Consider the following 144,179-nt stretch of genomic DNA (forward strand, 5'->3'; position numbering starts at 1 on the left):
TCAAGAAGCCCCCCACCCTGTGGTATTGTTCACACTTGTGTTGTTCATGGTCAGAAGTCACTGAACACCTGAAATCTAACTTTTTTTTTTTCAATAAAATCAATGTAATACGTTTTTATTTAATAATATATACATATATTTAAATGTTTATTTAGTATTTTGAGATACATGGACAATCTCATGGTACTAATTAATATTTCTGCAATAATTATATTTTCCCATTGCAAATAATACTATATATATATATATATATATATATATATATATATATATATACATACGAGTGTGTAAATTCATAAATACATAAAAAAACAACAGAGTGGTTTATCATCCAAATGATGTGTCATAAGTAACCCTTTCAAACAATAATATTTTTTTTTAATTGTTTTGTAAAAGTGTGTGAAAAATTGTGTTTTATGTTCGGTCACAATTGTGACCGGTGGGATAATGTGTGTACTGAAATAACATATTTCTGCAGTTATAAAAAATGTTATATATCTTAGCCCAGCTATTTTAAACTGTTTGATCACATTCTAGGGTTACTATTATGCATAAAACAATTATGCAACATTGATAGGAACACTGAGATAAAAAAAACAAAAAATTCAACCATCACCGCATTTCAAAATTGTAAATTTTTGTAAAATATAACATCAAATTTTTATATTAATGCTACGAGTATTACAACATCATTATTGTACATATTTTGTAACATTTGAATTTTTAATTTAGAGCAATATTTTGTCATTGCAACATTTTATTGTCATTTTCACTAGCAACTGCAATTGGATTTATATCTATACCTAAATTTACTGTTATCCCACCGGTCACTATTGTGACCGTCAACACGTTTACTCATTCTATGACCGCACTCAACAAAACTAAATATATGCAAATGCACATATTTATACTAGACACCCTGAAGATCATGTGTACCAAAAATCTTTGTCATATCTTTGTTAACATTCTTTACTACCCTCTCTCTTTTTTTTTTTTTTTCTTTTATCTCACACCCCTGTTCTCTGTTCTCTGTCCGGGGCCGGGGGCTGTGAGGATGAGCTGGCCGCCCGGTCGGGGTCTGGGCTGGTGGTCTTCTCTGCTGCTGCGGGGACCGGGGTGGTCTTCCTGTCCCCACGCCAGAGCGAAGGGGGTTCAGCTCCGGGATCGGGCGCTGATTACCCCTCTGGGGGTGGTGGTGCCTGGATCTAGGAGTATAGAGTGCATATAGGGAGTGTGAGTGTGGGTACCGTGTCCATTTTTGTGTGTCTACATGTGGGGCGAGGGTGAGAATATTCGTTGCGTGCATGAGGGTGGGAACGTATGCTTGTGTATATGTGTGCTTGTTCGTCTACGTCTATGTGTCAGGTCGGGCCTTAGACTCCACCTCACTCATCATCTCAGTCGACCCCCACCCCACCACCATGCCCTGCCGGTGGAGGATGCCGCCGGTGCGTTGGTGGTTTCTCGCGCCGGGGCAGGATGCTCGGGTGAGCGCTGGCCCACTCTCGGCGGTCGCTTGGCGGGGCCTGGCCCTACTGGCCTTGCTGGGCCCCGGTTGGGGGGTGGGGGGCCCTTGGATCTCCGGGCCCAGGGCTCGGTCTGCCCTGGTGTGGTCGGCTGCCGGCGGAGCCTGCGGGCTTGCCGCCACGGCACCCTGGGGTGTCTACACTGTGGCTGTCGGATGTCCCACCTTCGGGCTCTCCTCTGCCCTTTTCTGGGTGGGGGCCGCAGTTGTCCCTGCGGTGGTTCCCCTGGGGGTCCCGTGCCCTGGGGGGCCTCCGGATGTTTGGGGCCTGGGTCTCTTCCATGCCTGCTTCATGCCTTGCGGGATGGGGCTGTTGTTCCCCACACACACACTATTAAACATTTACATGGAGGAACCTTATGAACACAAGCGCGCTCACACACACAGGTGTACACTCAAGCATTCACATTGGTGTAAAAACGGGTGCTCACAGACACACATTGTTCTGATCTGCTGTTGCTTCAAAACTTATTTTGTAATATTAGTTATGCGTGTTGCTCAATAACATTTAACATTTAGAATTTATTGTGATTCATACAGATGTTGGTTGTTGCTGCAGTTTCTCTGATGTTGTGTCTTCTGTTGTGTCTTCTGTTGTTTTCTCTTTTTGTCAGCAGGTATCGAAGCAAATTGTCTGTTTTTTTTTTTTTTTTCCTCTCTCTCTCTATCCCCCATTCTCCTTTTTTTTTTCTCTTTCTCTCCCCCTTCTCTGTTGACTTTATCCACAACTTTTTTTTGTTTGTTTGTTTTGTTTTCTAATTCCTTTTTTTTTATTATTATTATTATTATTTTTATTTTTATTATTATCATTATAATTATTATTATTATTTTTTTTTATTATTATTATTTTTTTTATTTTATTTTTTTTTTTTCTCTCTCTTGTTTTCTCTGTGCCCTGGTCTTGTCGGTCATAGTATGGTTAAATAAAAGGGTATATAAAAGTTAATTAATTAATTAATTAAAAAAAAAAATAAATAAATAAATAAATAAATATATAAAAAAAAAAAAAAAAGGTTGTGAATGATGATAGCATAGCTACACATACGTACTGTCATGTGTTATCTGTGTTACTGACAGGCCGGGTAAAAAAAAAAAAAAAAAAAAAAAAAAAAACATTCTTTACTAGCCTTTTGTTTGGGAGCTTTGATGCAGTCATTAGGTGCGTTCGACTTGAAGCATGGCTACAGATGGTGGTCAACGAGAGTAGCCGCTTGCAGTTAGGGGCGGAGTTGAAAACGGAGTCGTCAAGTCGGACACTTCGGGGCTCTCGTAGTTTGCTGCATCTATCTAGTCATGGCAGATCACGTGGCGTTTGCTTGCTTTATTGCAGACGAACTGGAAGCTATAGAAATGCCGTTATTGTTGTATGAAATTGAGCACAATGAGCAACGAAAGTGAGTAAAGGTTCAATGTAATAAGTATTGTTTTTATATATCCAAAGGGACATGGGACCATACCCAACACCAGTGTGACTCGTTATTTCTAATACTAACCAATCAATGCAATTACACTTAACAATTTTCATTAGAAGTGATTCTTTTTTTATTACTATGTTGGTTTATGTTTTAATAAACCTTTAAGATGTATGTAATATTTTGAAAGGGTGTCATCACGACAGAAACAAGTTTTAAGTAAATAAACAGGACATATTGAAAATTAGACTTGTGCAGCATGATTCATTATGTGTGTTTTTGCTACTGCAACTTAATAAAAATAATCTATGAAGATAATAATGGTATGTACTAAATGTGGTTTTCATTACAGATAAAAGAATTAGGATGTTACATATTTGTTTACTTATTTTACTATTTCTCCAGTTAGGTAAGCACATTTTAGTAAGACAAAACACCATGAACATTCATACGTGAACAGCATAAACAGGCCTACGGATAAACCCAATTTATTTACCTTTCTATTATGATTTATACCAGCTTATGAAAGTGATCTGAATGTTGTATTAAGTTGACATCCAGCCAGAGTTGTTGGCAGTAATCACATGCAAGTGAAGATGGATGAACCCAGCAACTAGACAATTAGTATCAATCAGAATCCATGATGACCACACTATATTAAAAGTCTGTAAGATTGACATTTGATTTATTCCATAACAAAATGATTATCTAAATAGGTTATGCAGCTTAATACTGTAAAGGGTCTGTATGAAAAAGGTCCAAAATAAACCTATGCACAAAACCTATATAAACGAATTAACAAAAAAGTGATTGCAGTAAAAATAATTGTAATATTTTAATAAACATGATTTACGAGATGAAGATGACATGAAAAGTTAATTTATTTTTATTTTTTTAGCATTAGTGGGACTGAAGTTGTCAGAATAAACCCGAAATACACGTCGTTGTTGTCATGTGGTGAATTTGGCCAATCGTGAAACAGCTGTGTCGTCACCTGCGCTCCCGCAGTCACTCTGGAGAAATTGCGCCGGCTGCTCTCGAAACGCTATCGCAGTACTTTGATGCCACACGTGACAGTGACGTGTGGTCGGCGCCGGTTCAAGTCGGACTAAATTTCTAACCGGCATGCACTGCTTCAAGTCAGCCGCCGATCGGTCTGCTAAGTGCTGCATGAAGTCGAACGCACCTATTATCTTCTCAAGGTGCAAACAGGAAATAAACTGCTCTGGTCATGTGACAATTTGCACTAATCATGTGAAACTACACATATTTAATTGAGACCCTTTATTTTTTTTTTTCATATTTGCAGGAAGTAAAACTAAAACGTGGGGTTACATTGTAACCTTGGTTCTCTGAGTGAGAGACTATCTCTCCACCAGAATACATACGTATGGGACTATGCCACCACCCGTGGCATGTGACGTGAATTATCTGTAAGACATTAATTATGCCCATGCGCAGATCGTACCCACCTGTGTATATAAGGGATGATCATAGCGCATTACTTCCTCTAAATGAACACGTCTCTGAGATAGTCTCTCACTCAGAGAACCAAGGTTGCAATGTAACCCCACGTTCTCTATTGTATCGAGACTATCTCTCCACCAGAATACATACGTATGGGACTGTAAGACACGTCGGGAAGAGGAGGTGCATGACTTTATTAAATCAATGTGTAGACATAGACATAGATATATGTGGAAAACAATCAAGAGTATTGAACAGATCACTGAGAGCATGCATACCCAATCTAAGTAAATTATCTACCAGATGCTATCATGGCAGCTGTCTTCTCCTGCCATAAGCATAATTTCTTAGCCAGTCCTATCACAGACTCAGAAAAGGATGTACTTGCTGCCACATTTACCCTGTAGTACCGTGTAAAGGTGGACGGAGCAGCCGGAGAGGAGAAATGGAGAGGAGACAAGATCTTTGGCAAAAAGGCTGGATTAGGGCGGAGTATAACCCCTTCATCATCTTGTACAAATCTATAGCACTCTGCATGCACTGACAAGGCGTGCAGCTCACCAATCCTTTTAGCTGAAGTGATAGCTATTAGTAATGCAGTTTTCATTGACAGTCACTTCAAGTCCACTGAATCCAGGGGTTCAAATGGAGCCAAAACAAGAGCCCTGAGAACAGTATCCAAATACCATGGAGGCAATGACTCAGACCTTCGCGCCTTAAGGCGTTGAGCACCTTTAAGAAACTGGCCTGCCATCATGAGGAGAAAGACTCAATCTACTCCCTCGAGCTGCAGAAATAGCAGCAACGAATCCTCTAAGAGTAGTAGGTGATTTCCCTGAATCCAAATGTTCCTGCAGAAACTCCAGAATGTCAGGAATTGAACATGTCATTGGGTCAAAATGACGAGAAGTACACCAGGAAGAAAATACACACCATCTATAAGAATATAATGTCCTTGTTGATTGTTTCCCCTGGCACTTTGCAAAGTGTGCACTACAGGCTCTGAAAATACCATAGCTAACAGCTGGGCCCTCTCAGGGGCCAAGCCCACAGCTTCAGTCCCTGAGGAAATGGGTGGAGCAGTGTTCCCTGAGCCTGTGACAGAAGATCTCGTCTGTGTGGAAGCTCCAGGGTAGGACCTACCAGGAGAGGTTGAATGTCTGAGAACCAGGGCATGTGGGGCCACAATGGAGCAACAAGGATCACTTCCACTAACTCTGTCTGTATCCTCTGCAGTAAAGGAGGAAGTGGTCCGAAGGGGGGGAAAGCATACAGGAGACCATGAGGCCACTCTTGTGCCAAGGTGCCTGCCTCTTCTCTATTGAGAAAAAGAGAGGACAATGAGTTGACTCCCAAGAGGTGAAAAAATCTATGCCTGCCATCCCAAAATGATCCCAGATGATCTTCACCACATCTGGGTGGAGACGCCACTCTCCTGGCCAAGGACCCCCTCTTGACAGCATATCGGCTGCTTGATTCTGCAATCCTGGAAGATACACTGCCTTTAGTGAGATGATATGAGGTTGTGCCCCAGTGAGAAGGTTGTGAACCACCTTGCAGAGTAGAGGGGATGTCAGTCCCCCCTGTCTGTTCATGTATGATACTGCTACCACGTTGTCTGTCCTCACTAGGACGTGACGATTTACCAGGTGAGGTAGGAAGTAGCCCAGAGCTAAATGAATGGCCCTCAATTCCAACACATTGATGTGCTGAGACGTCCAGGGTGGTTCCCAAAGGCCTCTGACCCATGTACCATTGATCACCGCTCCCCAACCTCTCATGGAGGCCTCTGTTGAGATCAGTTGCCTCCGCAGAACCTTTCATGGTATTGGTTGGCTCATTGCACCAGCAGAGGGCTCTCAGAAGTCCTCTTGTGACAGGTATCTCGCACATCAAATCTGTCTGTTGACAGTGGCCAGACCTTAGTAGACAACTTTGTACTGGACGCATAAAAAGGAGCCCCAGAGGGATTATCTGAGCAGCCGGGGCCATGAGACCTAGTAGCCTGAGGCAGGTCCTCCACTGAACTTTCTGGCCGGACCGAAAAAGGGAGAGACAGTCCACAAGAGCCTGATGGCGCTCTATCGTCAAAGAAACTTTCATGCTCAGAGAGTCCAGGTTCATCCCCAGAAACTGGGCTGTCTGAGAAGGAATAAGCTGTCTTTTCTCCCTATTCAGTTGGAGTCCTAAGGACTGAACGTGCTTGATGACCAGCTCTACATGCTGCCGACATATCTTCTCTTACTGTGCACACATCAGCCAATCGTCCAAATAATTCAGTATTCTCACACCTTGATGTCGGAGAGGAGCTAGTGCTGTGTCCATGCACCGTGTGAAGGTGCGGGGAGCAAGAGACAGGCTAAAGGGTAAGACGCGGAACTGAAACACCCTGCCATTGAACGCGAAACGAAGAAACCACCAGATTGGAATCTGGAAGTAGGCATCTTTCAGGTCTATGCATGCGAACCAGTTCCCCTGACGCACAGCCTGTTTCACTCTTGAAATAGTTAACATCTTGAATCTTAGAGGTTTTAAAAACTTGTTCAGACCTCTGAGATGGGTCGAAAAGTGCCATTTTTCTTTGGCACTAAAAAGTAACGGCAGCAGAACCCGGCCTCTACTTCGTTCAACCTTAATTCCTGTATGGCTTTTGTTCTCCAAAAGGGTTTTGATTTCCTCTAACAAGGCTTGTTCTTCCGAACGACTGGACGTTGAGGACATTGTCAGAACTCTTGAAAGAGGAGGTCTGGTTATAAACTGAAGCCGATAGTCCCGAGTCATTGTTGTGATGACCCAAGGATTGTTTGTGATGCCTTTCCAGGCTGCTACATGGGCTGAAGGAAGGAGGAAGCACAGTGGGTTCTGGGAATCCTCAGGAACGAGGAGGAGGCTCATCCCCCGGCCATTTACGGGGAGCAGCTGTTGACTGCATCTTATGTCTAGGTTGCCTACGACCCTGGTGTCGTCTAGTGCCGTCCATCTGAAATCTCAGATCTCTTGCATCTACAGCATCTCACCTTCCAGATGATTTTTGGCCTTCATTACGATATCTTGACCAGTTTTTCCCAGCAGCTGCTGGAATTTGCCCAAATTTGTGGAGAAATCCCCTCATCTCTCGCGCACAAGCTTGAGCATCACAAGCTTGCTGCAGCATCTCGACAGCACCAGGTCCAAATATTGCTGAAGGTATCACAGGAAGCCCTAGCAAAGACGTGCTATCCGCTGGGGGCAGTCTGGACTGAGAGAGCCACAGATGCCGTCTTGCTGTCCACAACCGAGCCGTCGGCCTTCCTAGTGAGGTTGCTTGTCCTTTCGATACTCTCAACAAGGTAGAAGAAACAAGCTGTAATTCAGCTACCTTCTCTGGACTCAAAGATTCATTGAGGCTTTGCAGCAGATGGTTAAGATACAGCTGAAGAATAGCCCCGTGTTAGCCAGGCATGCTTTTTAACAACCCCTCCATGAAGCAGATGTCGAATTCTATCCATGGCTCTGCAGTTCTTATTTAGTCCTTCTGAACGTCCAAGAAGTGACTTAGGGTGTGATATCACTGCTGAAATCGGTTGGTCAATTGAAGGAAGGGAACCACATCCGAATTTTTCAGCATTTTGGACAGCTGTAAACATTTTAAACTCTCTTGGAAATGGTGGAGGTTTGGAAGGATGTTCCCACTGAGCCACAACCTCTCTCTCAAAATCAGGTAGGAGGGGAGAAAAAAATGGCCTGGATTGTGAGGAGACACTGGCCACATCAAATCGAGACGGAGCAGTTGGTGCTTCAGAGACTACATTTACATTTATCTGACGCTTTTATCCAAAGCGACTTACAATTGCTATATATGTCAGAAGTCGCACGCCTCTGGAGCAACTAGGGGTTAAGTGTCTTGCTCAGGGACACATTGGTGTCTCACAGTGGATTCGAACCCGGGTCTCCCACACCAAAGGCATGTGTCTTATCCACTGCGCCATCACCACCCAGACTAGCGGGAATATTTAAAGCTTCAACTGCCCTCTCCATCAGAGCTCTCAATGGATTGAAGTTATGTGACTGAGGGGCCAGATCCTCTGACTCATCTTCTTCATCCCCTAGCTGATCAACACTTTGTTCAGACACAGTCTCAGAAAAGAAAGAATAGTCTAGTCTAGGGGCATTAACCTCTAGTACATCAGTTAAAGCAGTACAATACTCATAACCAGCTTCAGACATATCTGGTGCTGATAACCCTGGGCTAGAGTAGGGATTATCATGTTGCACTGTTGTAGGTGTAGAGCTTGAACTCTCTAGGTAGGAAGCAAGGTCCTTAACTTGTTGTGCTAAAGCAGCAACTGTACCAGCCACATCCTGTCTAGCACGCTTTGGCTGAGGAGTGCTGGTGGAAGAACTCATGCGTTTGCGCTTAAAAAACTGCCAACGTGTCTCTCTTGCATGAGCTGGGAGAATAAAGCAATTCATGCAATCTTCTGGCTGCTCACAGCCTTTCCAGGCATGCTCTATGCCAAGACATGATATACAGGAGTCATGACAATCTTGTGGTGGTATAGAGGCCTGGCAATGAACACAGGTATGCCCACTTATTTTAGACATGTTCTAAATAAGTGGTCACTGACTATTGTCACTTCACTCAATGCTGCTGCCGCCACAAAGATAGATGGCGCTGTAGTACGTGCTCCAGGGAGAGGCTGCGATCAAGCGCACCCAAACAAACACACAGCACTGAACTATCTTTTGCTGTACTTCAGGATGTCTGTGGAAAACCGCGTTAGCACAAGCCGTGCAATATGGTATCATGCTTCTGATGTTCTTAACACTGCTGCACGCGGAAGATGACTTAACACCCACCTAAAGTCGCCCGCGTTAGTGATCTAGAACACTAGATGCAATACGGAACTACAGCTCGTGACCATATTAACACATCGTTAATGGTGTGATACGGTATAGCTGCGGGGTGGATGAATATAAGATCTCTATACAAGCGACCGTCCTCCAGAAGAGGTGCAACAAACAAGCTCTTTTTATCCTTGATGGATCGGAGGTTTCACACTGGTGCCTGCAACAACAGAATCAGTCAGGTAAACAAACACCGAATAAATAGAAATGTAGAAAATATGATAAGATTACCAGCAATTACTAGCCACATGCACCGTAACGCGTGGAATCAAAAGAGGAAGTAATGCGCTATGATCCTCCCTTATACACAGGTGGGTATGATCTGCGCATGGGCATAGTTAATGTTTTACAGATAATCCACGTCACATGCCACGGGTGGTGTCATAGTCCCATACGTATGTATTCTGGTGGAGAGATAGTCTCGATACGATAGAGAACACCAGTCAGTAAATTTTTTAGAGCTTTATAAATGAAAATCTGTTTTACGGTTACTATTGTCTTCTGGTCCATATCCTTTCCCCAGGAAGGTGTGCTAGACACTGATTAAAAATACTATACATATTTATATATGTTGTATTGTGGAGTGACACTTTCATAAACTTTTCTATGCTCCTCTGATTATATAATGGTAAATATTACAATATGATAGCACAACAACAGTGATCCGCAATAATGATAAGCCTACTCACAATAAAAATAATAAGGTCATATAGATCATAACACAGTCTCGGAGGTAAGAAGTGGATTATCCTTCACCTGAAATTTCTTTTCATCCTGAAATGCGAGGCAAATGTTGGATCACAATAATTAGGAACCACAGTTTCCACAAGTCCCTTCACTCGACTGGGATGTTCTCTTTTATTCTGGACGGCAAGGGCAGTGACTGTAACATTGAGCGTATTTTGCTCTATTAACATTTATACCGATTTTATCAGGCTCTGAAAATTCTTCAAAAAGAACACACAGAGTGATCCTCTCAGCTGCCATAGTTGCAACTCTTGCGTCATCAGAACAGGGTGTTCAACGCACCACCGTTTCCGTTTAATAAACGTTTTGTACCATTTTTCGGGGCTGAATGCAGCCCTGAATTGGGTGTGTCAGACAAAGGAGAGATGCAGTGTTGGGGGGCCTCCAGGAACATGGTTGGGAACCACTGGTCTAAAATGACCAAAAAATACCACAGGGTTAAATAAATAAATATTCTATAACAAACAATCTCATTGCATTATTTAGCACTTGTGAATGCAGTGTAAATGTGCTGACGTCACCTCTCAGCTTCTGTGCCTCTTCTGCAGTGCAAAGATTTATTTTGCTTATAGCCTACTGGTTTCATAAGATTGGTGACGGATTATTATTATTATAAATGTATCTATTGATTACATTTAACAAATTGGCAAAGGATGATCCATTCAATAAGGTTAAGAAGAAGAAGAAGAAGAAGGCTGCTCGTGGATTTGGGCTAATTCCTGGATGTTTACAATGTCTGGCTCAGCACCTGAATTTAGTGTTAATCATCTTGTGTATCTTTGCCGTGATCTTTCACTTTATTATATAATGAGGCTGCACAAGTCACTTATTATGAATTCATGGACTCATTAGTTCTGCATTTTCAGGGTATATCCTTGGGATGATTTGGTACATTTGGGTTATGTTTGACAGTTGATTATTTATGACGAGCCTGGTCTATTTTCTTTGCATTAAAATATGCACACCATCAGAAAAATGTACACCGTAGGCCTACCCTTTCAAAAGGTTCTATTATGTACTATTTTCATTATGAAAATGTACTTCTACACTTCTAATAATATTTACTTCTAATTTAGTTCTAAAACACTTTCTATAGGTTATATCTACAAAAGTCCTTAAAGAAATACACTGTTTTGTCACTTTAAATTGTTCATGTTATTCAAAACTGAGTATTAGCCTATTTGTTCCTCAATAAAGTTCTTTCATAAGTTGAAGTGTGTGAATTTTATTTCAGCAAATACCTCTCATTGTGACATTAACTCACATAATCTGTCTGATTGTGTATTTTCATTAGATCAATGTGGCTAGCGTTTATCCAAGTTTAAGAGATCTAACACAAACAACTTACTGATGCTCAAGCGTGCTATCGGCAGTTGCCTCACTGCAAAAAGATTTAATGCGTTTAATTACAGGGAAAACTCGTTGATAAATAGAAACTTGTTAAGTTGCTGCAAAAAAAATACAGACTACTTCAGCCACTGAACAGATAAATTACTGACTCAGTAATAGTGAATCAGATTTGAAAAATGGCAGGGGATTGTTTCCTTCCTCTGTTTTCATTCAGAAAATAAATGCCAGCCCACCGTGTGTGACTCAAACCCCCGAGAAACCCACACAGAACCGGTTCCCTGACCGCTGGCTGTGATTAGCTCCGACTGCTAACATGAACAGAGAAAACACTACAAACTATAACAACATACCTGTGGGGGGAAGGTCGAAGAATCGATTATGGAAAAGCGAAACTGCTGAAGGAATGGTTCACTCCAAATTGGCATTTTTATTGTTTACACAGATGCAGACCGTCGAGCTCTGAAAATGTTATAAAAGAACTTTAATGTGGTCTATAAACTTGTGCAATAAAATGAAAGTCTTCTGAAGACACGATAGCAGTTTCCCAGTTCTGAGTTGTGGACAGCAGGAAACATTGCACAATGAAATCTAACTAACTATAAATTCATGCATAGCCAGGCTATATGAGAGCAACAACATTTACCATCAGCTTTATAAAAGAAAACACTGAAAATCTGTTAAATGTGTTAATAAGGATTTTCTGTATTGAATACATTGCACTGTTTTGTAGGTTTAAAATGGCTAATACCTTTCAATCATTTACAGTGGAGGAGAATTAATGCTTTGTTTGTTGTTGATCATGTCTTCAATCAATCTGTATGGAAACGTTATCTTTCAGAAACCAGCTTTAGGTAGATTCCAGATTCAGAAACACTACTCAAACTACATTACATTAACAGTGTAACTGGCAATATCATAAACATGGTGTACCAAATACAATGTGTGTTTTTTATATTTTATTGATAAATACACATTAATATATATATATATATATATATATATATATATATGCATCTTTGTTAAACCACAGCACCTTCAGAAAGGATACAGTAGGCTATTATAAATGATATTAATTACCATTCTGCAAACATTTGATCAGATCCTAACCCATATTTTGTATATAATTTTAGTTTCACTGCTTTTATTTTATAAATTAAGTTTATTATTCATCTACCTTTACCTTCTCTTGTAAAAGTCCAATAATAAAAGTTAAGTCCCATAAATAATGTCAAGACATTATTATTTTTTATTATTATTACTCATATATAAGTGCAACCATATGGTGGTGTAAGCCGGCGTAATGCAAGAGGGTGAATATTTGTGAATTGCTCATAGACCGTGTGTGTGTGTGTGTGTGTGTGAGGGGCGTGGGCGATGGAAGACACGGCAGGAAAAGCAGGAAGTGCACGGAGAAAGTAAGGAGTAGTTAAAGTGCCAGAAGAGCACATGGTGAGCACATTACAGCTGTTCATTCATACTTCTTCCTCTGCATATTACTCGAGGTATATATGTGAACATGACAAATGTCTCAGAAACAACAGCCTATGAAAAACAACCTCGAACAAGTTTAATAGTTAGTTAGACAGGAAGCTGATGAATGTTTTATCTGTTTGTCATCAAAACCCTCCCTCTTTAATTTACAAACTTCTTTCAGTTTCAAATTCCAGAACGACGACTCTTTATTTAGTACAAAAATGATTAGAGGATACTCAGTGACTCACGGTGACTCGTCTGTAAACAGCAAGAATGGGGGATTAGTCATGTTATTTGCATGCTATATAAGTGGCATGGTTTTGCATTTAAAAGATGTCTCAGTAAACCAAATGGCCCATTGTGAAAACACAGGTCAGTGAAATGCGCTGTGCTAAATGGTGCTGTGCTTTTACTCCATATTTTCAACACAATATGCATATTGACCAAAGCAGGGTGCCGATAGCTGCAGCATCACACCTTGGTTTGTGTTGTAAATGTAAACCAATTTTAGCCCACAGCCTTCAACAGGAAAAGACCAGCCTTTCACAAGTCACAGGACTGTATCTCTTTAAATGCATGCAGTGATGTTTGCTTTATCAGACCAGAGCTATGCTACTTCTCCGTAGAGCAGTATAAACATATATTGTTGAGAACTGAATTCGCAACTTTCAGCAAAAGGTTACAATTTTGTGATGGACAAACCAAAGTAACTTTAATTGGACCAATTATCAAATACCATGGTGTATTGTGCACTTCTTCAGGAAGACAGGTCTTCAGTCATTTAAGGGGATGAGAGGCAAATCAGCATCCCAGGACATTCAGAGATGTGTGTCTGTGGAAGGCGTTTGAATCCATGCTGCTGTTCATTTACCTGCTGCTCTGCTATATTAAATGTGTCTGTGAATGTGACTTTACAATGCCTTGATGATGAATATGACCTTTGGCTGGTTCTCATTTCTGACCAATGAATTTTAATGACTTCCAATCGTTTGTGATTGCTAAGAATTAAGGGTTAGTTCACCCAATTCTGACATCATTTATTCACCCCAAATCTTCAAGACTGGCCATAACTTTGTCAGTTACATGAAAAAAGGTAGAAATTTGAATATAAAAATAAGTAGCTCAAGCTTGCTTTTCACTTGGTTAACTGCTAGCTGGTCAAACTAGTTCTTAATACAGTCTTAGTCACTATATTTATGCAACTGGTCCCAGATGTTCTTCAAAATACCTTCTTTTGTCTCGCATAGTAAGAAATGTTTGGAAGAACATGCAGGTAACTAAATTATCACTGAACTTTGCTTTAAACAATGATACAGCAATTGCACTCACAAAGAGCAAATTCTAGTCAATGAAATATAGTAGGAACTAAAAGATGACCGTTATAACTTGAGTAATTTCTGAGCTTGTTTCATTGGCCTTTCATCCAAGCATTAACAGTTTTTAATGCATTCCAGCTCAATAGTGCCTCTTGATTTTTAGATGCATTTTTTTGTTTTGTTTTAAATATTACAAAACAATATATAATACATGTTGCATTAAGGATACATACAAACAAAATAAAACAGTCTCGTGGGTAACTTGGAAACACTTTTTTTTTTTTTTTTATACAAAACTCTTTTTCTTTTTATTGCTTAAGAGACTTTAAAATGAAGATGTTTTTAAACTCTAAAAAAAATAAAAAAATCTGCCTGCTGTAAATGTGTACATTTTGCGTGCGATTCTAAACTAGCGCTAAAATAAAGAGGGTAACAAAAAAAGGGGGGGGTCGGATAACAACAAAAACCTACATGTAACAACATTACAAACGCAACGGTTGGCTGTGTCTGGCGCCGACGCAGCTGATTGGTAGAACTCTACCACCGACGCAGCTGATTGGCTAGCGACAATTCAAACGCACGCCCTCCTCTCCGCCCCTCTTTGTATTTCCGGTGTGGAAGAGCCTGAAGCTCTGAAGGCGATTGTTTCATTCATTCTCTGCTTTACACGCCGTCCCGACCGCTCCTTTAAAAGGGTACGTTTAAATCTCTCATTTCTTTCAAAGCTAGCTCTAGCTATTTTCATTCTCCACAAGAACAAAATAAGAAGCAGAAACAGGAGTGATTTGTTTGTTTTAAGGCACATTTGAAGGGGTTTAACGAACACTAAACAGATTGGCGGGCTCGTGTGGCGCGGTTTTCGGTGTAATTTATTACTTAAGTTATAGTAAGTTAACGCAGTCCACTCCTTTCTCGAAGAAACTTTGTTTTTATATGCAACAAACATCGCGATTCGTTTAAAACTCAACTCTTGGGGGTTTCGAAACAAAGGGCTAAAATAGTTTAAAATCGTTCAAACGATGTTTTACGCAAAGCAATGTTATAGCGCTAAGTTTTGTTTGCTATTTTTCTGTTTTATTTTTTTACTCGTTTAAAGCTCTTCGCGTGTAAACAACAGAATCGTGTTTTCACGCGCTCGGGGATTTAAAAGGGCGCGAATCGCGCGCTGTGTTCGTGTTCCGGTTCGCGCTGGAGCCGCGGGGTATCCGTAGAAACCGTTCGACTCTTTCTCTTTTAAAGCTCCGCCGCAGCACAGCGAGCTTCCGACGGATTTCAGGTCTGCGATCTCAAGGTATTCAGAAACACTTGTTTAAACGGACTCTAGCTGCTCGGATATGTTTTGTTTGTAGCCGTTGAATTCGCGCGAGCTCAGGCCTAGCGCGTGTTGTAAACAAACGGGAAGCCGGTCGTTCCGCGCGCTCTTATAGTTCATTTCTACTTATTATCAAACGAGCGCGTAGTAATATTTAAAGTTTCTGCACTATTAGATGGATGCAGTGTTTGTTGATCGACTGTGCTTACTCTCTTGACTCTCTTTGCATGCAGCTTTCCAGTAAAGCACAATGAGTGATTCTGGCAAGGACACAGTGGCTCCTAAAGAGAAAGACGGAGCAGAGAAGAGGGGACGTGGAAGACCACGAAAACACCCACCACAGGTATTGCATGGCTTTATATGGGCTCTTCAGGGTTTCAGTTGGTTTACTGCCTTTATTTTGTGTTTCGAGCTAAAATGATGCTTGCGTGCGTTTTATTTATTTTTGAAGTCTTGCACAACGGCTGAGGAAAACCAAACCTTTTCTTTTTTTTTTAATCTCGTAAAGCTGTTAACCGATAGGCTATATTGATCTGTGTTTTGGTGCATCTTCAGCTCAATTGCACACGCTTAACATGTGCAATGGTCATCTTTAATGGCAGAATGACCAAGGCCTGTAACATGATCTCTTTAAACCAGCAGTAACCCACTTACTGTTTCAGCTGCGCACTGATTGGCCGCTGGGAAATACCAGCATCTGATTGGTTCATCCCGCTGTCATTCATAGGGCCTCGAGTGCATTGGGTTTAAAGTTTCTATTGCTCACCCATGTAACCAGAGCCTTTGAGTAGTAATCCATGGCCACCATCATACAACAAGATGGATTACTTATTAGGCACCACTGTCTTAGCTGCTTTAGTGTGTGTATATAATTTATATAAAGCCATAGCTCTTTACTACACTATAAGTACACTAATAATGTGCTACAGAAAAAAACAAACATGCATATATCATTTGTGCATTTAAATTTCATTCTGATTTTTATCCAAGTGGATCACATCTGTATTTCACATGCTTAGAAAGGCTGCAAAGTAGCAGCTCTAGCAGATTCAGTTTGTGCATTTGTGGTTCGTTTCAGAAATTAGGATGCAACTGCTTTTCAAATAATTTTTTTTATTCAGGCTCTGTTTTGTATTGTGTAGTTGTAAAATTGTCAAATGCCTGAAATACTATAAATGTTAACAAGTGCTGTTCTTTCACATTCTCTTCTCTGTAAATCAAATGACGTAGATGTTAGTCTACATTGACGTAAACTTGGTTTCCTGTCCTTGAGAAGACAGAAGCAGACTTGGTATGCATTATTTGCAGTTGGCTTACTCTATCCATGTGCATATGTCTGGCAGGAAATATTCTTTACACTGACCCTGGTATAACACTGATAGCTGGGCTGTGGTGGTCTGCAGTGTATTTGGTTCTCTTTTGGCAACCAATGACTGCATGCCACCTGTTGGTCTTAAAGTAGCAACCAGTTGTGTTAACTATGAACAGCAGATGCTTTATAAGTTATCCACCAGCAGTATGTGGAAACCCACAGTTGACTCAGATTTTTGTGTTTCTGATTACTTATCTTATATGGGGTGGTGATGGCGCAGTGGATAAGACATGCCTTTGGTGTGAGAGACCTGGGTTCGAATCCACTGTGAGACACCAATGTGTCCCTGAGCAAGACACTTAACCCCTAGTTGCTCCAGAGGCGTGCGACCTCTGACATATATAGCAATTGTAAGTCGCTTTGGATAAAAGCGTCAGCTAAATGAATAAATGTAAATGTTATCCTTTTCAATCCTCAGCAGCAGGAGGCAAGTGGATCTCCCACACCGAAGAGACCTAGAGGAAGACCAAAGGGCAGCAAGAACAAGTCTAGCTCCACAGCATCTCGGGGCAAAGTGAGTAGAAATGTCTCAGTGGTTTTGTGCACAACTACTTCTACAATATTGCCATCAAAGACAAGAAACCGACAAACCTGCACCTGTCTTCCGGCCCTCTGAGTTTACACGCTAACAATCAAAACATGTTATGGTTTCCATAAAGAACATTCTCAAAACCTTTTTATTGCACAAAGTTATTTTTGTAGAGGAAGGGTTTTTTTTAGGTCCTAACATAAAGAAAAGATTCCGTAACACTTTATTTTAAGGTGTCGTCGTTACATGTACTTCCTATTATAACACTTAATTGTGCATTGTTACGTGCAAGTAACCCTAAGGCAAGCCTTAATCCTAACCATATAGTAAGTACATGTAGTTAATTAATATTACTCTGTACTTAAATGCATTACTGTAATAAGGACACCTTAAAATAAAGTGTAACCAAAGGTTCTTCTAAGAACTCTTTAGTGAAAGGTTCTTTGTGGAACCTAAAACTGTGGTTCTATGGAATTAATGCAAATCCCTACTTTTGGAACCTTTAATTTTCAAACTAATTCTGCCCAATTTGCTTTTGTTTAAATGTAAACATGCTTGTTTACAGTCAGTTCATATATATTTTTAAATGTGCAACCAGAAGAGTCTTCTGTTTTTGTTAGTCTGCAGATAAAACCAGTTGCTCAATTACAGTTAAATCTTTTGACTTCCTGCTGGTTTCCTGTGGCGTAGCAGGCGCTGTGCGTTGCAGGTGCACAGGCAGCAGTGCAGTCTCTGAGACGATAACCCCACCCCCTGCTTCTACCCTTCCATCTATTATGACGACAGCTGACCAACTAACCCCCCCATATGCACACCGCTTCTCCCTTTGTGCGCGCGCATATTGCTGTTTCTCTCGCCGCTTGTACCAGCTGTCTCTCAGCTCTAGACCAGGTGGCTGGCGAACTGAAGTGCTGCTCATGTCCGTTTCCAATATAATGGCCAATGAACTCGCTGCCCCTGGGCTGCCTGCCAGCAAGAGCCCAACAGCTCCCTCTGGTGCTCAACTGCATGTGCAGCACCGTGTTTATTCTCTCTTTTTCTTTCAGAAAACGGCAACGGCTTCGGCACCTGCAGGGACGAAACGCCGAGGACGGCCCAAGAAAGCAGTGAGTTTTCATTTGTCTTCCGTTTAGCACATTTCATGTGCATTTACAGCGAAAACCGCAAGGCTGAACGGGTGTTTGTGTGGTGGGAAGTTGCCACGGGCAACAACACAAATATTTGCCTGCTTCTCACGGGGGATTTCTTGCAGTTCTTTCTCGCTCTTCGTTTCTCTCGTAGGTCTTGTTTATAAGAACAGATTAAATATCTTGAAGCCTTTTATTTTGCTAAGTCAAGTCAGTTTGGCATGTAATCAGGCCGCCCCCCGTTTTCTCGACAGCTCACTGTGTAGTCATCAGCCCCGTGTCTTTGTGCTGCATTCCTCTTACATGAGGCACGGTTCTGGCGCTGGAGTTTAGCTTTCCTCATTCAAACATGTCTGCAGGAATCCGGCGAGTTGAGTCACACAAACCTTGAGTCACTACTAGTTATCATAGCTATGCCGGGACATTTCCTCCACTTAGTCATTCAAACTTTGAAAACAGGAAACTCTGATTTGATTTAGTAGAGAGGATGCAACATGCAAAAAGTTAAATGTACTTTGTGACCATTGTTTAATCTCTTAAAGGGATAGTTCACCCAAAAATGAAAATTGTCATTAATTACTCACCTTCATAATGTTCCTAAACCATAAGACCTTTGTTTGTTTTCTAAACACAAATTAAGTATTTTGATGCACTCTGAGAGCACTCTGACCCTCCATAGACAGCAAGGATCTTACCACGATCAAGGTCCGGAAAACGTAGCATGGGTGTCATTAAAACAGTCCATGGCCTCAACTAGGGGTGTTCGATATGATGATTTGATCGTGGACTATAATCTCTCCACAATCTGCTTTTGAAGAAATATGGTAGTATCGTGCTAACAGCACACATCAGTTGCAGTTCTGGTGTCTCCGTCTCTATATACTGTACAACACCACATACAGCAGTAGAGTTACTCTGACAGGACACTGCACTTATTCACGATCGCAAAAGTACATTATTTGCATACAAGCCTTGCCGGTTAAACGTTTCATTCATGCGCTGGTCTGACGTGCGCTTTTTCTGAGTGCATACACCTGAAGCGTGCTCACTAAAAACTAGGGGTGTAGAAATGCACATTATGGCTCCATTCACAGTTGCTGTTAGGGACTGACAGCAGTTACTTACAGGTGAGAGACAATGTTTTATTCAGCAGATTAAAACATCTGCTTGAATACATCTGTATGAATGAACAGCTGAAGTCACAACCGCATTCAAGAATCAAAAATGGCGTCATAACACTGAGAAGTTTTATCACCGTTGACAGCCCGTTTTTAATAAAGGAGCCCAGCCGAGGCTTGTCCAATCCAACACACAGTTAAACAACTAACTACAACTTTAAATGCTTTGTTTGCGAGTGCAGTGTGCGTTTGGCACGTGCGTCTCAAAGAGCTTGTGCGATCGCGCCCGCGGCACTGACGGCAGCTCCAGTGGATCTTAAGATGACCACGAATCATTTCTCCGTCTATGAGGGTGAATTAAACCTGTCGTGATTATATAGGCAACTAGATGTTCTGTGCTGTTCATTCAGCGCAGCTTTGAATGTGGTTGTGAATCCTGACAATGTAAAGGCGTCAGTTTGGCTATATGCGGTTCTGACTGTCGTATTATAATAATAATAATAATAATGAAATTGCCATACTAGCCTTTACCTTCTGCTCTAGAGTCTTGTTTTGTGTTAAACATGGCAGAAGAACGGTCTTAAGTAGGGATAACTGCAGGCTCGCGCGATGGGTGTCTAAAGGTGCGACTCCTTGACGCATTCCATGCTAATCGACGTATTTTCATAATTGATGACTGACGAATCGCTGCAACCCTACATTGTATGTCACAGTTGTAAACTTAAACTGTGAACCTTTAAAGTAGGGTCAAAAAATATATATGGTCTTTTTATAAAATACATTTTATACATATACATTTAACTAAAGAATCCTGCAAGAACTTGAATTCCCCCCCCCCCTTTACTTGTACTGCACAACAAGTGGTTGTCCCTGAAAATAAAGCAGTTTGTTTTTTGTACTGTGTGTATTTGTAATGTGTATCTTTTGTTATTTTTAATAAGAGATCAAATGACAAAGATTATCGTGTCACGTGAATCGTGGTATGATAGTTTTTCCATATCTGTGAGGGACTGAAATACGGCGCTTTCAGTAGGTTGTAGTGTTTAATATACAGCGTTCAGTGACGATCTCTTTCTGAAAACTTAAGCAAACAAAAAGTCTGTAATACAGCTTTGAAAGTTGTAAAAAATAACGTGATTTAGGACCTTTATACAGTGCGTGCCATTGTCAAAACTGTACGTCTGTTAATTCAATATGGCATCTAAACCAATTGTTGCATTGTTTTATTTTGCATCCCATAATGCAAATATCACTTCCTCATCTGACTTTTTTTTTTTTTGCTGTCTCTTCAGGAGAAGGAGGAGCAGCCATCTAAGTCTTCTGAGGAAGAAGAAGAGGAGGAGGAGGAGGAGGAAGAAGAGGAACAGTAACTAGCAACTTGTGCTACCTCACAATCCAACGTTATTTCTTCCTGTTGACCAGAGCTGGACTGACCCTCCCCACCCCACCCATTCCCCCTCTTCCCCTTACACTAGTGCCACCCTCACCCTCCAATTCACCTTTACGCTCTAGCGCCCCTAGCGTCAGGGAGGCTTGCACACTTCATGCGCCTTCTCTGTGTAACACCACTGGAAAAAGACTCAAAATACTGTATGTCCATTCATGGATGCATGCACACGTGTATGCGTGTACGTATATGTCTCGCACTCAATGGATAATTGGTCGAAAGTGTCTGTCATTATACTGGACAAAGATATGCTCTGATGGCGGCTTGACACAAAGCGATTTGCAAAATACTGAAGTTTTCTCTTTTTTCGCAAACAACAGTTTCAGGCCTTGATAATTCAAGTTTATTTTTACACGTCTAAATCTAAAATATGGTAGGTTGTGTGAAATTCATGTCGTTGTGTACTGGACAAAGGTGAATTGACCTACTCAATTGTTTTTACTTGGGTTGTGTGTGCGTGTGTTAACTCGATGTCTCCAGTTATACCTTTTAGCTACTCTGTGATTCGAGCTAGAAATAAAATGAGCATTTTTTTTTTTTTGAGTGAGAATAATCTAGAGGACTTTTAACTTGTAATCAACATATCATTGAATGCTTTGTCGTGAGATCTTTTTGACTTTTTTTTGACCGACTCGCCACCATGATTTCGCTGATTCCTGCGATTTAAATTTACTGGCACGCGAAAGCTACAGTCAGTTTCAGTCCGTTCTCAGTGTAGTTCAGCTTTCTGGATGTGCTAAGGAACCGTTTCCTCATCAGGCTGTGTTAGAAACGTTGATTTTGGAGGACACGATTGGTTTTAATTGTGCAAATGACTAAATGTTTTACCACCAACTGATCCTTGCTCCAAAAAAAAGGCACCGCTAATGATTAGACACCAGCAGTGCTTTTAATTGTATCGGCCCCAAATCCGTGAATTACACGTGCGAACGTTAAATCTTTTTTTTTTTAAACTAGAAAATGCTAGATCATTCCATTTGCTCGGAAATTCCTTGTGAACTTCCCAGCCGTGTCACTTCTGTCCCATTACAGTCCACTCAGACAACTTTCGCTTGATGTGTTTTGGGTTTTTGTTTTTTTCTTCATGTTGTTTGTTTGTTTGTTTGTTTTTTTGACGTGTTAAATTCCATGTCAGGGAACGCTGATCGGTCCAGTGACTGGGTCTCCTCTCAGAACTTAATGCTGCTACAAACATGGTTAATTAAACCCGGAATACTGCAACCAGGTCAGTTCTACTCTGGACCTCACTTTACAACAGCCTTTAACGGATTACTCTTCTCTTTCCTGACGATGTTCAACTGGTCTCAGCGCAGCCTTTGGCAAGCGTGTTTGTTTCTGATCCATTTACAGCTGTCTCTGGTGTGGGTTTTGTTGCGTTTTCGTTTTGTTATAAACTGATTTCGCTTACAGCAGTGTGCATCAATGAACAAACTTTTTTTTTTCTTTCATAAACATCTGGACACACCACAGGAATGACTGCATTGAGTCAGATGCATAACATGTTCACAGACTGTGGTAGATAGGTTTGTTTTTTTTCTATACATACTCGTTTGGTGCACTGAATTGCCTTTTTGATTTGTTATATCATGGACAAAATTATTTTAGTGTGGCACCTGAAAGTTAGGGCTTTTTTGTTTTTTTTTCCCCTCTTTATAATAAACTACATCCTGCTAGTGCTTAGCTCTGAGCCCTCGTTTATTAGATCATGATGGTACTATGGCTGTTTGGCGCAGTGGTTTTTAACATGCCCCTTCAATACGGTCTTGTTTTTATGTGCCCGTGCACACAACTGGTTTGGGATCAGTCTTTTCAATGTATACACTCTGCATTTTCTATTGTGGACTGCAGGAATTTATATTCAAAATGGTAATAAAGTTAAGAATTCGTACATATCTTTGTGGCTGTATTTTTTTATTTTTTTTAAGTATTACTTTTAACAATACAATTCCCCTGTGTGACTAGAAGTGGTGCTATACAACTAGAAATAAACTGCATCAGATCTTCCTTAACCTTTCTCTTCTAAAGGGCGATTAATGATGTTTTGTCTTTCACCTGGCTTCCATTTTTGGCCCTGACCAGACAACTTGGCTCTATACGGTTGTATGGACTCTTCACAGTTTGATGCATTTCTGCTTTAAAAGTTCATCTAGAAAACGGTTTTAATTTTTAAACTAAACAAATTAAAGGTTTAACTTTTTTTTTTTTTTTTAAATTCTGTAACTTTACCTTTTTAATAATAAAAAAAAAACTATACTGCTAGAATGAGATGATTGTGAACTTGACGTGTAAACGTCTTGGTCCTTGCTGTAGAGCTGATGGGCGGAGCTTGTTGAACAGCTGAACCTAATTAGCTCAAGCTCCTCCCACTCCAGATTGCATTCATGCTCATTTGTCAACGATGTATTAACATGAGCGAACAATGCGTTTATTACACTTAATATTTGTTAATGAAAATAGTTGTTCATTGTTTATTCATGTTAGTGCATTAATATTAAACAACTTGTGATTTTAATAATGCATAAGTAAATGCTGAAAGTTACTAAGATTAATAAATGCTGTAGAAGTCTTCATTCTTAGTTTGTTTACTAAAGGAGAACTGCCCCCCCCCGACTGAGCCTGGTTTCTCACAAGGTTTTTTTCTCCATTCTGTCACAGAGGGAGTTTTGGTTCCTTGCCGCTGTCGCCTCTGGTTTGCTCAGTTGGGGACACTTGATTTATAGCAATTATCATCAATTTGATTTCACAGATACTGTTTAAACCAAACTGAGCTAGACAAGGACATCTCTGAATTCAATAATGAAATGCCTTTAAATGAAAATTGAGTGTTTAATCTTATACATTACTGACACTCTATCCTCCAATCTGATACTGTTAAGTGCTTTGACACAATCTGTATTGTTAAAAGCACTATATAAATAAAGCTGACTTGACTACTAATGGACCTTATTGTAAAGTGTTACCCATGTTGCTGTCAGTTCACAGTGTTTCAGACTTTGCCAGTTAAAGCAGATTTCTCACAGCAGTTTTAATAAACATGTAACAAAATATACAAATAAAATGAATGTGCAGTTTAAGTACATAAGCATGGTAGCAGCTTGAATAATTAAAACAGTGCAGCCTAAAATGGAAACTTTCATATCGGGGAGTTGTGTACAATAAATCATAAAGCGTGTGAACCCTTTTAAATGATAGGATTGTAATGGCTGCATGTATTGATTTATTGGGCGGATGGCATATGAAGTAGCTGCTGAGTATCTGAGATCTGATAAAATGCAGTAAACCTGGTTCTGCACTGCATTTGACAAACCAGAAATCATTTCACATCTATTACTGCATCTTCATTTACATTTCCCTGACTTCAACTCCGCTTTCCATACAGCAAACCAGCTCAATGTTTGATCATTCGCAAACCTTCTTAGTCAAAAACACCAGCCAGGACTGGATTTCTGGAGAACTAAGTAACTTTGGGCAGCCAGAATCACTGTTACTTCTGTCAGGAAAACCTCACATTTAAAAATCAGTTTTAAAGCACAGCCTATGAAGACAGTATTAAATACAAATGGTGTGGCTTTCTCCAAGTCTCTCTGCTCTATTGGTATTTGCAAAAGTTATAAAATAAACTTTCAGGAAATATATTATGCCAAGTTACACAATGTGTTCAGTATTGCACATTTAACATTCACAGTTTTTCTTTTACAGCGAAACAGGTCAAAAACATGACTAATTTTGCACTATATATACATTTTTGTCCAATAAAATGATCTCTAGAATGAGAATGTCACCTCCCAGATATTATAAATATCAGCTGCTTCTGACTAGCAAAGAGCAAGCAGTAATTTGCTAGCTGTGATATTCTGGGCTAACTAAAGCCTGCTGGCTATTTAAAGTGATAGTGCACCTAAAAATGAAAACACTTTTATCATTTGCTCACTATAACCAAACTGTTTTGGTTAGCATTGACTGCCATTGCATAGACAAAAAAATAAATAAAAAAAATAATTTCTCAAAATATCTGGTTTAACAAAAGTAGAAAGTCATACCTGTTTGGAATGACATGCGTGTAAATGATTTTTATTTTTGGTGAACTCTCCCTTTCAGGAACTGATAGACTATCCATGCCACGCCGAATTGAGGCAGTAATTAAAGCAAAAGGAGGCCCAACCAAGTATTGAGTGCATAGAAATGAACATACTTTTCAGAAGCCTGACATTTCTGTTTAAAATATCCTTTTTTTATTGATCTTATGTAATATTCTAATTTTCTGAGACACTGAATTTTGGGTTTTCATTATCTGTAGGCCATAATCATTGAGATGTACCTATATATGTGGGCTTAACTTTCACAAACAACTGCAATTTTTGACATCCAATAAAACAGTGAATAAATAACACATTTTAGCACAAGCAGGTCTGTAATAACTGGAGAAAGCTTTGCCTTTGCTTTCTCATTCATCTCACTGACAGCCCTGCAGTCCATTCCCAAAGTTATTTTGGCCATGTGACTAATGACTAATGAGTTGGGAAATGATGTCCTGTCACTGATTGGCACCAGCTACTATCCTGTGCTGTGATGTCAGCAGCAGACAGGACAAAATAGTGCAAACACGTCCGTTTGCTATACCTCGCTCAAAACACAAAGGTATTGTACATCCACCTTTTTCATTAGCTGCTGTAGGCAAATAACTAAAAGAAAAACAAAGCGCATTAAAAAATATCTGTTGTTTATGACTACAAAAAATACTTAAAGGATATAATGCACAAAATATGAATCGCTGAACTGGAGTGGCGTGGATGTTTGTGAGGTTTTTATCAGCTGTTTGGACTCTCATTTTGACGGCACCCATTCACTGTGTGCTTCATTTTCAGCTAATTTTCATTTTTGCGTGAACTACTGCTTTAATATGATATGATGACACCAAAACAGCTGCTTGATATTTCAAACTGGAGTGTCTTACCATATTATTTTAATGTATAATCTTAATTATGAATTATGTTGTTACTATTCTCATTATTTCCACATTCACAGAAAATGGCTTATTACTTGAAAAATAATGTGGATACATTTTTCACAATAAGATCTGTAACAAAAATTCATCCCATATGTTTTCTAAATGTATATTTCACGCCGACTTTAAAGGGATAGTTCACCCATAAATGAAAATTCTGTCATCATTTACTCACGTCATCTCTAAACCAATAAGAGTTTCCTTATTTGGAACATAAAATAAGATATTTTTAAAAAAATGTCCCGTTTATTTTCTGTATCCCCCATTAAAGTACCTCTTTAACCCTTTAGTTTCTCATGACATTACCAGTGCACGTTCAGGAACCGAGTGCCGTAAAAAGACGAGTCACCTGACAAACTAGAATGAAAAATAAACTTTTAGCAGATCACATTCATGTACACTCAGTAAAATGAACAGCTATCGTGAGGATTTAATAGCACAGAACATCAGCAGAATACATACAGCTAAAATAAATAAAAAAACCTGTAACACAGTGGCGTATTAACATCCTTCTTGAGTCTCGCTATTCAGACTGCTTCAGCTGGACCATATTTGTGAGAAGAGACTGTATATCTCTTCCAGACTCAGCGCTTAAAACAGTGGAAAAATCAGTAGCTTATTGCTCAAAAATGTCCATCTTGGGAATCTGCAATACAGGATGATGAGACAGTGTTGAGTTATTGACCAGGTTCACAGATTATGTGCAGAATCACCAAGAGTTAAAGCTGATTTTCATGCATCAGGATCCTTCTAGAGCAGGGGTTTGTGCTGCTGATACATCCTCATCCAACCCTGGACCACCTGGAAATGCAAAAAAAAAGAAAATGTTTCTCATATTTTGACGTGGTTTCTTACCATGCTGAACGGGTTTTCCACACAGGCTCGTTACGACAAGCAAGCAACTGGTTGTAAATATGTGGAGATGTGTGTAAATCCACTCGTAGGTTATTGTCATAGGTCTGAAACATTTGAAATTCACATTTCCTAACCCTAAAAAGGGCAAAACCATAAAGAGACATCCGAAAATGTATTTATTGCTATCTTATTGGGACTCAAATAATACAATTTCATGATTTTCTTTTTTCAAAACTTGACTCTTATTTTAATGTTTGTATCCCCCAGGATATGTTACCTCTTTGGGGGTATAAATTCACAGAAAACTTGTTTATCAATGCTTGTTACAACATGGTTGTAATTCATGAACGCTTTGCAATACAGTGAAAGCATTTAAAAAAAAATAAGTATGAAAAAGTTTGCAGTAAAGATAATGTAGTATACTAATTTGGGTAACACTTTATTTTAAGGTGTCCATAATACAGAGTAAATACTTAGTTAATTACTTAGTAGTAGCCATTGTACTTACATGTACTTACCATGTAACTAAGTTATGGAACAGCCTGTACTTACAGTTAGTAACAGGAAGCTACTGTTACACATATGTAACAGGCCGAGTCTGTTACACAGCTACTTATGTAACCAATTGATTGTTACATATGTGTTGCAGACTTTATACAACGTAATTATAAATGTAAGTGCACAGACATAAGCTACTTAAAATAAAGTGTAACACGATTGCACTTAAGTGTACTTTATGTGTATCTGTACTGTCCACCTTATCCAGCTGCACCTTAGTTTAACTCATAACTTACTGCTAAGTACTTAACTAGGTAATTACTCTGTATTATAACACCTTAAAATAAAGTGTTACCCTAATTAGTTTTATATAAAATAAATACTTCATAAAATGTGTTACACTCTAAATTGATATAAAATCAAAGTCATATGTCTAACCAAGTTATGATCCAAATTTGAAGTTGATATCACAAAAATTGTGGTTCCTGTGAGATTTTGTTTGGGCACTATACCAAAAATAAAATTTAATTTTTCTGATGCAGTTTTCGCTCACAAATTAATCATTTTCTGTCACAATATAATTTCTATTACAAAATATGGAACCTTGGCTGTCAGACCTTTCCAACGATATGATTTGTCAAGATTACAAAAAGATTTGATTTTCTAAAACACAAGCCAGAAAATCACAGAATCTATGTATATGTTTTTATATCTTGATTTATACTCATAAAGAGCAACGTATCCCCTGAGATACAAACATTTAGAGACAGATTACAAAACATCTAAGCATTTAATTCTTAAAATTTCAATGTAAACCTAATAAGCTAATACTGAACAACAGCTTTTTAAATGCTTCCTGTGAGCTAAGCAAAGAATGTATGAACAAAGTCACCTCATCTAAATATTCACAAGAAACCAAGAAATAAGACCTACACTTTCACTGCTTCTCCCCACAGCTTCTCAAAAGTTTGTATCCCCAGGATTCGTTGACACTTTTAGGGTTAAATATGCTTTTCACACCAAAATGAACCATAATACGATCTTGTCACCATGCCACGTAGCACGTTTAATGTTCAACCTTTTTTACAGTTTCTCTCAGGCACAAAAACAAAGGACATGAATATTTAACGATGCAAGTTTGGTTCAGTTTACCATTGGTTTGCTGTTGCTAAACAACTTTCTGTAAAACACTGCACTGTCATTTGCAATGCAGATAGGAAACGACTTTCTGCAGCAGCAGAATTAACTAAATAAATCCTGAAATTAATATAATATTATTCACTGTTCCTTTTGTATGTTACTGTAAGAATTCTCATGCATTCAGAAACTTTACTTGAGGATATGTGTTATGTAACAATGGCAAAAATCAGTCATATGACCCGATATCAGATACATATATAGTGCCCTCCAAAAGTATTGGAACAGTAAAGACAAAATTGCTCTGTTGGCTGTGGAGTCAAGACATTTACAAATATGATTGAAATGAATATGAGACAAAACTACAGAATGTCAGATTTTATTATTAGCCGTTTCAACACATACATGTTTTAACAAATAAAAAGAGCAGCACTTTTAGAGTTCATCCCACTCATTGATGTGAGCATAAGTATTGGGACAGTTGAACATAAGGAAGATATAAAAGATTAAAAGCTATTATTTAGTTGCAGATCCCTTGTGCACAATCACAGCAGTGAGTCTGTGACCCATAGACATCACCAGACTCTTGCTCTCATCCTTTGAAATACTTTTCCCAGCCTTTAATGCAGCCAATTCCAGTTGTTGCTTGTTTTGGGGAGTTTCTGCATTTACTCTCATCTCCAACTGACGAAATTCATGTTCAATCAGATTTATATCTGGAGATTGACTTGGGCAATCTAAGACTTTCCATTTCTTTGCCCTTATAGATTCCTTGACTGAACTGGCAGGGTGTTTTGGGTCATTGTCCTGATGCAACATGAAGCACTTCCCAATGAATCTGGTGGCATTTTCTTGAATATTGGTAGGCAAGATGGTTTTGTACCCTTCCAAATTCATTCTGCTACTGTCATCATACATTAAGTCATCAGTAAAGTTGAGAGGGCCTGTTCCAGAGACAGCCATGCATGCCCATGCCATGACACCACCTCCAACTTATTTATTAAAAATTAAATAACCATTTTATATTGTAATATACACTATATTGTCAAAAGTATTGGGACACCCCCTTCCAATGAACAGGTTTGACTAATTTACTAATGTCAATGAGTACAAATCTTGATGTTTAAGCATATAATAATATTCTAGGGAATTGTGTAATTTTATAGCAGCAGTTTGGACAGGACCATTTTTCTATTCTAAGATGACAATGTATCTGTGTATAAGGCAAGGTTAAAAACAAATATTTTGGCTTTGCTTTCTGCAGACCAGTCAAGTTCTTCCACACTGACAGAATCAATAATTTCTTCTTGAACCTTGCCTTATACACAGAGGCACTGCCATGTTAGAATAGAAAAGGGTCCTGTCCAAACTGTTCACTGTAAAAAATGATCGTGATTTTAAGAGTAGGGTGAAGCTGCAGGCCCGGAGGCCCAACTGCACACTCAGACCAGCACTCCCAGAACTATCGTTTTTTCAGACAGTGCCTCCTGCTGTTTGGATGAACATTTGTTTTGTAGCGGTGTGTACCGTAATAATTTCCAACATTATAAAACTGCTAGCAAGTAGCAACATCGGACACATGAGTAAGGTTATTAATTTTATTAAAGCGATTCCTGAAAATTACCAGGTTTTATGGCATAAATCAATGTGACATCTTATTACAACAACAAACTAATAGTCTATTTTAGTATTTAATGATAGTTTAGATAGATAGTTCGACAAAATAAGCCGTGAATTTTGTTCTCCCCAGTTATTTTCAAACACGTGGTGCGTAACCTATTATTGCTAGCTTAGTCAGTGTTTGATTTGATCAAAATTAGTGTCGAAAGATAGCATTATTTTATAATATTTACAGCTTGCTCTTATTTTCTGTGTTATTGTACCATTCTGGGATACTTAATGTTTTCTAACAAAATAAAAAACATTAAAGTAAAAATGTTAAAATAAAATGTATAATATATAATAAAATTATTATTTGTAACATATTTTAGTACTGTCACGAACTCAGCCTCTGTGGCTCCCTCCGATCACAACCAGAGGGAACCCCCACCTGAGTATTAACTGTGTCATTCGGACTTCATTTCCCATCACACCCCGTACCTGAGACTGATTACCTGCACAGGTGTTCCCCATTGACTGGTCTATTTAATCTGCTCCGCCCTTGCTCTAATTGCGAAGTCTTGTTCTTGCCATGCAGACATTTCTGAGCGGTTATCCCGTGTTTGATTTCCTGTTGCCGACCTGGACTGTTTACCCGTTTATGAAAGAATTCTGCCTGCCTAATTTGACTCTGCCTGCCTTGCTGATCTGTTTTGTTATCTGTCTGCCGCCTGCCCAGACCTCTAGCCCGAACTCTGTTTATGATTCTGCTCTGCCTACGTGGTACCTGACGCCTGTAATTGACTTATGCTTGTATGACCATTCTTGTGTGATAATAAAGCTGCACATGGATCTTAAAGACACAGCCTCCTCGTTACAGAAGACTTCGCCAGAAATTGATCCAGCAGCATTTCACCATTTCACCACTGAGGTAACTGCTAAAGCTACGATCTTATCCACGAATCAGCAACAACTTAATTACCTTACCCTGTTGACCGAAGAAATGTTACAGACATTGCGGGATCTTCGTCACCAGACACCCGCAGTCCAAACACCTCCCTCAAGCTCACCTCTCCAAGCCCTTACCCATCTACATCCACCGCCAGTCCTCGACTGGCGTTCCCAGATACGTTTGATGGCTCACCCACGAAGTGTAAGGGCTTCCTATTGCAATGCTCGATGCTAGTTAGTCAACAACCCATGCTATATCCCACCGATGATAGCCGCATCGCATTTGTTTGCTCGCTGCTCACAGGCAGAGCACTGGAGTGGGCTACTGCTGTATGGAGTGATGATCATCCTATCTTTCCCACTTTCACTGCCTTTATCCAGCGATTTAAGGAGGTGTTTGAACATCCCGCTGGTGGGAAGAAGGTAGATGAGCAACTGATTTCACTAAAGCAGGGAGGAAGTTCGGCGGCGGATTATGCGCTCTCCTTTCGCACACTCGCAGCTCAAACAGGATGGCCAGACCATCCGTTGAAACTTTACTTTCGCAAGGGTCTGAGTACGGAACTACAGTCTGAATTAGCATGTCGGGATGATGGCAAAACCTTGGATCAGTTCATTGACCTGGCTATTCGGATTGACAAACTTATTCGTTCCCGACATCAACCTTGTTTCTCCTCGGCTCCAGTCGGCACTCCAGTTCCATTCTCTAACTCTGAACCCATGCAGATCGGATTCACTCACCTCAGTGAGGAGGAGAGAGAGAGACACACACATGCACAGGAATCTATGTCTGTATTGCGGACTCTCAGGACATATGAGGTCTACCTGTCCCACTCGGCCATCTCGCAAACCCCCGGCGGTGCGTTCTAATTTGAATCCATCCACTGTTCTAGAAATACCAGTCACTCTAACATTCGACGGGCAGATTACGGAGGCTAAGGCTTTAATAGATTATGGAGCTGTGGGAAATTTAATTGATGCTAGTTTTGCCAAAGCTCACAACATTCCTCTTGTCCCCTGTGTATCTCATCTGGCAGTGGCAGCGCTAGACGGTCGCCCGCTGGGTTCTGGCCGGGTTCAATTCATCACCGAGGACATCCAATTAAGCGTTGGAGTTCTTCACACCGAATCCATCAGACTATTTGTTTTCTCATCACCGCAGACTCCAATCATCCTGGGATTACCCTGGCTACAGAAACACAATCCTTCAATCTCCTGGTCCGAAAGGCAAATTACTCAGTGGTCAGAATCCTGCCGACAGAATTGCCTCCCTTCTACCTCAGCCAAAAAAGTGACATGCACGCAGGAATTACCACTCCCTGCCGAATACCACGATCTCGCAGAGGCATTCAGTAAAACCAAAGCCACCCAGCTTCCACCGCACAGAACAGGTGATTGTGCCATTAACCTTCAACCAGGTTCACAACCTCCCAAGGGGAGAATCTTCCCCCTGTCCCAACCTGAAGCAGATTCCATGAAATCATATATTGACTCGCTAAAGGATTCATTAGACCATCCACCTCACCTGCCTCTGCCGGATTCTTTGTCAAGAAGAAGGATGGGGGACTTCGACCTTGCATTGATTATCGAGGGCTCAACGACATCAAATTCCACTATCCCTTACCTCTGGTTCCAGAGGCCCTATAACAACTTCAAGAAGCAAGATATTTCACCAGGCTAGATCTGCGCAGTGCTTACAATCTCATTCGCTTTCAGGAGGGTGATGAATGAAAAACTGCCTTCTCCACCACGACTGGGCACTATGAATATCTCGTTATGCCGTTCGGGCTTGCAAACAGTCCCTCCGTTTTCCAGTCCTTCATCAACGACGTCTTCAGAGACATGCTTAATCGCTGGGTCATTGTCTATATTGACGATATTTTTATTTACTCAAAGTCACTCGAGGATCATGTCAAGCACGTACGAGCAGTCTTACGACGCCTCATAGATCATCAGTTATTCGCCAAGGCCGAGAAATGTGAGTTTCACCAGGAATCTGTGTCTTTCCTCGGCTATGTGATCAGTTCTGGAGGGGTAGCCATGGATGATAAGAAGATTCGTAATGTTGTCAACTGGACTCAACCGGCCACACTGAAAGAACTTCAACACTTCTTAGGGTTTGCCAACTTCTATCGGAGGTTCATTCGCAATTTCAACACGATAGCAGCCCCCTTAACTTCCATGACAAAGAAGGGGAGTCAACGCCTCACCTGGTTACCGGCAGCCCTTCAGGCCTTTCAATCCCTAAAGCAACGATTTACCACAGCTCCCATCCTACATCATCCCGATCCAGAGCAGCAATTCATTGTAGTAGTGGATGCCTCCAGCACCGGCATCGGAGCAGTCCTTTCACAACGTCAGGGAAATCCACCCAAACTTTATCCCTGTGCCTTTTACTCTCGCAAGCTCAATTCCGCCGAACAAAATTACAATGTGGGCAATCGGGAACTCCTTGCCATGAAGGCTGCGTTCGAGGAGTGGCGTCATTGGCTCGAGGGAGCCAAACACCCTTTCACTGTCCTCACAGATCATCGAAACTTTGAGTATCTGAAGTCAGCAAAAAGACTCAATCATAGACAGGCGAGATGGGCACTCTTCTTCACTAGATTCAACTTCAAAATTACTTACCGTCCAGAAATACCAAGGCAGACGCACTCTCCCGGCTCTACGAGTCCACCCCCTCAATTCCCAATCAAGAACTCATCATTCCATCCTCAATCATCCTCGCACCCATTCAAAGGGATATTATGACGGAAATCACTAACGCCCACAACACTGAACCTCCACCAGCCGAGACTCCACCTAACCTCACATATGTGCCCCAAACTCTACGACAATGAGTCCTTAGTTTGGTCAACCCCCAGTTCAGGACATCCAGGTATAACAGCCACACTTCAACTAATGAATAACTGGTTTTGGTGGCCTTCCATTCAGCCTGAAACGATCGCCTTTGTCAAGAACTGTGTTACATGTAACATCTCCAATTCACCTCATCAACTGCCTGCTGGTCTGCTCCATCCATTACCCATACCACAACGTCCATGGTCACACATAGCCATCGATTTCGTAACGGACCTCCCAGCCTCACAGGGCCATACCACCATCCTCACCGTTATTGATCGCTTTTCCAAAGCCTGCCGTCTGATCCCTTTACCCAAACTGCCCACAGCCTTCGAGACCGCCGAGTCCCTGTGCAATTATGTCTTCAGGTTTTACGGTCTTCCCGAGGATGTGGTCTCGGATCGAGGTCCCCAATTCACCTCACGAGTATGGACCGCATTCTGCCAGAAACTCAATATCAATGTAAGTCTCACTTCCGGTTATCATCCCCAATCAGGGTTCCCACTCTTTTTCAGAGTTCATATTCCAGGACTTTTCCAGGACATTTCAAATTTCATTACGATGGGAATAAAAGACATGGATAGCATATTCATGGCCTAAAGTAATATATTCTTCCCTCCAGAAGTCTTTAAAAAACATACACATTATGGCTATGACTTAACTATAAAATCAGAACTGCACTGAATAAGCGCACATTGCCTTTTCATTTGTATTTGACACTTGAAAAGCTGACTGACTGACACTTTCTACATCTACAGTGGTTGTTTGTAGGTCATTGTTAGTTTGTCCGCAAATGTCCTGTCCCTTGTTTTCAGAAGCCCCTTCCCTGAGAAAATTTGTAATTTTTGTCTCTTTTTTCATTTGTGCAGCAACTTTTATATGGCCTTGCCCTCGTTCATGACTCTTTAGTGCTGACAGACCCATGTTACCGACATCAAAGGATTTCCTGCAAAACTTGCAATATGCCCTTTGCACATCTCCTGATACTTCTCCTAGCCAGTCCCTGAACTGGGGATCTTCTTTCCATTCCTTCTTAAACATGCACTGTCTCCCTGACATTTGTGTTGCTTATTTCTGTAATTCAAGATCAGAAATGTTACAGATGCAATGAATAGCCATTACATGCTCTAGTATCTTTATTTGTATTACCATCTCTTTTTACATCCCTCCTTGTTCTTAATTTGTCTTAATTTACTGTATACGTTATTGACAGTATTCAGTCATTAGGGGTTAAATGGATCGTAGTTGATCAATAATCCATATTTATCATGAATTTAATGTTTTAAAATAAAATACAATTTTGAATAGTAAAAGAACACTTTAAAAATGACACTAAAATCACCAGTAGGTGGCAGCAAATAACAGTCTTAATGAGTGAGTCACCAGAGTAATTCTTATTAAACGATTCATTCAAAATGCTTATTCATTTAAGAATGAAGCAAATCACGGTCTTTATGAATGGTTCATTGAATCGCTTTCTCAAATGATTCATTGGGCAACGAAACACTAAGTAAGCGGGTTTCATTCACATAAGAAATAAATAAACGATGTGAAAGAGGAAGGAGTTTGTTCTTCGCGCGCTGTCTGAAATGCCTCTCTCTGTGTGTGTGTGTCCAAAGAAAACATTGAGCAAGTAATGTTACCGAATTATTTCACCACTTCTCACGATGGAATCGTTTGAAATTGCTTGAGCGTGTAAACGAGCAAGACAAAACATGTACAACTGATAAACTTTTACTCTGTGATGGTTAAATTTTATAACTAATCCGCAAACCGGTGCGGACTGTCTCCGTATGGATCACGGAACTACGATCCATTTAACCCCTATTAACAAGATTAGCTACGTGCTTACCAGACATTTGCTGAAAACGTTCGAGCACTTAATTTCTAGCAAGCACCTGCAACCGCCAACACAAGACAGCGTCACTACGTCACAGCTAGATTATTCACGTGTCAAAACTCTGCGTCCCCGAACAGAGAGCTTTCTGTTACTAACGTTAATTGTTTTAGACCATTTGTAAACTGTTCTGCAATGACCAAGGACATTAAAATAATAATAATAATTTTCCAGGACAACAAGATTTTTTTCCAGGACAATTTATGTTTTCTCTCATTTTCCATGTGTTTTCCAGGACTGGAAAATTGGTCATTAATTTTCCAGGATTTCCAGGTTTTCCAGGACGCGTGGGAACCCTGCCAATCCAATGGCCAGGTGGAACGTCTCAATTAGGAACTCACTCGATTCCTTCGCTCATACTGCCATAGAAACCAGTCCGACTGGAGCCGCTACCTATTCTGGGTCGAATATGCACAAAACTCACTCTGCAAACCTGCTACTGGAATCACTCCCTTCCAATGCACTCTGGGATTCCAATCTCCTCTCTTCCCCTGGTCGGGGGAACCCTCAGAACTCTCTTCAGTCAACTCATGGTTACAGCGAAGTGAGGAGACATGGAATGAGGCTCATACCCATCTCCAGAGAGCAGTTTGTCGTTCCACTGAAAAAGCCAATAGTCGCCGACGCATCAATCCCAATTATCAACCTGGTCAGTGGGTCTGGCTGTCTACTCGGGACCTTCGTCTCCGACTACCCTGCAAGAAGCTCAGTCCCAGGTACGTGGGTCCATTCAAAATCCTCAGACAAATAACTCCTGTTTCCTTTCGTTTGGCTTTACCTGCTCATTACCGTATCTCACCCACTTTTCATGTCTCCCTGCTCAAGTCCGCTGGTGGTCCGAGAGCAGCGGAGGTCCAGGAGGAGGCTGGTGACCAGAGGGCTCCTCCCATAATCATAGATGGCGAGGAGGCATATCAAGTCCGAGAGATTCTGGACTCTCGTCGCCGTGGCAGGAGACTTCAGTATCTAGTGGACTGGGAGGGGTACGGCCCGGAGGAACAATCATGGGTCAGTGTGGAGGACATCTTGGACCCTTCTCTTACCACAGACTTTCATCGAGAACATCCGGATAGACCGACCCCGTGGAAGACCCCGGCGTCATTTGCCTCTTCGCGTCAGGAGCCGCTCACAGGGGAGGAGCTCCGTCACGAACTCAGCCTCTGTGGCTCCCTCCGATCACCACCAGAGGGAACCCTCACCTGAGTATTAACTCTGTCATTCGGACTTCATTTCCCATGACACCCCGTACCTGAGACTGATTACCTGCACAGGTGTTCCCCATTGACTGGTCTATTTAATCTTCTCCACCCTTGCTCTCATTGCGAATCTTGTTCTTGCCATGCAGACATTTCTGAGCATTTATCCCGTGTTTGATTTCCTGTTGCCGATCTGGACTGTTTACCCGTTTATGAAAGAACTCTGTCTGCCTAATCTGACTCTGCCTGCCTTGCTGATCTGTTTTGTTATCTGTCTGCCGCCTGCCCAGACCTCTAGCCCGAACTCTGTTTATGATTCTGCTCTGCCTACGTGGTACCTGACGCCTGTAATTGAGTTATGCTTCTATGACCATTCTTGTGTGATAATAAAGCTGCACATGGATCTTAAAGACACAGGCTCCTCATTACAAGTACTATGTAGGTCTACTGTACGTATTACTGTATTAACTACTATTATTTCATACTAATATTACTACTACATATACGATTAGTAGTCTCTTTTTATTGTACTTAACAAATCTCAAGTGCTACCACAGACAATAACAGTAACACAATAACAGTGTAACAATTAGAAATAAGTTCTGTAATAATTACAAATAAGATCTTTGGAATAAAATGCGGCCTTGAGTTTATTTTCATCAAAATATCAATTAATCTGCGTAGAATTGACAATATGACCTCTGTTGGGTTGTCTAAATTTGCGTGTGACTTGTGTATTTTTTCCCAGATGGTTTATTTGTACAGGTCATCATTCATGCCTTTGCGAGCAGGGCTTGTCTTGGCAGGAGGCTGAAGAGGTGTTCCTCCAGGGCCCCATGTATTACTCAAGGTATGTTTTAAATTTTTGTTTGTACAAAAACTGTTGGATTTTTGTTACACAACATTTCTGACAACAGCATTTATCTTTTCTTTTAGTGAAGTTGAGGAATTTGACAGAAGAATTGCTCAAGAAATGAAAAATCTAATTTCATAAGCATTTATTTTATTTGATGTTTATTTTTATTTTAACCTGTGCTGATCAGCATGCCCCCATCTTCACACAGATCTTCAACAGATCACCGGAGCTGTGCGAAGTCCCCTCATGCTTCAAACGCTCCACCATCATCCCCGTCCCAAAGAAACCCAAAATTACTGGACTTAATGACTACAGACCTATGGCCAACTCTAACTTCTGTGGCCATGACTGGTTTTGGCTTATCTGAAGGACATCACTGGACCCTTACTGGACCCCCTGCAGTTTGCCTACAGAGCAAACAGGTCTGTGGATGATGCTGTCAATATGGGACTGCACTTCATCCTGAAGCATCTGGACAGACCAGGGACTTATGTGAGGAGCCTGTTTGTGGACTTCAGCTCCGCTTTTAACACCATCACGGAAACCCTTCAGAATAAACTAACCCAGCTCTCCGTCCCCACCTCCGTCTGTCAGTGGATCACCGGCTTCCTGACAGACAGGCAGCAGTTAGTAAAGCTTGGTAAATCCACATCCAGCACTCGTACCATCAGCACTGGAGCTCCTCAGGGCTGCGTTCTCTCCCCACTGCTCTTCTCCCTCTACACCAACGACTGAACAACTAAATACCCCTCTGTCAAGCTCCTGAAGTTTGCAGATGACACCACGCTGATCGGCCTCATCCAGGACGGTGACGAGTCTGCTTACAGACAGGAGGTTAAGGAGCTGGCTGTCTGGTGCAGTCTTAACAACCTCGAGCTCAACACACTCAAAACAGTGGAGATGATAGTGGACTTCAGGAGAAACCCCCCTGCACTCCCCCCACTCACCATCATGAACAGCACTGTAACAACAGTGGAGTCATTCAGATTCCTGGGCAGCACCATCTCTCAGGACCTGAAGTGGGACAATCACATTGACTCTTTTGTGAAAAAGGCCCAGCAGAGGTTGTAATTCCTTCACCAGCTGAGGAAGTTCAACCTGCCACAGGAGGTACTGAAGCAATTCTACTCTGCCATCATTGAATCTATCCTCTGTACTTCAATAACTGTCTGGTTCAGCTCAGCTACCAAATCTGACCTCAGAAGACTACAGAGGGTAGTCCGGACTGCTGAGCGAATCATTGGTACAACCCTCCCCACTCTCCAAGAACTGTACTTATCCAGAGTGAGCAAAAGGGCTAGTAAAATCACTCTGGACACCTCACATCCAGCACACTCCCTCTTTGAACTGTTACCGTCTGGTCGACGCTACAGAGCTCTGAGCACTAGAACGACCAGACACAGGAACAGTTTCTTCCCTCAGGCAATCCATCTCATGAACACTCAACAATAAAAAGAGGAACACACAAGTCTATTATTTATTCACCACACTAGCTTACTTTTTATTTATCTGATTTTTCAATTTCAAATTTGCACATATCAGACCTGTACACACATAATTATCTATATTATATATTGTGTTTTTGCTGTTTTGTTCATTGCCTATTTGGATATTTGTATTGTTCTTTTATTATCTGTGTCCTGTTGCTGTCTTTCTGTTGCACTGTGGAGCTTCTGTCACTAAAACAAATTCCTCGTATGTGTAAACATACCTGGCCAATAAAGCTCATTCTGATTCTAATTCTGATGTTATTTAATATGTAATATATACATTATTAACCCAATTATTTTTTTCCCCATTTTTCTCTGCATTTTTACAGGTCGATGACTTGTAGGACCTCATGAAAAAGAATACAAAAATAATAAGTTTGATGTGAGAAAATGACTCCGAGCACTATAATTTATTGTATGTAAATATAGAATAAATGTTCATCCCATAACTCAATACTAAAGAATGTGATAAATCCTTAATAATTAGGAAAATAATAAATGACTATGAAAATATTTAAGTAACTGAACAATTTCTATTTAGAAATACAATTAATAAAAATAAACCAGACGTAATGCATTAAATCATAACCTAGTATGTGTAATATTTTATACAATAATGCATTCAGTCATAGCGTAATATTTTGTAGTAGAAAAATAGTGTAAGTTGCAATCTATTAGCAATTGAATTCATGTTAGGTAATCTTATCTAATCAGGTTAGATAATCTTCCAAACCTATTGAATGGTTAACGGTAAGTTCCTGTAAAATTTACAGGGAAATAACGTAAACTGACGTTCTCAGAATTCCCTGCGTTGCATTTCAAATTTTATTTGAATTTGATGTTTTTTCTTTGAAATAACTGTTTCTTAGTTTTTTCTTATCAGTTATGATTATTAGGGTTGTATGTTACATCTAATGTTGTTAAATTAATGTTTATTGCATATTTCAGTTTATTGATTTATTATATATCAGATGGTGTTTAGTGTTGGTGTGAATGACACTGTGCACCTTCTATATATCTTGTGATGGGCTTTGGTTCATCATGTGACTTTCTCATCACCACCTGCTTTTGGTGGTTATCAGTTTATTTCAAAGGTACAAAATAGATTTCAGTACTTAGGTTGGTATTGTCAGTCATCTGTTGTGTGTGTCATATGTTCCAGCCTCTTGTGTCCATATTTGGTTTGTTTCCTGTCCTTGTCTAATGTGATCATTAGTTAATCCTTGTCCAGCTGTGTTTGTCTCATTATCTATATTTACCTGTGTATTTATAGTCCTGTCTGTTCAATTTGATTTCGTCTGGTCTACTCGTTACTCCCCGGTGTTCTTGTCTGTGTCTGTGTCTGTGTCTGTGTCTGTCTTGCCCTGCCTTGATGTCGTCATTAAAGATTGTTATTTTGAAGTTACATCCTCATCTGCGTGTTCCTGTGTGCACCGTGACAGGTATATTAACATTATATCATTTGATGAAATTACGGTATTTAACTGTAAATGTAAGTTACAACTGTAAAACCTAAAATGTTACCGTAGAATTCCGGCAACCACAGCTGCCGTTTTTTACCATACATTTTATGGATTTTTTTTTACAGTGCTATAAAATTACAAACACACAATTCCCTAGAATATCATTATATGCTTAAACATTAAGATTTGTATTCATGGAAATTACTAAAGTAGTCAAACATGTTCATTAGAAGGAGGTGCCAATACTTTTGGCAATATAGTGTATCTTGAAATATAAGTTATTGCTATGAAAATAGCTGAATTTTCAGCATTATTACCCAGTCTCAAGAAACATTTCTGAATATTATCAATATTGAAAACCATTGTACTGCTTCATATTTTGTGGAATTCAAGAGATTAAAATTTATTTAAAATATAAATGTATTGTAACATTATAAATGTCTTCAGTCACTTTTGATCAATTTAATGTGTCCCCGCTGAATAAAAGTATTAATATTGGTAGAATACATATTACCATTTGCTTTCAGTATTGCACTGGGAGTCAGCATTAGACATCAGCATTTTTCATTTCATAACAGGATGGATTACCTTTGTGTCTTCCTCTTTCCAAAGAATTTCCTGTTCTGCCTCGTTCAGCTCTTCAGTTGGGTCATAAGTGTAAACTGGAAGCAGCTGATGCCGCAGTCTATCAAGCCTAAAAGTGCACAGACACACAGGCAAACAAAAAAGAAGTCATTCTGTCCCTGTATTATTTCCTTCATCATCCACTTACATTGTGTGAAAAACAGAGGGACAGACATTCTGCCTAACATCTACTTCTGTGTTTCAAAGAAGAACACAAAGGCTGTGTTTATTAAACACAGTAATAGAGTAATATACCATTTTCTAATGTAATTTATTTTTTTAATTTGCAGCATCATTACTCCAGTCTTTAGTGTCACATGATCCTTCTAATATGCTGATTTGCTGCTCAAGAAATAGTTCAAATTATATTAAAACATTAACGCCAACAACAACATTATACTAATAAGAAGAATTAATATTATTATTTTGTGTAAATCATGATAACACTACCATTCAATAATTTGAGAAGTATAATTTTATTAATTTGCTAATTTTTAATTAAAAGAAATGAACACTTTCATTCTGCAAGGATGCATTAAATTGATCAAAACTGACAGTAAATACATTCATAATGTTACAAAAGATTAAATTTCAAATAAATGCCGTTTTTAGAAACTTTCAATTCATCAAAGAATGCAGCGCAGTTTCCACAAAAATATTAAGCAGTTTTCGACATTGATAATAACAAGAACCATTAATACTTAAGCATAAATAAATAAATTTGATCATAAAAATGATTTCTGAAGGATCATGTGATACTGAATATTCAGCTTTGATCAATAAATTACAATTTACAATATATATATAGAAATAGAAGACTTTTAAATTGTAATTTTATTTGGCAATATTACAATTTTTACTGCATTTTTTGATCAAATAAATGTAGTCTTGGTGTGCAAAATAGATTTATTTCCAAAAAAACTAATTATTCCAAACACCTGATATCTTTCAAAGAATATGATTAATTACCTCCGTTTCCTCCTTATGTACATCACCTATAAAACAAGAAGACACATTAGCATTTTACTGTAGTAACTTAATGCCTGGAACACATATAAACCATATATAAACCAGTTACACCACTTCATAATGTCTGTAAGGCTACTTCAGCTGTGGAAGTAAGAAAAGATGCAGCTGACAAGCGTTTTGCACACGCAGTCAAGACACATTCATAAAAGAATAAAGGCCTTTTGTCTTTCTGGATGTACTGCTCAATCAAATTACTCCATCATGCGACTTCACATTCTTCCCCAAGTGAGCACACAGACAGACACTGTTAGAAACACATGCATGCTACCTATTAAACACTGCTGATGCATGCTACGTAGTAAACACTGCTGAGGCATGCTACCTATTAAACAGTGCTGATGCATGCTACCTATTAAACACTGCTGATGCATGCTACCTATTAAACACTGCTGATGCATGCTACGTAGTAAACACTGCTGAGGCATGCTACCTATTAAACAGTGCTGATGCATGCTACCTATTAAACACTGCTGATGCATGCTACCTATTAAACACTGCTGATGCATGCTACGTAGTAAACACTGCTGCTTTGCTGTTATATATGCCACCTACCACTGCTGCAACAATCCCGAGGGCAGTGATGAGGAAGAAGGGGACCAGCACGTAGCTGACGGCTGTGTCTCCGCTGATGGTGTGAGGGGGGTTAGTGGTGCTGTTCATGGTGTAACGCACTCAGTGCTCCTGGCATCTGTTTACTGCTCATCTTCTGCACGCATGTGACTCCCACATGGTCTCTCTGCCCTCATTAATGACTGCCAAATCCAACAGAATGCACTTATTTAGATACGATTATTTACTTGGGCGTATACTTTCCCTTTTACAACACTGTTTTACTGCGGCGGGTGAATCTCACAAAACTGGTTCAGGTCACAGTTCACTTCGAAATTAAAAAAAGGATTTATTTTTTGAATTGTGTTAATCTTTATTGCCATAATGTTTGGATTTTTTTTTTTTTTTTTTTTTTTGTAATTTCGTTTACTCTCGTTACTGTAATGCAGCAGTGTTGTAAAACGTAAATAGATTTATTATTATTATTATTTAAATCAAAGCAGTTCCAAAAACAACCTTAATATAGCTTTGCAATTGTACGTAATATTACGGCAATAACAAGAGTTTTTAGCATTTAATTAGAATTGTGTAGGTTTATTATGGTGATACTATGTGTTTGAGCATATACTGCGGTATTGTTTAAGGTACCATGTAAATGCAGTTTATATAATCATATTGTCCCGTCGTACATCAAAGCACCGTGTTTTCTAAAGCTGCTAACTAACACAACAGGACTGTCATCAGTCATTTAATATACTAACTTATATTTATATTAAGGAAAGATAACATTTTTATTTAATACAAAACGTCCAGCCAAGGGCTAATTTAACGAGAACGCGACTATGTTGCACGTGATGCGGGAAAAAAAACCGCATACAGTGGCATTATCATCTACCATTTGTGTATGTTAGTTGCATTATATGATGAGCAGTAATAATAGCCTCGATGTCATCATGATAATTATGAGCGCTAATAACACTGCTGTGTCTGCTGACTCACGTGAAAGCATCATGACCAGTCAAACTTCACCATCGAGCCACTGAAACCCACCTGATCCAGTCAGAGTGTCACTGCACTATAAGGAGACTCCAAATCCAGTTATTATAACACAAGTCATGAGTTTGTCAGTGTTTACGGAAAGCTAGTCCTGCAGTCAAAACGAAACGATGATGGTGGAGCTGGAGGGAGGAGCTACACCTTTCCCAATGAACGCTACGAACAGCAGATGTCACCACTACATTATCATATCATATCATATCATGTCATATCATGTCAAATCATATATCATAATATATCATATCATATCATAATCCATCATATATCATATCATGTTATATCATAATATAATATATAACATCAAATCATATAATACCATATCCTATATCATATCATGTCAAATCATATATCATATATCATATCATCATAATATATCATATCATATCATAATCCATCATATCATAATATATCATATCATATCATATCATGTTATATCATAATATAATATATAACATCAAATCATATAATACCATATCATATATCATATCATCATAATACATCATATATCATATCATGTTATATCATAATATAATATATAACATCAAATCATATAATACCATATCCTATATCATATCATGTCAAATCATATATCATATATCATATCATCATAATATATCATATCATATCATAATCCATCATATCATAATATATCATATATCATATCATATCATATCATGTTATATCATAATATAATATATAACATCAAATCATATAATACCATATCATATATCATATCATGTCATATCATGTCAAATCATATATCATATCATCATAATATATCATATCATATCATAATCCATAATATCATAATATATCATATATCATATCATGTTATATCATAATATAATATATAACATCAAATCATATAATACCATATCATATATCATATCATATCATGTCATATCAAATCATATATCATATCATCATAATATATCATATCATAATATATCATATCATAATATATCATATATCATATCATATCATGTTATATATAATATAAAATCTAACATCAGATCATATAATACCATATCATATATCATATCATCATAATATATCATATCATATCATGTTATATCATAATATAATATATAACATCAAATCATATAATACCATATCATATATCATATCATGTCATATCATGTCAAATCATATATCATATCATCATAATATATCATATCATATCATAATCCATCATATCATAATATATAATATATCATATCATGTTATATCATAATATAATATATAACATCAAATCATATAATACCATATCATATATCATATCATATCATGTCATATCAAATCATATATCATATCATCATAATATATCATATCATATCATAATATATCATATATCATATCATATCATGTTATATATAATATAAAATCTAACATCAGATCATATAATACCATATCATATATCATATCATCATAATATATCATATCATATCATGTTATATCATAATATAATATATAACATCAAATCATATAATACCATATCATATATCATATCATATCATATCATGTCATTTCAAATCATATATCATATCATCATAATATATCATATCATATCATAATATATCATATCATAATATATCATATATCATATCATATCATGTTATATATAATATAAAATATAACATCAGATCATATAATACCATATCATATATCATATCATCATAATATATCATATCATATCATGTTATATCATAATATAATATATAACATCAAATCATATAATACCATATCATATATCATATCATGTCAAATCATATATCATATCACATATACATTAATACATCATATCATATCAAAAAAGAAAAAAAACACTTGACCCTCTAACACTAGCTTTCTCTATTCTTTTTCGATTCTAATTGTTTTATTTTCATTCTATCTATCTATCTGTCTATCTATCTATCTATCTATCTATCTATCTATCTATCTATCTATCTATCTATCTATCTATCTATCTATCTATCTATCTATCTATCTATCTATCTATCTATCTATCTGTCTGTCTGTCTGTCTGTCTGTCTGTCTGTCTGTCTATCTATCTATCTATCTATCTATCTGTCTATCTGTCTGTCTGTCTGTCTGTCTGTCTGTCTGTCTATCTATCTATATATCTATCTATCTATCTATCTATCTATCTATCTATCTATCTATCACACATAGTTGGTCACACTTTATATTAGGTGGCCTTAACTACTATGTAGTATGTACTTATTGTGTTCATATTTTATTGTAAAACACTTCTGCTGCTGTTGAGGTGGGATACAGGTGAGGTTAGGGACAGGTTTGGTGGTATGGGTCGGTTTAAGGGTGGGTTACAGTGTAAGGGATGGGTCAACAGAGTAATTATAAATTAATTACAGATGTAATTACATATATCAGGTATTTTAAAAAATGTAAGTACAATGTAAAAACATGTATGCACACAATAAGTACATTGTACTAAATGATTATATTAAATGTAAGTGCACAGTAGTTAAGACCACCTAATACACATGGGGACCATAAGTGGGACCAAATAGTTTAAAACCACGCCTTCTAAAAAGCATGGCAGCCAATCCTATATCAATACTTCAAAGTGTCCAAAGTGACTGACAGGCAGAGTACATTCTGTGATGGCCGGCCCCTGATGAGATTTCACAGAGGAAGGCTTCTGTTACAAGTTATAAAGACGCATCTATTCATGCCACAATGACGGATGCTTTAATAAATTGTGTGTACATTTACACACACACACACACACACACACACACACATGTTGGTTTTTGTGGTTTATGGGGACTCTCCATAGGCGTAATGGTTTTTATACTGAACAAACTGTGTGTGCTATTGCCCTACACCAACCCTACACCTAAACTTAGCCCTCACAGGAGACTTTGTGCATTTTTAGATTTTCAAAAAAACACCATTTAGTATGTTTTTTAAGCCTTTTGAATTACGGGGACATAGGCAGTGTCCCCATAAACCACCTTCATATTGTAATACCTCTGTCATACCCATGCCATTATACACATTTGTGTCCTCATAAACCACATAAACGCACACACACACACATTACATTAATATATACATTAATTTAATGTACATTAATCTCATTTTTTTTTCTAATATTATAAAAATATCCAATAATCTTAATAATATTTTTGTGCAAAATTTTATATGTATATGTGCGTGTGTGTGTGTGTGTATGTATGAATGTATGTATATATACATAATTACACACACATTCATACGTGCATATATATATATATATATATATATACATACATACACACACACACACTTTATATAACGGAGTGAATTCATCAATATGTAAAGGTTAATGCGCTTTGAACCGGTTGCACGGTAAATAGAAGCTTCCGTTCCGGACTCGAGGCCGGAAGTGTTCTGGCGTCACGTCCTACTGGGTGTTTGTGTTTCGATCAGACTGGAGGGAAATTTAAAATCTTGGAAACGGATTATCATATTTACCAGAAAATACAGGTGGTTGAGCACGACTGCTCCGTGAATGGATCGGAGGTAGGTAGGTGGGGGGATATGGATTATAACGAGGGTTTGTATGAAGGAGGTGGAGTAGAAAGGAGGGGTGATAAAAATAAAAAAAGAGTAAGGAGTGACGATGGTGATGAGTCTGAAAATGATGATGATAGAGGGGACTCTTTTCAGAAAGAAATAAAGGAGAAATATGAGGTTGTAATAAGGTTCAATGGAAAGAGTCAGGAGATTATGAAGAAAGTTAACCCATTTGTGTTAACCACAAGTATAGCAAACAAAATAGGGGAGATTGAGTTTGCAAAAATCCTTAATGATGGTAACTTACTGGTAAGATGTGCTGATGCAGGGCAAATGGAGAAAGCTCTAAAAATTAAGGATATAGTAAAATGTAAGGTGGAAAGTACAGGAAGGGTGGGGATAAAGGAAAAAAGGGGAGCGAGAGGAGTGATTACAGGGGTACCAATAAGTGTAACAGTGGAGGAAATGAAGAAGAACATCAAGGGAGCAAAAGTTATTAATGTTCAAAGAATGAAATCAGCAAGGGATGGAGTGATAAAAGACAGTGAAACAGTGTCAATAGAGTTTGAAGGAGAAACAGTGCCAAAGAAAGTGTTTTTGGGATTTATGAGTTACCCAGTGAGGTTGTATGTACCAAAACCATTGAGATGCTTTAATTGCCAAAGGTTTGGGCACACTGCAATAAACTGTAATAGGCAGAGAAGATGTGCAAGGTGTGGAGGGGACCATGAGTATGGAAAGTGTGGATCAGGGGCACCACCAAAGTGTTGTAATTGTGGAGGTGCCCACAATGTGGCTTTCAGTGGGTGTGAAGTAATGAAACGAGAGACTAATATTCAAAAGATAAGAGTGGAAAAAAGAATCACATATGCTGAAGCTGTCAAGGTATCAGGGGAAAAGAAAAATAAAGAGCGTGAAGTGGATAAGGAAACACTAGAGCAACAGCAAGGTAACTCTGAAGGAATCTATGTTAAAAAAACAGAATTAGTAACATTTATAGCAGGTGTGATAAATAGTACAGCAGAGGTAAAATCTAAAAATGAGAAAATCCAGTTGGTAGTTAAAGCTGCAGTCAATCACCTTGGATTAATAGGACTGACATGGGAAGAGGTGAGGGAGACCCTTACAAATCAGTCAAGTCAAGAATCATGGATTGGTTAATATTAATAATGGTTATTATTTTACAATGGAACGCTAGGAGTATTTTGGCTAATGGACAAGAATTTAAGCAGTTTATTAATGAACTGGATGAGAGACCAGATGTGGTGTGTATTCAAGAAACCTGGTTGAAACCAAATTTGGATTATGTGATATATGGATATACAGTAGTTAGGAGAGATAGGAATTGTGGAGGGGGTGGTGGAGGATGTGCAGTTTTCATTAAGACGGGAATTCCATATAGAATACTTGGGAATGGTGATGATCAGGAGTACATAGTGGTGGAGGTGTGGGAAAGGAGAGGGGCAATTAGTATTGTTAATTACTATAACCCATGTAAGAAGTTGATTTTAGATAAGCTATTAAAAATAGAAGGGCAAGACAGACAAAAAGTAATCTGGTGTGCAGATTTCAATGCCCACAGCTCAATATGGGGAAGCATACATACAGATGCTAATGGTAAGGTGATTGAAGAATTGATGGATGAAAGGGAATTGGTCTGTTTGAATGATGGTAGAGGAACTAGAATAAATGTAGTAACAGGGATTGAGTCAGCACTGGACATAACGTTAGTGTCTAAGTCACTGGCAGGAAATAGTAATTGGGAGGTTTGGACAGCATCCACGGTGGGGAGTGATCACTACCCTGTCATATGCTCAGTGGGTGGGAGATTGGAAGTGGGACCAGAATATAGAATTCCCAAATGGAATTTTAGTAAAGCTGACTGGGATAGGTTTAAGAAATTTAGTGAAGATGCAATGATGAGGGTTGAGGTTTATGATGACATAGATGATGTTAATAACCAGGTTACTTTTGCAATTATTAGGGCAGCAGAGGAGGCTATCCCTAAGGGGAGAAACATGATCAGTCGAAAAATGATGCCATGGTGGAATGAAGAGCGTTGTCAGGCAGTAAAGGATAGAAATAAAGCTTTCAGATTACTTAAAAGAACACATAATTTGCAACATCTTATTCGATACAAGAAGGCTCAAGCAGTAGTTCGGAGAACAGTACGTCAAGCAAAGAGGACTAGCTGGAGGAAATTTTGTGATGAAATAGGAAGAACTACACCGGTGGGAGAAGTGTGGGGAATGATAAAAAGGATGGGAGGAGACAGAAGGCAGTGGGAATACCCAGTTATGGTTTTTGAAGGAAAAATAGCAGTTTCAAACAAGGAGAAAGCAGAGGTTATGGTTAACTCATTTGTAAAGGTGCATAGTTCAGACAATTTGTCAGAAGAAGGGAGGAGGAGAAGATCAGTAACATTGAGTCAGCATCTTCATGAGTTAAATAGGAAGGAAGAAACTGGAAATGTATTAGATGATCCATTTACTTTGGCAGAGATGGTGAGAGCAATTGGTAGAGCTAAGCCTACATCTCCAGGGAAAGATCAAGTCTGTTATTTAATGTTAAAACAATTGGAGGAGAGGTCACTGTTGAAGCTGCTGGAGATGTATAATAGGATATGGAAGGAGGGAAAGTTACCGAATACCTGGAAAGAAGCAGTAGTGATTCCAATAAGGAAACCTGGTAAGGATCCAACTAAACCCACTAGTTACAGACCAATTGCTCTTACGTCAAATTTATGTAAAATCATGGAAAGAATGATAGCAGATAGACTGACTCATCACCTTGAAAAAAGAGGATTATTGACTAACTGTCAGAGTGGATTTAGGAAGGGAAGAAGTACAATAGATTCGGTGGTAAGATTAGAAACGGAAATAAGGAAGGCACAAGTGAATAAAGAGAATGTAATAGCGGTATTTTTTGACATAGAAAAGGCATATGACATGATGTAGAAGGAGGGGTTACTGATCAAACTGAATAAGATTGGGATTGGAGGGAAGATGTTTAATTGGGTAAAGGATTTTCTTTTCGGTAGAAAAATACAAGTAAGAGTAGGGACAGACATGTCAAATCAATACGTAGCTGAAAATGGTACACCTCAAGGGAGCGTGATAAGTCCATTACTCTTTATTATTATGATTAATGATGTATTTGGGAAAATTCCAGAAGATATAGGAAGATCGCTGTTCGCGGATGATGGAGCATTGTGGAAGAGAGGAAGGAATATGGAATTTATAAGCAGGAAAATACAGGGAGCAATTGATAAAGTGGTTGAGTGGGGATATGATTGGGGATTTAGGTTTTCTATAGAAAAGACTCAGTCAGTCTTTTTCACAAGGAAAAGAATTCCGGATGGAATAAAGGTACAAATGTATGGAAGTGACCTAGAGAGGGTTGGAAGTTTTAAATTTTTAGGAATTAATTTGGATTCACGATTAACATTTGCAGATCATATCAGGAAAATGAAGGAAAAGTGTAAAAAGGTAATAAACATAATGCGATGTTTGCGGGGAAGAGAGTGGGGTGCGAGCAGATTATCACTGAAAAGAATATATGTGGCTCTAATACGGTCAGTATTAGATTATGGTAGCGTAGTATTTGGGTCGGCAGCCAAATCGCAGTTAAAAAAGTTAGATGTAGTCCAGGCTCGGGCACTGAGAATATGTTGCGGAGCTTTCAAAACAACGCCAGTGTCAGCCATACAGGTAGAAATGGGGGAGTTGCCACTAGAGTTAAGAAGGAAGCAGTTGATGGCTAACTTTTGGGTAGGTTTACAAGGGCATATAAATTCGCATCCCGCTAAAGCAGTACTGAAGGGGAGTTGGGAGAATGGGAAAAATCTAAAGGAGAATTTTGGTCGGATTGGAAATGTTGTTGCTAAAGAATTGGAAGTGTTTCATTTGAGGATAAGTTCCACGGTAGTTTATCCAGAGATTGCTCCATGGAGGCTAGCCTGGCCTGAGGTAGACTGGTTTGTATTAGAGGAAAAAAGGAAGACAAAGGAGGGTATTAATCTGGAAAGAGTATTTAATAATTGGGTAGTGGAAAAATATTATGAGTATATACAGATTTATACGGATGGTGCAAAGAACCCAGAGACTGAAGTAACGGGACTGGGGGTGGTGATACCAGACAGAAGTATAGGATTAAATAGAAGAACATCTGATAGTTTAGGGGTTTACACAGTGGAGATGCTGGCCATGTTAATCGCATTAAGGTGGGTGGAAAAGACAGGACAGGACAAATTTTTGATTTGCTCAGATTCAGCATCAGCTCTAGCAAGTCTAAGGTCATTCTATTCAAAAAGTCGCCAAGATATTCTGTTTGAAGTACTCCAGTCAATAACAAGAATAATAAGTCATGGAAGGCAGGTGAAATTTATATGGGTTCCAGGTCATGTAGGGATTAAGGGGAATGAAATGGCAGATAGATTAGCAAAAAGGGCGTTAACAAAAGGAAACATAGAAATGCAGGTACATGTTAGCAAAGCAGAGGTTAAAAGTGTGATATGGGAGAGAATAAATCAAAAGTGGCAAGAGAGGTGGGATGGAGAAAGGAAAGGAAGACACTTATATCAAATTCAACAGGACGTTAGACACAAAATTGTTGATAGTGGTAATCGGAGAGAGGAAATGGTGATAACTAGGCTAAGACTGGGACATTGCTTATTGAACAAATCACTTAAATTGATAGGGAAGCATGATACTGGACTGTGTGAGGGCTGCCAGGAAGAGGAGTCAGTAGAGCATGTGGTCTTAAGATGCAACAAGTATGGAGTACAGAGGGAGGTGATGAGGAATGAGCTAAGGGAGATAGGGGTTCAGGACATCACACTAAAAGGATTATTGAGCATAGAGCATAGGGCACAGACCAGAATTCTTATAAACTTCTTAAGAGTAACTGGTGTTTTGTATAGGATATGAAGAGTAAAAGGAATAGTGAGGAAGGTTAACAAGTATTATTATTATTAGTAGTAGTAGTAGTAGTAGTAGTATTGTGATAAAGCATGGCAGGGGTGAGGGGTAAGTGGGCTGGTGTGTGTGTGTGTGTGTGTGTGTGGGGGGGGGGGGGGGGGGGGGGCTAAATTAGTTTTCACAGGAGTTAGTTAATATTAAATTAGCGGGTGATTTAGTTTGTGAACCTATTTTCTGATCCACATTCCGGAGCAGAAGGTGGCGGTAATGCACCAAAAACGCTGGTTGCCAACCGCCGTAAAAATAGAAGAAGAAGGAGAAGAACCGGTTGCACCTCTACTGCGCAGCGTGATATTCACGAAGAGGAAACGCGCTTCGGGGTTGTCCATAATGCAACGCGATTTGCGCAGAGCTCAGAGCAATGGCGTCTGTGCGAGGCAAGCTCACAAGACTCACAAAATGAAGCGACGGAGGGAATATTTATGTTAGCAGAGGGGCTTTAGAAGGGTTTTCGGGCGCGGGATCGCAGCGAGAGGCGCAGACTTGGCAGCAGTTGAGGACTTTGATCGGTTGAGCGCGATGATAAAGCTGAAGTCTAACCAGACGCGCACTTTCGACAGAGACGGCTTCAAGAAGCGCGCGGCCTGCCTGTGTTTCAGGAGCGAGCGCGAGGAGGAGGTGACCCCAGCAATCACTGCTGCCTTTATTCACTTCTAACTAACAAACATATCCCACATGCACTTAGTGACGTGTGCAGATACAGCTACAGCTTTGAGGGATATGGGTGTTGTAAAGCCACTAAACGATATCTGCTCACATCTGTCTTGTTGTCGAGAGAGTAAGTCACACATTTAGCCCACTGTGGTCATTTACACCAGTATGACCTGCTATTGCCACTACTTTAAAAACAAAGTGCATTTGTGATCTCAGTCAAATATTTAACAACTCATAAAGTGCTGTTAACTTGAATTTGTTGGATATTTTGCATGTGTATCAAATGCCATGCTTTTATCTGGCAGTATCATGTGAATATCAATAGATGATAATAGGCTATAATCATCACCAGTAACCTTACAGTGGTATTGAATTCATTATCTAAATCTGATACCCTCACTGTATATGATATTGACATTTAAAAACCATGCTGGCTATAATATCATGCTACAGTAACGATCACTAAAGTAGTTCAGTCTTGTCTTAAGTGGACTCATTTGTTATTCCTGTGTTGCTCTGTTATAGAAGCGAGGCACACTGTTTGTTTCACTCTGTTTAACTCATTTATATTTCTGGTGCCTTTAATCCCAATTCTCATTCATATATTTGACATCTGCTTACTAATAAACAGGTCAGGAAGTGATGCATAGTTGTTGGATGTTTCCCAGACCATGGAGGCAGGTTATGACCTGTGCATATCCACAAACTAAAGGTTATCGCTAACAGTAGCACACTTATTTAAAATCATTTTTAATCTTGTTTTTATTTTTTTATTCCATTTATGTAGCATTTAAGTCAAAGCCACTAAACCAAGAGCTATTTCTCAGGTTCAAATCTGTATTTGTGTTTACACTTGGCAATTATAAGATTTACAAAAGAGTGCATTTCAGTCAAAAAGACTGTAACAAATAATCAAAATCATAAGATTGCACAACACATAATCCTTATCCATCATTTTGACTGAATGGGCTGTAAATTTCCATTCATTTTCTATTTTCAGAAGTCTAATATAACAACAGTATCTATAGAATAGCTCTTTTCAGCCCACTGCATTAATTTCCTCCTGATTATCTTCATGGTTCCTTTGTATTCTGCTGTAAGTAAATGAAAAAAGACAACATGTACTGTGCATTTGTGGTCTGCTCTTCTGATTTAATTTACAATATAAACCATGAATAATTCCCTGGAATGCACTAAGAGTCCTCAGGTCTCTTTCCAGCTGTGTTTTCACACAGATGCTGTAAAATGTAATTTTAGCGAAATGTAGACATATATTACTATAATTATATTAACACATCTGTAATATAGGAGGAGGATCTTTAGGAGTTATTCACGGTCATTTGTAATTTGTTAATGCTTTTACACTTTTAAATTTCCTTTTATTGCTTGATGGTTGAAGGCTGGGTAAAGTAATGTCACCTCATTGTACCCAGTTTGTGAAAATGCTTATTATGTTCATAGAGCAAACCTTTTGCTGATTGTATACAGTGTTAACAGAAGTTACTCCCATAACTTGCACAAAGTATCATATGAGGCGTAGGAGAAGATTCCCTTGATGCTCACGAGTGTGTGATGGCCAGCGTTGTGACGGCTGTGTGTGTGTCAGGTGCTGCTGGTGAGCAGCAGCAGTCGTCCAGACAGATGGATCGTTCCTGGAGGAGGCATGGAGCCGGAGGAGGAGCCCAGTGTTGCTGCTGTCAGGGAGGTGTGCGAGGAGGTAAGATTCCTCACAAACTCTTATTATGTGTTGGCTCTGCAATTTCTAAATCCCAGGTAGCCCGTCGGGCAGGTACTCTTCAGATTTTGCCCAAATAAAAAAATACTATAAATGTCAATCAAAAACATTTTCAATAAACAAATATCAAAGAAAGAGTTTTATGTGACTATTTACAGGGTATCTGCAGAATAAAAAAAAATTATGACTTTTTAAGAGCTGCACAAGTAAAATGAACACCAAAGCAACAACAAAGCTAGGTTTGTTGAAATTCTACACAATTCTGAATTCGCTAGCATTACAATACGGTTTAATTCATTAACATTAATTCCATTAACTAGTAATGCCCAACAGTTTTACAGCATTTGTTTGTTTACTGTAATTAGTAAATATACTATTGTTCACTGTTAATTGACTTTTCACAAGACTGTGATGATGTGTTTAACGGTCGTAAACCCTATAAAGATTTTTTTTTGTAAATGTATGTACACCTATGACGCTGTTCTTTGTGTTATACCATCTTTGCATCAAATTACACACAAACTAGTGAACACTAATGCGAGGGTGTTTCTGATGCAGCGTTGGTAAATTTGACATCGTTCTCTCTTCTGACTGCCGTTATCAGTCTCTCTCTATTTTTTTCAAGAAATATTTTTGTTATACTCTCCCATTCACTGCTCTCGAAGTTTACCCAACTATGATGACTTCCGCTGCTTAGAAACCCGGAAATGTTCATAATGAATAAACTAATGTGTATTTTAATAACTGAAAATTAAAAAAATGGATTAGTGTATGGGAAATTAACATTTACCGAGATCAGATGATGCTTCCTGTTAGCTTACGATGCCCAGTGCGTTGACAATCGTTGTGTTACTAAAGGAAGCTGCAGATTTGGCTTCCTCTGTTCTTTTCCTTTTTACGGTCATAAAATCTTTCCCCCGACTCTTACGTCTGCAAACACGCACATAAGCTTGGAAACGTTCTCACGTTTCCAAGCTTAATCAAATAATAGGAATTGGTCCAAATGTGTGGATTTGGATATTACCGGATGAAAAACAAATGAGCTAATAATTGTAGGTTGATAAGTACTGTTGTTGGGATGGTTTGTTTGCCGCAATACATGCAGAACCTATTGGATGGGACTCTTTAACTGGTCTCCTGTGCCCAAATCCATCCTGTCGATAGTTTTATATGATTTAGCCAGCGACCATGTCAGCACTCAGCCCTAGCAAACATGACAGAAACCAGGGATATGTAACATTTGCTTGTGATCCTTGATGGTCGTTGGGACTTTGTCTTAAGAGACCCCTTGTAGCCTTTTGACATTCGCATATAATTCACAGACCTGGCCCCACATTCTACCTTTATATGGGTGCTAAATTGCCAATGGTTGTACCCCCCCCCCCCCCCCCCCCCCCCCCCGACTGTAAAAAAGATGCTAAACAGATCGACCAGCTGTTCTCTCCATCGGACTTCAAACACATTCCAAAGAGAACTAAATGACCCTCGGTACCAGGCCTGGCTGACCAGTGGACTGCCCCCACGATTACAATCTTTATTTATACCATAATTAATCAGTTACATGTATGTATCTGGCATATGCATGTGTTGTTTGTATGTTTCCTTATTATATTAGCCTAGTTACCACTCGTTGTTCGTATTAGTAAGCTCTAGACACTCATATTCAGGTGTATGAATGTATCTCTGGTTTAATATCTTTTAGATGGCTCTTTCTTGATATCAAAATGATCTGCTCTTTATTCCTCAAACAATGATGTACACTATGTGAAATGCATCATACTATTTTTACTGTACTGTGGGAAAAATTACACTGATTCTCCAGATCAGTCATAAAACATGCAAATGAGGTGTCAAGTGGGACAAAGAAACACTTTCCCGCTCAAACTATATGCCTTGTTATTGGTCAAACTAACCAAAATGGGTGTTACAGGGAAACCAGATAAAACTTCTCCCACACCCGAAAGGAGCTCTCTCTCTTTACTTTCGGTGTCCTGGAGACACACATATCACCTTGGAAATCACACGGGAGTCCAAGCTTAGTAACTTTGTCGATTCACTTCGGACCAATCAACCCATGGCTGGAGTGACGAAGCTTTCACTCCTACAGGAATTCATCAAGAATCTACGCATTATAAATGCACCAGGACACTTTACTCAGCACCAACAAAACCAATGCAAGCAACCGCTTGTTAACTATTTAGATGCGCTTCTAGACTTCGACCCCTTTTAATTAAGGTGATGTGATTCTCTGATGGCTCTTAACAGGTTGTGGTTAGCTGATTTGTAAATCCTGCAATTACACTCTGCTCTCTCGTGCGCGAGCGCTCCCTCTCTCTCTCTCTCTCTCTCTCTCTCTCCATGCCTTCCTTCCGGTGGCATCTATGTTTAATGTATGTATGTTTGTGTATAGTTCGATGTTGCATGTTCCCCTGTAGTGTAGTTTAATAAGCATCCATATGTATTCACGCATGGTTGTCTGTGTCTGCGGCTCACAGAAATAATTTTCCTTAGAGTCAATAGACGGTTAAAAATGTCCGTACTGCAGACGAACAAATCATTTTATTGTACTATTAATACTACGGTTAATTCCTGAGGATGAATATATAATTGATAACAACCTGTTATGATTAATTATGTTTATCTCACTTTGAGCTAATTTGCTACAGTTGGTGGAGATGCCGGGGCAAAGTTTTAAACCTAGTTCTGTGAGCAGACTCAATAACAATGGTGTGTTTCTTATGTGTGTTTATTCAAACTATCCAACTGCGTCTTTTTGTGAATGAATGTGTAGGCTACACGCCCACTTTCCGTGCCTTAACAGTTCTCCAGTTTCTCAGAGAAACCAGCCACTGTTAATGACTTAAGTCAACTGCAGTTTATAAATGTGACCCTATAAAACAACTAAACCTTTTATAGCGTGTCTTAATGCTAATTTATCCACCCTAAATTGATTGAAGAATACCTCTTTTGGCGCAAAGAAGATAGCGAGCCATGTTCCTCGCTTATCTTAAAATTAAGGCCTTAATATGTTTAGCTAGATTGATGCCATTAATGCCATACAACTAGACTATTACTCCTGTGAGTTTAATCATTAGCGTAGCTAACTAATGCATGCTCCCTCATCCGATCACGGAGCAAAATTAATCTTAGAATACTGCAGGTCAGTATCGGATTCTGGGAGTCTTAAAATCTTGATCAAGTAATCTTGTTGCAACAACCGCATAAGTCCCATATATCTGGCGAAGAAACCCCAGATCGGCAGCGCGTATAAATAGTTTTATATTAAGGTTACCTGGTCTTGGGCGAAGAATCCCCACTTTCAGTTTTGAACAGCATAAGCCCCATATCTGACTAGTAAATCTCAGATCGGCAGCGCATAGAGTTTTAGATTAAATCTATTTAATATTGGGCGAATAAAATCCCCACTTTCAGGTTTTTCTCTTCAGGACAGCGGCTTTTTTTTTTAGCTGTGTGATGAGAAAAAAAATCTCATTACAGTATTTGGTACGTCATTGGTTTATTGTCGCGTATCATTGCATTCATATTAAACCATTGATGTGATGCAGTTGATGGTCGATTTAATGGTGTAATGCTTTGCCATTGTCTGTGAAGTGAACGCACCGTGTAAATTATGAATGAAGTGTGAACGACAGGTCATGACTGGCTGAGCGTGAGATTCCCATGCATGTTTACATCCAGCTCATGTGCTTCACGCACACCGGCTGTTTAAGCGTGCATCGGTTTCTTAGCAACGTCTGAGCCCGAAATTACCTCAGCTGTAGCTGTTAGCATCTGACTAACACTTAGAGAAAGTGTGTGTAAAGTGTAACAGTTCCCTTCTTCCCTGTACAGTTTCTTTCTGTTCCACCTTCTGTTGGGCTATCAATTACTTTGGTCTCCCCCACATGCTTTGGGTTATTTGTGCATTTTTTTTTACTGTTTTATTTGGAGCAATTACTTATTTTATTTGATCTACTCCAGTCTGTAGTTAAGTCTAGCTACACCTATTGAGCAAAATTTAATTTACTTATTTTAAATCTATTTAAAATAATTTTCCATTTACTTTCCTAAGAAATTAGGACATTTTAACTTTGCTTCTAATTTTCAATTTTATTTTGTTACCCTTTTCCTCTCCTTCACCTATGTAATGCTAGCCACTGCGGTGCACAATGAGCCCTCAAATCTATTAGTGGCCCACCGTCACACGTCTGATTCCCTTGCTCATTGGCATCAAGCTGCTTCATGTATCCTAGACGCTTCATCTTTCTGTTGTCCCCTCTCAATGTTCCCTGTTAGGCAGCATGCCCCCTGGTGCTTGGGCAGTGAGTTGATGAGTTATCCATGGGGAATTCTCGGTGACTGGACTCGTCTGCCTGACCTACCCGACATGCACTGGAGGCAACACACAGCACAACATCAGCAATGGGGTACCTCAAGTGTTGCATCGACCATACTGACTGACACATAAGGGCAATTTTGATTAATTACCCTGTGAAGTTACACGGTGGTCCACCCTTTTGAGAGGCGCAAACTCATCCAGAGCTCGAGGCCCAAAAGGGGTCGTGTAACTTGGGACCCACAGGCGAAACCCAATTTTGGCTGTGCCAGCTAGTCGTTGACCCTTCCTCACTTGAGTGACGCAACATTGTGCCGAAAGTCATTGCTGTTTGAATGGCTACCGGGTGCCATGGGTGCGAGTAATCAGGAGCCCCCGCAGTTGCGTGCTCGGGAGAGTCAAGGGAGATGGCCCAACCATTGGAGTTCACCTGGGCGACCTCAGCTCACCACCAAGCCTAACAACATCTAAGATATAGCCATACACTCAATATGAACCTTGAAGAGGACTCGAGAGCCTCTCTGCTTTAACGTGCTTGGTCTGTCCAGCTATCTCTCTCATCACCTCCCTAGGCAGTACAACCCCGGAGAGCCCCCGCTCTGCAGTCCTTGTCACAGCCCCTAGAGGTGGTAATAAGCCCTTGATTTCCCACTATTCCTTTCTAGGTTTGAACTTTGATTTGTTTGATTCATTTTGGTTGTTTGTTTTGGTTGTTTTCGTGTGCCTGAAGACCGAACCTGTCTGAACCATCAGAAAATACTTGGTAATAACGCTGATAAACCGAATAGCCTAAGTCATCAAATGACCCCCTAGGTTATCACCCATCAACAGTGTTACTCATAGTTTTCAGGTGCTCACTCACACCAATTATCCACTCCTGCCTTATCAGCCACGATATTTAAGCATTTAGTTTGCGTCACTAACTGATCACACCAGTTAACCACGCAACATATAGCCCAAATATTTTAGCTCACTAAATCTGTACGGACTTGCATTGGCTTTTTGTGCTTTTCCCTCTCCACCTGTGTTCCACCTGTGTCCAGATCATCCAGCCCTGCCACCCACCTGATCACAAAACCTGGGGGTTACAAAAACTACAAGAAGCCTGCTACAGCCAGCTCTGAGTCTACGTCAGCCGACAGAACAGGCCACAAGGGAGGAAGGCTTCAACTCCAGAACCTTCCCTCCTCCCGAAATCCACATCCCATTGTGAGTGACAACCCAAGCGCCATGGCCTTCTCCTGCACAATGACCAACTGGCATTTGCAGAACTCAGCCCATATGGCCTACAGAGACATCCTAAGAGACATCCTGCACCTGCCGACAACTGCCAGAGCCAAAGCTGCTCTTCACAAGAGGCAATGCTGCAGAGCTTATGTCAAATATGTGGACTCACTCAAGACCACATTACATCATCAAACTCAAATGGCATCTGCACTCTACACCATGCCTGATTTACTCTCATCCTGAGGAGTTTCATCTGACAGCTGGATCCGAAACTGCACATGCGATGACTCTTAAAGACCTTGACAAACTGGCTAAAACATCACCCAGTTTGACCGTACGCTACAGAAGGCCAAGATATCCAGAAGTGGAAGCTCATGCGACTGACAGAAACAGGTTACACTTCCTCAGACCCACATCCAGTCCTGAGAGTCAACGTGGTGCAAAGGTCCATGAACAGGTACACGGCTGCACTTCCTCGGACCTTCAAATTAAACCACCGGAGAAGAGGGACCCAGGCCGAGACAATGCTGAATCTGACCAAGGTTAACACTAGGGATGCAATGCTACCATTTTTTCTGAACCAATCCGATCTTGAAAATTCTGAGTATCTGCCGATACCGATCCAATCCGATACCAGTGCAGTTTTTTAAAATCGATGTAGAATATCTATACTTCTGTGTGTGTTTCTCTTTTGTGTGTTAAACACAATCTACTACAATAGATAACTGCATTTTAATGAAAAATAACAAATGGAAAAATATATAATGACAAAAATACTATTATAAACTAGGTTAATAATACAGCAAAAGATAATGGGTGCACAATAATTTTATAAAACCTAGTGAAACATTTTTATTTACAAATAAAAGTGAATAAGAGTAGGACTAAATCTGGTAAAATGGTACACATTGCTCTTTGAATTGTTGTAAAATACATTCATGAAAAAACAAGCAAATACATTTATATATAGATATATAGGCTACTATAAAATTAAGACATTTCTTTTAAATCTATAGCACAGTAATGAAGGTAGCAACATATGATAGATAGGACAGAACAAGAAAGACTGTTAATAATCTTTCATTGCGCAAAAGTATTATAATACGAAAGGCTCCAATACAGAGCGGCACAAAGCAGTTATGCACATCCCGTGCACAGAATGATGTGCTTGAAGCGACACGGAGTCACAGCGCGTAGCCCTCCGAGTCCGCATAGAAAAGTACAAAGTACAAAGGGAAGAGATATTGATGCGTAGTTAAATCTGTGCGTTAGTTTATTAAGCCTTTTCTTTTAACAGTTTTAAACCACAGTAACTGTGCGCTCTTGAAGAGAGTTTGACTGTAGTAACCGAACGCAACACGCAGTTTGATTGCTGAATGGAGGATGACAGACAGCCGCGGCGGAGAGAAGAGTTTACCTGAACTTGAATTTAACGACTTAAATATTCGTCTGTACCGCAGATTAAACTATGGAACAGCTTTAGAATACTTGAAATATAGTGCACGAAAACCTTATGGTGCTTTATAATGTTTTTGTGCCTTTCGTGGAGCTCAACAATAACAGAATAGTATACGCACAATATCGGATTTGGATCGGTCTCGTCTGACCGATACCCGATCTGCTGAAAATGACCTTATCGGAGCCGATACTGTTTCTGAGTATCGGATCGATGCATCCCTAGTTAACACCCAAGCTGGGGCTCCAAAGGCTGAGGAAAAGTAGAAACCACCTGTCATCCGTCCTGTCTGATCCACCTGCCATCCGAACATCACGATCCACTGTTGTCTGAAGATGTCTCCAGGTGAACATATTCAGCCAAAAGGGGGGATTCTGTAACATCTGCTTATGATCCTTGATGGTCGTTGGGACTTTGTCTTAAGAGACCCCTTGTAGCCTTTTGACATTTGCATATAATTCACAGACATTCTACCTTTATATGGGTGCTAAATTGTGAATGGTTGTACCCCCCCCCCCCCCCCCCCCGACTGTAAAAAAGATGCTAAACAGATCGACCAGCTGTTCTCTCCATCGGACTTCAAACACATTCCAAAGAGAACTAAATGACCCTCGGTACCAGGCCTGGCTGACCAGTGGACTGCCCCCACGATTACAATCTTTATTTAGACCATAATTAATCAGTTACATGTATGTATCTGGCATATGCACGTGTTGTTTGTATGTTTCCTTATTATATTAGCCTAGTTACCACTCGTTGTTCGTATTAGTAAGCTCTAGACACTCATATTCAGGTGTATGAATGTATCTCTGGTTTAATATCTTTTAGATGGCTCTTTCTTGATATCAAAATGATCTGCTCTTTATTCCTCAAACAATGATGTACACTATGTGAAATGCATCATACTATTTTTACTGTACTGTGGGAAAAATTGCACTGATTCTCCAGATCAGTCATAAAACATGCAAACGAGGTGTCAAGTGGGACAAAGAAACACTTTCCCGCTGAAACTATGTGCCTTGTTATTGGTCAAACTAACCAAAATGGGTGTTACAGGGAAACCAGATAAAACTTCTCCCACACCCAAAAGGAGCTCTCTTTCTCTTTACTTCCGGTGTCCTGGAGACACACATATCACCTTGGAAATCTCACGACTCCCCTTTCGGGGGGAGTCCGAGCTTCTGGCAGTTTTAAGTCCAGTAACTTTGTCGATTCACTTCGGCCCAATCAACCGGCTGGAATGACGAAGCTTTCACTCCCAAAGGAATACATCAAGAATCTACGCATTATAAATGCACCAGGACACTTTACTCAGCACCAACAAAATCAATGCAAGTAACCGCTTGTTAAGTAACCGCTTGTTAACTATTTGGATGCGCTTCTAGGATTCGACCCCTTTTAATTAAGGTGATGTGATTCTCTGATGGTTCTTATCAGGTTGTGGTTAGCTGATTTGTAAATCCTGCAATTACACTCTGCTCACTTGCGCGCGAGCACCCCCCCCCCTCCTCTCTCTCCGTGCCTTCCTTGCGTTGGCATCTATGCTTAATATATGTATGTTTGTGTATAGTTCGATGTAGGGGTGGGCGATATGGAAAAAATATCATATCACAATTTTTTTTAGAAATATCACGATTCACGATTTTATCACGATTCTTTGTCATGTTGTTTTTTTTTTTTTACTATTTTGGTTTTACAAGTTGTCTGAGCATTACAGCCAAACTAGAAAGACAAAGCCTTTCAAGGTAATAAAAACAAAAAAACAGACATGGCAGATATTTAGGCCAAAGTGGGCGAAGATAAAAATCTTTGTCATCATTTTATCTTTCTTATTAAAAATTAAGAACAAAGATACACATTACAAATACACATAATATACAAATAAAACAAACAGTGCTTTATGTTCAGGTACAATAGGTGTATTTAGCAGGAGCATTCAATGAAATTGAACAAATATAAAAATAAAACACTATTGATTCCTATTAAAGTAAATATTATTTTTTTCAGTCAAGAATAGCGAGTTATTTTTGTGTGTTTTGTTGTTTTAACATTAAAGAATAAAAAATCTGTCATCTGTCTGTCGAATGTTGATTCTGTCATAGTGTTTATATTTATACCATCATTTACTCACTCAAAATTAGTTTTAAACCTGAATGAGTTTCTTTCTTCTGCTGAACATGCATGCTATTTTGAAGAAGGTAGAAAACCAAACAGTTGCTGGTCCACAAAAAGCACGCCATTCTGTGCTTTCACAGATTAAATGCAGCGATCCAAAAGAGTGAATCTAATCATTCAGACAAAATTTTGCTTCAAGAATGAGCTACACTGCTGACATGATCTAATCACTAGCACACCCTAAGCACATGTAAGTTTATGTATTCCTCTTATCGGCAAGACATATCATATTTTTCATATCGGGTCGATGCCGATATTTACATTTAAAGCCATTATCGGCCGATATCAGTCCGATAATATCGTGCATCCTTAGTGGAGATAATTTCTGAATATTTTCTGTATTTGTGTTATTCTTTCTTGGAGGTTATTCCAGCCTTTTACACTGAATTAAAACTGGGCTTGATCAGACAGTTGTTCTCTTCCCATCCTGCACTCCAAAGATTTATTTGCCACCTTATTTCACCTTATTTCATATTTATCTGCAGAGAACTGATGACATTTCAAGATGCTGTAAATTGTTACAGGATGTTATAAATGTCCCGAATTTAGTGTTTCACAATTTTGTTTTATTCCCGCAGGCAGGAGTAAAAGGTACATTAGGACGACTGGTTGGCGTTTTTGAGGTGAGTGTTTTCTGATGGTAATCAACAAAGTAAAAAAGAAATTGACTCCACAACAATGTATTAGTGGCACAGTAGCAAGTTGCAAAAAAAAAAAAAAAAATCAGTGGTTAAGTTGTATTTACAACACTGTTCCAGAACAGTTCAACCAAATAATAGTGTGTGTGCAGCGCATTTTACAGAGGACTAGTTCCTGAAGCTGGAAGAGTAGTCTACAATGCTGGCTTGCACAAAGGCTGTTTCTATAAAGTGGGGAAATTCCAACGTCGCAAGGACAGTCTGGCGCTTCAGACTCACAGCCAGTAAATTTGTTTTCATATGAAAAGAATTTGCCACTGACTATTCAAACGCGAGTTTTGAGCAGTGTAGAGTAGCGCTTGTTGTTCCCACTGGATGCAACAAATGCCTAATTTATAATGGGTTTTATTGTTTTCGTCTCGTCGCGCCGGGACACAGCATCACAATACGGTAAGGTGCGTAACATTTCCATCACACGCTTGAGGTATTCAGCCAATCACAACGCACTGAATAGCTGGCCAATCAGAGCACGCCTCGCTTCTCAGAACAATGAGCTTTGTAAAAATCGACGCGTTTCAGAAAGGCGGAGTATAGAGGAGCTACAATAATATACAGTATGTAGAAAATGTGTTTCTTGAACCTTAAACCACATAAAAACATTGCATTACACCAAAATACACAAAATAATGTTCTTTTTAGCAACGTCATATAATCACCTTTAACTTTACGCGAATATGAGGCGCACGCTCTATATCGCTTCATCATAAAGAGCACAAGAAACTAGCATCCAGTGTAGTTCTGTCATCAGGTAAGTCATGAAATGACCAAAAAGGCGATTAAAGCTGCAAACTGTGCATGCATGCATTGCATTTCAAATGCATGTTCTAAAAGATTCTGCAATTGGAGATCACTATATAAAGCACAAGCTGATATGTATTTTTTTATTTGTAATTTAATACATAAGTAAATGTGAGCACAATGCACTTATACTAGAAAATATGCGCAGTTTTTAAAGTACAAATGAAAATGAAACCATTTAAATGCATAAAATAACTCGTTTTACATTCTGGCATTTATGTGCTGTTGACTTCTGGCCCTTTTCACAATCTTATCGCTATCTGCATGTCTTATCCATGAGTATGTAATGTTAGAGAACAAGCTTTTGGGGGTTTTGATAACCAGAACCAAGCTGACTGAGTAATAAAGCTAGTGAGCCCCTGGCTTTATTAAAATACCTAGAGGTGAGGAATAATACAAAAATAGTCCCTCAGCATTGCTCGGTCTTATTCACAAATATCTCAATTACAATTAAGTAGAAATGAATTGTATTCGGTTGTGTTGTAGGTGCTAAAACAGTCCAGCACTTTATGGTCAAACACATATTTGTATTAAAATGATGAAGATTTCAGTGCCACCCTAGACTGGTTGCTGGCCACCCCATGACAGGGTTGCTAAACATGAGAACGCATTATATCCAGCACTTCAAACAAATGCTTAGAGTCTGCTTCGTCAGGTGCTTTGACACACAAGTCTGCTGTTTAATGCATTTGAGTTTTTTTTTAGTTATTTCAAAATGCTAAGCTATCAGCAATTGATGTTTATAGTTGTTTAGAATGTAATGTTTACATTTAAGCCCCTTTTGCACATTATGTATCACATAGTTTACATATATACAAGCACTACGTTTATTTGTTGGGAAACAACATTACGCAGAATGTGAAATAACATTTAAAAAAATTAGTAATTTGTAATATTTCGATTTTTACATCCAATTAATCAATTACATAATAGATTGATTTATTATCAAAATAATCATTTTTTAAATGTGTCACTAAAACACCATTGCAATTATTGCTTGTGATTTAGTATTTCCCATGAGGCTGAAAGTTGTTATTCCTTACAGAACCGAGACAGGAAGCATAGAACGTATGTCTATGTTCTCATCGTAACTGAAGTTCTGGAGGACTGGGAGGATTCAGTAAATATTGGTAAGAATAGGAAGAAAAAAAACCCTACTGCTTTGCTGCCTTTACTTTGTCAAACCCATAATTACGTAATTTATTTAGAAAGTGGCAGCAACCACATCAGTTGAATTTAGATATGCATGTTTTTGCAATTTTGATTTATCCATTTATACTTGCTTGAGTTTTTTTGTTTGCTTTAATCGAAGATGCACATGGATCCATTTGTGCAGTTGCAAGCATTGCCATAGAAACAAATAAGAGCAGCTCAGAGCGCAATCTCAAAATCCACTGCTAATTACCGTAATCCTGTGCGGTCGTGCCGTTATGTTTACTGGTTTTCTGCTGCCTCTTGTTGTCCTCAGGTAGGAAGAGGGAGTGGTTTAAGACGGAAGATGCCCGGCGTGTGCTGCAGTGTCACAAACCTGTGCAAGCATCTTACTTCGAAGCCCTTCAGCAGGACTGTATGACCAGCAACGGCACGTCTCTGGTGGCCACTTACAACATTAATCAAAACTCTCTCTCCAGCATCAGATAACTACCACAACAAACAGAAGCCTCGGCGAAGTTCTCCATCATTTTCCTACCCGACTGAACTCCTACTGCAACTACTATCACGTCTTTTTTATTTCAGCGCGTTAATGGCTACATCCCATGAAAGCTGATTGCCTTACCAGCCTTTTTTAGTGTTCATATGAAGATCACGGTCTGGGGACATGTGACATAAAAGTCTTCGCAAATGACAGTTTGTCTGTTTCTTACGTTTTAAGGAATACGTGCATGAGATTCTCTCCTAATGCCAGGATTACTGAATGCAACTACACTTTACTCTTGTGTCGTGGAATAAGTAGTGTTTAAAGAGGAAGCTGTCAGAAGTGTTTGTAAAGATGTTGTGGTAAGCGTTTGGCCCTTTCATTCTGCAGCGTTTGCCTTTAGCCTCTATGGATATGCTGTTATATAGAGTTGCTTGAGTTTTTGCATGAATTGCATATAGTTCTTCTAAACGAGAGGTTACGTCTTAAATTGATATAAGTAGTTGAAATCGTGGTCTTATTGCCAATATTACACTTTCATGTTGGGAATTTCTCTCAAACGCAGCAACTGTCAAGTTAGTTGTGAAGAGCGCATTTTCAAAATGCTCTAAATAGTGCTGTCAAAAGATTAATCCAAAATAAAAGTGTTTGGTTTACTGGTTTGGTAGTGCATGAAGGTGGTTTCGATCGAGATTGTAGGAACGTCTTTGGCATATAGTGTGGTGGTTTTTCTGCGTCTGCAATCCCAGGTGTGAGAAAGCATTTAAAGAAGTGGCTTGATGCGATGCCGGTCAGTCCAGTTTACTGAGTGCACTGGTTTTGCTGTGGTACAGGATTTAATGTAAGACAGAGGAGAGGTGTGGATGTGGAAGGACATCGGTATCATAAATCTCCTGGTCAGTGGTCAAACACAGAACCGTCTCAGCAGCTGTTGATGTCAGATTCTTCTTCATTCGTACCGTTCTTATCAGAGGATTTTGCACCAGTATTCATAGCACAATGGCAACAGAATACCAATGTCTCAGTTTATTGTCTGTCTGCTCATAAACTATAACCAGTTGTGTATGTGTGTGGATCTGTGTACAGTAGTGGGTTTGTACGTGTGAAGTAATGTGAATAATCAGGACTTGATGCCAAGTTAGCTGTCTGCCTAATAAACGGCCTCTCGTGTAAGAGGATCGATTTCGTTTGAAATGTTTACAGCTTGATTGTAGTTTCTGTTCAGACACTGGACATTCACTGACCTCGGTTCATTTGCTATAGATGACTGTTAATGGTGCCATTTCTTTTTTGAAATGCACTTTTCTAGGTCTTAAGCGATTTAGTCTGTCCTAATTATAAAATGCTTTTTTGTCCTTGTTTGTTTATGATTTATGAAATTGTCACAAGCATGTACTTCAAATGGGAATTGTTTAGGTCTGAAACTTGTTTTATCGGTATTTCAAAGTTTTTTCTCTTACATCAGACAGCACAAAAGTTAGTTTATTGTGGATATCTTCTAAAATTACCAAATCTAAAATGTTCTCTATGGGCTAAAACAGGACAAATCTCCTGTTATTGTAATAAGATTAGTTTGCTAAACCCAGTCCAAAGCTGGTCCTCCAGTGTTTGTGTAAAATGCTTCTCTTTCAGTGGTGAACTCATAACCTGTGGCAGTCGTGGCAGAGGATGCTGACTCATATATGATCAATCTCTACACATTTCTTGCAGTCATTAGTGGAATGTGAATAAGCAATGATCAAATCACTTCTCTGCAGGTCTAATAACAGACTTGTCCTTGAATTGTAAATGCTGTATTATTTGAAAGAATATTGTAGTTTTTACACTTACTACATTGTTGGTGTTGTAGAAAGAGATGTTTTGGTGTGAAGTATTGATTACTTCTTGAGTAAACTGAAAACTCAATGGCGTTCCTCAGTTGTTGCCCTTTTCCTACGTTTCAAGCACACTGTTTACTCTGCTGTATCTGATATTGGGAAAATACATTTTGACCCAAGATTGTATAACAATTGTGTCAACAATCTATTAATAAAAACACAAATAAATCATGAATTGCAGGTGTAGTTGTTGTCAGTAGAATCAGTGGCAGACCAAAGAAACTCCCACTGACAGTGGCTTACAAATTGTACTCTGTTACTGATTGCATATGTGACAAAAAATTGTAGTTGGTTTATTTGTTTACCTGCATGTCATGTGACCGTATCCCAGTCAGAGAAACGTAACATACAATTGTCATAATTATTAAAATATTTATTCTAAAATCAAAAGCTTTTTTTCAGCTTTTGTCTTCTCCAGATATTAACTGATGGACTGGAGTGGTGTGGATTATTGTGATGTTTTTATCAGCTGTTTGGACTCTCATTCTGACGGCACCCATTCACTGCAGAGCATCCATTGCTGAGACACTGATGCAGACACATTTCTACAAACCTGATGAAGAAACAAACTCATCCTAATCTTGGATGGCCTGAGGGTGAAGACTTTCAAGATTTGTATTTATTTATTTTAATTTATAATTATTTTTTTTGGGGGGGGGGGGGGGGGGGGGGTATTTTAAATGTCCCTTGGTCAGTCGATAACAACAACAGCAACATGAATTGTAACAGCTTCAGTTTGTGACAAATACTCGATGCATCACCTGGCTGTACTCTCACAGCTATTTGTGTGAGGGATATTACATAATATCAGATTCATATAATGCTTTATAAGTAAGATGCAATAAGGTGAAAGAGTACTTGGCAGTCTTACCGACATCACATTTAATGTGTTTTACATAATATTTATATCCTCTGAGCAAAGATTATATAACTGTTGAATGTTTGGCAAACCTGAAGGGCAGGCATGGGTGTATGATTATGCATAAATATTCATATAGCCATCCACACAAAAACACCTATGCTCTTGCATTCACACTCTCGGTATTAGACTGAAACCTCACGACTCCAGAAGAATAAGATGCAAAAATGACACGCAGTTTTCTGGAGGTGAAAACATATTGTTATCGAAAATATACTGTGCTATTCGTTTAAGAGCTTAAAAGGAATATATATATATTTTAATTTGGGAGGTGGCTGTCCTGAACCCTAACCCCTAGATTTCAACTTATAAAAATGATATTAAAATAATAATTTTTGTATTTTTTTTCCATTGTTGTTTTTTAAAGTATCTTTTTGATTCTTGAAGTAAAAAAAATATAACATTTTTTATTTTCTTTGTAAATTATGAAATGTTATGTAAAAAATGTGTCCTGCATTTTTCATGTCACTACCGAAACATTGTATGTTTTAGTCAATTGGTCGATTTGAACTAAACCCATAAATTTATGATCAAGAAATATTCCTGTGTCCCCCTCGCTCATAGCTACAAGGTGAGTAGGTAGGTCTCATCATTTTGAGGTAAATGTGTTTAAAAGTCTGAAAAATCTGTTTGTAACTTTAAAGAACGTCACTACAGAACACTTTTTGTTTTTCTTCCTGCAGTTAAGCACACTTTTTTGGGAGTTATTCCATAACATTTAGTTGTTATATGTATACCACGGTTCAGAACTGTACTAAACGTATCAAAGATCTTTGTTTTATGAGTGTTATAGAAACATGTCATCATTATTTCAGTAGTGACAAAAGAGAACACATAATCATCATATCTGTGGGAAATAAGCACAATTCTAGTACAGTTATGCACATTTTTAGTACGCTAGTTAAAATTCTGTAATGGGATGCAGTTGCTAGCAAAGCATTACTGTCACTACCGAAAATGTGCTGTCACTGCCGAAACATGGGATGTTTGTTAAAAATAAAGTATACTGAATTATCAACTAACATGTTTTTGGTTTAATGCATATTCAAACGAATGCATCCTTAACTTTGAATTCAGTATGATCAACTTTTTGCCTTTTACAAAGAAAAATTGGATTCAAAATGCAACAAATCTCATAAATTACACTTGAAATATTGTTAAAAATGTAATTGTTATAGATTTTTTTTAAATATGAAATAGCAGAACACATATTTACAATCTATGTACTGTAAGCAATCGTAATAGGTCAATATAACGCTTCTAATTAAATTATTATTACTGTGTTTCGGTAGTGCCAAATTTGGGGAAGAGGACAAATATTCCAAAACTTTCTAAAAATACAATATGATAATTAACTGCACAAATACTAGAAATATATACCTTAGATATTATACAATTTGCATGTATGCATTTGTTTTTGTAGAAAGGTCCAATTGTGTTCTCTCTCTCTCTCTCTATAAAGAGATAAAACATAATTGTGCCCCCTGATACAGAGGAAATAACATTTAAACAATTCATAAATAATACATATCTTCTAAAATACGGACTGGATTGTAGAGATCCCCAAGCGTAAGACATGAGTGGCGTGTTTTTCTCGCATCCTTGAGAAAGGCTCCATGGTTGGCGGTGGTTCCCTGTTGTTGGGCATCACGCATGTGGACCATCCCCCACCGGAGGAGAGAGAAGCGAACACATCGCTGCGTGCATCGTGATCTGGCGCGGGGTCACCTTCTATCACTGCACGACTAAACCGCACGGCCAGCATACTTCATTCTCGGTAGGAAACAATCATATTTTCATTTTACGGCTTATGCTGAATATCACTGCATGGTGCATATTTGACCTGGGTATTGCTTTGTGTAAAAGTGCTTCTGTTCAGCCTCCTGTTCTGTCCTAAGTAGTCGCCTTTGGTGCTTGTTTGCGGTGTATTTCGTGCTCATCATGGCATCATGTTAAACACCGACGTGTCCAGACGAAGAAAAGAAAAGAAATATAGCTCGCGAACGATTCAGGTGCGTCGTTATTGCTTTGCTGAGCGTGCTTCTTGGTGTTACATTTATAAATAATAATTCCAGGCTATGCATCCAGCGAGTAAATAGACATGTTTTACATGAAAAAGGTCAATGTCGGGAATTTAACGCAAAGCAATGTCACGTTGCATAGCCAGCAGCGCAAATAAATCATTTTAGCCAAAGAAAAATCTGTGCAAGGCCATGTTGATAATCAGGCTGTTCTTTCTAACCTTATGAACATCAAACATGGCATATCAGCTGTGCTTTCATTGAGATGGTTTTTCTTCAAGAACTGGTTGGCCTTGTTTTTAGGCAGATGGCGAGGAGTGATAAACAAAACAAGACAATATCACTGAAGGAATCACATCTGAGCTATAGAAATATCAATCTGCTTGGGGTTATTTTATCAAATGCATGATTAAAATGAAAAAGCATCGGGCTTGTTTGCAATTAAACCTGTCGGAAAATATAAGGAGTGGGATTGAATGAAGGCATCCCGACTGGTCGTTATGTAACAGCTAGCAACAACAACACGATGAAGCCATCACAGAAACACAATGCTGCTGAGATATTTACCACACAGAACGAAATATGAATGCATTTGTGTGAAATGGTACAACATGATGATAATTAATGCTTTAGATCAGTATGTATCCTTCCTTAAGCATGTTATGCTGCACGGGAAGCCTTGTATGATGTGCGTGACGTCCAGAAGACCTTCAACAGACTACAACTCTCCAGAAGACTTTGATGGACTTCAGGATTTGGCACGCCCCCCCCCCCCCCACGCTTCATCCAATGAATGCTTATACAGATCGCGTTTCTGAAGCCAATCATGCTACATTCATCCAGCCCACATCTATCACGCACCTCCTTCATGGTTGCAAATATTACACTCTTATTATACACATATATCATTTTGCTATACACACGAGACCTCAAGTGGATTGGTCAATGTTTTAAACTAAATCAGTTCATTAGAATATGGAATTATTGAATTAAAAAAACAGTAGTCTCTAAATCTTCAGTCCTAGTGTATTTGGTGTTTTTGCTGATAGAGGGAGCTCTGGATTTAGTTTAATTAATTAATTGACTTTGACTATTTAGCTCAATCATATTTAGTGCATTACTTTACATTGTCTTTATTTTGTAGTGTGATGGCTTTGCCTGGATAAATATCCCTTCTGGTGTGCTGGAGCTGTCCGGGGTGCTGAAACCAGAAGTGCCTTCTTTATCTTTAAAAGTGATGCATCCACGTCTAATATATGACATTAAGGCCTGGCTTTATGGACAGGGCTTAGACTAAACCAGGATTAGGCCATAGTTCAATTAAGCCATTTAAGTAATTTTTATAAACGTGCCTTAGAAAAAAGCATTACTGGTGTGCATCTTGAGATAAAACAAAGGCACTGATGTGTTTTAAGATCAATCAGTGCAAGTTTATTTCATTTGAAACAGCTCAGAATTACGTTTTAGTCTAGGACTAGGCTTAAGCCTTGTCTGTGAAACCGGGGGTAAGAGTTTAGGTAATGTATTTAGCTAGCATTTCCATTCCCATTCATATATACATGAATGTTGAGCATTGTCATAAGTTGTCAGAAATGTGTGAAACAGAGGTTTGTTCAGTTTTCTCAGATATTGCTAAAGTTCTGTGCAGCAGTTTGAGACGTGATTATATCATTATCAGGCTTTATTATCCTTTTCCCTGCATTTGCAGTTGTATTGAAATGGATATACCACAACACAACAAAGAGGAAATACGCTTTTCCCATTTAGAGTTTAATTATGTGTTCTGTTGGAAGATAATTGTTTTATGTCATTAAAAGGATCTGATGTAAACGCAGCCGTAATATGGGTAGATGCATTGAGATCTCACCGCCAGCACTGACTGAATGGATCTGAGATTTCATCTTAAACACTAATGAATGATCGTATGTAGAAGCTTCAAGCTAATGAAGGGCGTAAAGCTGTCGGTGCATTAATCCGAGACAATAACAACATTTTATAGCTCATCTTTCATTTCAAAAGCCTAACTTAAGAAGAGAAGAGACGGGGGAAATATGTGCGACTATGAATGTTTATTCATGTGGGTAGGTGGTTTTTCCATGACTTTCCTGAACTCACAGCTTCAGTCCCCTGGGAGGAACCCAGGGTTATGTGTCTTACTCAAGGGCAAATGGCTCAATCCTGGCAGGGATCTTCCGGTTGCAAGACTGAAGCTTTACCCGTTACACCTCAACAGAATGAAGCTTACCTTCATAAGACAATCGTTGAGCTAGTAGAACATACTATAGTTTGCTTCTTCTTAACCTCTTGATCACTCATGCATTTTGCCTTGTGGAGTGGAGAATTGTCCAGTAAAGTTGTGCTGCAGAGCTCTGTGGTAGTTTGTGCCTTTCTGAGTGTATTTCATCATTCCTAAGCTAATTATCTCCTAGTGAATCACTTGTCTTGTTCCACTTACATCTTGTGAGTTGCTTTGAATAAAAGTTTCTGTAAAATGAACACAAATATAATTCAAAATGTGTCTAATAGGTTACTGTAATTCCAAATATAATTTGAAATGTAACATCCTTCAATAATAGCCTCTTTGTAAAGCTGCATTACATACACAGCAACTGAAATGTTTTGCACAAACTGTGAAGATCAGACTGAAACGAGCAGGGATGAAGTTAAAAATAAATGTCAGACACTTTTTTAGTTTCTGAATGTTTATTAAACACATAAATGTAACAGTTTATTTACATGAGGATCCCACATTTGTTTGGACTGAAATAATACAATCCTTTCTGCCATTATCTGCTTGGTCACGTATGAATCATGTTGGATTAAGAGAGAGAGAGAATAATAAACCAACCAAAGAATACACTAAATGCCAGGATAGTCTGCTTAATGCAGACTAATGTCAAATATATATATTTTTAACAATGTTTTCCATATTAGTGTTGCATGGTGTTGTTGTCGTTTTATAGTATACATATCTAAACGTTTAGATACGTTTACTTGAGAAGCAAAATAACAAGATATTAGGTATTGTTTTCAGAAAAAATTATTAAAATGTGTTAGTTTTTTGCTTAAAACAATAAACAAAATTCTGCCAATGGGGCAAGAAAAGTAATCTTGTTTTCTCTCTCTAAGATTATTTTTCTTGCCCCATAATTATTATTTTTCTTCTGTACCATTGGATTCAATAATGAAATGCGTTTAACTGAAAACTGAGTGTTTAATCTTGTCATTTCACATTATTGACACACTATTCTGATATTGTGCAGCTGCGTTGATACAACTTGCATTGTTAAGAGCGCTATATAAATAAAGGTGACTTGACTATATTCTATATATGAAGAGTTCATTTGCAAAAACAGATAAAAAAGTCAGATAATTGTCAGAAATCATGTTTTTTTATTGTGCATTCCAATGAATCTCAATCAAACTGAAGTTGGGTTATTTTGACTAGGTTCAAAAAACAGCTAACACAATAAAGCACAATAAAAACATGGTAACATAATGAAAAAACGTGTTTTTTGAAATAAACTGTTTTTTGCAAATAATCCATTTCCTCAGGAAGTGCTTCCACTTTTACACCAACCACATTCATGTGTCTGGAGTGCTGAGCGCATCCCTTAGGCAGCTGTCAGTTCCTTTTCATCAGTGGCAGGACTGTGGTTCCCAGCATGCACTGCAGCATGAATGACTCATGCACACTACCTGCTGTGCTACTGTTTACTGTGCTGTCTGCACTGATGTTGTGTTTGTTGCATCTTTAAGGCACCTGTCATGCGCTGTAGTGTAAACTGCAAATCTCTGCGTGATTATTGAATTTCATCATTGAGTTTATCGTTTTCTTCACACAAGTGAAATTCTGAAGACTGTGTTGTTGCTCTTTTCTGTACGATTACAAGGCTTTACCATAGCCATTATCTTGTTGAATCCGTTTCTCAAACAGTTTTCCTCTTGTTCCTGTTGCACATCTAGTTTGAAATCCGCCTGAACTATTCAAAACTATCAGATTTGATTGGTTGTGCCTTCAGTCTGAGTTGACCAGTGGCACTGCTACCCTTACCTGGCCTTGCCACTGCTTTACGCTGAGAAGAAACACCTAATTCACAACTTCCAAAACCTGTGCATTATTGCTGTACTAATGCTATTCAATAAACCCTTAAATGTGCACAAGAGTTACTGAGAGCTAACAAGCCTGAACAAAAGTTTGGTGAGATGTCGAACACGGTTCACTTGGCGCTGTAATGATCTGTTTTGCTAGAGACAATAAGATCGATGATTTGAATAGGAATAGCTTTAACTGCAGCAACACACATTAATGACTGCTAAATGTCTATTTAATGCCTGAATTAATTGGTTACAGACTTCACTAGTCAACTAATCTAATTAATCATTGAAGACCTTTTTTTTAATTAGAAGAGAGTTTAATGTAGAGAAGTCACTGATGCAGCATTTAGCTGTGTTTATAAGGTAGGGGGCGCTAGCAGAACCACTGGCTGATTTGCACTGCTTGACCTACAGTAAGTATTCACTGCTGGCCTTCATCAAGGTACACAAGTTCATGTTGGTTACTTCAGGATACTCTTGTAGTCTTCATGAAGAAAATGACTGAAATTGGCTGTGTGTGAATGATGTCCAACACCTCTGCCGTAAGCAGCTGCTGATTGGGGTTCGTCGATTATGTGCAGTTGGGCTTTTATACAGTCAGCATTGTGCGTCAAGCACTCAGCATATTGGGAAGGAACAGCAATGTTAAGAAGTTATGCATAGCTTATGTGGACTTTGACTAAGAATAGCAAAACTGAGAAAAACTGACATTCTGCTACTTGTACAGCAAAGTCAGACTTGATGATCGAGCTGACAGCTCTGTAGTAACAGGAGCAGATGCTACTATTCTTGTGCTCATATTATCTGTGTGCTCCCTTAATCCAGATCACACAGTCTACATAGGGCACCTACTCTCCAAAGGGACACCATCTTATGCTATGCTCTTATGCTTTCCCTCCAGCCTGTTCAGAAGAGGCAAATATATATAGTGATTGCAATCATATTTCATGCTCAACATTGATCTTTGTCAATTTCAGAGTGTTAAATTAAACTAAGCAGCTATGTACATCTTATCACCTACGTGAAGCTCATGATTCAATGGTTGGCCATAACAGTAATGAATATGAGGTAGTAAACATTACAGGTCATTGAGCATTTTTAGAGTGGATTTCTGCTAATCACATGGTGAGGACTGATTGAAGGACTTCAAAACAAGTTTGCATAACCTGCCAAACAAGAACAGGAGCATCATAAGGAGATAATGATGACAGGAGATCACTGGAGGGCCAACTGATAACACTATGTAGATACAGACTGGAACTAGGCCTATTATGAATTTATTTTACAGCAGATCTGACTCCTAGGCTTTGGTTTTCTTAGCCGTGTTCCTGCCCTGAGTGACTTCACAAACCTATTCTTGAGGATCTGTTTAGGTTGTTTGAGTTCTTGTGAGAGATGGAAAGACTTGGATTTTATGCATATTAATATTGTCAATTAGGTCTTCATAATTCTAGTTGAGTACCTTTGAAAAATGTTGAGAAATATGCAACCTAATTGTCCTATTTACCGTATGTTGTTTGAGAAAAATTGTCATCTGCATTGTTCATAAAGATCACTTATAATTTGTTGAGGGAGCCACATCAAGAAAGAAGTGGACTTCACAGCCAACATAAAAGCCAGAGAGGTCCCAAATCAATCCTGTTTCTAACATAAGAACCTAAGCTAATGCTTGGAAAAGATGTTCAACAGAGCAAGCTCATTAAAAAGCAGCAAGATCTGCTTCAGTACAGATGCTGTAAGAGCTCCAGCTTTAATGCTGTAGCAGAATGTGATGAGGAAATGAAATTAATCCATCTTGCACAACCAATTGTTTTTGGTTTAATATAAAAGATTATGAGATTTCTCTAAATTACAGAGAGACATGTATTGACAGTAGTTGCCGCAGTGAAGTGAATGGACGTTTAATATCAGAATTCATGTGATTTAATTCTGAAGTTGAAGATCACATCATTATCAACTATCATAAGCAACCACCACTCAGTACTCTTTCTCTTTATTTGTCAAGAAGACCCATTCTAGCATGATTTCAGCTTCACCTGTTCTCCAGTGTATGCCGTCTGAAAGCATTGCATATTCATAGAACATGAGATTTTCTCTGCTTCATTCAGTTGTTCCAATGCTGATATAGAAATATAAGCAAGTGGGAAATTAATTTGTTAATGGAGAAATTAACACTTTTGTTTCTCACCTGCATAGACTTTCTCCATTAACATAGCGCTGGAAAGCTGAAGACTGTCGATGATGTTTCTGAGCTGAGTAGTCTTTTCTGCTAAACCCATCCTTGCAGCATAAGTATTCAGTAAAAATGTGTGTTTTTCCACTATTGCTGTAAACACCATGCTAACTTGGGCTTATACCAGGAACATAACCTTTTAATATTGAGCCCTTGAGCGAGACACATAGCCTCTAGCTTCTCCCAGGGTGACTATGTATATCTATAATATTAAATTAACTGTAAATCTCATTGGATAAAAAAGGTCTGTTAAATGACATGCAACCATAAGTCATTTCTCGATCAAATCAAATCAAACCAAACTAAACTTGAAGTCATACTCCAGATCAAACCCTTGAATTGTTTATTGCGACCCACATCTCTTCCCCAGCATCTTCTCAGTGAGCATGTTTACATGGACAACAATATTCTGATTTTAACACGATTAAGACAATACTCTGATTAAGAATCTACCATGTAAACAGAGATTTGTGGCTAAAGTCATACTCGAAGTAAACACAAATCAAATTAAGACGTGGAGTATTCCTATTTTAGTTGCACTATTGAAGTGCAGTATAGACATGTACACACCTTAATCACACTATTACTGCCACATTTTGTGACAGGATACACACACGGCAGTGGTCAACCGCTTGACGGCAAACAAACAGCATGGCTTCAACCATAGATTTACTGTATATACATATCTATGGCTTCAACAACGCCGTCGTCTGTTTGCACGTATAACATGACAAATAATTAACTGCACTTGAAGCTTTCGTAAAATTAAAAATGAAACACCCAAAACTGTATATGGCTTTATAACGAAGACAAACTATATGTTTATATGTGAAATTCTGGAGGGGACGTCGGATGGCATCACGTGGGGACGTAATGACGTGTGCCATTAATCTATCTATGTACTATAACATGTAAAACAAGAACATGAAAGGAATAATTATGCCCCATGTATCATATAATAATAATTAATCATAATATTGTCTTATGTAGGATATCAGAGACCGAATCAAACAAATTTAAGATTCGATCAGAACATCGAAACACGAGAAGCTGAAATTCCAGAGGGGCCTCAAAGCTGTAACAGGACGTCATAAATCAGATTCCTAGCTCCAGCCCGTCTGAAGAAAGCCTAACCAAGCCTCTTTCACAAAACAGCTTGCAACATTAAGACAAAAGAACACATTGATAATTCCAATTCAGGAAGGAGATCGTCAAATTTGGGCAAGTAACCAAGACCGATGGTCAAAGAGACGCCACATGTCTTCCACGATAGAAATCACAAGCTTCTTTAGATTGACTTTTCCACCACACATAGAAGGCAAAGAACCAGACTGAAATTCCTTTGCTCACAGAACATGTCCTTTAGGTCCTACACAGAACTTCAAAGAGACTGTCTCTTCCATATGCTACAAAAATCATCTTGAAAGGACTTTTATGCATATTTTATGCATAACTCCATATCATGCATGTAACCCACACAATTAACTATCATGTTTTAATCAGATATTATGTATGTCTTTTAACAACTATTGGACGACTTTAAGGATTTATATTCGTGTTTGGTATGTATGAGTTTGGAAATTCATGCTTTAAATGTTTCTTCCAATCAGTTTTTTTGTCAAATGTATCATAGTCTTGTTATAGAAATCATGTCCAAAATTATACTTTACAAGAGCGGGAAAATTCGGACCATGTGACTGATACAGGATTTATGATAGGGAAGAGACAGAGCAACACCCCTAGCTAAGATCATTTCTAATTGGTCAAGACAAGCATCGGGAGGTGTGTGAAAGCCTAGTTTAAAAACTCAGCACACTATCAACTCTCTTCTCTGTTTTGCTCTCCTTTTTTTGCTTCAACTTTTGCTACCGCGTTTTGACGCTGCTTTTTAGCGCTCTCTGAGCGTGCTCTGGCCTACATGCCAGCTGCTACCACGATGAAAATAAAACCCACCTAGTCTTGTTACATCCTTTTATCCTTTTACTTTAATTTATTTTCTTTTAGTTGAGTGTTCAAAAGTTAAGTTTGCCGTTAAGTCCAGTTCGACTGCACCCGCTTCACACTTCAACTAGCAACTGAAAGCATCTCCAGCCAACGCCCAACGATTGGCTTCCCAAGACTTCACTACAAACGACTACTTAACTGTTAGCCAATCAGTAACCTCGGGAAAACCCCTTTCCTGCAATGACATGACAAAGGGAATCTCTTAACTCCCAGGGCAACGCAAGCAAGTAACTTCCAGATTTTTGCTGAGCTGGTGCATTTAATATAAATTTTAGCCTCATTGATAAACTCAATGCGAGGGTTAATTAAGTGATTGATGGTTGTTCAGGTCTATGCAATAGCACATATTGCTGTAAACTTGGGATATCACATTTTCATTCTCTTAAACTCATCCTTTCCTCACTTTCTCTCTTTCTGCAACGTGTGAATTCTTGTTTTCATGTGTTAGATTAGTTTACATGTCTTAGATTTATCAAATAAAGCCTTATTTATATTGGAAAGAGAAGTATCTTGTGTTTTATGCTTACAAGTTAATGTCTTAAACTGCCGATCTTTGTTACTATGCTATTTGATAGTGTTTTTGGATTGTAATATCCAGTGCAGAGTTTGTTATACGGCTCGTTCAGTGAATCGCTGCCGCCTCAGTGATCAGCCGTAAAACAGTGAGTCTGTTCAAATTCCCTATAAAATCATAAATGATTCCCTTTGAGCTAAATTCAATTCAATTCAATTCAAGTTTATTTGTATAGCGCTTTTTACGATACAAATCGTTGCAAAGCAGCTCTACAGGAATTTAAGTTTCCACAATATATTTATATATTGCAGAACCTAAATATGTTTGACTTATGGCAAAATTTGGTAATTCTTTATGTTGTCTGAGTGTTGGCATCCTCTGAAGTCCTCTGAGGGGTTGGCATCATCTCTTCTCAGGTGTTCGGTCATCTCGGATCATTTAAGGGTTGGATCCAGACTGAAGCTTCTGTAATTCCTAGTTACCACCGGATGTTAATCCCGTGGCAGAAACAGAGAAACAACTAGAGACATAATTAGCATAGCTGCTGTTCCATCTAAGCAAAAATTTTGGAGAATGCATCACGAATTCTACACAAATATGAAGCAGCAATAATACTAGTTTCCTGAGCAGCAAATGATATTAGATTTATTTCTGAAGGATTATGTGACACTGAAGACTGGAATAATGTTGCTGAAAATTCAGCTTTGATCACAGATGCATTTTAAATTACATTTTTAAAATGGGCCTACTGTCATGAATCAGGTCCATGGACTTCCATTTACTCACCACATGGACTCTTGCACTACATTACTGTTGCACTTCACCATCGGACTACAGTTCCCATCATCCATTGCACTGACTGCACACACATCTGATTCCAATCACACACCCACACCTGATAACTATTACACAATCACACACCCTACTTAAACCATGGACTTCCTCACACAGATTGCTGAGTCTTGTCTAGCACTTATCGCTGTCATTGCTGATAGCTACCTTACGGAGCCTTTCATAGTGTCTTAGTCTTACCTAGCCTGTTTACCCGTGTTTGGATTATTGCTTGTGTACCTGGATTATCTCTCTGCTTATCCCCTTTGGATATTGTTCACCGATCGACGACCCACGCATGCTTTTGGTATACTCTTGTGTCTTGCCCTCAACATGTTTGTCTACTGATATTTGACCCTGCCTGTGTTTTACCACGTTTCTAATAAAGTCTGCAAATTAATCCTCATGACTCATGTCTCGTCGGCTCTGTTACACCTACATTAAAATAGAAAATAGTTATTTAATGGTTATATTTCACAATATTGCTGTTCTTACTGTTTTTTTATTCTCAAATAAGTGCAGCTTTGGTGAGCATGAGACTTATTTAAAAGATATTACAATCTTACTAACCCCAAACTTTTGTGTACATGTAATATTTATTTTAAATGGGCTAGTTTGTAAGTTTATACTTGTTAAAAGTTCAAATGGATTCTGTTATGTTCTGTAATTGCAGTTAATCTGTCAGAACAAAATGCTAAAGTTTCACCTTTAGGAGTACAGCATTCTGGCAGCCTTTACAAACAAAAAACGGTTTTATTACAGTAACCAGTTTACCACAGTATTTGTAGTAAAACTGTAGTAACCACATTTACCATGGTAATACATTTTAGTATTTACTAACACCATGTTTATTTTTCATGAGGTACCCTAAAAGGTGCACCTTTGTAACTTATCTATACCCTTAAAGCATGCATACTTGTATGGTACTAATCCCTTTTAGGGGTATAGGTGCACCTTTGAGGTTACTGCCCCAGTAAAGGGCTAAAATACAATTTTAGTATATTTCATTTCTGACAGCGTAAACAAAAGGCCTGTGAAACGTTAAAAAACCATGGCTTTAAAATCTAATATTAAGTGAGTATAATTACTGATTCTATTCTTTTAATAATTTAAAAGGTCATTTTAGTTTATCGGTATCAACGATAATGGGCTTGAAAATATCGGTATCGGATCGAAAATAAAATGAGGTATTGCCCATCCGTACTAAAGTGTTACCGACCATTTATATACAAACGAAAAAACAAACAAACAAAAAACAGGGTGTATTACCATAATACCATACATTTCCTATATTTGATAGACCTACTTATGCTAATGATAACTATAAATAAAGAAGGATCTCATCCAATAAGATTTGCGTGATACGTTTTTCTATTACGAACAGTAGGTTGACATTTCACATGAGTAAATTAGATTTTTATTATGTGAAGTTACTAGCTCTTTAAATGTCTCTGAAGCATGCCCAAACAGAAGTGATGAGTTGGCTGGATTTAATAACAGCACCTGCTTCAGGGAATAGTTCTCCAGTTGTACATGGAACATCTGTTCAACAAACTAGCTTGTTGTTTTTATGCATTGTTGTGTGGCAGATTATTCCTATAGTAACATGTGCCCAGTGTCTTTCTCTTTTAAATGAAAGCTAATGTGTGTATATTGTCTGAATCTCAATGGCAGACAGGTTAGTAGTGTTTGGGAAGTCTGGGCGTCATTCGTTTCTTCATTTTACTGCTTTCTTCTGCTTGTGTTAATAAGAATGCATTAAATATGAATGTATTTTGTTTAAATTGGGCCTCATCGTAGGATGATAATTTGACAAAAGCAATATTTTCTTACAAAGGAATACTTTGATAATTTGACAAAAGCAATGACAAAGTATTTATAGCCACAAGGCCATGGCTATTATCGTAAAAATTGTCCTTTTTGTTTAGTTTACTATAGTAACTAAAACATTATATATATATATATATATATATATATATATATATATATATATATATATATTGCTTTGGATAGTTTTTAAATTAAATGAGCAAAAGCAATCACGTTTGTGTACATACAGACACAATATCTTTGACTATTGTTTTAAAATGTATATTTAATACATTAGTTTAATAGTAACAAATTAGTTTAAATACAAGTCACTGCTCCATCGTCAGTCTATTTTTCCTCTTGTTTTGTAACTAGCTAGGTTTCCATCCACTATTTTTATGGGCATTTTGGAATGGCGCATTAAAATGCTGGATGGAAATGCCAAGATGCGCATTAATTAAAAAAATGTGCATAAACGTATGTATACAATTGAGTAGGATAAACTTTTTATCCGATAAGAAAACGATGGAAACACATTTATCGAATAAATTCCACCATGCTCATCTAAAAGTCATGTGACTTTGCATGAGACGGGATAACTTGACTAGCAGCGGATCGATCTCATTGCACAGCATCTGAAATGTTGTTTTGGTCATTCTGAAATACCTGAGGAAAGTCTGCCATTAAAGTATAATTGTCTTCTGCGTCCCAAACAGCAGCATCCACCTCTGAAAGCAATGACTGCATTTATTGTGTATCGTCTGCTCGCTCTGATCCACAAGTAATTTATCATATATTAAAATTATTATATTCAGTGGCTTCTCCTACTTTTCTTAGTGATATTTAGTGCCAGTTTAGGAAGTGATGATTTTGTTCTCTTTGACTCGTTGGATGGAAACGGTGCTTTATTCGTAAATATTTAATGTGATGTTCCAGTTTTGCACATAAGTTAAATTCATATCTTTGGATGGAAACATAACTACTGGTGACTCTACTCTCATTAACGTGAGGAGTGATGGCACTGTGACAGAACTGCAAGGAGATTCAGGAGAATTAAAAATATTTGGTACTGTAGCCTTGAAAGTCGACCATCTACACCTCTCATCCTTCTCCTGTTTCTCTTTCCATTTCTGATGTTTTGATTTTGGCATGGCTTCTCTTGCCAATGACCTGATGGGAACAGCATTACTAGTGTGTTTGTTTGGGATAAACCACTGAACATCTTAAGGGGGAAGTCCAGCCGCCAGATCATCTTCCAATATCATGTCAAAAGCAGTCTTCAATGCTGGCTTACGTGTGTTTATCAAATCACAAAATGATAGATGTTGCTAACAATCATGTGTTTCCAGAGGATCGCAAACAACCCAACACACACTCTCTCTCTCTGTGATGATTAATCTCTTAATGGCCGTTCTTCCACATTACATCAGACCCCCTGAACCTCCAGTCACATGATTTGTTTAATCACGGCTCAGCCAATCAGGCTGCTTCTGCTGAAAGCTCTATCTGAGGGAGCGTTGTCTCCTGGCAACTCCCAGCATGCTTTTCTTACATGCTGTAAGCTCCTCAGATATTAGCTGTGGCGTCTCTGCTCTGAGCTGCTTAGATAATGGACTGTAGCCAGACCTCACCTGCGGGATCGGCCTCTTACACTCCTCCCTCTCACTTCACCACACCTGCTCCACCTCACATACAACTACACTTTCATCTCTCGCTTTTTTGTTCTCAGCCCTTTTACACTATAACAAGAAAAAAAAATATTGCAGAAAAATGCTGGTAATTTTCTGCTATTGACATTTTCTTTTAACCCTAAAACACCATAAAATGTGTAATTAAAGCAACAGGGAAAACACCTGTGAAAAATCATTATGAAAAATTCCTTCTTATTTAAAACAGCACATTGAACCCTATTTTTATTGTCTTTTTTAGAGAGCTTCAGATCAATACATTTTCATATCTTCTTGAATGGAGGAAGACAGAAATCTTAAGATGATGCTTTAATATTAGATGTTCTAAATGCAACTTTTCAAAATAAATAAATAAAACAGGTTTTATCTGCACTGCATTGTGCCATTTAATTAAGTTAATATCTTCAGCACAAACATGCTTTCTTTGTATGGAAATTAGGCTTATCATAGATTGTGCTTTATTTGTCTGCCACAATTAACATTGCACTATTACCGCCTGTGAAAAGTAAACAGAGTTTTATTTAAAAGAGACTTTTTCTAGCAATCATGGCAGCGGTAATTTATCAAATGATGGAGTGGAGCATTATATGCGCTTTTTATTGATAGAGAAGAGCGGCGATGTATTCAGTCAAGCATATTTTCAGCATTTCATTATCAGCAAAAGTGAGATTTAAATGCCGTCTCAGCTATTTCAAATACCTTGTGCATTTCTGAAATGACTGTTTTGAATGCAATGCGTCGGGTAAGTGTTGCAGATCATAATGCAATGCAGTGAGTGATTGTGCACTAAAGTAATCTACACTCTTAAAAATGAAGGTGCTTAAAATGTTCTTCAAGCGAAGCCAAAGAAGAACCATTTTTGGTTCCACAAAGAACCATTCAGTCAAAGGTTCTTTAAAGAACCATCTCTTTCTTACCTTTTTCTAATCTGAAGAACCTTCTTTCACCACAAAGACCCTTTTGTGAAAAAAGAAAGCTTCTTCAGATGTTAAAGGTTCTTTAACATTTAGACAAAAAAGATTCTTCTATGGCATCGTGAAGCACCTTTATTTTTAAGAGAGTAATTAACTTCCAAAAATGACCCGTTAACTCCATTTTCAATTGTTTCACATTCTTTGTGCATTTCTGTATAGAAATTCTGTATAGAAAATGCATTTTGCATGTAACAAACATGAGTTTGCATGTAATGAAATGAGTGTAAAGGTCATTGCACACTGAGTCTGAAATGTTTTCATGCGTTTTCCCGTTTTTTCGTATTCCTCATACTTTCCTATCAAAATGCATGCTACGGATGCGAAAATGCAGAAAATCAAACATGATCAGAATTTTTTTTTATGACGGACGAAAGTTTGCAAACGTGATTGACACAACATGAGGTCGTATTTACTTTTTTAAAGTGCAAGAAATTTGGACTCAGTGTGCAATGACCTTTAGTATGCAAAAACCTGCATTATGGATGCTTACTGCTTTTGCATTTTGCATTTATGCTCTAATTCAGTGAATTTATACATATAAAAAAAAACTGTTCAATATCTAATAGTCTGTCATGGATCAGACAGTTCATCTGAGTACATTCATAAGACTTGTCTGCGGCAAACCCTCCAAACCCAGTTGCTGCAGGTAGATGTGTGTGATATATTTAGCAGCAGTCTCTGAAATCTGCTTACTATAATAGGTTTACATGTATGTGCAGTAGTTTTCATTCACTAGGCATCTGTTAACCCTTCACCAAGTTTTTTTTTCTTTTTTTCAAAGAAACCCATCCTAATAAGCTCACTCCAAGAAACAGTGACAATATGTACTAGTTCTTGTAACAAAAGCGGTGCAGTATTAAGCGAATGAGCTGCAGAAATGAATTATGGCTCTCACGTGGGCAGCGCAAGTCAGAGTCCCAATTATTATGTTTCCTGATCCCATCTCCCTCCTCTGTCCCTAAGGAACGTCCTTTAGTGTTAAATGCTAACTTCTGTAATGCTCCTTTACCTCAACTGGTAGATCACAATGCTAGAGACAGGCCTGTTTAACAGGGAGAGCACATACTGATAAAAACTCATAGCTTCAATGCACTACAAATAGCTGCAGATAAAAGTAGCTGCTAAGCATATATATTAGGGCTGTCAATATAATACATTCACGTAAATGTTGTGTGTGTTGGGAGATGGTCACATGTTTTTCTCTCCTCCCTCTTTCTTTCTATCTCTCTGCCAAGCAGCGGTCCAAGTCATCTGCAGCTGATTGCAATTAGCGGCAGCATGGTTTCCCTGTTACACAGTGTGCAACGGATATAAAGGAGCAGAGAGACACAGCTCGGGAGGAGTCCCTTATCCGCTATCCGAGAGATGTTGTTTGTTTAGTTGCTCTTGAGCAATCTGTGATCTGTAAACTTAAAGTGTGGTTACAACAACGTTACTGTTGAGAATCTAGTTTTGTGAAACCGTGTAGGGAGTTGGGCGCCGATTTATTTGGGTTTAACCTCTTCTAAACTTTTCTCCTGTTTTTCTTTAGTCAGAGAGAGAGGTAAGATTGTTGTCTTTTATTTTGTTTTCTTTTGCTAGGGAAGTTATTTTGTTATAACTGTCATGAATCAGACCTCTGTGGCTCTCTCCGATGGCCACCGGAGGGCACCCTCACCTTAGTATTGACTTTCCTGGACTCCATTTCCCATGCACCCGGTACCGAGACTAATCACCTGCACAGGTGTTTTCCATTATCCGCTCTACTTAAGCAGCATTCACACTCACACTCATTGCGAAGTCTTGTTTTGCCCTTGCTGATATTTCTAAGCGGTTTAGCTTGTTATTCTGTGACCCTACTGTGTGTGATCTTGGATTGTTTGACTACTGTTGCTTCTCTGCCACCTGCCCTTGTGATCTTGCTCTCTGGAACTCCGACTGCTTTGCTGCCTGCCCTGACTCCTGCCCGGTATTGTTTCTGTCTCTGCTCTGCCTCTGATATTGCTGCCACTGTTGTTTGAAAACTGCCTGTTTGACCCTGAACTTGATTATTAAAGATAATCTGCAAATGGATCCACATGCTTCTGACCCCTCATTACAGAAGACTTTACCAATTACGGATCCAGCAGCCGTGTATCAACTCACCTCCGAGGTTTCAGCTCAGGCTGCCATGTTAACGTCACACCAACAACAACTCCACCGCCTTACGTCTGTCACAGAGGAGCTGGTGAGGACTCTGCAAGCACTTCAGCTAACCACACCACCGCCGAGCCCACCAGTACCTGAGCCCATCAGCCCTAACATGAACCTCTCCACAGTGAACCCTCGACTATCTTTCCCGGAGGAATTTGATGGCTCTCCGGACAAGTGTAAGGGATTTCTGTTTCAATGCTCTCTGTTTATGGATCAGCAACCACTGTTATACCCCATTGACAATAGCCGCGTATCATTTATCTGCTCCCTGTTAACTGGCCGAGCTTTAGACTGGGCTACTGCAGTATGGGAGGGAGGAAGCATGGCATTCCCCTCATATGCCAACTTTCTTAGGCAATTTCGAGAAGCATTCGAACACACTGCTGGTGGCAAGGAGGCAGGTGAACAACTGCTCGCACTCCGTCAAGGGAAAGACACGGCAGCTGACTACTCTCTCACTTTCCGCACACTCACAGCCCAGACCGGTTGGGGTAACGGTCCCTTGAAGCTGCTATATCGTAGGGGCTTATAGATTGAACTTCAAACTGAACTGGCTTGTCGAAGGAAAGATGCTGGAACAGTTTATCGACGACAGGACTGGTCAAATTCACTACCCAAGGCCTCATTCTAAAAGTCGGATCCTTCCACACCGAACTCATTTGTCTCTTCGCCATTGATTCACCACAAAATCCGGTAATTCTCGGCTGGAGAGACACAACCCTCGTATTTCCTGGACCACTAAACAGATTCAACAATGGTCAGAACCCTGTCAAAAAGAGTTCCTGCAGTTCCAACTTCATGTCACAACCCCCGAATCTCCTTCGTCATCAGAAACCTCAGTCAAACCAGACCTTCCAGCAGAATATCAATAGTCCATCCGTCTTTCAAGCCTACATCAATGATGTGTTCCGGGACATGCTCAATCGCTGGGTTATAGTCTACATCGATGACATACTAATTTACTCAGACTCTCTGGAAACACACATCCGGGCAGTTCTAAATCGTCTAATTGAACATTAGCTGTATGCCAAGTAAGAAAAGTGTGAGTTCCATCAAACACGAGTGTCATTCCTGGGTTACATCATCAGCGCCGACAGGGTCGTTATGGACAATAACAAGGTCCAATCAGTGCTGAACTGGACTCAACCCACAACCGTGAAAGAGCTGCAACGATTCCTGGGCTTTGCCAATTTCTACAGATGGTTCATGCGTAACTTCAGCACCATAGCGGCTCCGCTCACTTCGCTGCTCAAGGGAAGGAGACCGCGCTTAAACTGGTCGCCATCAGCTCAGAACGCTTTCCAACAACTCAAGGATCGCTTCACCACTGCTCCTATCCTTCATCACCCAGACCCAGATCAAGAATTCATAGTCGAAGTTGACACTTCCAACACTGGCATTGGAGCCATCCTATCTCAACGTCAGGGCAGTCCTCCCAAGCTATTCCCATGTGCTTATTCATGCAAATTGAATTCCGCCGAGAGCAACTATGACGTTGGAGACCGGGAGTTGCTGGCGATGAAGGCAGCCTTTGAGGAATGGCGACATTGTCTAGAGGGTGCCAAAGTTCCCTTCACTGTTCTCACAGATCACCGTAATCTAGAGTATATCCGCTCAGCCAGAAGACTCAATCCCCGGCAGGCAAGATGGTCATTGTTCTTCTCACGCTTCGATTTTAAAGTCACCTATAGACCTGGGTCCAAGAACTGCAAAGCTGATGCACTGTCAAGACTACATGACTCTTCATCACCTCTGAGAAGCATCAATAAGAACGTCATTCCATCAACACTAATCGTAGCTCCAGTATCCAATGGGATATTCTCACTGAGATCACCGAGGCTCAAACTAATGATCCCACTCCACCGAATTGCCCCAATGATCGAACTTATGTTCCTCATGACCTTCGCCAACGAATCACCCCGGGATTACAGCATCACTTCAGCTGGTGTCTGAACGCTTCTGGTGGCCATCGCTACAAGCTGACACCATCGCATTCGTCCAACAATGTCCAACTTGCAATATGTCCAAATCATCTCCCCAAGCTGGGTTGTTACAGCCTCTGTCCGTTCCTCAGCGCCCATGGTCTCATATTGCCATTGACTGTTACTGACCTCCCGTTCAACGTAATTGCGTATTACGTGACGTCATGAACGCGCATCACAGAACAGAGCAAGGCGAGCATTTGTGCTTATAAAACTTAAACTTTTTTATTTATTTTTTAAATGACCGATCGTTTCGCTAGATAATACCCTTATTCATCATCTGGTATCGTTTAAAGCCCTTTGAAGCTGCACTGAAACTGTCATTTGGACCTTGAACCGTTTGGGTCCCAATGAAGTCCATTTTATGGAGAAATGTTTTCATCAAAAACCAAAATTTATTTTCGACTGAAGAAAGAAAGACATGAACATCTTGGATGACATGGGGGTGAGTAAATTATCAGCAAAAGTTTTTTTAAAAGTGAACTAATCCTTTAAGGGTGAAAGTGATAAGAGCTGGGATAGAGGAAAAGGAGATTTCTCAACGTTCACTTATTTATTTAATCACATCTTTTGACTTTGTTACTTCTGCTCTGAAACCCCTAGACTATAGAGGGGAACGTAACTCACTGTCTCTGTCTCTCCTCCTGTCTGTGTCAATTCCTGTCAAGCAGACCATTGTCCCTTAAGTTCACCTGACTATTCCCTCATTTCATTAGTAGATTGACTTAGGTTGTCACCTCTGTTAGACTCCAAACCTGTGGAGGCCTCTCTTCAGGAAGCTGGTGTTATTTCTCTGGCTGCTTGCAGGTTTAATGAAGCAGTAAGAGATATTAGATACATTAGACATGCTGTGAATGAAGTATCGTGACGATAGATAAACCATCTTGTTTGTGCTGCTACCATGTGAACTTGGGTGCAGATTTTTCAGCCATTTGAACTTTGCTTAGGAAATACAATGATTTTCACCACATCGCGTATTGAAAGCTATATGATGCATGCAAAACCTGTTTTGGATTGAGATTTGTAATTTGGAATTAATTAAGTTAAATTAAAATATATTATAGTTTAAATTTTTGCCATTACCTGTACATTGTGCTTGTTTGAGCCACTAAAGTAGGAAATATGTGCTTACAATTACTTCTGTTGTCTTAGAAATATGGTTAAAGTGTACTTCCAAATGTCCTGACAATCATTTATGGTAAACTAAAATATTGCTACTTTAATGTATTTTCTATTGAAACTTTTTTGTCATGTATTTGTAATTAAATATTTGGTAACACTTTAGTTTAGGGACCATTTCTCACTTTTAACTAGTTGCGTATTATTAGCATGCATATTACTACACTAAAAGGGGTTATTTGGCTCGTAATCATAGGGGAACCACTTTTGGTGCTGTATAGCACCAAATCTTGGGGCTTCACCAGTTCTTCACCGGTTCTGTGGCATGACTGAGGTGCTATATAGCACCGCTACCATAAACTGAACCTGTTAAGCTCCTGTATGGTTATTCAGCGGTTCTTCAGTGGTTCTTTGGGCTGATTAAGGTGCTATATAGCACCACTACCATATACAGAACCTGTTAAGCTCCTGTATGGTTATTCAGCGGTTCTTCAGTGGTTCTTTGGGCTGATTAAGGTGCTATATAGCACCGCTACCATATACAGAACCTGTTAAGCTCCTGTATGGTTATTCAGCGGTTCTTCAGTGGTTCTTTGGGCTGATTAAGGTGCTATATAGCACCACTGCCGTACAAAAAACCTGTTAAGCCCCTTTAAAGGTTCTTTACGAGCCAAAGAACCACTGTTGGTGCAGTTTAGCACCATTTTTGTTGAAGAAATACAATGCAATATGGCTCCTCTTATGGTTCTACATAGTACCATTTGACAAAGGTGCTGTATAGCACCTTTAAAGATATGATGCTATATAGCACCAAAAGTGGTTCTCCTATGATTACGAGCTAAGAACCACTTTTAGTGTTATATAGTACCATTTGTTTTTAGAGTGTAGCACAATGGCTGTTTATTAGTACTTATAAAGCACATATTAATGCAGGGCTCCAGACAAAAAAATCGAGTAAGGAGCCATTGGCTCCTATAAAAGAAAAACTTAGGCGCCAAATTATTTTTTTAGGTGCCACAGAATCAAAGTGGTTTATTTTATTATTATCATTTTATTTTTCCCCCCTATTTTAACATTTCAATCATTTTGTCATGTGTTTATGTCTTATCTTTTCTAGGCTTTATCAGCATTTTAATCCATCTTGTAGATGATCAGGTCGACCGGGGGACTAAGGTTCACTTAAAGTGTGAATTAAATATCTTTTACAACTTGAAATATACAGTCACAAAGAATTGTTCGTTACACAGAATCTGTACCAATATCATGGACCATAAGCATCACTTGGCCACTGAGTGCAGTGCATCCTATAAATGTTGTCACGTCTTTCACACATTCAGTCTGTTTTTCTTCATTAGTAAAATGCAATTTTATAGGAGGAGTTGAATCATGTACAACAGAATAAGTAAAAATATTAATATGCAACAGCGCATAAATATAGCAAAACGCTCCTCTTTATAGTTATTTTTCTAGCTGACTGATGAGTTTATGGACACTGAGTGGTTATTCTGAGGTAAATGTATTACAATGCAATGTTTACAAGCTTTATACATTTCCTCAGTTTGAAACAATGAGCTTTTAAACATTTCAGTAAGTTGTACTATAGGCTTTCTTATTGCCTACCTTTTGATCATGTTCATTTCATACTATAGTAGTAAATCGAAATATATAATGGGTTCACTTGCTGCTTTAACTGAGGTGCTAAAGAGATCGCGCCTGAGCATTAAGTGCGATACTCTCCGCTCGCGCGATCCGGACGCATACACGGACCGTGTGGACGCGGGGTACTGGTGTTTATATTACCGACAGTGTGCGCTTGTGGTCCGCATTAAAGAGCACCCAAACCGCATCATTTGAATTTCGTAGCATTTTAAAGCTGATACTTTGTTTATTAAAAAGTAAGACAGCACAAAGCTTTTTGCGATTTACTGGATGGCAAGTGCGCTTCAAATAACAGGAAGTCCATGCATTAACAGAACACAGCATATAGACTAAGATCTCGATAAGTATCCACAGAGCTGACAGCTTTACCTGTTGAAGTTTGTTCAAGTTGTGCACGAAATAGACACGGCTTTTCTGCACTTGCACTTTGGGGCTGTTTACACCTGGTCACTTCATGCACTTTTTCCTGATCGGATAGCTATCTGATCCTGAAAAGACCAGGTGTAAATGCCGTCCGAAACGCATTCGAGACGGATATAAATCCAATCGCTCGAAGTACTTCAGGAGGTGGTCTGGGCGAAACCGGACAAGTGTAAATGCATCTGGTTGTTGAAACCACATATGGTAATTTTACTCCTCCCATAATATTAAAATAATAGACGTGTGAGAGCGTTTTATAGGCTATATGGCATGTTATAGTCAGATATGACAGCGCAATGCAACAAGCATCACCGCGGATGAGTAGCGGTGATGTAGTAGTAGTAGTATTTCTTCAGCAAGCGACGCGCAAACTGAACCTGGAAGTAAGTCGCAGACGCTCAACACACAATCTTCTTCATTAAAAGTAGCGAGACTAGCCTATCTTTCCAGTGCTGATGCCGCGCGCTCACTGATATTGAAATTAGCTGATAATTAATAAAATTATCCATTGCTTTCATTGACGTGAACTCCGTTATATTTGCATATGAAGCGGGAATTGAAGAACGGATTTATATCCGTTTTGCGAAGACACATTTATGTGGTCAAGTGTAAATGGGGAAACGTTTTAACAAATCATATAGATATCCGATCAGAGAAAATGCATGAAGTGAGCAGGTGTAAACAGGCCCTTTCAGGTCTCTCTCACTGCGTTCAGCAGACTGTGTGCGGCAGAGACGAGGACTGTTTGAAACTCTTTTCAGTAAAACTTTGATGCGCATCGTCTTATGTAAGTTTAATAAGTGAACATAACAAAAGATGTGAGCGCAAAACAATCGGGAAAAAAGTCCTTTCATGCAAATTATATATAGTCGCCAGTGGCGACCTCAGCAAAAACTTCACTCGCAAATTAATATTTTTGGTCGCAAATGCGACCATTTTAGTCGCAGTTTGGAGCCCTGTTAATGCCTTATTCTGCCTGATCATATTTTAGATCCCTTAATTCACCCCATACCTAAACTTAACAACTGCCTTATCAGCTATTAATAAGCAAAAAATTAGGAGTTTATTGAGACAAATAGTTAATAATAAGTTAATAGTGAGAATTGGTCCCCAAACTAAAGTGTGACCAAATATTTGTAATAAGTTACAATTTCGTACATTTAAAATATATTAATCAATGTAATATCAAATAACACTGTAGTTAAAATTATAATGAATTACTTTGCATGAGCTTTAGTATGTTAGTCAACACATCAAAATAAGACAAAAGATTATTCAAACTTAATTAAAAATGCATTTTAAAGTAAAAACATTTGAGTGAACTTAAGTGTGTTAAAAAGTGTTTTAGAAAGTGTACACTCTTTAAGTTCACTTTAGTGGCCTTTTCATTTCATTAACATTGCATATTTTTGCAAGTACAGTTAATATGCTTTTAAATTCTGAAGTAAACTACAAGTGCACATTCTTTTTTACAAGGCTAGATACTAATTTCCTAATGCATACATGATGACTGCAGTTCTGCTTTAAAGCAGCGATGTTGTTATTGTCTATTCATCTCTGAATACTGCTTGAGATAAAGAGTGAACGCATCCTTTCTGTTGTTTGTCATCTTGACTGGTTTGGTGTGATTGTTTCTTAAAAACACAAAGGAAGTGCACAAATGTTTCGTCACCAGAGCAACCCGGCAGCTTTCCATGACAATGTTCCCCAGTGTGCTGGTGTGATCACTCCCTCTCTCTCTCTCTCTCTCGCTCTCGTTCTCTCGCTCCTCCCCGTAACCCCTCGCCTCATGCTATCTAAGCCATTCAAGTGGAACACTGCAGGATTATCTTCTATACGAGCTCCAGACGCACTTCACAACCAAGACCACATTAGAAACAAGTACTGCTCTAAAACATTAGAGGCCAATAATAGCACCGGCCAGATCTGTGTAATGATATCTGGATTATTTTACTCTTAAAAAGGACCTACCATTGTTTGTGAATGGGTTCACCGGTGGTAAGTTCATAGTTTTTTTTTTTTTATCAAAACAAAGAGCTGGATACTTTGTGCATGGAATGGATTTTTCTCTTGTGGTTGGTTCTGCTGAGAGCTTTTGGTAACACTTTATTATAGGGACCAATTCTCACTATTAACTAGTTGTTTACTAGCATGCCTATTATTAACATATTGGCTGTTTATTAGTATTTATAAAGCACATATTCTACAGTCCTAATCCTGCCCAATACCTAAACTTCACAACTACCTTACTAACTATTAATAAGCAGCAAAAGTCATAGTTAATGGTTTGTTAATAGTGAGAATTGGACCTTAAAATAAAGTGTGACTGGGTTTTTTGTCATTTACAGTAGATTAGGGATGAAGAGTGAAGGATAAATGGTAACACTTTAGTTTAGGGACCAATTCTTAACAAGTTAACTATCTTACTAACTGTTAATAAGCAGAAAATTAGGAGTTTATTGAGGTAAAAGTCATAGTTTATATGAATTTGTCCCCAAATTAAAGTGTGACTGGAAAAACAGTTAACCGTGCAGGATGTGTGAGAAGTCCTTTGGTGCCTCTGTAAATATCATCCCGTGCGTCTCATGAAGGTGGTTGAGAGCTGTAATCTACACAAAGGGTGGCGACATTTTCCCTAGTCTACATCCTACACTTCAAAATATCTCAACATCAGTATACAGTATACCTCTTTTGCTACACTTAACAAAGCTAAATGGATAATCTAAAACTCATAATCATAAACCAATACAGCAGTAGATTCAGCAGGCTTTGCAGTAAGCAGTTGAGGTTACAAAACAATCTCGTCTTATGATAAAATATAATTATTACAATAGTTATTCACATGCTGGCAACAATTTATGTCACTGTTTCCCTGACAGGTTACACTGGGTTTGATCACTGTAATTAGTCCGTTTGGAAAATGTTCTAATAAATTGTCGAAGTGCAGAGGCAGACATTATTTTTCAGACAAACCAGCTGTGCACACAATATCGCCGCACAAGCTTTTGTCTTTATCACCAACTACTCACAATGAAGTACCATCCCCTTGTGAAGAAGATGTGTGCTTCAAAAAGAATTAACACATTAACCATAATTCAAAGATAATAGAAGTACTTATGAAATTATGTATAAATATTAAATCCTACATATATGGGTCAAAACACTGAAGTTTATTACGTTTAATGTAAATTTAAATTATGATATATTTTTTATTTAATTGCAAATAACATGCAATCAAGTGTCCAGAAACATTTAGTGTTCTTTTAAAGTATATTATTACTGGAAAAATAACAAAGTTCTCTTTTTTGAAAAAGGCATAATAAAGGATGTTTCTTTTTCACAGGGGTTTGTTCTGGTATGAAATTATGAATTTCGTGTATAAAGAAACTGATTATCTTTTTAGCACAAACGCCATTCTTTATCTATGCATGTTTGTCACTTTAGATGTTGCTTCATTCACAAGGAACAACGCTTTATCTGCTGCAGTTAACCTTGTGTTATTTATAAGAGATGTTTGTCTGCATTTTATCATAGCAGTAATAATTCATCAAATTATGAAGAAGAATTATTTACCCAGGCATATATCCTGGTATATACTGCATGTGGTTTAGACTTAGCACTCTCTCAACATATTAAAGAGCAGTTTGAGGAAGATCATAGTGCTGAAGTGATTCTGTCCAATACCTGCAAAGTACAACAGATCAGGGCAGTCTGGTGAATCCAGCACGACCCAGAGCTGACCTGCAAGATGGGGAACTGGGACACTACTTCAGAGTTTGCATTATTCTTTTAAGCATAAAAGTCTGCAAATATCATGGTTACTACATTAGCATCCACAATAGTAAATGTTAACATTCTGTTTATTTTATGTTGCAGTTTTGTTGCATCTGCTGCTTTAAATGCGTGAGATCACTAAAGTTGGGTGGATTCTGATTGGCTGTCAGAGTTTTTTTTTTTTTTTAAATCATTCATCAGCTGAAAAAGATCATTCTGGAAGCGATTCCAACAATATCGTTCTTCTGTGGTGTTGACATTGTAGCTGTGGTGTGGACTTCACTATTGTCAAAGAATAAGCATGATTATTAAATCTGTATTATAGTTAAGTTATCTTTATAGTCATCGCCCTTGGTGTAAACGGGCCCTTGTTTTTATTCTTAGCAGAGACACGATATCTTTTCACTTCAGTCCTCATAATCTGAATGAATGAGAGCTGAATATTGACCTCCTCACAGATGAAATCATGAAATATTAATATTAGTCATATTACATGTACTAAACCCAGCTGTTGTCCTGACACTGAACATCAAAGATATGGCTGATATCATTGTCTCTGTGTTTCTATGATAAATTATTTAAATGGTGACTGTGTAATGTAATGAAATGAGACGGTCATCATCATGTCTGCTGTGTAAGATGGGGGTTCATCCAAATTTCCTTGGCAGGGGTTTTGAATATACTGAAGTACAGTTGCATATACAGTTTAAGTCAAAATGTTACATACATCTTTCAGAATCTGCTAAATGTTAATTATTTTACCAAAAATAAGAGGAATCATACAAAATGCATGTTATTGTTTATTTAGTACTGACCTGAATAAGATATTTCACATAAAAGATGCTTATAGTCCACAAGAGAAAATAATAGTTGAATTTATAAAAAATGACTCCGTTCAAAAGTTTACATCCCCTTGATTCTTAATACTGTGTTGTTACCTGAATGATCCACAGCTGTGTTTTGCTTGTTTAGTGATAGTTGATCATGACTCCCTTGTTTGTCCTGAACAGTTAAACTGTCTGCTGTTCTTCAGAAAAATCTTTCAGGTCCCACAAATTATTTGGTTTTCCAGCATTTTTGTGTATTTGCACCCTTTCCAACAATGACTGTATGATTTTGAGATGCATCTTTCCACACTGAGGACAACTGAGGGACTCATATGTAACTATTACAGAAGATTCAAACACTCACTGATGCTCCAGAAGAAAAACCATAAGAGCCGGGGGGTGAAAACTTTTGAACAGAATGAAGTGTACGCTTTCCTTATTTTGCCTAAATATCATTTTTTACTGCCCTTCAGAAGCTACAGAAGATACTTACATGTTCTTGCAGTTTCTGCAAGGTGTATGTAAACGTCTGACTTCAACAGTACTACACACAGAATTGGTATAACGCACAGTAACGCATTACTGTTTTCTAATTACTTTCCCTGGTTACGCAGTAATGTAATGTGTTACATTTTAAATTTATGTAATTTGATTACAGTTACTAATGTCAATACAATTACATAAAAAACAATATGAAGTAAAAATCAACATTTAGATGCAATGAAAGGTTGTCTATCATATTTAAAAATATTGCACTCGATTTCACATATTTTGGTCTAGGCACTAGGCATTACAATTTGGGAAAAGTTTAACAAGTGAATGTGTACAAGTTTATGTCGCAGTAACACTGATATAAATATAAATTACTAATCAGAATGAGATCCTCCGCTGGATTAAACAGCGTCATATCGTATTCTTCTTCTGAGGTAAATTCAAGGCTTACTCCTCACAGAGCGTCTTCTTCCGAAAACAAAAAGTAGCCGAGATAAACTTGATGAATCTTTCTTTGTTTACAGAGGTGATGTGGGCATTCACATATTCAGTCTTGGTTTCACGTGGATGATTATCTTATAGCGTGTGATGTGCGTGTGCGTGATCACATTTTGTAGGTGCGCTCAGATGGGAAAGACTGTACCTCGCGTTGGTTTCAATCGGATTCATTTATCAGAGAATATTTGTTTTCGACATGACTTACTTCATTTAAAAATTGACAAGGAGTAATTTGTAGTGGATTGCTTCTTTTGAGTAACTTAGCCAACACTGACTACACATTAGACATAATATTTGAGAAATGGATATGGTTACATGATTCAGGGGCAATTCTAAATCAAATCTTTGTTTGAAGAAGGACTGAATGTTGATTTTCATGCTTGACAGAAGAGCACCAACATGCATAAAAGTTAAATATCTAGATCATTTGACATTCGAGCAAAATAAAGTTTAAGACTTTATTCAGTGTGAACACTTTGTAATATAGTTTGTTTAGTGTACAGTTGCCTCATTGTTCAGAAAGAAAAGACAACTTTCTGAGAAATGAATATAGAAAATCCCATTAAACCATCCATATATTCACGGACAGTGCTTGAAGTGGGCCGGTACGCACCGGTACGCAGTACCGGCACTTCTATATTTTAGCCTTTAGAGCAGTGGTTCCTAAACTGGGGGGCGCCAGAGTTCACAGCGGGGGCGCGGGAGCAGATATACTTTGAGGTAGGGCTGGGTAACGATAAACGATAACTATAATTATATAGTGATATAATTTTCCTCAAAAAAACATTTTGATAAATATTAAATTTAATGTTTATGCAGCAAAAGCGGAACGAAACAGAGCTACTCATTTGAACCGTGCCACACGGACCATATCCGCTCGGTTCAAACAGCAGAGCGAGCTGACTAGAGCAGATGCGTTTACTCACGCAACCACTAAACAGCGCTGAGATCCAGTGAGAAGCGCCTGAATTCAGCGAAGAAAACAAATGACTGGTATAAACTAGTATCAGTCGATATCAGTCAACTAATATAAACTAGTTTAAATCCAGATAAAACCGCGAACACTGTGTGCAACGATACAGTCAGAAGGCTTTTCAATCTACAAATCACCATCATTTACTATGGATTTACTGTAGTAACACTAACTGCACCTTGGTATTGTGGCAGAAATGTGGCGCTAGCGTTTGTGCATTTCTAATAAATGTATTTAGACTACTGTTTTACATATAAATAGGCTACCTAGAAACCATATAGTTGCATATTTACCACAGTATTGAGGTGCTATATGTGGTTTTAACTGGTTATCATGATGTAAATGTATGCTATGGAAGAACAATGGTTAATTTTAATAAAACTCAAACAGTCAGGGGCATCAGATTACCATATGTGTATGTAGGGGGGCCCATGAAAAAGGTTTGGAACCACTGCTTTAGAGTACCTGCACTTTTATGTGTGTATCGGCCCTTCTGACATGTTGCCGGTATTAGGGAATACGATCCCATATATGATTAGAAATGATATATAAACTATGTAAATCACACTACCCAGGCAGGATCACCTCTCATCTCGACCAATCACGGGAATGAACGCAAGCAGAGTCGGTCTACTTCATTGTGTGGAGCGCCAGAGCATGTCAGGGGAGACGCGCGGAGGAGTAGAATAATAATTCATTATTGATTACTAATTTGAATCAGTACTTTATAACCAAAATCATATCTTAAAATGAAAAGAAGCAGGCTTTTGCAATCACATCATGGTAAACCGTAAACTCCTGGGAAGTCCAAGGATCCAGTGAACGAATTCAAACATTAAGCTCAAAACAGCGCTAATGCAGAGAAAACGGACGATTTTATCAGCGATTACGGAGAGAATAGTGACTTACATCCAGATGTCAGTAAAATGATTATTTTCAGCGTGTATCTGGCTTAAAAGCAAGAGTGTTTTATTAAGCGGTGGTCAGAGATTTAGTGATTCTGAATGGATCCGTATATTAAAGGCATATTTTAGAGGTCTTTGGCGTCTCCCTGTGGTCCTGTTTGGTTTTGTAGCTTGACTTGTGCTAATTTGTATTGAAAACCTTTATTTAATTATTGATTGATTGATTGTGGCACTACACTGTAAAAAAAAAAAGAAGAAAATTTTAAGGCAAGCAGCTTCAGCAGATTTTTGAGTTTTCTCAGCTTGAAGCTGAGTGAGTACCGGCACTTCTTTTTTTCCACTTCAAGCACTGTTCACGGATGTATGTGTGGTATTAGCCTTTCTGTTAATTAACTGCTCTTCAGTGATTTCAGTACAGTTTGTAGGGCAGTTGTCATTAATTTGCAAACAATAATGCGTTTTATGTTAAAAGCCATGAGGAGCAAACAGCTAATAAACTAAGAATCTTTAAGACTCTTACAAGATGATTGCCTGTGTCATTATGGGTCCTCTGTCATCAGACACTGGGCTTAAGGAATTTGGGTTTTAGAAACTGGGTTAAAGACTCATTAAACCATATTCACGTTCCCATTGCTCAGGTTTACTGTGTTATGTATCTATATTGTCTCAGATATACTTCTAAGTTTCTGAAGCCCATGTTGTGGTAGAGTGGGTCACACAGGTTCTGGTTTATTTCTGTTGTAATTATTTTTTGACAGCATACACAACAGTTTGCTTTCCTTTGATAAGTAATTTGCAGTAAATGTGTTAATTAGTGTCAGCATGCAGCATTTCTAGGCTTTGTGGCATATAGTCAGCAGACTTAGTCAAATGAGTGTTCCTGCAGCTCAAACATAGAGCAGCACATCAGGTCATGGGGTTGATTTCCAGGGAAGTCATGGATTTAAAATGTCATGCATTTAAATTTTTTATTAAATATTTGTTACAATTGAATACATTTAAAATATATTAATTGCCAATGTAATATCAAATAACACACTGCAGTTGAATGATATACAAGTACCTGTGCTTTAGTATGTTAGTCAATACATCAAATAACTCTATTTTAAAGCATGAGAATATTAATAATATATAACATAATTATTTAAAATGTACTTTAAAGAAAACATCATTACAAAGTGCTTTATTTAATATTATATAAGCAAGTTTTTTTTTCTTTTAACATTTGAAGTACACTAAAAGTGCAATACAATGAAGCACACTTCTTTTTTTTACAAGGCATCTAGTTGACATGTTACAAAGTTACTTACTATTAGTAGAATGTCTAAAGTGGACTATCGGAATAAAGTGTTACCAAAAAAAATCATCTCTAAGTCAAGGTTTCTAAAAGTCTTTGTCTGATTTGTCGATAAACTCAAAATGAACACTGTTGAAGCTCATCACATGATTATATTATGATGTAGTTAGCACTGCATTGTTCATTTTTTGTTCATGTATAAAAACCAGGGTGCAAAACAAAAGCGTGATTCTTTAGCTCTTTCACCCAGTTAATGCTGTTTAATCCAGTGGAACCATCCTAACGGAGGTGGAACCTTCTAATTGGCAGATTTGCAGTGCAGCAACTCAGCAAACATGAATAGAGCTCAACACGCTAGACTTCACACACAATAGAATTACCAGCCCGATCTCACGGCAATTCGTACATATTTTACGAGGTGGCTAATTCGTACGAATTCGTACGACCTCACTCGTACAAATTCATACGATTTTTGCTTAATCGTACGTATTTTACGAGGTGGCTAATTCGTATGAATTTGTACGAATGACCTACACCTAACCCCGCCCCTAAACCTTACCGTCACTGGGGTTTAGACAAATCGTACTAAATCGTACGAGTGAGGTCGTACGAATTCGTACGAATTAGCCACCTCGTAAAATACGTACGAATTGCCGTGAGATAGCGTTGGAATTACAGACAAAAATAGTTCATTTGTATACCGTCTTTAAACTTGATACAGTGCATATTTGTTTTGCCTTATGCATGCATTCGTATCATGTCCTACTGTTAAACTGAAGAAGCATCACGTGGCCTAAGTAAGAACAGACTCTCAAACCAGCATGTGTCAGTGTCAGCTGCTCTCAAATGCTCCGGAATTCACTTTTCTGGACCGTTTTTGACCTTTAATCAACTGGTTTGTTGGTTAATTTACTGAATGTATGAAGTCAGTTCTCTTCTAGTTCAAACAATGTCATAGCAGAGTGTAGAAAATCACATTGGACATATTCTACTATTGTATGATTATCACAAAGTTTCAGTGCTTCTTTCTTGATTTCGGAGATGATATCTAGCATTTTAGCTAGATGTTTTGGGAGATATTTTACTTGAAAATTCTGCTTTTCCAACTCATTTTGCCAACTGCTTTGATATTTTGTTCTTTAATGCTATACCATTCATACATTTATTTTTTAAAGTTGTCTCTCTCTCTCTCTCTTTAGTGCTTGAGGAAGTCCGCTTTTCTGCAGACGTGTTCAGTCGTGCTTTGCATCACCCAGCACCATGTCTGGCTCTTACGATGAATCCGCCGTTGCTGATGAGGCCATGGACAGCTTTTGGGAGGTACAAAGACCACCATTTCCTTCCTCTAAATGCTACACTGCTAAGTTATTCAGCCGGTCATCAATAGTTGTGCTGTGTTTTAGCCAGCTATGGTTGGAAAACAGGAGGATTCTGTGTTTGCAGTATCAGAATCTGCCAGAATGCTCACAATGAGCTCTATTTAGACGACACTGTCGGCCCCTGTGATGTTGCCAGAGCCCTTCACATCATCCTTTGTGACGCTCTGGCAACCAATACAGTCTTAACATCACGTCAGTATTATGTCAAAGTAATCGCATATTCAATCAGTGCTCAGACAGTGATGCAGACCTAATTTTTGTTTGTTGTTGAGCAGTTTGTAAGTAGATACTCCAGCACAAGGTCTATTGAGCTCCAGAGCAGCACCTACATCCTGACGTTGGATGTGCCAGTTTTTGATGGTGAATAAAGAGCCCTGTCAGCGTGTGCTACTATGTGTTTTTATTGACAGGCTGATATGACTCATCAGAGCTTGTGTGAAGGTCAGTGTTGAATATGAGATAAAACGCTGTAGTAAAACCTGCCTATGGAGATCTGTACTATAAAGGTGGTTCAGAATGGAATACTGCACTGTGAAATGTAACAAGTTGACTTGACCAAGAAAAAAACTAAAGAAACCAACTGCCTTAAAGGGGGTATGAGAGGTCATTGTACTATAAAAACAGCCTGTAAGTTTCAGAACTCAAAACGTTCTCAGTCTAAAAATGCACGTAGTGTAAATAACAAGAGGCGAACGCGAAACCAAATGATAAAGATGCTCCGAAGAGAACAATACGCTGTGCAGTGAGTGCCAAGCTGTGGGAAAACAGTCCTTGCATTGCCTTCTTTCTGATCTTTATTCTGAAATGTATTTTTAATGAAGATCCAGACCGTGTCAGTAAGAACTTGGTCCTTTGTTCCCTTCATTTTATCGCGGATTCAGTTACAAACAAGGCACAATTTGATGCAGGATTTGCTGTGCTGAATATATTGGATCCGACAGTAATGTCGCAACACACAAGTGTGAGTAATTGTTTTTATTATGTGATCTCTATTACTTTGTCTGTTAAACAGATCGTTTGATATGAGTATTTATATGTTTTTAACCTAAATCAGAACAGTGTCCATCTATGAGGAATGTATTTTACAATTTTACATAGGTACAGTAGGTAACCAGAAAACAGTATGTGTTCATTTGACAACCAATTAATGCAGCCATCTAAGAGATATATTAAATTAAATCAAAATATCAGTTATTAAAAACTTCAGTACTTATTCAGCCACAAGTATGCTAACTCCCAGAGTGCAGCAGAAATAAATTGCTTTATTATTTTCTGACTTGGTTTGTCAGTATTGTTACAGTTTTAGTAATCTTCTTTGTAATGTTCAAAGTCAAATTGTTGAAATGTATCATAGCTGTGTTTTGCAGGTTGAATGTTGACACAATTAAAAAAAAAAGGAAAGGGAAGTGGTGTGTGGCCATGTATGGTGACCCATACTCTGAATTAGTGCTCTGCATGTAACCCATCCAAGTGCACACACAGTAGTGAACATACACCCGGAGCAGTGGGCAGCCAATGCTGCGGCGCCCGGGGAGCAGTTGGGGGTTCGGTGCCTTGCTCAAGGGTCTCACCTCAGTCGTGGTATTGAGGGTGGAGAGAGTGTTGGTTATCCACTCCCCCCACCTACAATCCCTGCCGGACCTGAGACTCAAACCTACAGCCTTCGGGTTACAAGTCCAACTCTCTATCCACTAGGCCTCCTATTTAAGTTTAAGGCCTATTGAAAGTTTAAGGTCACTTGCAAGATATTGTCACACTTTTTGGGGATTACATCAATTGCCAATAATAGTGTGATGTACAATTAAAAAATATTAAGATTTTTATGACACAGGGTTTTTATGCTATAGCTTTATATTACTACAGTAGACATGGATTAGCTAATAATCTAGTTTGAATACAGATTATTTTAAAAAGCTATTTATTAATATTAGGATACTTAATACACATCCTTTGAAAGCACATTTAACTGTGATTTATTATAACACCAGAGAACTGGAAGGAAGAGATTTATTATACATTAACATATAACAAGTTTCAAGTTCAAACAGAACATTAATCACCATAAGGGTGAATTAATGCGTAAAACAAAACCATTTAGGCAAACATCAATTTGTGATGTAATTAAGTTGTATTGACTATTTAACAACATTCTGACTTTTAAAAAGGAATGAGTGGAACTAAAGAGGAAGATAACTGCAATTACAAGATTGTTCTGCCGCATAAAAACTTTTTTCCTTGACAAAATGTTCACTCATACAATTTATCTTAAGATTGAGTAACAAAGGCATAGTACACAAATAGTACAAATGAGCAATGAACTGTTAAACATAAAATAAAGTTGACAAAAAATGAACAGTCAGATTTTACAGCGAGCTAACTGTAGCTAACCCTGCACCTTGAGCAATATATGTCAATATCTTTCAGCATTTTGACAATATTCAATCAGTTAAAAGGCAGTCAAATAATCAGTGTTGTTTATAAAATCCAGCTGACATAACTGCAGTAAGGCTACAATGACACATTGTGTTTTTCATCCCTTTAAACCCATCTCTTTAAAACTCAAATCCTTACTGAGCTTTCCTGGACGTGTGTGTGTGTGTGTGTGTTTGTGGTTATGATGTCATTGTTAGTGCAGTGAAGCCAGGATTAGAGCTCCAGGAGCACATGGACAAAGCTGTGGCAGTCATTGCGTAACTTCACATGCAGGAGAATGAGTCCCTTCCCCCTCTTATCACCCGCACTCATTCCTCTGCTCTTTCTTATGCCACCTGCAGGCACCAGAGAGAAGGGAACACTATATGGCCTTCGATATGAATAACCAACCGGTGCTATTTTTTTGTGGTATCAAGTATTTTGGGGAAAATGTATATTATATTATAGTGTATATTCAGTTATTATCTTGTCTTGTGAAATATATTGTTCAAGTTTGGGGTCAGTTTTTTTTTTTTTTCCAGAAAGGGCACACTGATCAAAAGTCATAGAACAAAATAAAAAAAATAATGTTACAGAAGATTTCTTTTTCAAATAAATGAACTTTCTGAGAATACTGAAGATATCTATCACAGTTTCCACAAAAATATTCGGCAACACAACTGTTTTCAACATTGGTAATAATAATACATTTTTCTTGTGTGGCAAAACAGTATATTAGAATGATTTCTGAAGGATCATGTGAGTAACGATGCTGAAAATGCCATCTTTACATGAATAAATCACATTTGAAAATTAATTACACAGTATTACTGTTTACTGTAAGAGTGTATGTATGTATCTGTTACGTCAAACAGCTTCAACATAGTAGTACTAAATGCAATTTTCATAGTATCATCTTGCAGATTCTACATGGGTTATGTAAACCTTTGAGCAGAATTGTATATTAAGTTATACGATGTTATGTTTAATATGATGTCTTCCACTTGGCTTAGGTGGGAAATTATAAGCGTGCTGTCAAGAGAATTGACGACGGCCATCGACTCTGCAATGATCTTATGAACTGCCTTCAGGAACGTGCCAAGATTGAGAAGTCCTACAGCCAGCAGCTCACTGAATGGTCCAAAAGATGGAGGCAGCTGATCGAGAAAGGTCCGTCAGAGAAATCTGAAGCTTCTTTCATCCTCTCCAGTTATTTTAAATTTTCAGAACTGTTATTGGAAAAAGCCAACTGTGGCGTAAATCATGCCAATAAAATAGTTGTCTCAGTAAATATACTGGCATGGCTGTGGATATGTCTGGTTTTATTTATACGTGTGCGTTTGTGTGGCCAGGGCCTCAGTATGGGTCTGTGGAGCGGGCCTGGTTAGCTATGATGACAGAGTCCGATAAGGTGAGTGAACTTCATCAAGAGGTGAAGAACGGGCTGATGAACGAGGACATTGAGAAGGTGAAGAACTGGCAGAAAGACTCGTACCACAGACAGATGATGGGTGGCTTCAAGGAAACCAAAGAGGCAGAAGAGGGCTTCAAGAAAGCCCAGAAACCCTGGGCGAAGAAGCTCAAAGAGGTACAAATAAAACGATTTTAATGATGTAAATTCTGTGTTGACGTACCTTAATGTCACTATTTAGGCATTTGAATAATTTAAATGCATATTAAATATGCATACAGTCTGAAATACAGCTGATGTATTATGCTTACAAGACTTTATAGCAATGGTACTCAAACATGATCTTTCATTATTTACTCACTCTTTCCAACCCCATATGACATTAAAAAAAGCAGGAATAATAAAGCTCAAAAGGAAAAATTAAATTTAAAATTTAAACACTTCAATTTCATAATTCACTAACCCAAATTTCAAATGTCATAATTCACTGATCATCTTTATTGAATCAGTTACTTGTGAACAAATCATCCAGACCAGTTTTGTGAACTGGTTCAACTGATTAATTGAAAAGATTAGATTGAAAATAACTTGTATTTTTTCTCTCAAACATTACAACTAGAACATGAACAAGTAATGGAGAGCTATAGGCTGATAGCTGGATTTTCAGTAAATCGGGCTGTTCCTCACATAAATCTATTATTTATTTTTTTATAAGACTTGGTATATAGCGCATAAATTCAGATGGTCTACTTTTATTATAAATGTATACATCATTTTTGCATTTAAAGCCTGGAAGAGCATTGTAGTGTCCTCAGATGTAACAACTTGTCAGTTTAACTAACCATTCTCTAAGCTTCATCCATTCAGTTGCAGTACTGGGGTTAGTTAAAGTGTGGCATTTCTGGCTGCAGATGGAGACGGCAAAGAAGAACTATCACATGGCATGTAAAGAGGAGAAACTGGCTGCAGCCCGTGAGGCAGATGCATCTGTCACTCCTGACCAGCAGAAGAAACTCCACGAGAAGACAGAGAAATGCAAACAGGACGTGCAGAAGGTGCGAAAAATAAAGAAACATTATGGCAAAAATAAACATTTAAAATGACTATTCACTCAAAGTATACTTGACTTTTCCATGTTCCTCATCAGTGTTGTGTTGAATATTGAATGTGATTCAACCCTAGGTTACAGCCATGCAGATATTGCAGTATTCCTTTTATACAACCATTCAATGAAGAGGAAATATTGAGTAAAGTTTCAGTCAGGTTTTGGCCATGTTAGGTAATATATTTTGTCTTAGCCAAAAATATTTCCAAATGAGAGCTCACGTTTTCGAAACAAAGCAAAGCACAGACTGGATGTATTGTGAGTGGAGTGGAACGGCAGCAACTTAACCAACCGCTCCAGATCCACTCCAGGTTTTTCATTTCCTGCGCGATCCTGAATTTCTGACACAATCAAACACATTTGGCCTAATGCATGCCACATGAGCATGCCTTTTCAAAACCTGCGCTTTCTTGTTGTAATACTGAAAAAAAAAAAATGCTTTTAATTTGTTTGCTTGTGTACATATAACAATTCTACCTTCTGCAACAAATAAAGACATAATATTCATATTGGAAAATAAGTGCTGGATTTGGAGCACATCTCCGCTGAGAGACATTAACCTTCAGTATCTTATATCACTCTCACAACTATGAGCCATTAAAACGAGTGAGGACTTTTATGTGAAGTGTTATTACATTTAAAGATATAACAATCACTTTCGCCCTCTATTGAATTATTGCATTACAGTCCTGGAGGATGAAAGTCGGAAATATAATGGTCTTGATTTATTAATGTGTGGATACATAAAGACAATTTTTTAAAACATCGATTTTGATGAGGCTGTGTCTCATGTTGTGTGTTTGTGCTGCAGGCGAAGGAGAAGTACGAGAAGTCTCTGGATGAGTTGTCGAAGTGTACACCGCAGTACATGGAGTCCATGGAGCAGGTGTTTGACCAATGCCAGCAGCACGAGGTCAAACGACTGACCTTCCTCAAAGAGGTTCTCCTGGACATCAAACGACACCTAAACCTCACCGAGAACCAAAAGTCAGTGTAAACCCCAGAACCAGTGTGTCTGTGCTGAGCCACACAGATATTAGTTTGTACTTTTGCTGAGATATGCATAAGACATGAACACAGCATTCTTTTGAGTCTTCAATTAATTGATTAATTTTTGAGTTCAGCTCATTGACTTGTGATCCGGTCACAGTGATTAACAATTAACTGGAGTGAAAGCAATAGTTGTCTAGTTTACTTTTAGTCTAGTTCAGCTGTATTTGTCAGAGCTTACTGCTAAGTCTGTGTTTTCTGTGCTTTTGTTTTCCATGTTCTAGCTATGCGTCAGTGTACCGTGAGTTTGAACGCACCATTCTGGCTGCCAACACACAGGAGGATCTCAAGTGGTTCAGTAATAATCACGGACCTGGCATGCATATGAACTGGCCCCAGTTTGAGGTACACAGCTTAATGAACATATACACATTTAACAGGTTTTAAAGGGGTCATATGACGTTGCTAATAAGAACAATATTTTGTGTACTTGGTGTAATGCAATGTGTTTATGTGGTTTAAAGTTTAAAAAACAAATTATTTTCCACATACTGTACATTATTGTTGCTCCTCTATGCCCCGCCTTTCTATAATTACTGATTATAATGATTTAGACTGTCTTTCCACGCGTCGCGTTGCATCGTGCCGTGTAAACATTACCATGTCTGCATTTGTGATCGGAGAAACAACAAGCATCGGAGAAACAACAAGCACTACTCTACACTGATCAAAAGTCGCGTTTGAATCGTCAGTAGCAGAAATGTACTTACAGGCTGTGAGTCTGAAGCGCTAGACTGTCCTTGCAAAGTTGGAATTGCCCCACTTTATAGAAACAGCCTTTGTGCAAGCCAGCGTTGTAGGATACTCTTCCAGGTTTAGAAAATAGTGCTCCGTAAAATGCGCCACACACACTCAAATATTTGCGTTGTACTGTTCTGGAACAGTGTTGTAAATACGACTTAACCACTGATTTCTAGTTGTGTCCTCTTTTGGAAGCCCAAACAAAGTAGTTTCGCTTTCACAGTGTCTCCAGGATATGGTGCCGGCGGCAGCAATAATACTACAGCGAGAATAAAAATCCCCTTTCTTTGCGTAAACATTTGGGCGGTGTTATGTAAATCTCCCCACACCATGACGTAGACACGTGGGGGCGTGTTTAAATGAGCCGTTTAAGGGGGGCGTGGTCAAGTCTTAACTTTTATAAAGAATATCTATTTGGGTTTGAGACTTTAGTTTTTGCAACTTCAGGGATCTTATCTATGCATGAACAGTTTGTAACACTCCAAAGAGAAAGGACAACTTGAAATCGCATCATATGACCCCTTTAACAGTCTTATGCCCTTTTCAGGTTTCTTGTTTTATTATAAAGGTTAGGGAGCCCAGGGCTAGTTGTCACGTCAATGTTGTCACAAGCTTTAAAATCCCAGTTAAGTCAAAGGGTTAAGTTTATAATTGTATAAATTCTTCCCTCTAGAAGTTGTTTTTCTTAAACCTTATTTAAAACCGTTTTAAATTACATTTCCCCCCCAAGCTATATATTTCTGAATCTGTTCTTTTCAGGAATATAATCCAGAAGCCACCAATGCTGTTGCCAAGAGAGAAAAGAAGAAGCCAGATGGAGTCGCTCCTGCTACTCCGAGCACAGAGCATGCAGGTCAACCAGGAGACCGTGGCAGGTCAGGCATCATCTCTGCCTTCCCTGTTCTTCTCCTTTCTTTTATCTGCAGTGCAATACCCTTTTCTCTTTTTAGAGGTTGATTTCTGTCTTCTTCACTCTTAAAAAAAAAGATTCTTTGAAGTCCTTTGAAGTTCAACAGAGAACTCTCGTCTTATCAAGAGTTATTTCTGCCTGTACAGGGTTCTTGAGTTGACTATATCATTCTTTAGAGAATGAAAAGATGTAGATGTCATTGGGGCTGAGTGTTATAAAAATATATCTCAGTATGTTCAGTTGTTGCACAATATTCAGTCGCAGTACTTATTTGTTTTTTAGCCTTTATTTGTATAGGACAGTTAATTGATAGGAAGCAAAGTAGGAGTATTGACAATCCCAGTACTTCTGTAATGTTACTGAAATGGCTTAAAAGGCTTTTTCTGCTTCAAACAGAGGATGCATGACAATTTTATTTGTAATTTTAGCACATATTTTATGCACACCCTGTGGTAATTAAATATCAATCAATCAATCAATCAATTATTATTTCTTAATTGGTAGGGGTTACACTGGACTCTTAATATGAAAAGTCTTAAGGGACAGACTAAGAAGCACATAAAAATGACTGCAGTGTTCAAAGTATTACTTAATTTTACATGAGATCTCCAGTGAAATCATCATGAATGTATATTGTGACTACTCAATATCATTCAGCCCCAGAGCATGCATTATTGATTGATTGAAATATGATGCACATACTGCCGGTGGCTTCTGAATAACAAGAGTTTAAAAGGTTCTGTTGGCATCTGACTGTAAAACTAATCTGAAGCTTTACAAGCACACAAACCAAGGTGCTGTTCTTCCGTGTTAACAGCATGTGTCCCCTTGTCTTTGACTAGTGTAAGCAGCTATGATAAGAACCAGGCGTACTCCACAGAATGGTCGGATGATGAGCAGCCCGCAGGGTGCTCGGGGAGCGAGACGAATGGCGGTGCGAACTCTTTCGAGGATGACTCGAGCAGCAGAGGAGGAGGAGGAGTGCGAGTGCGAGCGCTCTATGACTATGAAGGGCAAGAGCAGGATGAGCTAAGCTTCAAAGCAGGTAAAGCGGAAAGGAAAATAAAGTATTTATACTGAATGTCCTCCATACACCACATGATTGTTTTGACTTCACATATGGCAGATATGTCAGTTATAATCTGCATCACTCACAGGTGATGAATTAACAAAGATTGAAGAGGAAGATGACCAGGGCTGGTGCAGAGGCCGTCTGGACAGTGGCCAGACAGGCTTATACCCAGCCAATTACGTTGAGGAAATCTGATCACCTGACTGGAGGACAGCACACCTTTGGAGGCAGCTCAGATTGTCCGATGTAACGACATGTCAAACGCCAGAGACTTAATATGAACGACTTTCCCTGAAGATGTGCAATGCAGTCTTGTTTAAAATCAAAAAAATTCTTAGTAAAGCTAGCCACACTGTATATATTGATCTTATCTGGGAGGCGGGGAAGAGTTTGCGCACTACTAATATCTATTTCCAAATATTTTAAAAGCATATACATACGTACAAACAAGCAGATATGAACAAATAAGTGACCCATCAGTTATGCAAGTGCAGGCTACACATTATTGGTGCAGATTACATGTTATTTGAAATTATATTTGAGACATTAGTATAATATCCAACTGAACAGATATTCACGTGGCCACTCTGCTGTATTTTAGTACAAAGTTCATCTAATGGAGTCAGTGTGCAGTTACTGGGTACTCCTCCAGTGTCACGTGTTAAACAGAATATGACTCACAACGGCTATTGGGTTTTCCTCTTATTCTCACCATCAGTCCATGCTTCGTTGTGCTGATTGTTATATTAGATATCGTTCTCTTGATGTCTGTGTCTGTATGCATAGCAGCATGTGCTATGGAGCATGTAGCCCTTGATTCCTCAGGCCATCTGTAAAGTATGCAATTCCCACAGTGACCACAGAGGGCAGCAGACTCATGTCAACATCACACCAGGAAGTGGTGGAAAATCTCAGGCTATGTTCAGAACAGAATACTACCCTAACAGTAGTATGGATACTGCTAACTATTTTTAAAGATGGTATGTGAAACAGTATGCATTATATATGTATGCAGCATGTAGGACTTAGTCAGGGTGGTGCCATATTTAATTTTTGACAGGAACGAAATCGAAGCTGCGAGGGACTGAACTGCAGTGTGTTCAGTGGATTGTAATGTTGTTTAACAACATATGGATTCTTCAGCTGAGGAAACATCTTTATGAAAAATATTCTTTGTTTTGAAAGTTGCGATTTGTCGTAAAAACACATGATTTAGGACCTTTATACAGTCTGTGCCATTGTAAAGACTGTAAATCTCTCCCTCACAGCCTCGTTTTCATCCATGTTGAATTCAACATGGCTTCTAACCTGACTAAGATCTATTATTGTATGCAAGTGGAATCCAGGTATCATCACACAATACAATTGTCTTGAAATTGAATTGAATAGTGTGAAAATCTCTCATTATTTGAATCCAAAATGGATTTTTTAAACAAGAATTATTTTTATTCATCACACATCACATCATGGGATCTACATTAGGTTGTAAATAAACAAAATCATCTGGGTATTCCATGCACTGAACTCAGTATGCATACTAACTACTGCATAGTATGTAAGCATGATGTTCTGAACATAGCCACAGTTGTCCAAATGGCTGATCGTTGATCTCAAGTTTGTAAAATTCATGTGTTGTTTTTAGTTACTCCAAGAAGGTCTTGTATAAGCATTTGGCATCCATTCATGCTCACCTCTTGATACCAAATCAAGGTTCTTCAGATGGACATGAATGTTTCCTGTGCATGATTTGGGCTACTTATGCACAGCACATTGAACAGTGAATAAGTGAATTTCACACCTGGAACACCACATGCATCACAAGTTCAGAAGTTACTGGTATCAATATTCACAACTGATCAAATGAATCCCTGTAGTTTCATGGCCTGTTAACTAACACGCTTTGGTTTCGCATCAAGACTATTGTTTAAAACACATAAAAAATATTTTAAATTCTGAAATACTAACTAAATAAATGTTGACACATGGTGCCAAACTATGATTTGCAGGTAATATATTGTACAGTGGGGCAAAAAGTATTTGGAAAAATGAAAAATATCATAATTTACTCTCCCTAAAGTTATATAGGAGTTTCTTTCTTCTGTCGAATGCAAAAGAATATAAAGAATGTTGGTAACCAAACAGTTGCTAGTAGTTATTGACTTCCGTGAAATTCAGTAGTTAAATGCAACTTCAAAATTGATTCTTTAGTGCTCAACAGAAGAAAAATTCATACAGATTTGGAACAACTTGAGAGTGAGTAAATGATGACAGTTTAAAATTAACCTATCCCTCTAAACCACTCATTGCATTGCATTGGATTACAAAATATCTCACGACTTAATGCGTTTGACAGAAAGATAGCACAAGCACACTTTTCAAGAAAAAATAAAATAAAAATCACAAAGCAATTTTAGGTTTGAAATGCAGGATGCAGAATTTTAAAATGTTTATTGTCTAAGCTATTCATACAGTTTTAAGTGTACATCAAGTGTCCAAATACCTTTTGGGACCTTTATATTTTTATTCCTCTCACAGCTGAACTCTGTATGACGGTAAGCCACGGTTTTGATAATGCAGGTAGTGTTCCTCACATGCCTGTTTTTCCAGATTGCATTACTGAAAACATACATTTGTGGAGTTGTGCATCGTTCATGGAGTTTCAGTGTGGGACCAAAAAGAATAATGAAACAAGATGTGACATAAGAGGGAAGACCCCCAGCAGCTTTGTGATTTGTCTAAAACTGTTCAGTCTAGAAAAAAATGAACGTGCAATTTTAAAATATTCTGTAACATGTACACAAAAAGAAGAATGGAAAGGTACACGTGTCGGGGTTGTATCGGGGAGTATCCTCTTTAATATATTCAGTGTGTATGAATTGTGTTTATGTATAGAAAATAAAAATGTAGTGTTATAATTGTAAATGTTGGGTAACAAAAGAACAATACTTTGAAAAAAAAAACAACAACACTGTAATGCTCTATAGGTACCATATTGTATTAATTTGATTTTGACTGCAATGAAATCACTATGTACCATACCTGTATAAACGCGTGTGGGTCCACGCCGTCATATTTGTATATGATGATGTAATTTATTAAGATTATATTCTACTGTAACTGTACAACTGTGTTGAGTAGAAACAAACACCTAAGTTGAGACAGTAAAGAGCCGTGTAATGTAAATGCTATTTTTAATGTTGATTTGTACTTTATGCAAAGGAAGGGATGAAGGTTTATGTTGTGAACATTTCTCTTGCAATGTAGAGAAGACGTGTGTGTATGTTCATAGTTAGTTGATGTAAATCGACCTCCTTGCTGGTGTAGTGCCTCCTCATCCATAACATAATGTTCATTTATATATGCATAAAGTTAATAACGATGAACATGATGATCAAAATAATGTTGAAAACCTGATTTAAAGTTTTTGTGCTGATGTTAATATTGCAATATTAGTTTGGAAGGAGAAAACATGTCCATTGAGAAAAAAATTGTGTGCGCCATTTTTTGTGAGCTTGTCACATTGAGAAGTTGAAAGTCTGAAGTTTCTTCTTTTACCACATATTTCGCATGCTTTCATTTTTTTTTTTTTTTTACCAATTCATTTGGTAAGGTTCACACTATAAGGTTCACATTTGTGTAATTAGAAAATACTGTACAACATTAATCAAGTCAAGTCAAGTGCTTTATACAATACAGATTGTGTCAAAGCAGCTTTACAGTTTTAAAGTGTCATGACCCCCCCCCCCCCCCAATAAAACACAGACCTACAACACAATCATTACACAGACAAATGAATATTAAAATATAAGCAGAGATAGAAAGAAAAAACAAAGGGAGATAGTATATATATTTATATATATTAGTGCTGTCAAAATTAGCATGTTAACGTAGGCGATACATTTTTTCAGATTAACGTGTTAAAAATATTTAGCGCAATTAACGCAGGGGTGGGGCTACGGTTGACCACCCCTCTCACAACTGCTGTTTCTGTCACTTTTTCTCTTGACAAGAAGTGCATTTATTCAGTCGCAGAATGTCTTTATGACCACATCAAATTGGAGACGTTTCAGACGTGCACTCCAGCTTCACTTCAGCGCCAGGCACGAGTCAAATGGCGCGCACTGTAGATTGTATCTTTTCATATCAAAGCGCAAAATAAACTACAACCCGAATTCCAGAAATGTTGGGACGTTTTTAAAATTTGAATAAAATGAAAACTAAAAGACTTTCAAATCACATGAGCCAATATTTTATTCACAATAGAATATAGATTAAATAACAAATGTTTAAACTGAGAAGTTTTACAATTTAATGCACAAAATGAGTGTTCATTTCAAATTTGATGCCTGCTACAGGTCTCAAAATAGTTGGGACAGGAGTGTGTTTACCATGGTGTAGCATCTCCTCTTCTTTTGAAAACAGTTTGAAGACATCTGGTCATCGACATTATGAGTTTCTGGAGTTTTGGTGTTGGGAATTTGGTCTTATTCTTGCCTGATACAGGTTTCCAGCTGCTGAAGACTTTGTGGTCTTCAACGTATTTTTCGTTTAATGATGTGCCAAATGTTCTCTATAGGTGAAAGATCTGGGGCCTCATTTATCAAGCGTGCGTACACTCAGATTCAATCTTAGAGTGTGCGTACACTTAAATCCATGCCAGCGCTCATATTTATGAAGACGGTCTTTGACGTGGAAAAGTGCTTAGCGTCACGTCAGGGTCTGAGCAGGCGTATTGCAGGTTTTTTTAAATGTAAGTTGTTCTTGCAGCTTGCTGTTCTAAATTATGATGATTGGTGATATTTTATATGTTAATGATATTCATTAGGAGTCGTTTACAAAGTAGAGCGCTGAAACCATTCATTGCGTGCAAATTCAAGATCATTTGGGATTCATAGATTTCATATCTGAAAGTGCACGCGTTTTCTGTTCATACGTTCATTCTATGAATCAAACATATGCATATTCGAGATATGATCACAAGATCAAATTTAGGATGGTTTCTGTGCAACATTTTATAAATGAGGCCCCTGGACTGCAGGCAGGCCAAGTCAGCATCCGGACTCTTTTGCTACGAATCCATGCTTTTGTAATAGCTGCAGTTTGTGGTTTTGCATTGTCCTGCTGAAATACACAAGGCCTTGCCTGAAATGGATATCATCTGGAGGGGAGCATATGTTGCTCTAAAACCTTTATATACCTTTCAGCATTCATAGTGCCTTCCAAAATATGCAAGCTGTCCATACCGTATGCACTTATGCACCCCCATACCATCAGAAATGTTGGCTTTTGAACTGAACGCTGATAACACGCTGGAAGGTTTCCCTCCTCTTTAGCCCGGAGGACACAGCGCCCGTGATTTCCAACATGAAAGTCAAATTTGGACTCGTCTGACCATAAAACACTTTTCCACTTTTAAATAAGCCTCTGGCCACGATGGCGCTTCTAGACCATGTTCACATATGGCTTCCTTTTTGCATGATAGAGCTTTAGTTGGCATGTGCAGATGGCAAGGCAGATTGTGTTTACTGACAGTGGTTTCTGGAAGTATTCCTGGGCCCATTTATTAATGTCAATGACAGAATCATGCCGATGATTGATGCAGTGTCGTCTGAGGTCCCCAAGACCACGGGCATCCAACAAAGGTCTTCGGCCTTTTCTCTTACGCACAGAGATTTCTCCAGATTCTCTGAATTTTTTGATGGTGTTATGCACTGTAGATGATGAGATTTGCAAATCCTTTGCAATTTGATGTTGAGGAATGTTGTTTTTAAAAGTATTCCACAATCTTTTTACGCACTCTTTCACAGATTGGAGAGCGTCTGCCCATCTTTACTTCTGAGAGACTCTGCCTCTCTAAGACATCCCTTTTATAGCTAATCATGTTACAGACCTGGGGCCCTATTTTAACGATCTAAGTGCAAAGTCTAAAGCGCACGGCACAGGTGCACTTAGGGCGTGTCTGAATCCACTTTTGCTAGTTTAATATTGGGAAAAATGGTCTAAAAGTGTTGTCCCTTTTCTTTTAATGAGTAATGGGTGTGTTTTGGGTACAACGTGCAATAAACCAATCAGAGCCTCATTTCCCATTCCCTTTAAGAGCCAGTTGCGCTCGCGCCATGGTGGATTCAAGATTTACACGGCAGAATTTGAAAGCAAAGACTGAATGCATCTCCAGAGAGGAAACAGAGCTGCTTGTGCGCAAGAAAATAGGTAGCCTCATTCTGATACATTCAATGACTAGCCATTATGGCTTGTAGGCATTTTTATATTTAAGTAGCCTACACAATAATAATCTTTTACATTGTAATCCTTTAATTTTTTATATATTTTTATATTTTAATATGTTTGTGTTCTGCTGTGCATCCCTGTGTGTACGCATGTTGTGGACCAGCCTATAGGTGCATGTTTCTAACACTCTCTTTAAATAACAAAAAATAAATTAAAATAATACTGCGCCATTGACTTTAGACCATGTTTAGTTGTTTCAATTGCGCGGTCTATTTCAGTTGCCTCAAAATAGCAATGCGCCAACAATGCGCCTGAACACACCCAGCAGCACGCCCATTAGAGTGCACAAATGGGCGCAAATGCATTTGCTATTTAAACAACGTGGCGCAGGATGTCAAAATCATAACTGCGTCGGGCTGAAACTTGCAAAAAACACTTGCGTCATGTCTGGTGCTGAATTGTGCTGGGTGTATGATAGGGCCCCTGATGTCAGTTAACTTAATTATGTTGCGAGATGTACTTCCAGCTGAATCTTGTCCAAATGTTTTGCTTTTTCAGCCCTATGTTGCCCCCGTGCCAACTTATTTGAGACCTGTAGCTGGCATCAAATTTGAAATTAGCTAATTTAGAGGATAAAAGTGTAATGTTTATGTTTACATTTATGTTCTCTATGTTCAATCGTGAATAAAATATTGGCTTATGTGATTTGAAGTCTTTTAGTTTTCATTTTCATTCAAATTTAAAAAGTCCCAACATTTCCGGAATTCGGGCTGTACTTACCTGCAATGTGTGGCGAAAATAAGGAACTACACTGACCAAAATGCAATGCGGTGCGGTGAGATGGAAGTACGTAGCAAACTATTTAAGCAACAGGTGTGGGGGGCTTAAGGCGGGAAAGTTTGACGAACATTGAGTGAACGAGTTCGAGCAGCTGCTGGAGTTTCCAAAAACGCCTGAGTTACCTGATGTCTAACCACTTTGCTGGCTGCGTTGCGGCAGAGTGTTGGGATTGATTGCTGTTGCTATCCCTAAAAGACGCTCGTTCGGCGGCTGCGTTTGGGCTGTGCGTGAGTTAGACAATATTTTGATTCTCTATTACAACCCCGCTGAAAAAGACAAAACTCGACGGAAGATTGCTGTGTTCATAAGTAACTGCTGGCTGCACTGTAAAAGAGTGTCTGGATGATCGTTGTTGCATTTCCTGAAAGACACGTTATCAGAGGTGCCTGGGCTGAGCACGAGCCGAACATTACAGCGCTGCGAGGAGTGAGTACCCTTTTTCATTGTGGATTGTGAGATCAAGATACTGTGCGGCGGACTCCAGGTAGGACTGGAACAAATCACCACTCTTCCTCTTACGAACTATTCATTCACTCGCCCCCAACCACGGAAAAGATGCTACAAACTGTGATCATCTACGCACATACACACACACACTAACGCTAACATTTCTGAGGTGGTTTGTTTAGTCACATTGAGTTATTTCTTGTACGTGATATGAGTGTAAACCCAACGACCTTTATTGTTTTACTTTATTTTTTAAGCCTCAATGATATTACTTTTATCACAGTGTTGATGAAAAACGTTGTTTCATTGTGATTCATGATGATTCTGTGGAAAATGTTCTAATTTCGTTTGATATGGTTTTTGTTGAAAAAAGAGAAAAACTAAAAGAAAGTTAAGAGACCTAAGACTAAAAATAAATTTTTATTTTTATGTTGAATTGGTTGGGAAATTGTGTACTGTTCTGTAACTGAGGATAGGTAATCCCATTGCACCGTCACAGAAAATGGCGCCCGAACAGGGACTTGAATTTTTTTGTGTGTACTGACCTCAGATTGCGTATTGTTATTTAATGCATCTATTTTTGTTTGTGTGTGTGCGCTTTAAATATGAAAACTGTACTTCATCTGTGGAACTGAACTAAAAGTGCTTGATGGAAATGATGAAATGTGTTAAATGTAGGGTATAAAAGTGATTTATTTTGCCTGATGTAAGTCACTTCATTTGTTAACCAGATTATGTAAAACTGAAGTAGCCTAACTGACTCTTGTTTTTTTTTTTTTTAGCTTTGTGTTAAGGGTGTAGTCCGTGTGGGTGTAATTGAGTTTGTCAGTTGCCATAAGTATTTTTGAGAAATTCTATGAAGTGAGTACTTTAAGTATTTACAATTTTTTTTTATTTTTTATTTTTTCTTTTCCCACCCTACTGACAATATACAAACACATTTCATTTTTTTTTCATGGTAAGTCATGGCAGATTCCTTACACCCATCGTCAACCCTTATTGATATTGAGGTTCCAGATGTTGCAACTCCTGACTGGACGATTGCCCCCCCCCCCCCCCAACCTCTGTTAACTAATTATCCTCCCTCTTCCCCTTATGTTCTACCTAGCCCTATGCAATCAAGAACTCATGTGCAGTTTGCTTCATCTGATGTAGATCGTAGCACGCCTGTGCATACTTTGTGTATAGCGAGGAACTGATGCAGTTATGCACTCCACCTCCAGCAGAGGCAGCAACTAATGTTTCACCAGTATCTTCAAATGTCCAATATGATTTGCCTGGTATAATTCCCACACCTGCGAGGGGAATTGGACACCTTACTGCTCAAGTCCAGGGAAATTGGGACAAATTATATGATCTTATGGGAAGACAGGAGACTGCTGTAACTGCACTTACCAATGAATTGAAACTTACTTCTGCCCAACATGAAAGCCAATTGAAAAGTCTGTCTGAGAAAGTGGACAATCATACCCAGCAATTTTCCACCATTTTATTAACAACCAAACAACAAGCTGAAACAGAGACTGATCAAATGGTTAAGACCATGAAGTTGCTCATGTTGGATGAATTTCAAAAAATTGAAAAGTCTTCAGTTTCAAATATGTGTTCCATGGTGGAGAAACTTCAACTAGAGATACAGAAAGATATTAAAACTGTCCGGCAAAACTTTCAAAAAAGCCACGATGAGTTAAACCAAGATTTGACTCAATTGACCGTCCAGCTTGACCACTTAAGTGTTAAAATAACTGAACTGCAAGAGAGTCCAGAATATAAAACAGAGGATCCACCGAAGAATTCTGAATCCTCAAGTCAATCCATGAATATGATCCCCCCTGTAAATGCGGGTTCTGTCAAGAGCGACCATCTCAAATTAACCTTTCCTACTTTTGGGAGACCATCAGACGATTCTGATCCCTTGTTGTATTTAGCAAAGTGTCAGGATTTTCTTGCATTACATCCTTTAACTGATTCTGAAATCCTGGCTACTTTCCGAACAGTCTTGCATGGTACAGCACGTGATTGGTGGGAAGTAGCTAGAACTACAGTAACTGCCTGGCATGAGTTTGAGTCGTCATTCCTTACTGCCTTTCTCTCTGAAGATTATGAGGATGAACTTGCAGAGCGTGTCAGAATCAGAACTCAAGGAGAGAGGGAGTCCATAAGAGACTTTGCTTTTACCTATAGAGCACTTTGTAAAAGGTGGAAGCCTACCGGTACAGAGTCTGAACTGGTTAAAATGACTTTAAAGAACATAAAGCCTTACTTGGCTAGCCAGCTACGGGGTCGTGTAACAACTGTAGAGGACTTGGTACGGTTGGGACAGCAACTTGAGAAGGATCATTTACAGCAGTTACAGTATAACTACCGTTTGAGCGCAAAACAAGGTCAGTCTGCACTCAAAAGACCCCTACCACCCGTTAACCGGCCAGTCGATAAGCCACAGGTACAGTGTTGGAGGTGTAAAGGGCAACATGCTCCGAGCGCTTGCCCACATTTTTCTTTGCCTTCTCCTTTTCCACCCCCAGAGCAACCTTCTGCCAATCCACAACGATCTTATCCTTCTAGATCCAGAGGTAAACCCACTAACAACTCGATGACCACTTCAAATGTTTTACAACAGAAAGTGACAACACATTCACAGGAAGCTGTTGTTGTACCACAACAGTTAATTGTACCCATTGGTATTGGTAATTGGGTAGGCAAAGCCATTGTGGACACAGGGGCGAGTTTTACCCTAATTCATGAGTACTTGTGGAAAGAATTCAACCCCACAGAACACAGCCTTAATCCTTGGTCTCTTGGACCTTTATATTTGGCAAACGGAATGACAGAAGTACCTCTGGGATGGTTGAATGTTTTGCTTGAACTGCACGGCCATGTTTGCACCCTTCCTGTTGCTGTGTTAACTTCCAAAGCTCTTGCTTATTCCATTGTCTTGGGATTAGACTTTATTTTCTTTAGTGGGATGCAAATAAAGGTGTCTGATGGGAAGTATTCTTTTTCTTCTGTCCCCGATGTGGATTACCTCTTCCAACCCGGTCATGCAAGTGTGCCAACACCGATGGGGTACCAGCATTTGTTAAATGAAAATCAAGCTCACAACTCCACGTTAAGTTCTGTTCCACCCTTAACGCCACCCATCCCCTTAAAAGTTGAAGGTGAGGATAATACAACACTCATTAATCAAGCAGTGGATGCAGCTCACTTACCACCTGGTCAAAAACTTCAATTAAGTCACCTCCTAAGAGCAAACCCTCAAGTGTGTACTTTGCAGTTGGGACGAACAGCTGTTCTCCAACATCAAATTTATACACATCACCAAATTCCCATAAAGCAACGACCTTATCGGGTGTCCCCTGCTAAACAAGCCATAGTGAATCAACAACTCAAAGAAATGTTGGATGCAGGTATTGTAGAGCCATCACAGTCAGGATGGGCCTCCCCTGTAGTCCTTGTCCCAAAGAAGGACGGACGTCTTCGATTTTGTGTAGACTATCGCAAATTGAACGCCATAACAGAAAGTGACGCCTATCCTCTGCCAAATCTTACTGAAATCTTGGAATCCCTTTCGGGGTCAGCTATTTTCTCCACTCTGGACTTTAACAGTGGATATTGGCAAGTGACTATGGATGCTTCCAGTAAAGCCAAGACTGCCTTTATTACCTTTGCAGGACTCTTTCACTTTAATGTAATGCCGTTTGGTCTTAAAAATGCCCCATCCACTTTCCAACGTCTTATGGAGACTGTCTTGGGAGAGCTACGTGGCAAGAATTGCTTTGTGTACATTGACGATATTATAGTTTACTCTCCATCTGTTACTCAGCATTTCCTGGACCTCCAAGCTGTTTTCCAGAAGTTACAAGAGGCTGGTTTAACCATCAACCTCAGAAAAAGCAAGTTCTGTTTGCATGAAGTGACTTTCCTAGGTCATCTAGTCCAGGGGTTTTCAACCTGTGGGGCGCGCCCCCCCAGGGGGGCGCCAGCACCTGTCAAGGGGGGCGCGAGCATCAATTAATTCAGAGACATTGCCTTGAAGATTTATGAATACGAGCTTTCAATTCTTCAGCCATCCGCTAGGGGGCAATCTGACTCCCGCTGTTCGGCGACAGTGAGAATGGTGTAAAATAGGGGTGTGCGATATGACGATTTTTGATCGTGGACGATAAAAATGTCTCCACGATCTGCTTTTGAAGAAATATCGTAGTATCGTGCTACAGCACACATTATGTCAAATACAGTTCTGGTGCCTCCGTCTCTATATACTGTACAACACGACATACAGCAGTAGAGTTACTCTGACAGGACACTGCACTTATTCGCGATCGCAAAAGTACATTATTTGCACACAATCCTTGCTGGTTAAATGTTTCATTCGCGCGCTGGTCTGACGTGCGCTTTTTCTGAGCGGATACACCTGAAGCGTGCGCACTAAAAAGCCTGTCTAACAGCGCCTGATTACTCAACTAACTTATTTTTTTGCGCTAATACTGTCAAAACACACAAAGTTTACATACAGACTCAGTTGGTTATCTCTAAAATGAAAGTAAATAGTTAAGAGAGAAACGGATGCGTGCCTGTATATTAGATGCGTGCAGCTCTTAAAGAGACAGGACACTAAACATGCTGTCGACTGTCATTAAAGGGATAATTCACCCTAAATGTTAATTTCTGTCATTATTTACTCACTCACGTTGTCCCAAACCTCTATTAATTTCTTGTGCTGAACCGAGTGAAATTAGACAAACGAGTGCGCGAGTGAAATTAGACAAACTTAGGGGGGCGCATGTCCTAAAAAGTTGAAAACCCCTGATCTAGTCAACGTCCAAGGCATTTCAGCTGACTCTAGTAAAGTGGAAGCTATTCGTACCTATCCGGTGCCAAGAAATCTGAAGGAAGTCCAACGCTTGGACTAGCCGGGTGGTACCACAGATTTGTTTCCAACTTTTCCAGAATTGCTGAACCACTCAACTCCTTAAAGAAAAAGGGCCGAACGTTTCAGTGGACATTGCAGTGCCAACAGGCTTTTGAAAAACTGAAAACTTGCTTGATGACTCCACCCATCCTGGGCGATCCCAATTTAGAGCATCCATTCATTGTGTATACGGATGCCAGCGAGATAGGACTGGGTGCAGTGCTGACTCAAAAGAGGAGACCAGGCACAGAGGAGGTAATAGCTTATGCCAGTAGAACTCTTAATCCTGCAGAGACAAACTACTCTGCAACAGAGAAGGAATGTTTAGCTGTAGTATGGGCATTAGACAAGTGGCAGCACTACTTGGATCACAGAATGTTCACTGTCGTTACTGATCATTCAGCTTTGCAGTGGGTAATGAACTCCCCCAAAACCACCAGCCGTCTTATTCGATGGGCCCTACAGTTGCAAAAGTACGATTTCATTGTTGAGTATCGAAAGGGAAAATTAAACGCAGCTCCAGATGCCCTATCACGGATAACTCCACACACAAGTTGTAACTTGTATTTCAATCAGAAGGATGTCCACACCCCACTTCCAGTTACTGCAGAATTGATCTGGGAGAAACAACATGATGATCCAGAAATCACAAAAATCTTTCAAAATTTGGCTGAGAGTAATGATGACCAGCAAGCCAAATATGAAGTCGTAGAAGATAAGCTGTACCTCAAAACTCAGCTGACAGAGAATCAGTTCCATTACCGTATCTTTGTTCCCACAGATCTGGTACCTTGTATATTGGAACACTATCATTGTAGCCCTATGAGTGGTCATGTTGGGATATATAAAACGTACAAAAGAATTCAGGATGTGGCATATTGGCCTGGGATGTGGTCCGACATCAAACTGTTTGTAAAAAGATGTGTAAAATGCCAAACCTTAAAAGCTGACCAACAGAAACCTGCTGGGAAGATGCAGAAAATTGTCAGCAACCGACCTAATCAGATGTTGGGGGTAGACATCATGGGACCCTTACCCCGTAGCACTAACCAAAACGAATACCTTCTAGTATTTGTTGACTACTTCACTCGCTGGGTAGAACTTTTCCCCATGCGAGTAGCTACTGCTAAGACAGTTGCTACACTATTCAGAAAAGAGATCCTAACCAGGTGGGGAGTCCCAGATTTTCTGGTGTCTGACAGAGGCACTCAGTTCATATCTTTCCTGTAGCTCAAATAGTAGAGCATGGTGCTAGCAACGCCAAGGTCATGGGTTCAATTCCCAGGGAAAGCAAGAGCTGATAAAATGTAGAAACTGTAACTTGAATGCAATGTAAGTCGCTTTGGATAAAAGCGTCTGCTAAATGCATAAATGTATCTGCAGTATTCAAAGAATTATGTGAAAGCTGGAATGTAACGCCAAAGCTGACTACTGCTTATCATCCGCAGACGAACATGACAGAAAGAATCAATCGAACCCTTAAAAGTATGATGGCTGCCTATGTAGATGAAAATCATAAACGATGGGACCAATACCTACCTGAATTTAGGTTTGCCATTAACTCGGCAGTCCAAGAAACTACTGGAATGTCTCCTGCGGAACTTCAGTTGGGAAGGAAGTTACAAGGACCGATGAACAAGCTCCTAAAAGGTAAAGGTCATGATCTCTCACCAGATGCACCCCACTATGAAGTAGTGTATCACTTGTCAACTGCAAGCAAAGGCAAAATAGAACTGTAAGAAAGCACATCTGAGGCAACTGAGAAACTACAATAAGAATCGTCGGGACGTCTTATTCAAGGAAAAAGACAGAGTGTGGATCCGACAGTTCCCCCAATCCAGTGCAAAGAAAAACTTTACTGCTAAACTTGCACCACAATGGAAGGGACCCTACCGTGTAATACAACAAATGGGACCAGTAAATTATCAAATAGCACTGGAATCCACAGGTGAGGATGTCCGCATTGTTCATGTCTGCAACTTAAAACCCTGTTTTCCAACTGCCACCGAATTGGAGACAAATGTCATGGTCAGTTAAGTCATGAAGTTGCCAAAAAGGCAATTAAAGCTGCCTTAAAACTGTGCATGCATGAGTCACATTTAAGAACATGACTCTGTAATAGTTTTCAAAACTGTCCTGGAGCAGCCAAGCACTGTCTCCCTCATCGAAAACACCCGATTCAACTCGTCAGCTCACTAGTTGATACTTAAGATCTGAAGTGGGTCAGAAAAGGTGAAGAGAGTTGAGAGAAAATACAGTGCATGTCAGATCCACGTCATATTCAGCAGCAACACCTCTTAAAGAAATAGCAGGCAAATAACCTAATAACCAGCGGCTGTGATATCTGTTAATCAAAGAAAAAGAAATTTAAAAACAAAAAGTTTAAGCTTTTAGGATTCATCTATTTTTAATTTAGAATTTAGTGTTTGATTCAGTTTCAATTTCTGTAGGCTATATATTTCTGCTGAAGGGCACAGGTAAATATGACTTATTATAATGGATTTCTGTGAAGATTGTTTTAAATTCACTTAAATTAGAAGTAATTTTTGAATTCAGTAAATGTAAAAGTGAATGTTAAAATTGATATCTCTCAATTATACTGCAATGTTGAATGGCTATAATCAATGGGTAAATATTAAGGGAAAACAATTTCATAGAGACAAGTATTGGTATCATTGATTTCGTTTGCTGTGCATCACTATAATCCGTCGAGTCATCACGTTCATGATCACACAGTGCCCTTATTTGCGCATCTTTTATTTGAAGAAGACATGATATGTGCACATTCGTGTTTGGAGCAGGAGAGAATATGAAATATGTTCACAAACTTGAAACACATTTTCTGCAGTCCGGATATGAACTATGATCCATGCAGCTAGTGTTGTTTAACTTATTGCGGCGTTCCACACAGAAACTGCTCTCTCATGCGCACTCCAGATTGCATTACTGAAAACATATAAATATGTGGAGTTGTGCATCGTTCACAGAGTTTCAGTGTGGGACCAAAAAGAATAATGAAACTAGATGTGACTTAAATAATACATTAAGAGGAAAGACCCCCAGCAGCTTTGTGATTTGTCTAAAACTGTTCAGTCTAGGAAAAAAAAAAGAAAAAGAACTTTGCATTGTTAATATTCTGTAACGTACACAAAAAGTAGTATGGAAGAGTACACGTGTCGGGGTTGTATCGGGGAGTATCCTATTATATTCAGTGTGTATGAATTGTGTTTATGTATAGAAAATACAAATGTTAGCTCTTTAATGAGATTTGAATTCTCTTCTGTAATGCGACCTCATGCATTATACAGTGCAGTGATTGGATCTTAAGACTTAATTCTCATGAATAATACTGAGAAAAGCTCGGAAAACTGATGGCGTAGACACGTACTCTCCAGCCATGGCAGCATATACGTCTCTTTTCGTGACATTGTTTCAACTTTGAACCGGAAGAACGAAATGGCTCCAAAAATGAAAAACAAAATAACCACTTTACCCTTAATAATAGACATAATGAGTGTTGTTATTGTTTTGCCTGAAGTGCAACCTGTTCATTTATATAAACATTTAAAAATTATATATTTTCATGACCCTTTAAACAGGAAAATAGTGTGTCGATAATGCAAGAGGATGATAGCAAACACTCAATTTTACAGTTAAGGTCTGTTCATCATTGATTCAGTGATGTAATCATCCAGCTCAGTTCAGTTAAAATAGTATCTGTGTAATCAAGCCAACAATATTGGCAGAAATTGTGTCCCCAATTAAACCAGCCAAAGGCGATTAGCACTTCTCACAATGCATATTGTCCCAAAGCAGCTTTACAGAGAATAGTGTTTGTTAGGAAGACGACAACACATTGAAAACAACACTCAACTTAAGAAACCCATCTCCTCACAGTTGTAGCCCAATGGTTAGAAGGTTGTGGGTTCGACTCTCAGCACCGGCAGGAAATGTAGGTGGGACTGAAAGACCAGTGCACTCTTCCATCCTAGTTGAGGTGCCCTTGAGCAAAGAACTGAACCCCCAGTTGATCCCCAGGTGCTGCAGCAAAAATGGCAGAGCACAAATTCCAAGTATGGGACACAATACTTGGCTACACATCACTTTCACTTCACGTTTTTTTGTATAGTGGATTTTATTGAGATATTTCATCAGGACGTGTTTCCTGAATCACATCCATTATCTAAATAATGGTAACTTAGTAGGGTCCTCTACCAGCTGAGCAACAGAAACAGTAGGGGAAGAAAAAGGAATGCAAATATCCATTAGCCACAGAATACTTATAACAACAATCATCAGTTATTTTAAGTATCCATCACAAGGCAACAGCAGGGATGCTCACAGTGGTCAGGAAGCAACTTAATAATGGTTATAACAAATGGTTATAAAAAATTAGTCTTCTATCCAACTGCTATCTGAGGCAAAACACTACAATAATTATTAATCAATATTTTAAGAACAATATTTCTGAACTATACAAACAACTGAATGTATATAGTCTCAAACAGCTAAAAAATAAAACAACATTAACACATTATTTGAAGAAACATCTTGGTTACGTATGTAACCCTCTTTCCCTGAAGGAGGGAATTGGGATCTTGCTTAGAGAGACCAGTCCACTTCAAGTGTAAACTAAATGAGCCAATGCACATTGGCATGCGATGATTGCATCCAGCTGCTGCTGATCACAGCGCGAGCATAATTAGGCAGCAGGTGCAACTCATACTTGGCCGTTCAGTGGTGGTACGGCAGCTCCATTCCCTCTTTCAGGGAATGAGGGTTACATATGTCAAGTCAAGTTAAGTCACCTTTATTTATCATAGCGCTTTTAACAATACAGATTGTGTCAAAGCAACTTTCCAATATCAAAATAGGAAAATAGTGTCAATAATGTAAAATGACAAGATTAAACACTCAATTTTCAGTTAAAGGCATTTCATTATTGAATTCAATGATGTCATCGTCCAGCTCAGTTCAGTTTAAATAGTATCTGTGCAATAAAGTCGGCGATATCGCTTGAAATTAAGAGTCCACAACCAAGCAAGCCAGAGGCAACAACGGCAAGGAACCAAAACTCCATCGGTGACAGAATGGAGAAAAAAACCTTGGGAGAAACCAGGCTTCACCAGTCGGAGATCACTAAATATAATGTTAAAGAGATGTGTGAACTTGTAAATACGATGTCAGACACTGTAATATGCTGTGGTCCGCTCCCTGCTTACCGGGGTGATGAGATACATAGCTGACGTCACTCTGGATGTCTAAGTGGTGCCAGCAGAATAACATAGGTTTCATAGACAATTGGAAGAATTTTTGGGGCATACCTGACCTGTTGAAAAGAGATGGTCTTCATCCCTCTTGGGGTGGTGCCGCTCTTCTCTCTAGAAATATGGCACATAGTCTTAGAGTTCGTACATGACTAACTGGCCCAGGTCAGGAAGCAGACAGACTGGCTAAACCGACCATCTGCTAGCTGCCTCACGTCACAGAAGTCAGTTAATTCTCAGCACATAGAGACTCTTTCACCCAGATATCACACTATAGAGACTGTGTCTGTTCCCCGAACTAGAAAATACAGAAAACATCCAAACCAAAGTAAGAGTAACAATTTAATTGATGTTCAACAAATAAAACAGACATAATACAGATAAACTAACGATAAAGCTTGGCTTATTGAATATTAGATCCCTTTCTACAAAAGCACTTTTTGTAAATGATATGATCACTGACCATAAACTAGATGTGCTCTGTTTGACAGAAACCTGGCTAAAACCAGATGACTACATTACTTTAAATGAGTCCACCCCCCAAGATTACAGTTGCAAACATGAACCGCTTCCAAAAGGTAAAGGGGGAGGTTTTGCCACAATTTAAAGCAATATTTTCAGTTTTTCTCAGAGGTCGGGTTTCAAGTATAATTTGTTCGAAGTAATGGTGCTTCATATAACGTTATCCAAAGAAACAAGTGATAATGATAAATCCCCTGTGATGTTTGTACTGGCTACTGTATACAGGCCACCAGGGCACCATACAGACTTTATTAAAGAATTTGCTGATTTTCTATCTGAGGTAGTGCTGGCTGCAGATAAAGTCCTAATTGAAATCATACTCTAGATTTAATACTGTCATATGGAATTGATGTCAGTGGCGTTGAAATATTGCATCAGAGCGATGATATCTCAGATCATTATCTAGTTTTGTGTATATTCCATATAGCTAAAGCTGTAAAGCCAACTCCTTGTTACAAATATGGTAGAACCATCACTTCTACCACAAAAGACTACTTTATAAATAATCTTCCTGATTTATCTCAATTCCTCAGCATATCCAATTACCCAGAACAACCTGATGATGTAACAGAAACGTTTGACACTGTCGATCATAACATACTTCTAGAGAGACTGGAAAACTGGGCCGGGCTTTCTGGGATGGCACTCAAATGGTTCAGGTCATACTTAGAAGGGAGAGGTTATTATGTGAGCATAGGAGAGCATAAGTCTAAGTGGACGACCATGACATGCTCCCACTAAGTCAGATAATGAGGAAGAACCAAATTGCCTATCACAGCTATGTTGATGAGACCCAGATTTACCTAGCCTTATCTCCAAATGGCTACAGACCCATTGACTCCCTCTGCCAATGCATTGATGAAATTAACAGTTGGATGTGCCAGAACTTCCTTCAGTTAAACAAGGAGAAAACTGAAGTCATTGCATTTGGAAACAAAGATGAAGTTCTCAAGGTGAATGCATACCTTGGGGAAGTCGTGGCCTAATGGTTAGAGAATTGGACTCGTAATCGAAACATTTAAAATACTGTACCAATTAACAGAACAGTTTGATGAGAAGTTAATGAGTTGAATTAAATATTCTCAGCACAAGAAATACAAAACATCTACAAGTTTCAAATGACTATTAATTCTAAAGGCTGGATTACACTACATGACTTTTCATGAACAGATTTTTAAAACACTATGCATCATACATCAGTCAGGTCCATAAATATTGGGACATCGACACAATTCTAACATTTTTGGCTCTATACACCACCTCAATGGATTTCAAATGAAACGAACAAGATGTGCTTTAACTGCAGACTGTCAGCTTTAATTTGAGGGTATTTACATCCAAATCAGGTGAACGGTGTAGGATTACAACAGTTTGCATATGTGCCTCCCACTTGTTAATGTTTCATGTTCCAGAGTGAGACATTTTATTTTACAATAAAATAACAATATCGTTATTTTTACTATTTCATTCTGTTATTAAAAATAGGATCAGCAAAAGGCGGCCTTCAGTACTGAACTCATATTAAGGTCAAGCATCCCGTTATTTATTCTGTCATTCATGTGTATGTATCTATTACCTGTTTCAATAAGGAGGTTCAACCAACTCTGAGTTAAAACTTGAACTCTGAGTTGACTTACCCTGAGATGGGAAACTCTGAGTTTTCGGTTACAGAACAGCTGAAATGAGTTAGTTCAATCAACTCTGAGTTGACTGACTTGAGTTAAGCACGTGCACCACGACTATGAAAAGTCATGATCAGCGGAGCGCCGAAATTACGATTCACCATGGCAACAGCTCCCGCCAAAAAGACGTCAGCGCGCGTACCTCCGTCAATGCGTAACATTAATTCTTAATAACTGTCTATAACTTAATAACTGTTATAATATCTGAGGTGAAAACTGTAAATTATTGAACTAATATTCATTTTAATGGTATCTCATGGCCACAAAAAAAAAAAAGAAAAAGACAGAAAAAGAAACAAGAACGTGGCAGCAGCTAAAAATGAAGTATAAAAACACACTTGAATCAAGGTAAAGCTTTAAACATGAAAGGTTCATGGGTGTGGGCTAAATGACTTTACAGACATTTGACATTTAATATCATTCAGTGTCTATTTCAATGCGCTGCAGCTTTTTCCACATAGTCTAGCACTCTTTTCACATAATTAAATATTCTCTAATCCAACCTGTTACATTTCTTAATTAGAGTAATAAAATTAACTACTGACAAGAAGGCAGAGGGAGAACCTGGACCAGCACCACTGACAGATGAAGAAGAGATGGTCAAGTATTGGAAGATTTCTAAAATCCAAAAGTAAAAATAATAACTTTTGCTTTTGTATTAGGAAATAAAGATGACCAAAAAATTTTAATAATTTGCTTATTTAACAGCTGTAGTGGTGGTTATGGCTCGTACTACCCCTCCATCTGGCATCCTTCCATTTCATACAGTAATCATGCTTGTCATCAATGCATCCAACCACACTGGAAATCCTGAAGCAAATTCTGATTATTTCAGGTTACTTCCACAGGTCAAAGAAAGATGTTATCAAGTGAACATCATTTATCAGATTAGCCTCATTTAAACCCATTGCTACACCATTGACCTACAGTTCTGTGATACTCCTCTTTGACGGATTTGTGCCCAGGAAAAAATTCCCAGAAAGAGCGTGAGAGCGATGCACACTTTACTTAAAATCTGCATATCTTATAATGTGCTCTGCATCTCTGATGTTTAAAAGAAAACTACCATTTAAAATGGTACCGCTCAAATAAATATGCACATGAATACGGTGTAAAAAAAACATATAATAACATAAATAATAGGCTATAAGGTATTTAGTCTTGTTTCCATGAAGGAAAAGAAAATTAAAATATTATTTTATTTTCCAAATTATCTGGCAATGGGGTAAGAAATTAAAATTAGCCGATTCTTGTTTCCGTTTGCATTAAGATTATTTTTTTTACACTCTGTAGAACAATTTTATATTTTAACAAGACTAAATATCTAAAAAAAATATTTTCATGTATAGAAAATGCATCTTAACTTAAATTTTAAATGTTTGTACTTGAAATAAGACAAAAATACTCAGTAAGAAAAGCAATTTTGCGGCATGAATGAATGAATGAGGCATTAAAACATCGCTTACACTTTAAAAAGGGGGAGGAGAGCGAAAGAAACTCTGGGTTTCCCGAGGAAAACCTGCTCCCGACCAGGTTAGGTTCACAGAGTAAGTTGCCATGGTAACTGACTCTGAGTATAAGTTACCTCTCTTTCAGAAACGGACTTGACTTACTCTGCTTTCTCAGGTTTAACATACCTCCCATTCTGAAACCCGAAAACCCAGAGTTTCCCTCATTTCAGGGTTAACATACTCAGAGTTTTCACTTAACCTCCTTTCTGAAACGGGCCCCAGAACTTGTAGTACTAAAGCTACGCGGATATATTTACATTTCGCGATATATAAAACAACAACAACGAGTCACTTTTAATCATGCCCAAGACATCGTCACACAGCCTTATCTGGACAGTATTAAAACATAATAACAAAACACAGTAACAGATTATGTCATCGCGATTATCATATCACTTTAACAGTAACAAAAAAACTATTATAAAAGGTACTTACCTTCTGCGTTTCCATTATGTGTCCATAGCCATTGTGTCTGTGTTCATATTCGTGCTTTTTCATTCTCAATTGCCAAAATCGGTCAAAATAATAACTCATCTGTCAGATATGATATGATCATGCAAAAGCCATTCCTAGAGCACTGAACGGAGCAGGACTGCAGATAAACAGAGCAGCAGTAACGACTGAGCTCAACATTCAAATCTGAGCGGGAGGAGGCATGCCCTGCTGTCATTGGTCAGATTCCTGGATGACATTCAGATTAAAGGAACACTCCACTTTTTTTGGAAATAGGCTCATTTTCCAACATCCCTAGAGTAATACAGATGTGTTTTACCGTTTTTGAATCCATTCAGCCGATCGCGGGGTCTGGCGGTCCCAAAATTAGCATAGCTTAGCATAAATCATTGAATCCGATTAGACCATTAGCATCTCATTATAAAATGACTAAAGAGTTTCGATATTTTTCCTATTTAAAACTTGACTCTTCTGTAGTTGCATCGTGTACTAAGACTGGCGGAAAATGAAAAGTTGTGATTTTCTAGGCTGATATGGCTAGGAACTATGCTCTCATTCCGGCGTAATAATCAAGGAATTTTGCTGCCGTACCATGGGTGCAGCAGGCGCAATGATATTACGCAGCGCCTGAAAGAAGTCCCCATCTAGGTAACTTCCAAAGTGACCGGTGTAGTGCCGAATTCTGACCCCCGCCAGATTATTACCCCCCTAGTATTGTTAGGTTTAGGGTTAGGTGTGGGGGAGGGGTTAGGATTAGGATTAAGCAATCAGGTAGCGATTTCAACGTGGGGGGTAATAATTTGGCAGGGAGTCGAAAATAGGCACGACACTATGTTTAAGCCTATGTTTGTGTAGTTGCTGAGTTACAGCCGGTGAGTTTAGTGGCTGGATTTACCTGTGTGCGATTAGCCATGGTTATGTGCGTTGTAAAGGGCTGTAATAGTAAGTCGAAGGTGTATTCCACCGTCATGTTTCATAGAATTCCAACGAAAAACAAGCAACAAAAGAATCAATGGCTAGCTGCTCTGAACATAGATTTGAAAACACCGGTAGAATCAATCAAGAAATGGCGTGTTTGCTCCGATCATTTTGGACCAGATGACTATTTGGAAAACATGGAAAGTGTTACCCATACTATGGTACGGCATCTAAAGAATACGGCTATCCCAACAATCTTCAGAGTACAGACAGGACCAAGTGGATCATCACCCATGGCTGTAAGTGTAACATTATTATCACTTTTGACCACATTGAAAAAGCACTGCTGTTGTCATTAGCTGCCTGTGTAATGCTATCAGATAGGGCTGTGCAATTAATCGAATTCGATTAATTGCACAGCCCTACTATCAGATTTGCTCGACCATTTGTCTTATACAGTATATATTAGTTCTGTTGTACAGTTCTAGAGAGGTAGTGCATAGTTTGATTAAAAGAAACGTGTGTAATTGTCAGTAATGCTTATCGGAATTTTCTGTGGTACAAAATACAGCCCTATCACCAAAACTGATCCGATTTTTTTTTTCAGAGTAACAAATTAGCACTGCTCAAGACTGTAGGCCTACTATGCTATATTGATTTACTGTAGAAGGGGGAGTGGCATTTGAATCATTGAAAGTGCTCTGTCCGTGGTTTCACAATCAGCTTTACAAGCAGCCTTTTGCCAAAATGTATGTATTTGTATGTAATATCATATTACCTATGCTGTTGAAAGAAAAGGGTGTTTTTTTTTAGCTTGCATCTGAAAGGTATTGCCTCTATGGAATAATTTTTTTCTGTTAATTATCAATCAGGGTGAGCTTGGTGACGTACAGCAGGATCCACTTGAACATGAGGATTCCTTCAGCCTTTTCAAGGGTGTACCACAGTCAACCCCGCTGAAATCAAAACCTGCAAAAGAACTTCCAGCAAAGTTCAAAGTTCCGTTACCATTGCAGCTGAGTACTCCTACACTGCACAAAGCCATTTGCTGCCCTGGCACCCACATGGACACAATTGGTAGGCCAATGAATCTTTTCATGTTATAGTTTTGTGTACTGTGTTATGAATGAAAGTCCTAAAATATTTTGAAATCTATAATTTATAGGTCACCACATCTTCGTCCAGTGTCATAGCTGTGTGCAGTCCAAGGACAAGTTTAATGTTTGATGTGAGTGGCCAAGTTATATGTCCGCTATCTATAATTCATAATTAATGAAAATATTATTTGTTTTTCATCATTGTGCTGACACTTATCTATAGTATTATCAAATGCAATCATATAACAATCAGACAATTGTTTATTAAAATCATTTTTATGTATGATGACCAAAACTATAATGCAAATTTGAGAAGAGAAACTAAATTTTGCAATGTTGAATTGTCAATAACAGGAAACACACACATCATCTGTAATGGACATCAGTTTAACATCAGCCTTGGACATCAGCATGTGTTCTGAGCCTGCTGCCGATCCTGCTGATAACAGTTTTGCTCCATTCACAAGTTCCTCCACCTCTACCACAGGAAGCACTTCCAGCTGCTCTGAACCTCTCATAGGATGGAATGAGAGAAAGTGGATTGTGAATGAGTCAAATCTCATGGAGCTCTTTCAGAAATGCTCCACTTGTTCTTCCTTTATGTCCGAGGCAGACCAGACCATAAAAACAATTGGTAGCAGAATCACTGTGAGCTGGAAATGCATCAACGGACATACTGGACAGTGGGAATCATGTCCAAACACACGTGGAATGCCAGAAAACAACCTACTAGCAGCAGCTGCCACACTCTTCACTGGTGCAACATTTACAGACTGGGCAGGGCTCTTCAACTTGCAGCTGCCCCAAAAAACATCATACTACAACATACAGGCAAGCTACCTCATTCCGGTGATTGAAGCAGCATACACAAAGCAGGAACAAATCATAAAAGCACGCTTAATCTGCCAGACTCAGGATGGTGAGGGAGTACAGCTCTGTGGAGATGGGAGGAGTGACAGCCCAGGCTTTTCATGCAAATATACAACCTATTCCTTCATGGATGACTCCTCCAGTCAGATAGTTGGTTTTGATCTGGTTCAGGTAACCAAATGGACACAACACTATAATTAATTTACTAACAAGTTTTGTCTAAAATATAATAATCTATACACTTGTTCACTGTAGGTGTCCCAGGCCACGAGTTCCGTAGCAATGGAACCAATGGGGTTCAGGAAAGGGCTAGAGAAGCTCTTAGATGAAGGCATTGACATCAAAGTGATCACAACAGATAGACATCCATCCATCAGAAAATTGATGAGAGAGCAGTATCCTAACATCATACATCAGTTTGATCCATGGCATGTGGCAAAAGGTTTGTCTACTGCGCAGTAGAGCACAACCTGTTACTCATTTTAGGAAATTATAGGATTTTAACTATATTGATGCCATTGTTGATACTGCTTTACCTGCCTTATCAAATCCTTTCAGTACAGAAGGTAGTTTACACAGCATGTAGTGTGCGTATTATTAGAAGTTGTCTTACATCATAATAATGTACCCTTCAGGAATAAAGAAGAAGCTGGTTTCTGCATCCAGTCGGAGGAATTGCAAAGATCTTGCCCCTTGGGTGAAGAGTGTGAGCAACCACATGTGGTGGAGTTGTTGCTCATCCAAGGGAGATGCAATGGTACTTATGCATACACGCACAACTCACAAAATGAAAGTGTAATTGTTTGCTCATATGCATGCTGTATAGAGATGTAATGCATAGTGACATTGCTGGTTATCACAAATCTTGCACAAAAACTTAATGGCATGCAAAAATTTTAATGTTTTCCAGATGTATGAATGTTTGTAGTAAACCGATTTTCTTCCTGGACTCATACCTTATTGTAAGGAATTGCACAGGCGGTGGAAATCAATACTCCATCATATCTCAGGGGTTCATCGCTGGGAGGAAAATGGCATGGAGTACAAATGCTACCATAAAGAGCTGACAAGAGACCAGCAAAGGATGAAGAAATGGTTGTCTGTGGACTCCCCTGCCTACAAAACCCTGGTTGAAATAGTGACGGATATACGTCTACTGAAAGATCTGGAGAAAATGACGCTGTTCAAACACACAGGTATGTTTGTGAAAAATTTTGATGTGCAGTTAGTGTAATGGGCAACTACATTATCATTTCAGTGGGAAGTGTCTGTTAAAGTAATATACAATGTATAAGTATGTGAATGGTCCTTTTGAATCCCTTCAAAAGACACAAATATTGGATTGACCCCTAGTCCTTAAACAATGACAATTCTGCACAGATCATGCACAGAACCTGTCATACAGGTTATTGTTTCATTACTCTGTGCTGTACTCTGTACTTATTTTCCTGTTTTATCAGGACAACTTGAGGTCTTTCATAATGCCCTGTTGAAATAATACTGTCCAAAGCGTCTACACTTTGAGTATGCAGCGATGCAGGCACGCACAATGTTGGCCATTATGGACCACAACGAAAACCACAGTACACAGCGAGAACAGGCAACAACAGCAGCTGGTAAGACCTAAAAATATTCCAAAATGCAAAGGTCTCCTATTTACATACTGTTTCTTACCTGACCGGTTTGCGATGTCAACCATAGAGATATCAGCACAAGATCAATACATAATGTCTGCCTTACAGATACAGTATGACTGCACAAATTCACTTTTAGTAACACACAACTGGGCTGGTATAACAGGCCTCTAATGTGTCATAAGTGTCATAACCATTACAGACTAAATCACAATACCTTGCTGGGTGTATAATTTCAGGCCACCCAAGACACAATGTTGTCTTTCAAAGACAGTCCAAGCAGTGGATTGCCAGACCCATCTATACAATGACGACACAAATATTCAGAAATGGTCTCATGGAGGGAGTGATCGAAAGACGATTGGATCCCTCAGTCAAAAAAGACTTGTCATCCCATGTCAGAAGCCCTCATCTGGCAGCTAACATCGCCTTACAGCCAAAACCCAGCAAGGAGGATGTCCTAAGACACTACACATCAAGGTTCAAAGGTCCATCAGAGAAGCTGTGAGCATCATCTGTAACTCAGAAAGAACACAAACATGCTAGCTGGGACTTCCCATTATATGTGTGTGTGTATATAATATATATATATATGTATATGTGTATGTGTATGTGTGTGTGTGTGTATACACACATACACAAATGTTTTTGCTTTATTGTACAGTTAAATAAAAGACTGCATTCTCAATTTGTGATTCTCCTTATATTTGTAAACATCAGCTAGGCTTATGTATTTTACTAGTAAAATCTGTTGACATTTTTCACATATGGTCACAATAAAACAAAAAAAAATGTACATGTTGCCATGTTACACATTTATTTGTATAAGTTGGTAGATCATGTAAAAAAAACAAGGCTTTACATATTTCTTATGTACATGAAGGTAAAGCTTTATTTAGAAAAATGAAATGACACTGAGTGTAAGGCAGCAAAGTTCAGACATATTGCAAGAGGCCTTCTAAAACTAGTTACTATTATGGAAAAGCCTGAAAATCTCACAGGCAGATGAAATGTCTAAGCAGAATAATGTAATTACTGATAACATACTTGTAACATTACTCTCACAAGCAGAACCCAAACGTTTTACATTCACATTGTGCAATATAAAACAGAATATAGTCTTTATAGTCCACCAGAGTGCAACAATGGATTTTGACAGTAAGAAGCAATAAAAACTGAGCACTTGGAATGTAGGCCTACAGTACCTACAGCATACTTATTGCATCTTCTGCTTCTTGAAATCCTACATAAGCTCCTGACTCTGATGGATATCTACGACGAATAGCACCAACCACACACGATGGTAATGGTTTTCGGTTGCCTCTGCCCAAAGTCTCTCCCTTCAGGGCCCACTCCATTATAACGCGGTATGACACCAACCTGTATTGACTGAGAAATAGCACATCATGAATATAAGTTTGAAAATGCATACTGACAGTACGCATTCTATATCTTGCAGTCATGCGTTGTAATGATTGCAGAAATCACTTACTCTAGCGACAGCTGTCCGTCAGGTCCACTTGGCATGGGACGTTTTTTCCAGTTTATTTTGTCAAACCGGAAAAAAAATTTGACCACTGCAGGATGCAGCATTACTAAGAGGTCCTCGGATGTTGCGATACATGCCACTTCCTCATCAGGTAGATCAACCCTTGCCATCGATGGCAACACCTGGTCCCACTCGCTACAGCACAGGCACTCACTTTCGGTCGGCATGGGCTGGCAAGCCCCACACTTGCACCACCAGTTCGAATCAGCTCTCCTCCTCTCTTCTGCCATAGACTGTTCAGCTACACTTTCCAAACTTTCCTGTCTTTCATGCTGTAAAAGTTCGTCTTCTGTGTATTCAGGTTCAAACAGATATGGTTCAGGTTCTGTACCAAAGGAAATGTTTTCTAAATCGTCTCTTACTAATGTCTCCATGGTTGCAAGGCACGCTCCCTGTGCAAACAGGTGGTCACGTTATACTATTAGCAGGCGCTGCGTAATATCATTGCGCCTGCTGCACCCATGGTCTGGCTATACTTGTAAATTACAGTTACATTCTCATGACCAATGATGACCCTTTTGAACTTTAACCAATCCCTTGCCTCAACTGTATAACTCTTGTGCCTAAATGCAGCTGTACAACTGTGGCATTTTCTGTATCTGACCCTTTGCTGTAAGCGTTACACCACCTGTTGGTTTAGGTTTATTCCTTTGTCCACAGTAACACTTACTACAAACACTGTCATAATTGCAACATTTGTCTACAGATTACACTGTTGACTGCAGTGGCAATGCTGTTACAACATTCATGGTATGGGAAAATGTAAACTGTAAATGTTGATGTGCGACTAATTCAACAATAATTGAGGCCTTTGATAATGAATGTACTCTTATTCATTTCATCACTGTATTGCTTGCAACAGCAAGATGACTCCGTGGTTATGCAGTCACCTCACAGCAAGGTGTTTCCATAACGCAGACATGCACATTTGACAAATTGAGGATTCTAAATTTTCCATATTTGAATGTATGTTTTCTACACATTGAATGGAATGTATGCATTCCAGTCCTCTCAGACCCTTTTCTCTATGCTCGGTTTTTTTTCTCATTTCAAATTTCTGAGTAGGTATAGGGTTTCTCTCACACAAATAACAAATGCATACTCTGATCAGATAACATACCAATATTTTACGATGGCTGTATGACGTGTTTGTGAAGTCAATGTTTGTTTTTTGTTTTTTTTTGGAGAGTTTGAGCTTTTAAAGATTATGCATACTTTTCTCTGTTCACAATTTCCATTGCAAAGCAATTTGGATCAGCTGGTGTGTGGGCAGAGGCCTGAAAGTTTCAACCTGGAGAGTAGTGCAGCTTTAAAAAACAGAGTATGCATATTTTGATGTAATGAAATAAGTCAGCTATATTTGTGTTCAGAATTGCAGAGTTTAGATGTAAAAACACCTAAATATAAAACTGATATGATGTGTTTTAAAATTACAAAGAAAAATGCTAAACAGCTAGTATGGACATAAACCTTTAATGAGTTACATATTACAGATTATTTGTGTGAATTTGCATTAATTTATATGCAATTTAAGACAACAGAAAAAAATAGAGTATAAATAATACAACCATTTTCCTGTCTTAAAAAATGAGAACTACTATAATTTGTGATTAATAACATTATAGCTGCTTCAGTATATTCAGACTATATGACATCGGTTTAAGACGTTGGATTTTGGTTTGTTAATGCCACAACCTAAAACTAACAAAAGATCAACGTCAAATGATGTTAGAATCTGACGTTGTGTGGACGTTACCATTATGACGTCTAGGCGACGTTGGGTTTTGGTTGCCATACCTGACGACTGTATATCACCCAGGCAACAAGCAGTGTCGGCCCAGATCTGGCCCACATCTGGCCCATATGGATTTCACAAGGGCCAGATGTGGGCCGGAGTTGGGCCGACGCTATGTTGCTGTCTGGGCAGTATTTGACGTCAATGTGACGTTGGCTTAAGAACTTGGCTCGACTTTGGATTTTGTTTAGTTAATGCCACAACCTAAAAATAACTGAAGATCAACGTCAATTGATGTTAGAATCTGACGTTATGTGGACGTTACCATTATGACGTCTAGGCGACATTGGATTTTGGTTGCCATACCTGACGACTATATATCAGTATTTGACGTCAATATGACGTTGGATTTTGGTTACTTCACAACACAACCTAAAAACAACTAAATATAAACATCAATTGATGTTAGAATCTGACGTTGTGTGGACGTTACCATTATGACGTCTAAGCGACGTTGGGTTTTGGTTGCCATACCTGACGACTATATATCAGTATTTGACGTCAATGTGATGTTGGCTTGACGTCGGATTTTGGTTAGTTAATGCCACAACCTAAAAACAACTGAAGATCAACATCAAATGATGTTAGAATCTGACGTTGTATGGACGTTAACATTATGACGTCTAAGCGACGTTGGGTTTTGGTTGCCATACCTCTGACGACTATATATCAGTATTTGACGTCAATATGACGTTGGCTTAAGACGTTGGCTCGACGTTGGATTTTGGTTAGTTAATGCCACAACCTAAAAATAACTGAAGATCAACGTCAAATGATGTTAGAATCTGACGTTGTGTGGACGTTACCATTATGACGTCTAGGCGACGTTGGATTTGGTTGCCATACCTGACGACTATATATATCAGTATTTGACGTCAATATGACGTTGGCTCGACGTTGGATTTTGGTTACTTCACAACACAACCTAAAAACAACTAAATATAAACATCAATTGATGTTAGAATCTGACGTTGTGTGGACGTTACCATTATGACGTCTAAGCGACGTTGGGTTTTGGTTGCCATACCTGACGACTATATATCAGTATTTGACGTCAATATGACGTTGGCTCGACGTTGGATTTTGGTTACTTCACAACACAACCTAAAAACAACTAAATATAAACGTCAAATGATGTTAGAATCTGACTTTGTGTGGAAGTTACCATTATGACGTCTAAGCGACGTTGGGTTTTGGTTGCCATACCTGACAACTATATATCAGTATTTGATGTCAATGTGACGTTGGCTTGAGACATTGGCAAGACGTTGGATTTTGGTTAGTTAATGCCACAACCTAAAAACAACTGAAGATCAACGTCAAATGATGTTAGAATCTGACGTTGTGTGGACGTTACCATTATGACGTCTAAGCGAAGTTGGGTTTTGGTTGCCATACCTGACGACTATATATCAGTATTTGACGTCAACATGATGTTGGCTTAAGACGTTGGCTCGACGTTGGATTTTGGTTACTTCACAACACAACCTAAAAACAACTAAATATAAACGTCAAATGATGTTAGAATCTGACTTTGTGTGGACGTTACCATTATGACGTCTAGGCGACGTTGGGTTTTGGTTGCCATACCTGACGACTATGTATCAGTATTTGACGTCAACATGATGTTGGCTTAAGACGTTGGCTCGACGTTGGATTTTGGTTACTTCACAACACAACCTAAAAACAACTAAATATAAACGTCAAATGATGTTAGAATCTGACTTTGTGTGGACGTTACCATTATGACGTCTAGGCGACGTTGGGTTTTGGTTGCCATACCTGACGACTATGTATCAGTATTTGACGTCAATGTGACGTTGGCTTAAGACGTTGGCTCGACGTTGGATTTTGGTTACTTCACAACACAACCTAAAAACAACTAAATATCAACGTCAATCGACGTCGGTCTTGGACGTCAAATTAACGTTGTCATTAGACGTT

At 38.8% G+C, this 144,179-nt stretch overlaps 4 protein-coding genes across 8 annotated transcripts; 3 read left to right on the forward strand and 1 right to left on the reverse strand.

Annotated features, from left to right (window-relative positions):
• The first annotated feature begins 12,750 nt into the window (after positions 1-12,750).
• LOC306860861 (uncharacterized protein) lies at positions 12,751-23,355 on the forward strand. Of its 3 annotated transcripts, none has more exons than XM_079402839.1 (5): positions 12,751-12,837; positions 15,723-15,832; positions 17,280-17,375; positions 18,437-18,496; positions 20,928-23,355. In XM_079402839.1, exons 2-5 carry the CDS (start codon positions 15,740-15,742, stop codon positions 21,003-21,005), a joined length of 327 nt encoding a protein of 108 aa, XP_079258965.1. In that variant the 5' UTR covers positions 12,751-12,837; positions 15,723-15,739; the 3' UTR covers positions 21,006-23,355. The 3 variants fall into 3 exon arrangements, with proteins under 3 accessions (XP_079258965.1, XP_079258963.1, XP_079258964.1); XM_079402837.1 differs by lacking the exon at positions 12,751-12,837 and adding an exon at positions 14,789-14,872; XM_079402838.1 differs by lacking the exon at positions 12,751-12,837 and adding an exon at positions 14,979-15,468.
• A 722-nt stretch (positions 23,356-24,077) lies between these two features.
• Positions 24,078-44,279, reverse strand: LOC306860981 (small integral membrane protein 29-like). 2 transcript variants are annotated; one of them, XM_079403015.1, is made up of 5 exons: positions 44,072-44,279; positions 43,076-43,275; positions 42,464-42,489; positions 41,459-41,564; positions 24,078-26,888 (listed from the first exon to the last, which is right to left on the reverse strand). In XM_079403015.1, exons 2-5 carry the CDS (start codon positions 43,181-43,183, stop codon positions 26,838-26,840), a joined length of 291 nt encoding a protein of 96 aa, XP_079259141.1. In that variant the 5' UTR covers positions 43,184-43,275; positions 44,072-44,279; the 3' UTR covers positions 24,078-26,837. The 2 variants fall into 2 exon arrangements, with proteins under 2 accessions (XP_079259141.1, XP_079259142.1); XM_079403016.1 differs by having other exon boundaries at positions 24,085-26,888; positions 44,123-44,270.
• An 8,662-nt stretch (positions 44,280-52,941) lies between these two features.
• Positions 52,942-69,601, forward strand: LOC306860652 (diphosphoinositol polyphosphate phosphohydrolase 1-like). The gene is made up of 5 exons (XM_079402462.1): positions 52,942-53,247; positions 54,890-55,000; positions 64,791-64,835; positions 66,754-66,838; positions 67,177-69,601. Exons 1-5 carry the CDS (start codon positions 53,149-53,151, stop codon positions 67,347-67,349), a joined length of 513 nt encoding a protein of 170 aa, XP_079258588.1. The 5' UTR covers positions 52,942-53,148; the 3' UTR covers positions 67,350-69,601.
• A 2,110-nt stretch (positions 69,602-71,711) lies between these two features.
• LOC306860649 (protein kinase C and casein kinase substrate in neurons protein 1-like) lies at positions 71,712-116,066 on the forward strand. Of its 2 annotated transcripts, none has more exons than XM_079402459.1 (10): positions 71,712-71,917; positions 103,630-103,750; positions 107,235-107,391; positions 107,574-107,809; positions 108,544-108,687; positions 109,549-109,724; positions 110,012-110,132; positions 111,288-111,403; positions 112,281-112,483; positions 112,596-116,066. In XM_079402459.1, exons 2-10 carry the CDS (start codon positions 103,691-103,693, stop codon positions 112,703-112,705), a joined length of 1,323 nt encoding a protein of 440 aa, XP_079258585.1. In that variant the 5' UTR covers positions 71,712-71,917; positions 103,630-103,690; the 3' UTR covers positions 112,706-116,066. The 2 variants fall into 2 exon arrangements, with proteins under 2 accessions (XP_079258585.1, XP_079258584.1); XM_079402458.1 differs by lacking the exon at positions 71,712-71,917 and adding an exon at positions 95,487-95,662.
• Positions 116,067-144,179: the final 28,113 nt, after the last annotated feature.

The sequence above is a fragment of the Barbus barbus genome, assembly GCF_936440315.1.
Source record: "Barbus barbus genome assembly, chromosome: 41".
NCBI lineage: Eukaryota > Metazoa > Chordata > Actinopteri > Cypriniformes > Cyprinidae > Barbus > Barbus barbus.

Excerpts from the sequence above, each read along its gene's own strand:
- LOC306860861 (XM_079402839.1), top strand. The coding sequence starts at position 15,740 with ATGAGTGATTCTGGCAAGGACACAGTGGCTCCTAAAGAGAAAGACGGA. Across the intron at positions 17,376-18,436 it reads CCACAGCATCTCGGGGCAAA|AAAACGGCAACGGCTTCGGC; the intron begins GTGAGTAGAAAT and ends TTTTTCTTTCAG. Across the intron at positions 18,497-20,927 it reads GAGGACGGCCCAAGAAAGCA|GAGAAGGAGGAGCAGCCATC; the intron begins GTGAGTTTTCAT and ends CTGTCTCTTCAG.
- LOC306860981 (XM_079403015.1), bottom strand. The coding sequence starts at position 43,183 with ATGAACAGCACCACTAACCCCCCTCACACCATCAGCGGAGACACAGCC. Across the intron at positions 42,490-43,075 it reads TCGGGATTGTTGCAGCAGTG|GTGATGTACATAAGGAGGAA; the intron begins GTAGGTGGCATA and ends CTTGTTTTATAG. Across the intron at positions 41,565-42,463 it reads TACATAAGGAGGAAACGGAG|GCTTGATAGACTGCGGCATC; the intron begins GTAATTAATCAT and ends GTGCACTTTTAG.
- LOC306860652 (XM_079402462.1), top strand. The coding sequence starts at position 53,149 with ATGATAAAGCTGAAGTCTAACCAGACGCGCACTTTCGACAGAGACGGC. Across the intron at positions 53,248-54,889 it reads GGAGCGAGCGCGAGGAGGAG|GTGCTGCTGGTGAGCAGCAG; the intron begins GTGACCCCAGCA and ends TGTGTGTGTCAG. Across the intron at positions 64,836-66,753 it reads GACTGGTTGGCGTTTTTGAG|AACCGAGACAGGAAGCATAG; the intron begins GTGAGTGTTTTC and ends TATTCCTTACAG.
- LOC306860649 (XM_079402459.1), top strand. The coding sequence starts at position 103,691 with ATGTCTGGCTCTTACGATGAATCCGCCGTTGCTGATGAGGCCATGGAC. Across the intron at positions 107,392-107,573 it reads GAGGCAGCTGATCGAGAAAG|GGCCTCAGTATGGGTCTGTG; the intron begins GTCCGTCAGAGA and ends TTGTGTGGCCAG. Across the intron at positions 110,133-111,287 it reads TGAACTGGCCCCAGTTTGAG|GAATATAATCCAGAAGCCAC; the intron begins GTACACAGCTTA and ends TGTTCTTTTCAG.